Genomic DNA, 121,896 nt, shown 5'->3' with positions numbered 1-121,896 from the left:
GACCTCCCTCTCCTACTAGTACAATAACCAGGAGGGGATGCAGAATTATTCTCTAATTCAGAGGTGTCAAACTCATTTGTTATGAGGGCCAGATCTGACATAAATGTAGGGTCAGGACATGCACGCCATAAAGTGTAACATGAAGCACCAGAAATTTATAAATTTTACAAAGTGATTTCAGATGCTGAACAGCAATAGCAGGTGAATGACAATAGCAGGCTTGATTGGATTAGATGTGATATGCAGAGCAGTAGCAGATGCAGAGATGCCAGCATTGGTAATGAGACAGGAAACCTAGGTCTCAATTCAGTCCAGGAGGAGGATGCAAAGAATAAATGGACATAAGTCTGACATTAGAAACCACAACATTCAAAAACCAGTGGGGAAACATTTATAAGCTTCCACAACATTCAGTTACTGAACTAAGAGTAGCGGTTCTCTTACAAAGGAATTTCAAATGGAGATTATAGAGACTGCTGAATTGCAACTGATAATGAAGCTCAAGACAATGCACCCTCAAGGACTGAATTGAGACCTAGGTTTCTTCTCTCATTACCACCACCTGCTACTGTCGTTTGGCATCTGAAATCACTCTACTGTTCAAGGTAAAAGCACCAAAGAACACACATTCTAGCTCAGGGGTGTCAAACTCATTTGTTATGAGGGCCAGATCTGATATAAATGAGACCTTGTCGGGCCAGGCCATGTTGAGCCAGGCCATATGTGTACCTATTTAAGATTAGATAGCAGGGAAATAAACTTTATAAAGGACACATACAAAGATTTTTTTAAAAAACTTAAACCATGTTTAAAATATTAGCACTTCGTCTTAAATGTGCTTTCTTTGTATTTCTCCCATGGGATCCAGGGAATGGCAAAGGAAGCTCTGGCTCTTTCCTTCCTTCCCCAGGGGACCAGGAGGGGGAGGAGCCTTAGCCAATATAAGTAAGAGAGGCTTGGCTCAGTAGCTCTGCTGTGTGATTGTGACAGCCTGGTAAAGCAAGCTCTTCCTTCCCCCCCTTCCTCCCCAAGGGAGGAGCCTCAGCCAATGGAGAAAATAGGCTTTGCTATATAACTCCTGTGCGATTGAGCAAGCCTTGCAAAGCAAACTGTGACAGAGAAGGAAGCAAGATAGGGAGAAGGAAGCAGATGACAGCCAGTTGCTCAGGAGCCTGATAGGAGCCCTCCTAAGGCCTGATTTGGCCTCCAGGCCAGACGTTTGACACCCCTGTTCTAGCTGTATCTGAAGAACTGAGCAGTGACTCACAAAAGCTCATGCCCTGCTGCAAATTTTGTTAGTCATTATGGTGCTACTAGACTCACTCCTTTCCACTAATAAAGACTGCAAGCTGTGCTGTTAGGTTTCTTTCCCACCCTTCATCAGTTTAAACTGAGAAGGAGATCTCTCCAAGTGAAATAATGGGTTGATTTCAGACTGGGCAAAATACTCAGTGCTACTGAAGATAATGAAACAATTAAAAACCAAAGGGGAAGTGAAAAAAGGCAGCAATGAGGCCAAAGGGGGGAAAGGTGGGAAGGGAGACGGGGAAGGTGGCAAGTGGTATATCACACAGTATGAATTATTTATTCGTCATCCTTGGATGCTCTACAGTCATCTTCCTCATTTCTTAGAAGCAAAATGTTGTGTTATGAGGGGAATTTTTGTTTCTGAAATTCACTTTTTAAAAAGGTATGGCCATTGATTCCATTTATTTCCTCCACAGTTCTGGAAAAGCAGCATATACGTTTCCTAAACTGATTTACGCTGCTGTTGCCCGGAAATATTTCTGCAGCCTAGGGTGGGAGTGATTGAAGAGGAAAGCAGCTCTTTGGTTCCTTGTTGTTGATTCAGGAAGTCCCCAGTTTGCTTTCTGTAAAGCAACATTCTGAAGGGAAGGGCCTGCAAAATTAAGGCAAAGCATAAAACCCATTTGCAGCTGTGCAGAGAGAATAGGAATCACAGCCTACGAACACCAAATACTATCCTCTGGCAAGCCACAGCAGAGACACGGCAAAACCCAGTTTCACACAAGATCACACCGATGTGATGAAGAATGAAGTGATAGTGGGGGAGATGAGGATGCCAGCCTCCAGGCGCAACCTAGAGGTCTTCTGGAATTACAACTGATCTCCAGACTACAGAGATCAGTTCTGCTGGAGAAAATGATGGCTTTAGAGGATGGACTGTATAGCATTATAACTTGCTGCTGTCAGTTTGGTGTAGTGGTTAAGTGCGCAGACTCTTATCTGGGAGAACCAGGTTTGATTCCCCACTCCTTCACTTGTAGCTGCTGTCTCCTACTGATTACCCCAGGGACCCCAAGCGTCTTTGGAGGGTTCGCAACTCGCACCCTGACCTGCTCCCCCCACCCCCACGCATCCAATAGTGTGTCCCAGCACTTGCGGGACAGTGTGGAACAAGAGATCACTACCAGTGTCAAGAACAGAAGTGGCCAAACTTGCTTCATGAAAGAGCCACATAGACTAAATGTCATATGCTCAAGAGCAGTGGGCCTGAAAGTGATACGGTTGCCAACCTCCAAGTAAGACTTATATCTCTCCTGAAATTACAATTGGTCTCCAGGTTGCAGATATTAGTTTCCCTGAAGAAAATAGCTGCTTTGGAGAGTACTCTATGGCATTATAGCCACTATGGTCCCTCCCCTTAAAAAACTCCACCCCAAAATCTCCAGTACATTTCTGACCCACAGTTGGCAACATATGCTAAAATAGGTTTAGCATATGTAATGAGATAAAAAACCAATATCCCTGTTCAGTCCTGGGGAGGTTTTTGTTCCAAGTTTCATAATAATTTGTAATTCAGCAATTTCCCTCTCCTTGAAATTCCTTTGCAGTAACTTTGCAGCTACTTTGAGGCCATCCAATGAATGCTCTAGAAGATCGAAGTGTTCTCCCACAGGTTTCTCAGTTTTTTCAGATTTGTGTCCGTTTATCCTTTGGCGTAGGGTTTGTCGTGTTTATCACGGCCCCGTGGCACAGAGTGGTAAAGCAGCAGTACTGCAGTGCTGTGATCTAAACTCTCTGCTCACGACCTGAGTTCGATCACAGTGAAAGCTGGTTCAGGTAGCTGGCCCAAGGTTGACTCATAAGAACGTAAGAGAAGCCATGTTGGATCAGGCCAATGGCCCATCCAGTCCAACACTCTGTGTCACATAAGAACATAAGAGAAGCCATGTTGTATCAGGCCAATAGCCCATTCAGTCCAACACTCTGTGTCACATAAGAACATAAGAGAAGCCCTGTTGGATCAGGCCAATGGCCCATCCAGTCCAAAACTCTGTGTCATATAAGAACATTAGAGAAGCCCTGTTGGATCAGGCCAATGGTCCCTCCAGTCCAACACTCTATGTCACATAAGAACATAAGAGAAGCCATGTTGGATCAGGCCAATGGCCCCTCCAGTCCAACACTCTGTGTCACATAAGAACATAAGAGAAGCCATGTTGGATCAGGCCAGTGGCCCATCCAGTCCAACACTCTGTGTCACATAAGAACATAAGAGAAGCCATGTTGGATCAGGCCAATGGCCCCTCCAGTCCAACACTCTGTGTCACATAAGAACGTAAGAGAAGCCCTATTGGATCAGGCCAATGGCCCCTCCAGTCCAACACTCTGTGTCACATAAGAACATAAGAGAAGCCATGTTGGATCAGGCCAGTGGCCCATCCAGTCCAACACTCTGTGTCACATAAGAACATAAGAGAAGCCATGTTGGATCAGGCCAATGGCCCCTCCAGTCCAACACTCTGTGTTACACAGTGGCCAATACACACACACACACACACACTGTGGCTAATAGCCACTGATGGACCTCTGCTCCATATTCTCATCTAACCCCCTCTTGAAGGTGGCCATGCTTGTAGCCGCCGCCACTTCCTGTGGTAGTGAATTCCACATGTTAATCACTTTTTGGGTGAAGAAGTACCTCCTTTTATCCGTTCGAACCCGACTGCTCAGCAATTTCATCGAATGCCCTTGAGTTCTTGTATTGTGAGAAAGGGAAAAAAGTACTTCTTTCTCTACTTTCTCCATCCCATGCAAAATCTTGTAAACCTCTCTCGTGTCACCCCGCAGTCGACGTTTCTCCAAGCTAAAGAGTCCCAAGCGTTTCAAGCTTTCTTCATAGGGAAAGTGTTCCAGCCCTTTAATCATTCTAGTTGCCCTTTTCTGCACTTTCTCCAATGCTATAATATCCTTGTTGAGGTGCGGTGACCAGAACTGCACACAGCATTCCAAATGCGGCCGCACCATCGATTTGTACAAGGGCGTTATGATGAATTACAGCTTCTGAATAAAGGCTCCCTCCCGCCTTTGCTCTCGCTGCGCTGGGTCTCTTCGCCAAGGCGGCTGAGGAGAACCTCCCTCTGAGGAGAGAAGCCCCTGAGGAGAAACATCCCAGTCGTCATTTTTACCTCAGGAGCGCCGTTCTCGCGCGCCTCGGCAAAAGCGCGCCAAAGTGCCGCTCGGCCCTCTGATTGGACGCGCCCGCTTTCCTAGAGCGCAGCCCCGCCCCTTCATAGTCGCCGCCGCGTTGCATTGTGGGACGGGCCGTCTAAAGGAGGGAGCGAGCGGGCCGCTAGAACGCTTAGCCCCGGTTCGCCAGCCAGCCAATCAGCGCGCGAGTGGCCCCGCACCGCCTCCCTCTTCTACCTTCCCCACAGCCTTCGCCTCAGGGCGCCTGCGCACTAACTCACGCCTCTGTTTCCTTGTCTTCCTTCCCGCCACCCGCCTTTCCATTGCATCCGTATGTCCCTCTCCCACTCAAGAGTTGCCAGGTCTGTGTTGGAAAATACCTGGAGACTTCTGTTGCCTCAGCATGGTCCACCCTTCAATGCAAGCATTTTCTCCAGGGGAGCTGATCTCTGCCAGCTGGGCATCAGTTGTAGAAGCGGGAGATCTCCAGGCCCCACCTGGAGGCTGGCAACAACCCTATCCCTCCTTTCCAGTCTTCTCCCCTCCCTAGATCCTGCCCACATTGGCTGCCTTTATCCTCCTTCGCTTTGCCCAGCTGCATCTCCCTGCCCGTTCTTCCTCTGTGAAAGCTTCATCTTTTCCCACTAAGGCCGGTGTTGGAAAATACCTGGAGATTTGTGGGGGTGGAGCCTGGAGAGGGTGGGGCTTGGGGAGGGGCTCAGCATGGTACAATGCCACAGAGTCCACCTTCAAAGTAGCCATCCTTTTCTCCAGGGGAGCTGATCTCTGCCAGCTGGGGATCAGTTGTAAAAGTGGAATATCTCCAGGCCCCACCTGGGAGCTGCGCAAAGCAAAAGAAACGTGGAAAATTGGGGGCGGAGGGGGTAGGTACAAAGCCTTCACGTCAACCCGCCTCAAACCGATTTTAACAACATTAACTTTTATAGAGCACTAATTAATTATTTCCAATTAGACACATCATTACTAGTGCATACAAACAAGAAAGTCTGCAACCCCCAATTCCCAGTCTCTTTACGATACTATCAAAGCAATTTCTTCAAGTCAGAGGGTCAAGAGGAAGCATCCAGAAAAAGTATTCTTAAAAGAGTCCAGAGCTCCAGTTGAGGAATTCTCAAAATCAATGCAGCTTGGCAATAATATCCAGTGACGAGGCTATACTTATATCCTCGTTTCACATAGGCTTTGATGAGCTTCACATAATCAAAATCCAATACACTTCAGAATTAGGCAATCTATACACAGGTAGTCCCCTGTGCAAGTACCAGTCATTTTCGACTGGGATGACGTTGCTTTCACAACGTTTAGACAGCAGACTTTTTACAAGGTGGTTTGCTGTTGCCTTCCCCAGTCATCTACACTTCCCCCCCCCCCCCAACAAGCTGGGTACTCATTTGACCGACCTCGGAAGGATGGAAGGCTGAATCAACCTGGAGCCGGCTACCTGAACCAGCTTCCGCTGGGATCGAACTCAGATCGTGAGCAGAGGGCTCCGACTGCAGTACTGCAGCTTTACCACTCTGCACCATGGGGCTCTTCAGTAATTAATTAGTACTATATAAATGTTAATTTTGTTAAAATTGGTTTGAGGCTGGTTGACGTGGAGGCTTTGGGCCTTTTTCTCCCCTGCCCCACCTGGGAGCTGGTAACCCTATCCCCCCTTTCCAGTCTTCTCCCCTCCCTAGATCCTCCCCACAAGCAGTTGGAGAATGCGGCCCAGAGAATACTCCCAGATTCAAAAGGTGATAATATTTATTGAAAGGGGGGGGGGATCTACATTTGCACCTTTAACCCAATACCAGATCGGCAAAACGGAAACAAAAGACGTCTGGAATAGATGCATTCCTGCTTTCCCTTCTCTAGCAGCCACCTTGAGCCCGTTAGGGGAGGGCGGGATATAAATTTGATGAAATAAATAAAATAAAAATAAACATATACTGTAGCTTTGGGGGTAGCCAAACTGTGGCTTGGGAGCCACACGGGGCATTTTCACACATATTGTGTGCAGTGTTCCCTCTAAGCTGTGTTAGCATGCGCTAGCTCACAGATTTTTAGCATCCAGCTCACACATTTTTGTCTTAGCTCAGGAAGGATGACCCCAGAGCACGCTAATTTATGCAGTAGCAAACAAAGTAGAATTTTTGCTCACAAGCCTCTGCAGCTCAGAGGGAACATTGTGTGGCTTCTGAAGCTCCCAGCACCCCATCGGTTGGCTTGGAGAAGGGATTTGCCTCTTTAAATCACATCGCCGAGCCAAGCCACTCAAAGGCTTGGAGAATAAGAACATAAGAGAAGCCAACTTGGATCAGGCCAACGGCCCATCCAGTCCAACCCTCTGTGTCACACAGTGGCAAAAAATGTTATATACACACATACACTGTGGCTAATAGCCACTGATGGACCTCTGCTCCATATTTTTATCTAAACCCTTCTTGAAGGTGGCTATACTTGTGGCCGCCACCACCTCCTGTGGCAGTGAATTCCACATGTTAATCACCCTTTGGGTGAAGAAGTACTTCCTTTTATCCGTTTTAACCTGTCTGCTCAGCAATTTCATTGAATGCCCACGAGTTCTTGTATTGTGAGAAAGGGAGAAAAGTACTTCTTTCTCTACTTTCTCCATCCCATGCATTATCTTGTAAACCTCTATCATGTCACCCCGCAGTCGACGTTTCTCCAAGCTAAAGAGTTCCAAGCGTTTCAACCTTTCTTCATAGGGAAAGTGCTCCAGCCCTTTAATCATTCTAGTTGCCCTTCTCTGGACTTTCTCCAATGCTATAATATCCTTTTTGAGGTGCGGCGACCAGAACTGCACACAGTACTCCAAATGAGACCGCACCATCGATTTATACAGGGGCATTATGATATTGGCTGATTTGTTTTCAATTCCCTTCCTAATAATTCCCAGCATGGCGTTGGCCTTTTTTATTGCAAACGCACACTGTCTTGACATTTTCAGTGAGTTATCTACCACGACCCCAAGATCTCTCTCTTGGTCAGTCTCTGCCAGTTACACCCCATCAACTTGTATTTGTAGCTGGGATTCTTGGCCCCAATGTGCATCACTTTGCACTTGGCCACATTGAACCGCATCTGCCACGTCGACGCCCACTCACCCAGCCTCAACAGATCCCTTTGGAGTTCCTCACAATCCTCTCTGGTTCTCACCACCCTGAACAATTTAGTGTCATCCGCAAACTTGGCCACTTCACTGCTCACTCCCAACTCTAAATCATTTATGAACAAGTTAAAGAGCATGGGACCCAGTACCGAGCCCTGCGGCACCCCACTGCTTGCCGTCCTCCACTTTTAAAGTTGCTTTCTTTCCGCCTCTCTCTCTCCCCCATCTGCTTGCTCGCTTGTGTGCTTGCCTTCCTGTCTCTTGGCTTTCAAACATCGGACAGTTCTTCTGTGTGGCTATTAGAGTAAGCAAACTTGGCCACCCCTGCTCTAGTTCCATGAGAACTCCAGGTCCCACGTGGAGGCTGCCAACGTCAATTGCATGGGGCGGTGCGACCCGTGTATGTTGCCCCGATCGCCATGGAGGAAAGGCAGGATACAAATGCATTCGGTAGAAATACCTTTCCCCTCCCCGAAGAAGCGAGGCAGGAATTTCGAGTCCCTTTCGACCCTGCGCAGCAAACATCATCACTGCGGTTAGTTCTGGCCTGCAGGTGGCGCTGTCTGAGCTTTTGTTTCCCGCCGGAGAGCTTTGGGCGCCGCACGCGCTGAAGGCGGGCGAAGCCATGAGCTTTCCTCTTCCGGCTCAGGAACCGGAAGCGGGAATCCGCGGGGCGGGCGGAGTGGTTTGGCGGTTGCGCTCGACAAGATGGCGGATTGGGAGGAGGCGCTGAGGCAGTTCGTGACCGGGGCCGAGGAGGGGAAGCCGCCTTACCCCCACCCCCAACCCAGAAAGGACGGCTGGAAACCCCGCTCCTCCGCACCAGGACAACAGCTTCGGGCCTCTCGGCTTGCCCGTAGCCTCCCCCGACGTGGGCAGCACTCCGGGGGCCTCTCCTCCTCTTCCTCCATGGGGGGCATTGGCCCCAGCATGGTCTTTGCCATGTGCCTTCTAGGGGTTGCCAATCCCCAGGTGGGGGCAGGGGATCCCCCGGTTTGGAAGCCCTGCCCCACTTTAGAGTAATCAGAAAGTGTGGGGGAGGAAAATATCTTCTAGGCACTCCGTTATTCCCTATGTAGATCGATTCTCATAGGGTATAATGGAGAATTGATCCACTGGTATCTGGGGCTCGGGAGGGGCTGTTTTTTTGAGGTAGAGGCACCCAATCTGCAGCACAACACCCAATGCCTCCCCTCAGAAGACCCTCCAAGTTTCAAAAGGATTGGATTAGAGGGTTTGATTCTATGAGCCCCAAAAGACAGTGCCCATATCCATTATTTCCAATGGAGGAAAGGCATTAAAATGGCGAGCGGTCCTTTTAAATGTGATGGCCAGAACTCCCTTTGGAGTTCAATTATGCTCGTCACACCCTTGCTCCTGGCTCCACCCCCAAAGTCCCCAGATAGTTCTTGAATTGGACTTGGAAACCCTAGTGCCTTCTACCCTCGTTTCTGTCCACAGGCAACACCTGCTAACATCCATGTGGTGTCTGGAGCTTTCCTGGAATCAGGATTGCACTCAAGGCTACAAAGGTCAGTTCCCCTGGAGGAGGTGGCAGCTTCAGAGGGCAAACTGTATAGCTGGGGGTGGCCAGATTTGCTTGACATAAGATGATGACATTGGATTTATATTCCACCCTCCACTCAAGAGTCTCAGAACGGCTCACAATCTCCTTTCCCTTCCTCCCCCACAACAGACGCCCTGTGAGGTGGGTGGGGCTGAGAGGGCTCTCACAGCAGCTGCCCTTTCAAAGACAACCTCTGCCAGAGCTATGGCTGACCCAAGGCCATTCCAGCAGGTGCAAGTGGAGGAGTGGGGAATCAAACCCGGTTCTCCCACATAAGAGTCCACACACAACCACTACACCAAACTGGCTCTAGAATAAGTGTCAGATGTCTGACAGCCACAAGACATGAACGTCAGATGTTTGAGAGCCACAGCAAAGGAAGGCAAATAGATTGGGGGGAGGTGGAAAGAAAGCAACTTTAAATAGTGCCTGGAGCTCTCCTGGAATCATGACTGCACTGCGGGCTACAGTGGTCAGTTTCCTTGGAGGAAATGACAGCTTCAGAGGGCAAACGCTATACTAGACAGTACTGACCTTGCTGGGCCAAGGGTCTGATTCACTATAAGGCAGGCTTCCTGTATGTTCAGGGTAGCTGCCAGCCTATAATTGCCTGATATCTTTTGGTAAATTTCAGTCTGGCAAGACCTGGTCTTGCGAATGCATGCCATTAAGGTTTGCTTCAAGCCTCATCATTAAAAGCTTCTTTTGACCAACCTGAGAAGCCTCGTGATTGAACTTGGGCAAAATCTTACACCGTGCCAACAGCAGATGGAAATGGTTTCTGTCACCTGATTCACAGTCTGGAATGGGCGCTGGCTGATCTTTCCTTGAAGCAGCAGCCAACTAACTAACCAACCCTTGCCTCTGCCACCGTTAACTCCCAGAGGGTACTTCGAGCTGGCTCTCAAAATCTATTGGTAATCCCCCAGGCCGAAGAAGGCCAAACTGAAAGCCACCAGGGAAAGGGCCTTCTCAATCGCAGCCCCCCACTGGCGGAACCAACTGCCGGAGGAAGCGCGGGCCTTGCGGAACCTTGTCCAGTTCCGCAAGGCCTGCAAAACCACTCTCTTCCAGCTGGCTTTTAATGAACGTGGAGCCTACATCGTAGAAGGAATACCGTCGCCACTGCAAAACTGAAAAATTGAATAATATAGAACATCTAGATTTTAGCACCAAACTAAATGTTGATTGTTTTAACTATTGTGGTGTTTTTATGCTGTGAGCTGCCCTGAGCTTGCTTCGGCGGGGAGAGCAGGATACAAATCAAAAATAAATTATAAAGGTATCGGAAGGGGAAGAAGCGAGGGATAGGTGCCTGTTTTCTCCAATGGATACTCATTGAACCTGATTGATATCCGTGGCGATATATAAACACAAACATAATTTAACACAGGCCCTCTGAGAAGAAAGCCTCCATGCTAGGAAAGATTTCAGGGGGGTAGCTGGGTTGGTCTGATGGTGGCAGTTATGACTCTCGGAAGCTTAAACCCTGAAAATCTTGTTGGCTTCTAAGGCGCTTCTGAATTCGAATCCAAGCTCGCAGGCATTCTTTTTCTGCCTCTTGCAGAGCCCACAACAGCAGAGGAACCCTATGAGAAAGAAGAGGCGGACACCTGTCCTTGGCCAGCCAAATGTTGTGCCAAGCAGAGGGAGAACTTTCAGGAAACCCAGATAAAGGATCCCCAAAACTGCAGTCTCTAAATCTATCCTATTCTCTGGCCCCTGCATCTCCCGGTTAAGACATTCTTGGTCAGCAAGAACCGGGGGGCGCTTGTGGCTCTGATCCCTCTCAGTGGATCATGTCTGGCAATTAAGATTGCCAAACCTTGATTTCCTCTAACAGCCGATCCACACAATTTGCAGATTGAGTTGGCAGTCGTGAAATAGCAGAGCGGAGTCTTCTTTTTGAATACTAGCACTGTAAGACAACACTTAACCATCTCTATGCTAGGAAAGATTTGGAAGGGTAGCTGGGTTGGTCTGACAGTGGGAGCTTTGGAAGCTTAAACCCATCTCACTCTGTTCTACGTGCAAATTTATCTTCCCAGGGAAATGTCTGAAGTTGGGTGAATGACCACATCCATCAAGTGTTCTCTAATAACCCAAAAACTCAATATTTGATCAGTTCTGAAATGCAGTTCTCATAATTCAATACTGAACGGCCAAAAAACCCCAGGACGGTAATATTTCTTAACGATCCCTAACGTTTAGGGTGCTATTTTCAACATGTTACCCGCGACTGCCAACGTCCTCCAACTCACAGACCTCCCTGCCGAAATGAAGTGAAAATTGTTGAAACACCACATGATCCGAGCGACGTGATTTAATCCTCAGTCTGGCTGCCTAGAAAAGGAGTTGGTTTTTATGCCCTGCTTTTCTCTACCTTACACGAGCCTTGTGGAACAGAGTAGCAAGCTACTGTATTGCGGTCCAAGCTCTGCTCACGACCTGAGTTCAAGCCCGACGGAAGCTGGGTTCAGGTAGCCAGCTCAAGGTTGACTCAGCCTTCCATCCTTCCGTGGTTGGTATCCAGCTTTCTGGGGGTAAAGTGCAGATGACCACCCATGTAAAAAAGTCTGCCATGAAAAAATGATGCAACGTCACCCCAGAATCAGAAATGACTGGTACTTGCACAGGGGACTACCTTGACCTTTTTTCTGTACCTTAAGGAGTCTCAAAACGATAACTGCCTCTCCCTCTGCCCCCAAAATGCACCTTGTGAGCAATGCTCTCTCTAAGCTGTGGAGTCTTGGGAGCAAAAATTCTACTTTGTGAGCTGCTGGCATTAAAGCGGTGAGCTACGATTGCTCTGGGGTCATTTTTCCTGAGCTAAGACAAAAATGCATGAGCCACAAACGAAAAAAACTGTGAGCTAGCTCCCCCTAACTCGGCTTAGAGGGAATACTTCTTGTCAGCTAGGCGGGGCTGAGAATGTTTAGAGAGAGCTGTGATTGGCCCAAGGTCACCCAGCAGACTTCATGTAGAGGAGAGGGGAAACCAAACCCAGTTCTCCAGATTACTCTGCTCTTCACCACCACAGCGCTGGCTCTCTAGCATGTTAGGAATGGCTCTTGCCCCTGGATAGGAAGGGCCCCTACTCTGCTTCCGTGACTCTCACTACTGTTTTTGTGCCTGCCGCCAAACCAGAACACGAAGGAAGAGGCTGACCCAGAAAATTGCCCACCTGCCCACCCAAACTCAGAACTTTTCCGGTTTTGTTTTTAACAAACTGAGCTCGTGACGTTTCTTTTGGGGACAAAAAAAGATCAGTCAAACATCTGAAAACATACAACGAAACTTCAGGCATTTGGGTCGAACCACGCCAAGTTCCAGAGTTCAGAGACGCTTCCCATGGGCAATCCCCCCTCCCTCGACAAAAAACCCACTGAATTTTTCAATTCTTGCTTGCTTTTTGGCCCTCTGCAACCTGGAAGGGAAGTCACTCTTTTAGCCTCTTGCCCCAAGAGGCAACCAAGACTTTTGAAAAGGCGCCAGCTCGTCCCAGGAAACCACTTGAGATGATGAGGATATTGGATTTATATCCCGCCCTCCACTCTGAATTTCAGAGTGTCAGACTAGCTCACAATCTCCTTTATCTTCCTCCCCCACAACAGACGCCCTGTGAGGTGGGTGGGGCTGAGAGGGCTCTCCCAGAAGCTGCCCTTTCAAGGACAACTAGTAGAGCTATGGCTGACCCAAGGCCATTCCAGCAGCTGCAAGTGGAGGAGTGGGGAACCAAACCTGGTTCTCCCAGGTAAGAGTCCGCGCACTTCACCCCTACACCAAACTGGCTCTCTGGTTGGTTGCCTGGTTGGTTGGGCCAGCCCAGCAAAGAGCTGTACACCTTTGTGTAGTGGCTCATTCCCTGCCATCAGAGTACGAGAAGCGAATGGTGTCTGTTAATTGGCCTGCACTGCCGCCCACTGGATCCAAACAACAATAACAAATACTGGAACCACGGGAGTAACAATTCCGTAATATCAAAGAGTCTGCACACTTCACCACTACACCAGACTGGCTCTCTGGTTGGTTGGCTGGTTGGTTGGGCCAGCCCAGCAAAGAGCTGTACACCTCCGTGCTAACAAGTTAGAATCATAGAGTTGGAAGGGACCTCCAGGGTCATCTAGTCCAACCCCCTGCACAATGCAGGAAACCCACAAATACCTACCCCAAATTCACAGGAGCTTCATCGCTGTCAGATGGCCATCTAGCCTGTTTAAAAACCTCCAAGTTATCATATCTATTAAACAGGACACAATTCTTTACAGTTTTATAAACACTTCCAATATTTTACACAACAGCTTTTGGTTAACACCAGTGCAACAGACACTTAATAGTGGTACAAACAATATACCAAAACATCTGCGACGATGCTAAATGAGCGTGTGACTCCCAATACGGTCGCAGCGCTTGCACGTTTTCTCAGCGCCCCCTGACGGTATTGAACATCTGATCAGTCCGTTTCGGTCCTTCCTCAAAGGGATGTGAATCCTTTTGAGTCTGCGGTGTCTTTATTGGCGTCCTCTTTCTTGCCCCGCCGTACCTCCCTGCACTGACCAGCTCAATTAATCACGCTCCGCTTGTCCTTTTGGCACCTCACAACTCAAGCGCTCTGCTCAGTTTTCACTGTGCACAATGGTTTTAAAAATATTGAAGCGTTTGTAAAACTGTAAAGAATCGTGCACTGTTTAGTAGATATAACAACCTGTTAGCACGGAGAGTTTGTTTGATATGACCCACTGGATCCAAGGCGGCGGTGGAGGAAGCCAAGAAACGGACCAGCGTATGTTACCTGGGGCCACAAAACCTCTCAAACAGGCCTTGTACTTGTATCAGGTTGTCAAATTCAGCGCTGCAGATCAGCATACACTCCCTGCTTGCTCCAAAGAATTTATTTGCTTTTTTTAAAAAAAGTAAAAGATAAATGCACATCCTTTAAGTACCCAACTTAATAATATTTTTTATTGTGCGGGGGTGGGGGGAGGGCGGGAATTGGGTTGCCAACTTTTCAGCCGGTACCTGCTCCACTGCTTTTAAACAGCCACATCGTCTGCAGAGACAACAGCAGGTCCTGAACCTCCCAGCCGGCAACGCTACAATGAGTTTTGGCTTTTGATTCGATTGGCATTTTATAGTCAGACACGAAACAACCCGTCCCGACCTGAAGTACGGCGGAAAGACCAGGATATGCGTGATACTCTCCTCCCTGAAATCTGTTCACTGTAAGAGTAGAAGGAACCATTGTTTCGACTCTTCATTTCAGACTCCCCCCCCCCCCCCCCTCGCGCTCAGACACTCCAAGGTTTCAACCAGGCTGAATTTCGGAGGGAAGAAGCATCCTGTACTTCCTCTGGCTGTTCCACCTCCCGCCACAAGGTGGCAGTCCGTTAAAAAGAGACAGGCCTGCCACACGGGGTGAGCCGCTTCTGCTGGACTGTAGGACTTCACATAGTCCTAGTGTGTGTTTGCAAGGGGCAGGGGGAGAATCGTTCTTGAATGCTCCCTCGTTTCAGGAAACAAACACATCAGGAAGATCCCGTCATGCAAAGTTTTGGGCAATGTGGGGAAAGCACAGATAAATCGCTACGCACAACCCACCCCCCAACTGCTTCCAGTGGTATAGCCCAGCTGAACTACACGATTGTTCCGAGCATGTGCTTTCGCTCAGGCAGCCCAACCCTATCGACTCAGAAGTCAGTCCCACGATTCGCACTGGGATCACAGCTTAGTCTCCTTGTTCGACAGATCCAGGCGGGCTGCAGCAGTAGAACAAAGCAGGGGCCAAGTCTTAAAAAGTGATGCTTGACTCCTGCCGCTCCAGACCAACACGGCTGCCCGCCTGGATCCATCTAGGTGGAATGCACCACATTAAGCCGCACGGAATGGAACTCCGTCAACCTTACAAGCGTTGGTCTGAAAGGTGCTCTTTGACTCCTGCTTTGTTTTCCTTGTTAGGTCTGCCTGGTTTCCAGAGACTGTAAGAAAAAATCGCAACTTTGTGCCAACTTCAAAGCTGGGTTTTGTTTTTGTTTTTTTTACACAAAACGAATCCTCCGCAAAAACCAAGTGCAAAGCGGCTTGCCGGGAAAGAGGATGCAAATATTGACTCCGAATTAAGCCCCCCCTCCCCTGCTCGGTCAACGGGACTCGCACCCGGGCACACGCGTGTGCTTAAGATTTCAGCTCCAGCCTTCCCCCGAAAGGCCACTCTGAACCGAGCCGAGCGGGGAAGTGTTGGTTCTCTTCCACTGCTGGCTTTCGAGAGGACTTTGTCCAGCTCACGCTGCGGCCAAGCAAAGTTTGGAAGGGGCGGGGACACCGCCTCTCTCCATAGCCAATGCAGTTTTGCTTGCAGACCAAAAGAGAGGGCAATTAAAACAGAAAAACAGAAGAGGAAACAATGTGCATTGTTGGAAATATAGCTCTCTGGGACAACAGAAAACCTACTCTTGAGAAATTTAAAAAAAAAAAAGCCCCCACAGGAGGTTCCAGCAAACAGAAGCAGACCTTGGCTAAACGTTCCAACTGCGCTTCGGTTCCCTTTCTCTGAAGGGCACAAAATGTCTCCCTCATTCCAGCCAATCATAGTGCAAAGAGCAAAAATCCCATCAGGCACTTTTCCGGCATGCACACAGTCCCACTTGGCCTCCTTTTTAAAAAGACCAATCGATGCCAACAGCCACAGTCCATCCGTTAACATCCCATGGGAAAAACTTCCCGCCCGGGAAGGACTGACTAGCTGCACACGAGCTCTTGCACACCTTCTACTCATTCGGAGACTCACTCCCAGAGGACTGTGCAAAATAACCCAGCCATCCCTCCCCCCCCCCATCTTAGATTACCATGAACAACCACTGAAAAAAAGTCTCCCGTTTCTTTCGCCAGCCGACTTTTCCAGGGACATGAAAGGCCAAGGCCAACTTTACATTTTAAAACTTCAAGGGGCCTTGCGGATGGGGAAGAATTGGATTTGGGCTCATACTAAATCATTTCAAAACAGCCTGCCTAAGAAAAGAAATCCCTAATGTGTCATTTACCCAAATTAAAATGTTCAGGGCATGGCTCTACAATCTCAAGGCTTTTTTTCTGCAATCTCATTTTCCATGCTTCTAAGTTCCTGGGTTTTTTTTTCCTCTTCTGCATGTGCTTTGCTCCCTCTAGTGGTCCATTTGATATTACACCGGTTTACGTCCAGCGTGTTTCCCAGCAGGTTTTTATGCTGGACGTAAATCACTGTGATATCGAATTGACCACTAGAGGGGGCAAAACACATGCAGAGGGGGGGGGGGGACACCTGAAGGTACAGGAACTTAGAAGCAAGGAAAACGAGATTGTGGAAAATCCCGGAGACTTCTGGAATGTTCCTGCATACTTTTTGTTTCTTGCAGGAATACCTTCCACATGGCTTGTAGCCCGCTCCGGCTATCCAAGAAGGACACCTGTGCGTTGATCGCTTCCATTTTAAAGCTGCTGTGCCCTCCTCGATACAGCAAGGTGAGGGAGATCTTGCCCCCCTCCAGCACACACAGTACATTTTATGCGCACAAGAGGTCAACACTGCGAGATACCAACTCCCCACCCCAAGCTTTCCATCCCCGCGCCCGGAAAAAGCAAGGCCACGGGGAGCTTTTCATCGTTTTCAAACACAGAGAAAAGCGGAAGAGCCAAGTAACAGAACAGCATTCGTGTTCAAGGCTTGGCAGGCTTCCCAGGTTAAGAAGGATCAGACTTTTAAAAAAAAGAAAAGAAAGAAAGAAAAACATCCCGATTTTGAAATTCCAATTTTGTGCCGACATGGCAAAAGGTTGAGTTTTGCCACTAAAACAGCGTGCCCCCAACTTTTGCCACCCTGAGCCAGGCCCGAGATGGAGATCAGTTGCTGGACTTGCTTTCCCACCAGCATGAAACTTAAAAAAAGAAAATGCAGAAATCACAGTCAAAGGGGGGGGGGTGCACATCCTTTGCATGGCAGAGTAACTTGTAAAGCAAATCCCCTCCGAATCTCTAAGGAGCAGACCCTGTTTCTTTCCCCGTGCATAGCTTATTCCTCGCAACAGACCAAGAGAATTTCACCACACCAGAGGGGAGTTCACTTCCATCTGACTGCAAAAAGTCTCAATGTTTCCTATAGCAGGGCCTTCTTTGGCAAGGCCCCCTCTGGGAAAAGCCGGGGGCGTCTACAGAGGATGAGACGCAGAAAGCCAGAAGGGTTCCAGGGACACAGGACAGCGTCTCCTCACCGAGGCCATGTCCCAGATCAGATGTGGCACCTTTAAAAGACCTCTCCATCCCTGAAAAATCTTGCTGCAGCCAATACCTGAACAGGTGGTAGGGAAGGAGGGGGCGTTTCCTTGTCCCCTCGTGGCCCGCCAAAGCAAAAAAAAAAAAAAAAGTCCACAAAAACAGACAGGCGGAACGCTTGCTTTCCTCTCTTCCCGGGGCCAGTGTTTCCACTCTGCTCTTTGGATCCAGCGGTTCAGTCCTTCCCACGAGAACATCCTGACATGAGGGCATCGAAGGCTGAGAGGCGCTAAGGGGGAGCAGAGGTTAAAAAAAAATGGGTGCCGAGGAGGGACGGGGAAGAAGAGGACAGAAATAGCTTATTCCAAGAGGGAAGCTCCGTATTCACGTGTGCAGGCAGACCAAGGTGCCGGAAACCCGAGCAAAGGTGGGGGGAGGGAGGGGAAGCAATAAACAAAAAACCCGAAGAAACACAAGTCTGGAAGCTTCCAATTCCAGGCTCCGGAAGCCCCAGACAGCGCTCCAAACATGCCGTCGGGGTGGTGAAAGGCTTCCAGCACCGCCGGTCCTCCTTCCTCACGTCCAAATAGTGGTACCACCACAGTCCGGTCCGTATCAACGCTCCTTTTTTTTTTCCTGAGCCAAGGCACAGAGGTGAGCCCCCCCACCTTGGGTGGGGGAGTTGCTGCAGAGGGGGGGTCGGGGTCGGGTGGATGGACGGGGAGGTCAGGCTCGAAGGCACCCAAGTGCAATAAAAGTAAAACGCTCCACCGGGACCAAGCGCAGCGGGCAGGCGGCCGGCATCCCGAGGAGGTGGGGCCCCCACTCAGTCGACGAAACGCTGGCAGGCCTTCTTCCAGCGGCAGGCGGTGCACCACATGCTCCGGTTCTCCATCCCGTACACCTTGCGACACTTCTTGGCTTCGCCACGCGGCTTCCTGCACAAGAAGGGAAGGGGCGGCGAAATGTCAGTTAGAGCAAGGGGAGGGTTCAGTCTCTCTCTCTTTTTTTGCGCAGTGCTCCCTTCTGAGGCTCCTTTAGCTCTGTGGCCACCCTCATAGCGGCTGTTAGCTGGGGGAAAAGACAGCCAGTTTGGTGTAGTGGTTAAGTGTGCGGACTCTTATCTGGGAGAACCAGGTTTGGTTCCCCACTCCTCCACTAGCATGGCCTTGGGTCAGCCATAGCTCTGGCAGAGGTTGTTCTTGAAAGGGCAGCTGCTGTGAGAGCCCTCTTCAGCCCCACCCATCTCAGAGGGTGTCTGTTCTGGGGGAGGAAGGGAAAGGAGATTGTGAGCCACTCTGAGACTCTTCGGAGTGGAGGGCGGGATATAAATCCAATATCTTCATCCACCTCACAGGGTGTCTGTTGTGGGGGAGGAAGGTAAAGGAGATTGTGAGCCGCTCTGAGACTCTTCGGAGTGGAGGACGGGATATATACAATACCTTCATCTACCTCACAGGGTGTCTGTTGTGGGGGAGGAAGGTAAAGGAGATTGTGAGCCGCTCTGAGACTCTTCGGAGTGGAGGACGGGATATATACAATACCTTCATCTACCTCACAGGGTGTCTGTTGTGGGGGAGGAAGGGAAAGGAGATTGTGAGCCGCTCTGAGACTCTTCGGAGTGGAGGGCGGGATATAAATCCAATATCTTCATCTACCTCACAGGGTGTCTGTTGTGGGGGAGGAAGGGAAAGGAGATTGTGAGCCGCTCTGAGACTCTTCGGAGTGGAGGGCGGGGTATAAATCCAATATCTTCATCTACCTCACAGGGTGTCTGTTGTGGGGGAGGAAGGGAAAGGAGATTGTGAGCCGCTCTGAGACTCTTCGGAGTGGAGGGCGGGATATAAATCCAATATCTTCATCTACCTCACAGGGTGTCTGTTGTGGGGGAGGAAGGGAAAGGAGATTGTGAGCCACTCTGAGACTCTTCGGAGTGGAGGGCGGGATATAAATCCAATATCTTCATCCACCTCACAGGGTGTCTGTTGTGGGGGGTGGAAGGGAAAGGAGATTGTGAGCCTCTCTGAGACTCTTTGGAGTGGAGGGCGGGATATAAATCCAATATCTTCATCCACCTCACAGGGTGTCTGTTGTGGGGGGTGGAAGGGAAAGGAGATTGTGAGCCTCTCTGAGACTCTTTGGAGTGGAGGGCGGGATATAAATCCAATATCTTCATCTACCTCACAGGGTGTCTGTTGCGGGGGAGGAAAGTAAAGGAGATTGTGAGCTGCTCTGAGACTCTTTGGAGTGGAGGGCGGGATATAAATCCAAGATCTTCATCCACCTCACAGGGTGTCTGTTGTGGGGGAGGAAGGGAAAGGAGATTGTGAGCCGCTCTGAGACTCTTCGGAGTGGAGGGTGGGATATAAATCCAATATCTTCATCTACCTCACAGGGTGTCTGTTGTGGGGGGGGGGAGGGAAAGGAGATTGTGAGCCGTTCTGAGACTCTTCGGAGTGGAGGGCGGGATATAAATCCAATCTCTTCATCTACCTCACAGGGTGTCTGTTGTGGGGGGGGGAGGGAAAGGAGATTGTGAGCCGCTCTGAGACTCTTCGGAGTGGAGGGCGGGATATAAATCCAATATCTTCATCTACCTCACAGGGTGTCTGTTGTGGGGAAGGAAGCGAAAGGAGATTGTGAGCCGCTCTGAGACTCTTCGGAGTGGAGGGCGGGATATAAATCCAATATCTTCATCTACCTCACAGGGTGTCTGTTGTGGGGGAGGAAGGGAAAGGAGATTGTGAGCCGCTCTGAGAGTCTTCGGAGTGGAGGGCGGGATATAAATCCAGTATCATCATCATCTTCCTCAGATGACTGGGGAAGGCAATGGCAAACCACCCTGTAAAAACTCCGCCATGAAAACGTTGTGAGAGCAATGTCACCCCAGAGTCGGAAACAACCAGTGCTTGCACAGGGGATCTTTCCTTTCCTTCAGTATCCAAAGACCTCCCAGAGGAGCTTACAGCCCTCCCCACAACAGCCACCCTCTGAGCAATACTCCCTTCTAAGCTGTGGAGTCCTGTGAGCAAAAATTCTACTTTGTGAGCTACTGGCATTAAAGTTGTGAGCTCCTGCATACATTAGTTGGCTCTGGAGCCATTTTTCCTGAGCTAAGACAAAAATGGGTAAGGCGGAAGCTAAAAAAACCTGTGAGCTAGCTCACACTAACTCAGCTTAGAGGGAACACTTCTCTTAACCACTACACTGCACTCCTGGAAGGTGATCGCAGACGTTTTGAGCAACCAGCAGGGAAATTTGCGCTCTCAGAAGGCACATCGGATTCACAAAAACAGGCAATCTTTCTTTTGGGGAAGCTGTTCGGAGACAAACTGTAGGATTGTGGGGGATGTAAATACAGTGCCTCCTTTCCCGCAACAACTCGCCTGGTACCAGCTGCAGGCTTTGGCATGGAAGGGGGCACGACGGGGTGTCCTTTGGCAATTGGCACAGGAGACGGCTGCGGGCGCCTCTCTCCGACATCAGCTGGCCGGATGGGTGTCAGGCAGCCCTGGAGGAGGGAGGAAAGAACACAGACAGTCCGTGAAAAGCATAGTTATACATCCACAGTATTCCAATGTATTTCTCTTTAACAAGTAGTGTATGAGAATAATTTTTTGTATTGACACACTCAAAATAGGGATATTGGCTGTTTATCTCATTACATTTTTAGTTGTTGTTCAGTCGCACAGTCGGGTCCGACTCTTTGCGACCCCCTGGACCAAGTCACGCCAGGCCCTCCTGTCTTCCACCATCCTCTGAAGTCTGCTCAAATTCGTGTTAGTTACATCAGTAACGCTGTCCAGCCATCTCATCTTTTGCCGTCCCCTTCCTCTTTTGCCTTCTGGCTTTCCCAGCATCAGGGTCTTCTCCAGGGAGTGCTCCTTCTCATTGGGTGGCCAAAGTATTTGAGCTTCAGCATCTGACTTTACAGGGAAAAATCAGGGTTGATTTCCCTTAGGACCGACTGATTTGATCTTCTTGAAGTCCAAGGGACTCTCAAGATTCTTCTTCAGCAGCACAGCTCAAAAGCATCTATTCTTCTCGTTCGGCCTTCCAACTCTCACAGCCATACATTACTACTGGGAATACCATCGCTTTGACTATACGGACTTTTATTGGCAGGGTGATGTCTCTATTTTTTATTACACTGCCCAGGTTCGCCATAGCTGTCCTCCCAAGGAGCAAACGTCTTTTAATTTCATAGCTACAGTCCCCATCTGCAATATTTCATATTGTTACATATTGCACCATCATTACATATACTTTGCCCATTTTCACTCTTTTATTGTATTCTTTTTTTCTAATGACAAACTAGAATGATGTATACATGTTAAAAAGTAAATTAGGTGGACAAAAACATCCCTACCTAATGTATTTCTCTTTTAGCTGTATTGACATCCTCAAATAGGGATATGGGCTGTTTATCTCATTACATATACTTAACCCATCTTCCACTATATTTTAATGAATTTTTCTTCTAATGGCAAACTATATGTATGAGGCACGTTAAAAGGTAAATTAGTTGGATGAGAAAAACTTTTGAGAAAGAAATGCCCTCTTTTTCGCCCAGGCATAAGAACATAAGAGAAGCCATGTTGGATCAGGCCAATGGCCCATCCAGTCCAACACTCTGTGTCACACAGTGGCAAAAAATTTTATACATACACACACACTGTGGCTAATAGCCACTGATGGACCTCTGCTCCATATTTTTATCCAAACCCCTCTTGAAGGTGGCCATGCTTGTGGCCGCCACCACCTCCTGTGGCAGTGAATTCCACATGTTAATCACCCTTTGGGTGAAGAAGTACTTCCTTTTATCCGTTTTAACCTGGCTTATAACAATAGAGTGATTGACAGACATTTTCACATTTTGACATGTTACTGTTTTATTGGTTTCTCACACTCATGCTACCCAGATCAAAGATTTGCTCAATTTGTTAATTTTACTATTCTGTCATTTAGAATTTTAAGAACATAAGAGAAGCCATGTTGGATCAGGCCAGTGGCACATCCAGTCCAACACTCTGTGTCACACAGTGGCCAATATATATGTGTGTGTGTATATATACACACACGCACACACATATATATACTGTGGCTAATAGCCACTGATGGACCTCTGCTCCATATTTTTATCCAATCCCCTCTTGAAGGTGGCTATGCTTGTGGCCGCCACCACCTCCTGTGGCAGTGAATTCCACATGTTAATCACCCTTTGGGTGAAGAAGTACCTCCTTTTATCCATTTTAACCTGACTGCTTTACTATTCTGTCATTGGATTTTGCATTCTAAACTACTGCCTACCAGCTCTTTGTAGCTCTGCTCACCGTACCTCATTCCTCATCTGATGCTCAGAGCACAAGAAAGCTGACATTCTGAATAAGACTTTGTTGGTCTTAAAGGTGCCACTCAACTCCTACTTTATTCAACTCCTTCAGACCAACATGGCTGCCCACTTGGATCTAGTCCGTGAAAAGAGTTTTGACAGCACGGTCTAAGAAAAACCAGGGAAACGGCTCGACCGAGCGGGCTCTCAACCCGGCAGCAGTGGCAAAGACGTCTATTGAATCATACGCTGGCGACCATCTGGACCCAATTCAAGGTATCCTTTTTGAAATGAGCAATCCAACCCATGTCAGAGAGTCTCTGGAACAGGGATCCCCCAACACAATGTCTGTGGGCACCACGGTGCCCAATACCACCTTCCCTATTGCCCACTAGCAAGGCTTCCGATTGGCTGCGCAGATTAAAATATTGTTCAAATGGGAGCCGTCCCCACTATTCTGGTTTTCTTCTCTCTCACTCTTCCTTCCCAGGAGATTTTAAAAAATCATCTTTTCTTCTCCCTTACGCTTGGGCTTCCTCTGTGTGGGGGGTTCCACAGCCTCATGCAGCCATTTTGTGCTCGTGTCCACCATTCTGCGTTAGTCACTCCAACGGTGCCCGCAGGCTCAAAAAGGTTGGGAATCCCTGCTCTAGAATCAGCTGCCTGACGCAGAGTGGGTGGAGCATGACCCAGTTAGAATAACAGAATCTTACAGTGAAGGGACCTCTAGGGTCATCTAGTCCACCTCCCTGCAAAACGCAGGAACTTTGCAAATACCTCCCCCCCCACACACACACACACTCCCAGTGAGCCCGTCTCCATGCCCAGAAGATGACAAAAACCTCCAGGATCCCTGGCCAAACTGGCAACAGCATTCCCCTGGGTGCGTAAGAAAGGGCCATGAGAACTAAGCACTGATGCAGCCCTTCCTGCCCTCCTTCTCATGATCTGCCTAATTCACAGAATCAGCAAACCAAAAACCTCTGGGAGTATATGTGATCCAAAATTACAAGGCAGTAATGTCCATATTAGGTGGCCCCGTGGCGCAGAGTGTTAAAGCTGCAGTACTGCAGTCCTCATCTCTGCTCACGACCTGAGTTCGATCCCCGGCGGAAGCTGGGTTTTCAGGTAGCTGGCTCGAGGTTGACTCAGCCTTCCATCCTTCCGAGGTCGGTAAAATGAGCACCCAGCTTGCTGGGGGGAAAGTGTAGGTGACTGGGGAAGGCAATGGCAAACCACCCCGTAAAAAGTCTGCCGTGAAAATGTTGTGAAAGCAACGTCACCCCAGAGTCGGAAACGACTGGTGCTTGAATAAGGGACCTTTCCTTTCCAATGTCCATATTGTGTATCAAAATATTTAATAAACTGGATGTATCATAGAATGCCTCTCAAAGGTATGGTTCACAGTACAACAAATAAATCGATGGTGTCATCTCATTTGGAGTACTGTGTGCAATTCTGGTCACCGCACCTCAAAAAGGATATTATAGCATTGGAGAAAGTCCAGAAAAGGGAAACTAGAATGATTAAAGGGTTGGAACACTTTCTCTATGAAGAAAGGTTAAAGTGCTTGGGGCTCTTTAGCTTGGAGAAACGGCAACTGCAGGGTGACATGATAGAGGTTTACAAGATTATGCATGGGATGCAGAAAGTAGAGAAAGAAGTCCTTTTCTCCCTTTCTCACCCAAAAGGTGATTAACGTGAAATCGCTGAGCAGTCAGGATAAAATGGATAAGAAGTACTTCTTCACCCAAAGGGTGATTAACATGTGGAATTCACTGCCACAGGAGGTGGTGGCAGCTACAAGCATAGCCAGCTTCAAGAGGGGATTGGATAAAAATATGGAGCAGAGGTCCCTCAGTGGCTATTAGCCACAGTGTGTGTGTGTGTGCGTGTGTGTATTGGCCACTGTGTGACAAAGAGTGTTGGACTGGATGGGCCATTGGCCTGATCCAACATGGCTTCTCTTATGTTCTTATATCTTCAAATCCCAAAAATTGTAGATCATGACAGGATTGTTAACGTGTAATTCCTGTTCCATTCATTCATTTCTTCAGGCTTGGGATTTACTAAGAAACCCAGAAATTAATCTGGTGGTCAATTTTGTTTCCTTTCCATGGTACCCGAAGATCTCCACAACTATTCTATAGCCAGCAAAATAAAAGCTCAGTCAGGCTTAAAAACCTCCAAGGAAGGAGAGCCCACCACCTCCCAAGGAGAAAGCCTGTTCCACTGAGGAATCGCTCTAACGGTCAGGAAGTTCTTCCTAATGTTGAGCCGGAAACTCTCTTGATTTAATTTCAACCCGTTGGTTCTGGTCCTACCTTCCGGGGCCACAGAAAACAACTCCACACCATCCTCTCTAGGACAGCCCTTCAGGTACTTGAAGATGGTAATCATATCACCCCCTGCACAATGCAGGAAACTCACAAACACCTCCTCCTAAATTCACAGGATCCTCATTGCTGTCAGATGGCCATCAAGCCTCTGTTTAAAAACCTCCAAGGAAGGAGAGCCCACCACCTCCCAAGGAGGAACCCTGTTCCACTGAGGAACCGCTCTAAACTCACAAACACCTCCTCCTAAATTAACAGGATCCTCACTGCTGTCAGATGGCCATCCAGCCTCTGTTTAAAAACCTCCAAGGAAGGAGAGCCCACCACCTCCTAAGGAGGAAGCCTGTTCCACTGAGGAACCACTCTAAACTCACAAATACCTACCCCAAATTCACAGGATCTACATCGCTGTCAGATGGCCATCTAGCCTCTGTTGAAAAACCTCCAGGGAAGGAGAGCCCACCACCTCCCGAGGAGGAAGCCTGTTCCACTGAGGAACCGCTCTAACGGTCAGGAAGTTCTTCCTCATGTTGAGCCGGAAACTCTTCTCGTTTAATTTCAAACCGTTACTTACCGAAGGGCTTTTAAAAAGAACGGGTGGCAACGGGGGCGGGAACAGAGCGGGCTGCTGCCACGATATGCTGATTTCCATTCCCTGGGGTGGAGCTTTCAGGTCGGCCAGGAGGCCAGTGGGACCAGCAGCCTGACACTGCAAAGAGAGAAACGGTTTTCAGTTCAACGAAATGGAAGGTCAGTGGGAGCGGGGGGATAGGGTTGAAACCAAAGATTTTCAGCCCGGATCCTGCATGTGTTAAGAAGACGACTGCAGATTTACACCCCGCCCTTCTCTCTGAATCAGAGACTCAGAGCGGCTTACAACCTCCTATCTTTAGGCACGGGCTGAGAGAGCTCAGACAGAAGGTGCCCTTTCGAGGACGACTCCTGTGAGAGCTATGGCTGATCCAAGGCCATTCCAGCAGCTGCAAACTGGCTCAAAGCCAGCCACTAGACTTCCTTGGTGGTCTCCCATTCAGTTGCTAACCACAGCCAAATCTGCTTAGCTTCTGAGATGGACAGGTTTCTTACCTGTAACTGGTGATCTTCGAGTGGTCATCTGTGCAATCACACATATGGGTAATCCGCAGGATTGGCCCCGACCTCGGAGAGTTCAAAGCAATCTTGATCGTAGATCTGGCGCGCCTCCCGCTTGTCCTGGGAGGAGTCAGCTACTGCGCATGCCTGGAGAAGGGGGAGGTGCTTAGCCACTCAGTTTCTTCCCGCCGCCGGGTAGGTGGAAATAACTGTGCTAACTAACTTCCAGCAGCGGGGAAGGCTGGGTGGGTCTGTGTGATTGCACAGATGACCACTCGAAGATCACCAGTTACAGGTAAGAAACCTGTCCATCTTCTTCGTGGTCTCTGTGCATTCACACATATGGGTGATTAGCGAGCCATTTCTTCGGAGGTGGGTGCTGGATCTGTAAGAAAATGTAGGATTAGAGTGTAACATAATGATAGTGTTACTCACGGTGGTTAGTCGAAGATCGATCGTAGCACCGCTTGTCCGAAGGAGGCGTCTCGCCGGGCACGAACGTCGAGGGCGTAGTGCGAGGCGAAGGTAGATGTAGAGGACCAGACGGCTGCGGCGCAGATGTCCTCTATAGGTATGCCTTTCATGAAGGCGGACGAGGTGGCCACGGCTCTGGTTGAGTGGGCTCGTATATGTTGAGGGATTGGTTGTTTTGCCAGCTGGTAGCAGAGTTCGATGGCAGCAACAATCCATTTGGAGAGTCTCTGGGTAGATATTCTGCTGCCCTGATTATGGGTAGCGTAAGTGATAAAGAGTCTGGGGTCTTTACGGATTTGGCGGGTTCTATCTATGTAGAAGGCTAGGGCTCTCCGTGCATCCAAGTTGTGGAGTGCCCTTTGTCCCGCGTCCGCGGGGTGCTGGAAGAAGGCTGGTATAATGGACTGTCTTCCCAGATGGAAGGGAGAGACGACCTTGGGAAGAAAGGTCGGGTCAGGTCGGAGGACCACCGTACTGTTATGAAATGTCGTATACGGTGGGTCTGCTCTGAATGCGCAGATGTCACTGGCCCTCTTACCTGTGGTGAGGGCCGTAAGTAATGCCGTCTTCCATGACAGCAGGTGCAGTGGAATGGAAGCCATGGGTTCGAAGGGCGGTTTCATGAGTTGGCTCAGGACTAGAGATAGGCTCCAGGTGGGTAGAACTTGTTTGATTGGTGGGTGAAGGCGAATGATGCCCTTGAGGAAGGCTCTAGTCGCATGGTGAGAAAAAACCGTTGTGCCATCGATGCGGGGGTGGAAAGCAGAGATGGCTGCCAGATGTACCTTCAGGGAGGAATACGACAGACCCGCTCTAGAGAGCGTTAAGGTGTAAGTTAGTACCTGAGGTATGGTGGCATAGTTGGGGTCGAAGTTGTGTTGTGAGGCATAGTGTGAGAAGCGTTTCCACTTAAGTAGATAGGATTTCCTAGTAGATGGTTTTCTGGAATTCACTAGGACGTGACGGACCTCTGGGGGGAAATCTAGAAATTGATTCTCCAGGCTGTTAGCTTGAGTGACGCCGGGTTGTGGTGAAGGACCCTGCCGTCCTGTTGGGAGAGGAGATCCCGTGTTTGAGGGAGCTGGACGAAGGTATTGTTGGACAGGAGCAGCACGGTCGTAAACCAGGGTTGGCGCGGCCACCATGGAGTTATGAGGATGCAGTTTGTGTGGTCTACCTGAATCTTCTGTAGAACTCTGGTGATAAGTGGGATGGGGGGAAAGAGGTAGTGCAGTGTTCCGTTCCAAGTTTGTAGGAAGGCATCCCCCCTGGAGAGGTGGGATGGGGGACCTCTCATGTAGAAGCGGGTGCATTGGGCATTTGATGGTGAAGCAAATACATCTATCTTCGGTTGTCCGAAGACGTTGAAGATCTGTCGGATGTATCGACTGTTGATGGACCACTCGTGGTTGTTGGTCGAGTGGCGACTCAGGGCGTCTGCCTGGGTGTTGTCGGTCCCTGGTAGGTGCACGGCCGTGAGGAAGATGCCCTGGCTTATGCTCCAATGCCACAGTGCGAGGGCTCTCCTGCAGAGTCTGACGGAGGCGGTGCCGCCCTGCCTGTTGATGTAAAAGACTGTGGCGATGTTGTCGGAGGTGACCTGGACGTGCTGGTTCTTTAGCGACGGGAGGAAAGACCGCAGGGCCTTGTGCACTGCGATGAGCTCCAGGCAATTTATGTGGAGAGAGCGTTCGTAGTCTGTCCATTGGCCCTGCACCGTGAGGTCCTCTAAGTGGGCTCCCCATCCCCACTTGGATGCATCTGTGGTTACGATCACCGAGGGCGGTGTCTGTTTGAATGGCATGCCCTTGAAGAGGTGATGTTGCTTGGTCCACCATTTGAGGGATGGCACAATGTGCGGTGGGAGGGTGAGTAGTGTGGATTGATGTTGTGTGTGGGGGTGAAAAGTCCTTACGAACCACATTTGAAGGGGGCGCATGTGCAGCTTCGCAAACCGCAGAACTGCTGTGGTTGCTGCCATGAGGCCTAGCATTCTTTGGAAGGTGAGCGCTGTTTGGGAGCGCTGGGCGATGATAGTGTTGGCCATTGACAGTATGGCGAGTGCTCTGTCCTGAGGTAGGGAAGCCGTTTGCGAGAGCGTGGAGATGTCCGCCCCTATGAACTGAATCCTCTGGGTAGGGATTAGTTTGGATTTTGAGAGGTTGACTCGGAGGCCTAGGGTGGCCAGGGTGGAGAGGGTGGTCGAGACGTCCAGTTGTAGTTGCTCCCTGGAATGGGCGACGATCAGCCAGTCGTCTATGTACGGGAAGATTGATATCTGTTGCTGGCGTAATGTGGCTGCTACTACTGCCATGCACTTGGTGAAGACCCTTGGTGCTGTGGAGAGGCCGAAGGGGAGGGAGCAGAACTGGAAGTGCTGCCTCCCTACGGCGAACCTTAGGAATCTTCTGTGATGATGATTGATTGTTATGTGGAAGTAGGCATCCTGGAGGTCTATGGACGCCATCCATGCTCGTTCTGGGATGAGCGGAAGGATTGCCTGAAGCGTGACCATACGGAATTTCTTGTAGATTATGTGTAGGTTGAGTTTGCGGGGGTCGAGGATGGGTCGGAGTCCTCCGTCCCTTTTTGGTACCAGGAAGTACCGGGAGTAGAAGCCGGTGCGATGGTATTGGGGTGGGACTGGTTCTATCGCGCCCTTGTCCAGCAGAGACGCAATTTCTGTCTGCAGGGGTGCGGACGGGGGTGTGGTGAGGAATCGGTGGTGCCTTGGAGTGGATGTAAACTCTATCAGGTAGCCTCTTTGAATGATGGTGAGGACCCAGGCGTCTGATGTTATGGTCCTCCAGGCAGTGTAGAACGGTTGTAGTCGTGTTGATGGGTTTGGCTGATGAAGGGGGACTGGACGGCTCGGGGCAGGGAGGTCAGAGAGATGGTTTGGATGTGGTTGGAGGTTTCTTGGTTGTTTGGCGTCTGTGCTGAAAGGAAGGCTTGGACTGTGGTGGTTTGCGCTTCCATGAATCCTGTTGTCGTGGGGATCTGGCCCCTTTGTATTGGCTGGACCTCCAGTTCCTTTGTCGGTTGGATTGTGTCAGAGGTTGGGAAACTCCCAGACGTTTCGCCCTCTTCCTGCCATCGTCTACTGACGTGAGGATGTCATCTGTAGATGAGCTGAACAGGCCGAGGCCATCAAAGGGCAGATCTTCCACCTTGTATTTGATGTCTGGTTGGAGGGAGGAGGATCTGAGCCACGCGTGTCTACGGAGTGCTATGGCTGAGGCCAAGGTTTTGGAAGAACACTGTGCAGCGTGCCGTGCAGTGTTGATTTGCTGTTTGCTCACTCTGGCGATCTCTTGCAGGGTAGTGGCGGCTGACTTCTGGGACGCCTCGGGTAGGGATGGTACCAGTGCGCCGAGGGAAGTGGTCAGGTTGTGGGTGTATGCGGAAAAGCATGCCATGTAGTTGAGGATTTTGGTTGTGGCTGTAGTGAGGGCGTAGATCTTTCTCCCGATCGTGTCGAGTTTCTTGCCCTCTCGTTCTGGTGGTACCGGGTGCCTAGTCTGCTTCGATTTCGAAGACGAATGCACGATGATCGAGTTCGGAGCCGGGTGAGTGAATAGGAACTTGGATTCAGGTGCATGTATCTTGTAGAGGGCTTCGACCTTCTTGGATGTCGGCGGTACTGATGCCGGTTTGTCCCATGCTTCTCTGAGTGTTTCTAGGAGGACGGGGAGCATGGGAAGAGATGAGCTGGATGGAAGATCCGCATGCACCAGATCGAATACGACGTCCGAGACTCTGGGGGCGTCCGTATTGAGCTTCAGGTTCAGCGAACTTGCCATGTTTGCCACGAGGTCGAGGTAGGATTTCGGGCCCTCGGACGGCGATAGGTCTGCTGGCTTGGCTATGTCGGATTCTGGGGATTGTAGGTCCGAACCCGAAGAGTGGTCGGAGTCGGAGAGTTCCTCCTCGGATCCGTCGTCGGTTCCCTGGTGCAGGTCGGGCTGGGGCGTTGTCTTGGGAGCCGTGTGTAAGGACTCGAGTGGCGGCGGGAGTTTCGGTTCGGCGCCGAGATTCGTAAGGTCGTCATGGTGAAGCGGTTCGACCGATGCGGAATGGAGTCTGTGTGAGCGATCTCGGTCGCGAGGAGACTCTTGGTAGCTGTGGTAATGTCGATCGTAGGATGGTGATCGTCGGTGCCGTCTTCGGTTCCGTGGGGATGGAGACCTGGATCTCGATGGAGAGTAGTAGTAGTGTCTCCCCCTGCGGTGGCTGCGGGAGCGACGGCGGCTGCGGGACCTGGTGCGGCGGCGACTGCGGGACCTGGTGCGGCGGCGGCTGCGAGACCTGGTGTGACGGCGACTGCGCGACCTGGTGTGCCGGCGACTGCGGGATCTGGTGCGTCTGCGACTGCGAGACCGCGGTCTGGTCGGGAGGACTCTCGGGGTCGAGGGTTCTCTGGTGAGCGCGTGGGCGTCTACAGGGTGCGAGAGATCTAAGAATTTAGATGGGTCGAGGATCCCAACGGATGCGGTAGAGTGCGTATCCAGCAGTTGGTCTGGTGGGGAATTCGGAATGGACGGTGACTTGGATGAAATGCGGATGATTTCCAATGGAGTGATTGATGGTGTTGCTGTCGACTTCGATGTCGGAGTCTTCGGCAGCGATCCGGAGGCAGTGGCGCTCGGGTTCGGGGTCTTCGGCTTGGTGGTCGGGTTCGAGACCGAGTCGAGAGGTCGGGTCTTGTGCTTCTTGGAGCTCACGCTACCCGTCGGGTCCGAGTGGGCGGAATCGGAACGGCGGCGCTTCTTGGGGTCGTCCGACTTCTTGGAGTGCTTGCCGGTCTTAGGCTTACTGGGACTCTGTGCCACGGAAGCTGCCGACTGCGTCTCTCCCACGAGGTGTGGGGAAGATGGCGCGGGTTGTTTTTGTCCGCCATGCGGCATGGCCGGTCGGAGTGTGGTTTCCATGAGGTGGCTCCTGAGTCTCGCGGCGCGGTTCTTGCGGGCCTGTTTGCCAAATTGGCTGCAGTGCACGCAGGAGTCTGGACGGTGGGCCTCTCCAAGGCAGAACAAGCACAGAGAGTGACCGTCGGATGAGGGGATTTTGGATGAGCAGCTGGTGCAGCGTTTAAAGATTATCTTGTCCCTTCCTTCCATCCGCCCGGGGAGGGGGGGGGGGGAGGGGAAAAGTCCCGAAGAGATAGTAAGAAAAGGCCTTTTTTTTTTTTTTTTTTTTTTTTTTTTTTTATACGATACCAGGTAGAAGTAGAAGATGAAGAGTTGAGGTTGAAGAGAAGGTAGTTGTAGAGATTGCAATGAAGAAGTTGGAGATCAACGAGGAAGGTGCGATCCGGTCGGCGGTAAGGAAGAAACTGAGTGGCTAAGCACCTCCCCCTTCTCCAGGCATGCGCAGTAGCTGACTCCTCCCAGGACAAGCGGGAGGCGCGCCAGATCTACGATCAAGATTGCTTTGAACTCTCCGAGGTCGGGGCCAATCCTGCGGATTACCCATATGTGTGAATGCACAGAGACCACGAAGAAGATCTGATGAGATCAAGCCAGCCTGGGCCATTGGGGTCTGGGCTGAGATGGTTTTTAGTTCAACAAAATGGAAGGGGGGGGGGGGGAATAGGGTTGGACCCAAAGATTTTCGGCCTGGATCCTGCCTGCGTGGAGAAGAAGGCTGCAGATTTACACCCCACCTTCTCTGAATCAGAGACTCAGAGCGGCTTATTATTTATTATTTATTTATTACTTTCCATTTATATCCCACCCTTTCCGCAAGCGGACTCAGGGTGGCTTACAACATTATAAAAACAATCAGTCCAATAAAACATATAAAGCCATAATTTACATATCAACTTTAAAACCATTCTATAGCGCTATTTCAGTCCAGTATAGGCGGTATTGACTTCTCGACTATGATCGCCAGCATTCTGTAGGATGTCCGGTGGCAGCCCCTTTTCAATTAGACCTCTTAAGATCTCCTTTATCTTCTCCCCCGACAACAGACATCCTGTGAGGTGGGTGAGGCTGAGAGAGCTCTGACAGAATCTGCCCTTTCAAGGACAACTCCTACGAGAGCTATGGCTGACCCAAGGCCATTCCAGCAGGTGCAAGGGGAGGAGTGGGGAATCAAACCTGGTTCTCTCAGATAAGAGTCCGCACACTTCACCACTACACCCAATTGGCTCTCTGAAGCGCTGACAAGTTGCCGCTGACTTAACGGTGGCCCCATAGGGTTGCGGCTGACTTAACGGTGCCTTTTCGAGGCAAGAGAAATGGAGGTGGTTGGCCACCGCCTGACTCTGCACAGCTGCCGTGGACTTCCTTGGCGGTCTTCCTCCAAGGGCTAAGCGGGGCCTCCCCCGCCTAGCTTCTGAGACCTGATGAGGTTGGGCTATCCGGGTCAGGGCAAAGACTAACAGAGGTGGTTTTCCACGGCTTGCCTCTGCGCAGCAACCCAGGACTTCCTGCGTGGTCCCCACCCAAGTACTTAACCAGGTTCGATTCTACTTCGCACCTGAGACCAGACAAGCTCAGGATAGCCTGAGCCGCCCAGATCAGGGCAAAACTACTTGAGGTCCAGAGAGAGGGTGGGGCTCTTGGTGGTAGAAAATGCTTGTCAGGTTGCCACCAACTTATGGTGACCCCCCCTTACAGCCAGGGGTGGAATTCTGCAAAAGAGCAATGGCAGCAGAATATATAGAATACAAAAATATCAAAAATATTGTGCAAAACACACACTCTTGAATAGTTTATACAAAATTAAGTAAATTGTATTATATCATATAATGAACAGCCTACAAAAGTAGGCATACATTCATACAATCAGAAATTAAAGCCAAACAAGAGTCTCAAATAAAGTCTCAAATTGACGGCTTCAATTAAGATACTGAAATGGGCGTTTGAGAGAGAACTTGGCTGGAAGTTTCAGTTGGCTTGCGAGGAAGCTGCAAGAGCAGCGGAACGCAACCAAAGCCGGAGTTTGCGTGGAGGCAAGAATTTTTCCTTCACAGGCCAACAAGCAACGGAGGGACTCCGGTGGAACTTTATTATTGAGTCTTAGTACTCTGTTTGGAAAATTAAGAGACTGTGAGGGGTCCTCCCTGTAATACTTTATTTGAGACTCTTGTTTGGCTTTAATTTCTGATTGTATGAATGTATGCCTACTTTTGTAGGCTGCTCATTATATGATATAATACAATTTACTTAATTTTGTATAAACTATTCAAGAGTGTGTGCTTTGCACAATATTAGGGGTGGAATTCTAGCAGGAGCTCCTTTGCATATTAGGCCACACACCCCTGATGTAGCCAATCCTCCTGGAGCTTACAGTAGGCCCTGTGAGAAGACCTCTGTAAGCTCTTGGAAGATTGGCTGCATCAGGGGTGTGTGGCCCAGGAGTGGAATTCTAGCAGAAGCTCCTTTGCATATTAGGCCACACCCCCCCTGATGTAGCCAATCTTCCTGGAGCTTACAGTAGGCCCTGTGAGAAGACCTCTGTAAGCTCTTGGAAGATTGGCTGCATCAGGGGTGTGTGGCCCAGGAGTGGAATTCTAGCAGAAGCTCCTTTGCATATTAGGCCACACCCCCCCTGATGTAGCCAATCTTCCTGGAGCTTACAGTAGGCCCTGTAAGAAGACCTCTGTAAGCTCTTGGAAGATTGGCTGCATCAGGGGTGTGTGGCCCAGGAGTGGAATTCTAACAGAAGCTCCTTTGCATATTAGGCCACACACCCCCTGATGTAGCCAATCCTCCTGGAGCTTACAGTAGGCCCTGTGAGAAGACCTCTGTAAGCTCTTGGAAGATTGGCTGCATCAGGGGTCTGTGGCCCAGGGATGTAATTCTAGCAGAAGCTGCTTTGCATATTAGGCCACACACCCCGATGTAGCCAATCCTCCTGGAGCTTACAAGGCTCCTTTTTGTAAGCTCTTGGAGGATTGGCTACATCAGGGGTACGTGGCCTAATATGCAAAGGAGCTCCTGCTAGAATCCCACCCCTGCCCACAGCGTTTCCAAGGCAACAGACAAACAGAGCTGGTTTGCCATTGCCCGCCTCTGCATAGCAACCCTGGACTTCCCTTGCTGGCCTCCCATACAAATACTGAACAGGGGGTACCTCTACCTAGATTTTGACATCTAATGAGATCTGGGCCACCAGATTAGGGGCATTTGGTAATGGAAAGTACTGTCCATCCGCAGCCAACTTAGGGCAACCTTAGAGGGTTTCCAAGACAAAGAAGACCACAGATTTATACCCTGCCCTTCTCTCCGAATCAGAGTCTCAGAGAAGCTTACAATCTCCTTCACCTTCCTCCCCCACAACAAACACCCTGTGAGGTGGGTGCGGCTGAGAGAGCTCTGACAGAAGCTGCCCTTTCAAGGACAACTCTGATAGAGCTATGGCTGACCCAAGGCCATTCCAGCAGCTGCAAGTGGAGGAGCGGGGAATCGAACCCGGTTCTCCCAGATAGGAGTCCGCGCACTTCACCACTACACCAAACTGGCTCAAAGCTAGCCACTGGACTTCCCTAGGAGTCTCCCCATCCAATTGCAAACCACAGCCAACTCTGTTTAGCTTCTGAGATCTGATGAGATCAAGCCAGTCCAGGCCATTGGGGTCTGGGCTGAGATCCTGGCACTGCTGTGCGCCCCTCCCCACCAGGTCCCACCGCAGCTGTCGGAGGGAACCTACCTGGTAGGCGTGGTCTGTCTGGATATGGCACAGGCTGGTGGGTGCTGATTGGCTCAGGATGGTCGTAGCTGCCGACGGGCTCAGGGGAGACACCAGGGAAACCTCCTGCTTCAGTGCAATTGCTGGGGGCTGCGGTGCCTCTTCGAGGATGGGGAAAGCGGGGGGCGCCGAGGAGGTGGGGGAAACGGGCGTCAAGCTCGACAGGCCATCCGTGAGGGAGTCCACGTTGACGTCCAGCTCGGTGTAGTAGAAGTCTTCCTCCCCGTCGCTCTGGTCCAGGTCAGCTTTCCGCCTGGGAAGATGTGGAAGAAGAAGAAGATATTGGATTTATATCCCGCCCTCCACTCCAAAGAGTCTCAGAGCGGCTCAGAATCTCCTTTACCTTCCTCCCCCACAACAGACACCCTGTGAGGTAGATGAAGATACTGGATTTATATCCCGCCCTTCACTCCGAAGACTCTCAGAGCGGCTCACAATCTCCTTTCCCTTCCTCCCCCACAACAGACACCCTGTGAGGTAGTTGAAGATATTGGATTTATATCCCGCCCTCCACTCCGAAGAGTCTCAGAGCGGCTCACAATCTCCTTTCCCTTCCACCCCCACAACAGACACCCTGTGAGGTAGTTGAAGATATTGGATTTATATCCCGCCCTCCACTCCAAAGAGTCTCAGAGCGGCTCACAATCTCCTTTCCCTTCCTCCCCCACAACAGACACCCTGTGAGGTAGATGAAGATATTGGATTTATATCCCACCCTCCACTCCGAAGAGTCTCAGAGCGGCTCACAATCTCCTTTCCCTTCCTCCCCCCACAACAGACACCCTGTGAGGTAGATGAAGATATTGGATTTATATCCCGCCCTCCACTCCAAAGAGTCTCAGAGCGGCTCACAATCTCCTTTCCCTTCCTCCCCCACAACAGACACCCTGGGAGGTGGGTGGGGCTGGAGAGGGCTCTCCCAGCAGCTGCCCTTTCAAGGACAACCTCTCCCAGAGCTCTGGCTGACCCAAGGCCATTCCAGCAGGTGCAAGTGGAGGAGTGGGGAATCAAACCCGGTTCTCCCAGATAAGAGTCTGCACACTTAACCACTACACCAAACATGGCTCAGTGGCAGAGCATCTGCTCAGCATGCAAAAGGTCTCTAGTTCAATTCCTGGCATCTCCAGTTAAAAAGAACCAGGTCATGGGTGACGTGTAGGACCACTGCATCAGACCCCGGAGAGCCTCTGCCACAAAATGACACTGTACATTGCCCAGAGCCCTGCAATAGCAGGGACTTAGTGATAGAAACAGGGAGGGAGGAAGAAGAAGATTATGATATTGGATTTGTATTCCGCCCTCCACTGTGAATCTCAGAGTCTCAGAGCAGCCACAATCTCCTTTCCCTTCCTCCCCCACAACAGACACCCTGTGAGGTGGGTGGGGCTGAAGTGGGCTCTCCCAGCAGCTGCCCTTTCAAGGGCAGAGAGCGGCCTACAATCTCCTTTCCCTTCCTCCCCCACAACAGACACCCTGTGAGGTGGGTGGGGCTGGAGAGGGCTCTCACAGCAGCTGCCCTTTCAAGGGCAGAGAGCGGCCTACAATCTCCTTTCCCTTCCTCCCCCACAACAGACACCCTGTGAGGTGGGTGGGGCTGGAGAGGGCTCTCCCAGCAGCTGCCCTTTCAAGGACAACCTCTCCCAGACCTATGGCTGACCCAAGGCCATTCCAGCAGGTGCAAGTGGAGGAGTGAGGAATCAAGTCCGGTTCTCCCAGATAAGAGAGCTCTGGCTGACCCAAGGCCATTCCAGCAGATGCAAGTGGAGGAGTGAAGAATCAAATCTGGTTCTCCCAGATAAGAGTCTGCGCACTTAACCACTACACCAAACAGGAAAGGAGGGAGAGAGGGAGGACTTCAACAGACTAAGAGTCAGCTTCACTATAAGACACTGTTACACATTTGTGGGATCTGCCAACTGGAGACATTGGGAACTAAACTGTCAATTCTGCCAGCGAGTTCCAGATACATTCAGGTGGGCAGCTGTGTTGGTCTGAAGCCACAGAAAAAAATGTCTTGAGTCCAGTGTCACCTTTTAGAACCAACGAAGTTTTATTCTGCGTATAAGCTTAGCCCAGGACAACACTATGTTGGTTATCACTGAGGGTGCCACTGGCCCAAACTTTGTTCCTCTCCCCAGAGATCAGCCTCTGGTCTTCTCTGACGACTTGAATTAACCTCACTCCCCCTTTCCCTCCTCCCCCCCTCCACTTTTCCAAGCTGGATTTCCAAATACAAAACACAGCAGCCTCCAAAAAACATTTCGTGCCTCTTTCTGGCCCAGCTCAACTCAAAAGTTACTAAAGAAAATCCTGGATTTATATCCCACCTCATACTCTGAATCTCTGAGTCTCAAAGTGGCTAACAATCTCCTTTACCTTCCCCCCCCCCCCACAACAGACACCCTGTGAGGTGAGTGGGGCTGAGAGAGTTCTGACAGAAGCTGCCCTTTCAAGGACAGAGTCTCAGAGCGGCCTACAATCTCCTTTATCTTCTTCCCCCTCAACAGACACCCTGTGAGGTGGGTGGGGCTGAGAGAGTTCTGACAGAAGCTGCCCTTTCAAGGACAGAGTCTCAGAGCGGCCTACAATCTCCTTTATCTTCTTCCCCCTCAACAGACACCCTGTGAGGTGGGCGGGGCTGAGAGAGCTCTGACAGAAGCTGCCCTTTCAAGGACAGAGTCTCAGAGTGGCCTACAATCTCCTTTATCTTCTTCCCCCTCAACAAACACCCTGTGAGGTGAGTGGGGCTGAGAGAGTTCTGACAGAAGCTGCCCTTTCAAGGACAGAGTCTCAGAGCGGCCTACAATCTCCTTTATCTTCTTCCCCCTCAACAGACACCTTGTGAGGTGGGTGGGGCTGAGAGAGCTCTTACAGCAGCTGCCCTTTCAAGGACAACTCCTGCGAGAGCTCTGGCTGACCCAAGGCCATGCTAGCAGCTGCAAGTGGAGGAGTGGGGAATCAAACCCGGTTCTCCCAGATAAGAGAGCTCTGGCTGACCCAAGGCCATTCCACCAGCAGCTGCAAGTGGAGGAGGGGGGAATCAAACCCGGTTCTCCCAGATAAGAGAGCTCTGGCTGACCCAAGGCCATTCCACCAGCAGCTGCAAGTGGAGGAGGGGGGAATCAAACCCAGTTCTCCCAGATAAGAGTCCACGCACTTCACCACTACACCAAACTCAATGACGCTTCCCCCCCTGAGACCGTGCTTACCCCAGGTGAATGGTCCTGATGTGCTTTTGCATCCCCGAGGAACTGCTCAACACCTTCCCGCAGTTCTTCCACAGGCACTTGAACATCACCTTGGTTGAGTTCTGGAACAGGACAGCAAGAAAGCACAGACCTGAATCCCGCAGGTCGGCCCCAAGAACCGAGGACTGTAGAATTCCAGGCTAGCTGACAAAACTGCTTTTCTTAGTCCTTGGGAGTTGATTCAGATAAGCTCGAACCGTGAGCCTGACTTTCCTTCTTTCCCAGGGCTGGAATTCTAGCAGGAGCTCCATTGCATGTTAGGCCACTCCCCTCTGATGTGGCCAATCCTCCCAAGAAGTTACAAGGCACTTTTTTTGTAAGCTCTTGGAGGATTGGCTACATCAGGGGTGTGTGGCCTAATATGCAAAGATCCTGCTGGAATTCCACCCCTGCCAGGAGGCGTGAGATGTCCCCTCCAGCTCCACCTTCCGTGGTGATGATTCTGAGTTTGTCTCTGCCTCCTGGGGCCGCCACTTCAGGGTGTAGCTCACCATCCCTCTCGAAATCTGAAAGTTTCCTGCTGGCTCAGAAAGGCTGGAGGAGAGCCTAACCTAGGTCGTTTGCTGCTCCAAATGCCAAGACACTTAAAGCGATAAATATCCTGGGACGAGGTGGTGAAAATGTATATGAATGTTGGAGATAGCTAGGACAAGTCTTCAGCTACGGATCTGATCTATTAGAGAAAACTGGACCGAAAGGAGATTTTTGAAATATCCTTTTTAGAAGAAGAATTGCAGAGTTATACCCCGCCCTTCTCTCTGAATGAGAGTTTCAGAACGGCTCACAATCTCCTTTATTTTCCTCTCCACACAACAGACACCCGGTGAGGTAGGTGGGGCTGAGAGAGCTCTGACAGAAGCTGCCCTTTCAAGGACAACTCCTGCAAGGTCTATGGCTGACCCAAGACCATTCCAGCAGGTGCAAGTGCGGCAGTGGGGAAGAAGAAGACAGCAGATTTATACCCTGCCCTTCTCTCTGAATCAGAGCCTCAGAGCGGCTCACAATCTCCTTGATCTTCCTCCCCCACAACAGACCCCCTGTGAGGTGGGTGGGGCTGGAGAGGGCTCTCCCGGCAGCTGCCCTTTCAAGGACTGCTCCTACAAGAGCTATGGCTGACCCAAGGCCATTCCAGCAGCTGCAAGTGGAGCAGTGGGGAATCAAAACTGGTTCTCCCAGATAAGAGTCCATGCACTTAACCACTACACCGAACTGACTCTCTTTATTTCTGTTTTCTTTTAGATGTTCTAGTTGTAGAAATAGTAAGGTATGGTTGGTGTTCTGATTTCACATGGCTGGAAGATGGTGAAGGTAAAAGATAAGTGAGTGGAGTAACGGTAGATATATACTAAAGAAGGCTACGTTCGAAGGCAATAACTGATTAGCAGGCATTAGGATGGATTACTTTTAGAAGGTATGTGGACTACATGCAACATTCATTAAATCTATATTAGAATAGAATAGAATTATATATTGTATTAGAATTAGGCAACTAGAGTAGCAGAAGCTGCTTATTTACTATATATTGTTTTTATCCCTTTGCTTTATTTTTTTTTTACTTTCCTTTCCCTTTTTACTTTAAAACCCAATAATACTTTATAATAAAAACAAACGCCCAGATGCAGGATTCCTCCCAACCAGGGGCGGAATTCTAGCAGCAGCTCCTTTGCATATTAGGCCACACCTCCCTGATGTAGCCAATCCTCCGAGTGCTTACCAAAAAAAGAGCCCTGTAAGCTCTTGGAGGATTGACTGCCTCATGGGGGTGCGGCCTAATATGCAAAGGCGCTCCTGCTAGAATCCCACCCCTGCTCTCCCGACGCAAAGGGGAGACGGCTCACATCCGACCCCGAAAACCAGAATGGCGTCCCCCCCCGCCCCCTCACCTTCCTCTTCCGAGGGATGGGATCCCCGAACAGGAAGTGAGGCGTTTCAGGCTCCTCGATGTCCGACTGGAGAGACGACAGGAAGCTCGTGGCAATGTCGGTGGACAGAGGCGGCGAGGGTGTGGAGGGGGTGGAAAGGTCGCTCGGCGGGTCCCAGCTCCAGTCCCCGCTGTTGTTGCTGCTGCTGCTGCAGCTCGAGGACATGGCGGGGGCTTCCTTCCAAGGGTCACAGCTGGTCTCTGCTCAGGGAAAAAGCCACTCCCCGCTCAGTTGCTTGTCAATGAAGAAGCAGCAGCTTTGGATTTATATCCCGCCCTCCACTCCTAATCTCAGAGTCTCAGAGAGGCTCACAATCTCCTTTATCTTCCTTCCCCACAACAGACACCTTGTGGGGTGGGTGGGGCTGGAGAGGGCTCTCACAGCAGCTGCCCTTTCAAGGACAACTCCTGCGAGAGCTATGGCTGACCCAAGGCCATGCCAGCAGCTGCAAGTGGAGGAGGGGGGAATCAAACCCCGTTCTCCCAGATAAACAGTCCGCACACTGAACCACTGCACCAAACTGGCTCTCTGCAGTCTTCTTTACCTTGTAAGGTGACGAGTCCTTGGAAGGCTGACAGAAGAAGACGACGACTGCGGATTTATACCCCACCCTTCTCTCTGAATCAGAGACTCAGAGCGGCTTACAATCTCCTATATCTTCTCCCCCCACAACAGACACCCTGTGAGGTGAATGGGGCTGAGAGGGCTCTCCCAGCAGCTGCCCTTTCAAGGACAACTCCCGTGAAAGCTATGACTATCCCAAGGCCATGCCAGCAGGTGCAAGTGGAGGAGTGGGGAGTCAAACCCGGTTCTCCCAGATGAGAATCCACGCACTTAACCACTACACCAAACTGGCTCTCACTGAGTGTCCCTGAGTTAACCTGGGTTCAGAGAGGCCTCTTTGGCCCTGACCTGGATAGCCCAAGCAAGCAGGGCCAATCCTGGCGAGTACTTGGTTGGGAGACCTCCAAGGAATACCAAGGCCGGGATGCAAAGGCAGGCAATAGCAAACCACTTCGCTGAAATGTCCAAGCCCCACTAGGGGTCGCCAAAAGCCAGACATGACTTCCAAGCATGCACACACACTATATATATTCCCCCCCCCCCCCAAAAAAAAGAGCTCCCCATCTCTGGCCCTTACCTGCACCAAAGCCGCTGGTCGGGTTGTTTAGCACCACAGGACTGGTGGACAAGCTGGTGAGGACAGCCGCGGCCATCACCTCGTCAATCCCCGCCTTCCCTGAGAGCTTCCTGGAGAGCAAAGAAAAACTGGGTCAACAGCGTCATTCGCACCCGCAACCTGCCTCAAAGGCAACACAGGATCCGCACTCTGGCACAAGAAGAGTCAGTTTGGTGTGGAGAGCCAGTTTGGTGTAGTGGTTAAGTGTGCGGACTCTTATCTGGGAGAACCGGGTTTGATTCCCCACTCCTCCACTTGCACCTGCTGGAATGGCCTTGGGTCAGCCATAGCTCTGACAGAGGTTGTCCTTGAAAGGGCAGCTGCTGTGAGAGCCCTCTCCAGCCCCACCCACCTCACAGGGTGTCTGTTGTGGGGGAGGAAGGGAAAGGAGATTGCAGGCCGCTCTGAGACTCTGTCCTTGAAAGGGCAGCTTCTGGGAGAGCTCTCTCAGCCCCACCCACCTCACAGAGTGTCTGTTGTGGGGGAGGAAGGGAAAGGAGATTGCAGGCCGCTCTGAGACTCTGTCCTTGAAAGGGCGGCTGCTGTGAGAGCCCTCTCCAGCCCCACCCACCTCACAGGGTGTCTGTTGTGGGGGAGGAAGGGAAAGGAGATTGCAGGCCGCTCTGAGACTCTGTCCTTGAAAGGGCAGCTTCTGGGAGAGCTCTCTCAGCCCCACCCACCTCACAGAGTGTCTGTTGTGGGGGAGGAAGGGAAAGGAGATTGCAGACCGCTCTGAGACTCTGTCCTTGAAAGGGCAGGTTCTGGGAGAGCCCTCTCAGCCCCACCCACCTCACAGGGTGTCTGTTGTGGGGGAGGAAGGGAAAGGAGATTGTAGGCCTCTCTCTGTCCTTGAAAGGGCAGCTGCTGGAAGAGCCCTCTCAGCCCCACCCACCTCACAGGGTGTCTGTTGTGGGGGAGGAAGGAAAAGGAGATTGTGAGGCGCTCTGAGACTCTTCGGAGTGGAGGGCGGGATATAAATCCACTATCTTCATCTACCTCACAGGGTGTCTGTTGTGGGGGAGGAAGGAAAAGGAGATTGTGAGCCGCTCTGAGACTCTTCGGAGTGGAGGGCAGGATATAAATCCAATATCTTCATCTTCTTCTACGCGCAGGCCTCTCGTGGAGCAATCAGCACCATTGGTGCTACCTTCAGAACTGTGCAGAATCCATCCCCAAACCAGAATTTTCAGCTTCCATCCCGTCTTCAGCCAAAGTAACAGTACTGTAATTTTGCATTTGGGTTGTATTTATATCCTGGGTTTTTTCCCCCTCCAGTCCAGATTCAAAGCTGCTTTCAGAACAATGTTCTCCCACTCCTGTTTTCTCACAACAGCCTGGTGAGATGGGCTAGGCTGAGAGTTTGTGACAAGCCCAAGGGCACCTGGTGAACTTCCGTAATCGAAACCGGGATTCGATCCCAGATTGTCCAGGGTCCTAGTCCACCAGTCTAGCCACTAAATCACACTGTAACCTGCAATTAGCACTGCTGCCAGTTGAAGGTCAAAAACTATAAAGCAGAGAGGAACAGACCCAACAGACAGCTCTCAGATCAATGGCATTTAATAGAGGTTGTTCCCAGAATTGTAGTTTTCAAAAACAAGTTTCTAGTCCTCAGGGTGATGGAGATAGGCTCCAAAAAGTCCAGACCAAAGGATGGAGTATTCAGAACAGCAGAGGTCCCTCAGTGGGGAATCAAACTCGGTTCTCCCAGGTAAGAGTCCGCACACTTAACTACTACACCACACTGGCACCTGTGCATAAACTGAACTCATGAGTGTGCAAAAAGCTTCAGAGGATACAAGCTGTCTGCTTCTCCTCTTGGAGAGAGAAAAAATGCAAAAAAAAAAAGCAGAACTCTCCCAAGCTGGAGACACGAGAAGAAATTCTGCAGGTTTGACACAAGCACTCAGAGTTGAATTTGAGAAAGTTGCATGCAAAGAAGTGTTTCGCACCCGCTCCACGATTCAAGGTGGGAGGCTTGCCACCCAAAAGCACCCAGATGTGCCCATCTGGCCCACAGTATACAACAACGATGCCAGCCAATAGTATACAACACCACTGCCAAAGCCAGAGGGCTGAGAGCAGAGACTCAACGTGTCTGGCCACGCCGTGCAACACATTTCAAAAAGGACTGCTGGGATGCACCCTTCCAAGTACAGACAAGACCCAGTAGGGAAGGAGGGAGGGAGGGAGGGAGGAAGGAAGGAAGGAAGGAAGGAAGGAAGGAAGGAAGGAAGGAAGGAAGGAAGGAAGGAAGGAAGGAAGGAAGGAAGGAAGGAAGGAAGGAAGGAAGGAAGGAAGGAAGGAAGGAGGGAAGGGAGAGAGGGAAATTGCTGAAAATTCTGAGTTTGTGGTTGCTGGGGAACTGCTGTTTGTTTGGTTTGAATGGGCTAAAGGTGATTGTTGCTGATTGATTAGGAGTGGCTGTGTTCCTGGGGCAGACTGAGGCCCCACCCTCTTTGCATTATTAAGCTGCACCTTGCCAGAGGTGCGAGCCGAAGGGCGTGAGCCAAAGGGCTCTTGGCCTGGGGGCTGCGTAAAGACCAGGAACCCAGATGCCTCTTTTCCTTGTGTTCCCAATAAGGTAAGTAGACCCTCCAGAAGGAGAGCCATATGAACAAACAGGATTTAAAAGGGGACTGCATATTTTAAAAAAGATATCATGAAGGTAAGAATGCCAGCAGGGGGGTGGGGGCTTTCCAGTGTTTTGAGTGTCACATGTATGACTATCTGCCCACAGGACAGAAGTCTTAGGTGTGTGCTCGATGCAAGGAGCTCCTGGTCCTCAGGGAACGAGTTCGTACCCTTGAGGCTGAGGTGACTGACCTGGAGAAGCAGAGACGGTCAGTTAGGCACTCGGAGAAGGCTCTTGGGGACGTATTAGATGAGCCCCACTCTGAACATGACAGCCCCATTGCTGCCAGGGAGCATGAGGGTCGAGAGGGAACACGGCACCATGCTGAGGATAAGGGGAATGTGCCCTCAGTAGGGACCTCTTCTTCAGTTGGTGAGCGGGTATCCTTTCGCGCCAAGGAACCATCCCTGGGCAGGGAGAGGGGGGGTCTTGGTAGTTGGTGATTCGATCCTTAGGCAAGTAGACAGCTGGGTGGCAAAACAGTGAACTGATCATATGGCGACTTGCCTGCCTGGTGCGAAGGTAGCAGACATTACGTGTGTTGTAGATAGGCTGATAGACAGTGCTGGGGAGGAGGCCAGTGGTCATGGTGCATGTGGGGAAATGCAGTCATGAGGTCCTGGAGGAAAAAATTAGGCTGCTAGGCAGGAGACTTAAGGCCAGGACCTCCAAGATAGCCTTCTCAGAAGTGCTACCTGTTCCACGTGCAGGGCTGGAGAAAAAGGCACAAATTAGAAGTCTCAATGTGTGGATGAGACGATGGTGTAGGGAGGAAGGGTTTAAGTTTGTTAGGCACTGGGATGCTTTCTGGAACAAGCGGGAGCTGTACAAAAGAGACGGTCTCCACTTGTCCCCGGATGGAACCAGGCTGCTGGCGCTTAAAATCAAAAAGGTGGCAGAGGAGTTTTTAAACTAAATCTTGGGGGAAAGCTGACAGGAGATGAAATGTCTCTGGTTCAGGAGGACTCATCTCAAAGAGATGAAGGGTTAGCTGTTACTTTTCTACCAGGTAATGGATCAGAGTTGTCCACTGGAGATGGTGACAAACAGTATGGACTGTCTGCCAAAATCTTGAGGCGGCAGGAGGAAGGTGGCGGGCCTAGCTTGCCTGGGAAATTATAGATGTTTGTATACAAATGCTAGAAGTAAAATTGTTCGACGTAAAATTGGTGAGTTGGAATGTTTAGTGTTGGGGGGAAAACATAGACATTGTGGGAATTTCAGAAACTTGGTGGAATGAGGAGAATCAGTGGGACACGGTGATTCCTGGATATAAGTTATATCGGAAGGATAGGGAGGGAAGGGTTGGAGGTGGGGTGGCTCTGTATGTCAGAGAGGGTATACAGTCCAGTAAGACTGAGGTCAGAGAATTAGATTCCCTTCTAGAAATGCTTTGGGTCGAAATAGAGGGCCCCAAAGGAAATTTAACTATTTGAGTTTGTTATCGCCCACCAAATCAAAAGATAGAAGACGATTATAATATGATGGAAGGCTTAAAGATAGCGGCTAAACGTAAAAACTGTGTCGTAATAGGTGATTTTAACTACCCGCAGATTGATTGGGTCAATATGTGTTCTGGTCGAGAGAAAGAGATTGAGTTTCTTGATGCTCTCAATGACTGTGCTATGGAGCAGATGGTCACAGAACCTACCAGGGGTGGGGGGATCCTGGATTTGGTCCTAAGTAATGCAAGAGTCCCGTAGAAGAAGTGGTGTGGCCTTTATAGTTAACAAGAGAGTGAGGAAGGCAGTAATGGGATACAAGCTCAAAAATGACAGAATGATCCCGGTCTGTATCCAAGGCTTACTGATGTAACAAACATTAATTTGAGCAGACTTCGGAGGATGGTGGAAGACAGGAGGGCCTGGCATGACTTTATCCATGGGGGTCAAGGGTTGCCAAGTCCAATTTAAGAAATATCTGAGGACTTTGGGGGTGGAGCCAGAGAGACATTAGGGGTGGAGCCAAGATCAAGGCTGTGACAAGCATAATTGAACTCCAAAGGGAGTTCTGGCCATCACATTTAAAGGGACCGCACACCTTTTCAATGCCTTCCTTCCATAGGAAATAATGAAGGATAGGGGCACCTTCTTTTGGGGCTCATAGAATTGGACCCCCTGGTCCAATCGTTTTGAAACTTGGGAGATATTTTGGGGAGAGGCACTAGATGCTGTGCTGAAAATTTGGTGCCTCTACCTTAAAAAACAGCCCTCCCAGAGCCCCAGATACCTGTGGATCAATTTTTTATTTTCTATGGGAATAAATCTCCATAGGGAATAACAGAGTTCCCAGCAGATATTTCCCTCCCCTCCCCCCGCTTTCTGACAACTCTGAAGCGGGGGGAGGGCCTCCATACCGGGGGATCCCCTGCCCCCACCTGGGGATTGGCAACCCTAATGGGGTCGCAAAGAGCCGACTCGACTGTGTGACTGAACAACAACAACAAAAAATGCCCAAGACTTGGTGAGAGATGTAAAAAGTTATTGCACCGCTTGGGAGCAGTGACCATAATGTTATTGACCATTTGTATAAATAGGGAGTTGCCCCAAAAGACCAGCACAACCACGTTTAACTTTAAAAGGGGTAAATTCTCTGAGCTGAGGAGGCATGTGAAGAGGAAACTGAAAGGAAAGGTAAATACAGTCAAAACCCTTTGGGAAGCTTGGAGGCTATTTAAAACTACAGTCCTAGAAGCTCAGATAAAATACATACCACAAGTTAGGAAAGGCACAAACAGGTATAAGAAAAGGCCTGCATGGTTAACAAACGAAGTAATGGAAGCTGTAAAAGGTAAGAAGGACTCCTTTAAGCGGTGGAAAACCAGTCCAAGTGAGATTAGTAAAAGGGAACACAGGCTGTGGCAAATCAAATGCAAGACTGTGATCAGGCAGGCAAAAAGGGAATATGAGGAGCACATTGCAAAATTTTGGAAGGGGTGTTAAAAGACCTGAATCAGATTGAGGTGACAAGAGAGGAGGTCCTACAACTGATTGATGAATTAAAAACAAATAAGTCACCAAGTCCGGATGGCATACATCCAAGAGTTCTGAAAGAACTCAAAATTGAACTTGTGGATCTCCTGACAAAAATATGTAATCTTTCATTGAAATCTGCCTCCGTTCCTGAGGACTGGAAGGTAGCAAATGTCACCCCCATCTTTAAAAAAGGGTTCCAGAGGAGATCTGGGTAACTACAGGTCAGTCAGTCTGACTTCAATACCGGGAAAGTTGGTAGAAACCATTATCAAGGACAGAATGAGTAGGCACATTGATGAACACAAGTTATTGAGGAAGACTCAGCATGGGTTCTGCAAGGGAAGATCTTGCCTCACTAACCTGTTACAGTTCTTTGAGGGGGTGAACAAACGTGGACAAAGGAGACCCAATAGATGTTTACCTTGTCTTCTAGAAAGCTTTTGATAAAGTTCCTCATCAAAGGCTCCTTAGAAAGCTCGAGAGTCATGGAGTAAAAGGACAGGTCCTCTTGTGGATCAAAAACTGGCTAATTAATAGGAAGCAAGAGTGAGTATAAATGGGCAGTCTTCGCAGTGGAGGACGGAAAGTAGTGGGGTGCCGCAGGGCTCAGTACTGGGTCCCATGCTCTTTAACTTGTTCATTAATGATTTGGAGTTGGGAGTGAGCAGTGAAGTGGCCAAGTTTGCAGATGACACTAAATTGTTCAGGGTGGTGAGAACCAGAGAGGATTGTGAGGCACTCCAAAGGGATCTGTTGAGGCTGGGTGAGTGGGCGTCAACATGGCAGATGCGGTTCATTGTGGCCAAGTGCAAAGTAATGCACATTGGGGCCAAGAATCCCAGCTACAAATACAAGTCGATGGGGTGTGAACTGGCAGAGACTGACCAAGAGAGGGATCTTGGGGTTGTGGTAGATAACTCACTGAAAATGTCAAGACAGTGTGCAATTGCAATAAAAAAGGCCAACGCCATGCTGGGAATTATTAGGAAGGGAATTGAAAACAAATCAGCCAGTATCATAATGCCCCTGTATAAATCAATGGTGCAGTCTCATTTGGAATACTGTATGCAATTCTGGTCACCGCACCTCAAAAAGGATATCATAGCATTGGAAAAAGTGCAGATAAGGGCAACTAGAATAATTAAAGGTTTGGAACACTTTCCCTTTGAAGAAAGGTTAAAACGCTTGGGGCTTTTTAGCTTGGAGAAACGTCGACTGCGGATCTCCTGACAAACGGGGTGACATGATAGAGGTTTACAAGATTATGCATGGGATGGAGAAAGTAGAAAAATAAGTCCTTTTCTCCCTTTCTCATAATACAAGAACTCATGGGCACTCAATGAAATTGCTGAGCAGTCAGGTTAAAATGGATAAAAGGAAGTACTTCTTCACCCAAATGGTGATTCACTGCCACAGGAGGTGGTGGCAGCTACAAGCATAGCCAGCTTCAAGAGGGAATTGGATAAAAATATGGAGCAGAGGTCCATCAGTGGCTATTAGCTACAGTATGTGTGTGTGTGTGTGTGTATTGGCCACTGTGTGACACAGAGTGTTGGACTGGATGTGCCATTGGCCTGATCCAACATGGCTTCTCTTATGTTCTTATGAAGGGAGGGAGGGGAGGGAGGGAGGGAGGAAGGAAGGAAAATAGATGGGGGAGGGAGAGGTGGACAGAAAGCAACTTTTAACTTCAAGTCCATTTTCCAAGCTGCTGCCTGGCTTGGAGAAGTGATTTAAAGAGAAAAACGTCTTTTCCAAGATGGGGTGGCAGGGGCTTTGAGGGCCCCATGTGACTCCCGAGCTGCCGTTTGGCCAGCCCTGACCCAGGCTCTGTAGCCTTTCCTCCGGGGGAAGGGGCTCCAAAACACCCCCCTCCCCATCATTTTGCTTTCTCTCCTCTGTACTTTTCCCAGCTCCACAGGGCCCTTTCGGAAAGGAGGCCTGTTCTACTCATGCATTCTACAACACCATAAGCTGTCCCAGTTTCTGAACTTTCCCCCCAAGTCAGTGTTACTCAGAAGGAGGTCAGAAGGTCTCGCCCCGCCCCTGTCAGCCGTCTACCACCCTGCAAACATCACTGCCTCACTTTATAAAGAAGCCGTGTACCGGATCGGCTCCTCCTCTCCCGCACTCTCAGCTTATCTGTCTCTGCCGGGACAGGACAGGCCAATGGGAGTGCAGTTGCCAGTGGAACCAACAGCCTTGTGCAAAGAGCTGGCCCAGCTCCCTTACCCACCCCCTGGCAGGCCCCAGCCCCTCATTCCCCCCCCCCCCGCTTCCTGTGGCAACGCTCCCATCCCAATAGGGACAAACAAACACTTGGAAGCTTTTTCACTCCCAGCCGGGAGAAAAGCTGCCAAAGTTCCAGGCTGGGGAAAGGAAGAGAGGCGGGGGGGGGGGGGGGGAAGGGACTTTCTCTTAAGTAGCCAACCCCCAGAGGTTTGGGGGATTTTTTGCTTTGCAAGCGCCAGCAGGATAGTTTTCGCAATCGACTGTGGCAAAGCCAGGGCCGCCCTGAGCGACTGCGCCGAATTCCAAAGGTTGCAAGCGGCCCCCGGTCCTTTTTAGAACAACCTACAGCTGACACTGAAGAGATCTTTTAAAAGTCCCTGGACCAAGGGAGGTTAGATTGAAAACAACGAGGGAGCAAGCCTTCTCAACAATGGCTCCCCAATGGTGGAATCAACTACCAGAAGAGGTGCAAGCCCTGCGAGACCTAAATCAGTTTCGCAGGGCTTGCAAAACTGCCCTCTTTCAGCTCGCATTAAGATGAAACCCGGGAAATGACATCTAGCCATCTTATACATAGCCTGAACTGTAGCACCGGAACTTATAATTTATAATGGTCTATTCTGTTTATCTTAAGTTTAACTTAATTTATCTATTTTAATTGTTTAATTGTTCTGTAGTAATATTGTATTTTATTGTAATCATGGTGTATACCGTGTCGTGTTAGCCGCCCGGAGCCTGCCTTTGGCGGGGGAGGGCGGGATATAAAACTAAAATAATAATAATAATAATTATTATTATTATTATTATTATTATTTATTTATTATCATAGTGCCAGGAATCGTTTTGTAGAAAAAGAGGTGCCGGAACTCACTAGCTAACTCATTTACATATGCCCCACGCCCCCGACTTCACCGGAAGGTGTACGGAATTATCAATCTTTATTGCATTAGCAACAAAATGCCACAGCGACCGACAACCAGACACAACAATTAAAAAAAAAAACATTCAATACAACAACAGAATTATATTCATCATGATAAAATTTAGGCTGAATTATCAATAAAAATGTATCCAATGAAATCCTAAGAAAACAACCCACAGTGGTAAAAAGGAGAGTAGCTAATATATCTCATTACTCTTTTTTTTTTAATCTATCAGTGGCAGCCACAAACTTTGCCGCTTGGAAATTAATAGAATCATAGAGTTGGAAGGGACCTCCAAGGTCATCTAGTCCAATCCCCTGCACAATGCAGGAAACTTACAAATACCTCCTCCTAAATTCACAGGATCCCCATTGCTGTCAGATGGCCATCTAGCCTCTGTTTAAAAACCTCCAAGGAAGGAGAGCCCACCACCTCCCGAGGAAGCCTGTTCCACTGAGGAACTGCTCTGACGGTCAGGAAGTTCTTCCTAATGTTGAGCAGGAAACTTTTTTGATTTCTGGCAATTAGAATAATGAAAGGGTTGGAATACTTTCCCTACGAAGAAAGGTTAAAACGCTTGCGGCTCTTTAGCTTGGAGAAATGTCAACTGAGGGGTGACATGATAGAGGTTTACAAGATTATGCATGGGATAGAGAAGGTAGAGAAAGAAGTACTTTTCTCCATCTCACAATATGAGAACTCGTGGGCATTCAATGAAATTGCTGAGCAGTCAGGTTAGAACGGATAAAAGGAAGTAGTTCTTCAACCAAAGGGGGATTGACACATGGAATTCACTGCCACAGGAGGTGGCGGTGGCTGCAAGCATAGACAGCTTCAAGAAGGGATTGGGTAAACATATGGAGCAGAGGTCCATCAGTGGCTATTAGCCACAGCGTATTGTTGGAACCCTCTGTCTGGGGCAAGTGATGCTCTGTATTCTTGGTGCTTGGGGGGGCAACAGCGGAAGGGCTTCTAGTGTCCTGGCCCCACTGATGGACCTCCTAAGGCACCTGGGTTTTTTGGCCACTGTGAGTGAGTGTTGGACTGGATGGGCCATTGGCCTGATCCAACATGGCTTCTCTTATGTTCTTATATCTGGGGCAGTGATGCTCTGTAATCTTAGTGCTGGGGGGGGGCAACAGTGTGAGGGCTTCTAGTGTCCTGGCCCCACTGGTGGACCTCCTGATGGCACCTGGGTTTTTTGGCCACTGTGAGACACAGAGTGTTGGACTAGATGGGACACTGGCCTGATCCAACATGGCTTCGCTTATGTTCTTATGTGTCACAGAGTGTTGGACTGGATGGGCCTGATCTAACATGGCTTCTCTTATGTTCTTATGTGACACAGAGTGTTGGACTGGATGGTCCGTTGACCTGATCCAACATGGCTTCTTTTATGTTCTTATTTAATTTCAACCTGTTGGTTCTCACCTTACCTTCTGGGTAGGCCCTGGCCTCTATGCCCTGTTGGTGGCACACCTGAAGAAGTGAGCAGTGACTCACAAAAGCTCATACCCTGCCGCAAATTTTGTTATTCTTTAAGGTGCTCCTGGACTCTTGGCTCTTTTCTACGTTCGGTATTGTCTACTCAGACTGGCAGAGGCTTTCCAGGGTCTTCAGGCTGAAGACTTTCCCATCACCTCTTGCCTGGCCCTCTCAACTGGAAATGCCGGGGATTGAACCTGGGACCTTCTGCATGCAAAGCAGCATGTTCTTCCACAAAGTCACGGCCACTCCCAAGCCACACAGGCCTCCCCCCAGTGTGATTCTTCAAACAGAAGGAGACGTAAGTACACTCTGGCTCAATGCTCTCTCCAGAGCAACGCAGCTGCCCAGATCTGGAAAGAGACAGGCTCGGGGCGGGCCGTGTGCATCACAGAATCCAACCCACGCAGGCGCTCTGCCAAGCGAGGCTGTTTACTACAAGAGCGATGCCTTAACAAGTCTCAGTAGACCCCGCCACGCTGCAGGGAGTGGCGAGGACGCAGCTGCAAGCGATCTGGCGCCGACAAGGAAGGAACCGCCCTCTGCCCCACGCCGGCACAGACAACACCCACCCACCCGCGACAAGTTGTCAGCTGGAACGAAAGCACTTCTCACCAATATTCCCTCTAAGCTGCAGTCTTGTGAGCAAACATTCTACTTTGTGAGCTACTGGCATGGAAGCTGTGAGCTACTGCATCAACTAGCTTGCTCCGGGGCCATTTTTTCCTGAGCTAAGACAAAAATGTGTCAGCCAGGAGCTAAAAAATCTGTGAGCTAGCTCACAGTAACACTGCTTCTCATGCAAATCTGGGGAACCAAGGGGCAGAAACAGAGGTCAGCTTGCAAGGGAGGGAGGGACTGTGGCTCTGCTTTGCATGCAGAAGGTCCCAGGTTCAATCCCTTGCGAGGTGGGTGGGGCTGAGAGAGCTCCGACAGAAGCTGCCCTTTCAAGGAAAACCCTGCGAGAGCTGTGGCTGACCCAAGGCCATTCCAACAGCTGCAAGTGGAGGAGTGGGGAGTCAAACCCGGTTCTCCCAGATAAGATCTCTTGCTCTCTTGGAAGTATAAACTTAGATGCTTACTAGTCCTAAGCCACCAGTGGCAGCCGCTGTTTTTGCATCCACGAAAAAAAACCCTTTTATTTAAATGAGGATAGCCAATCACAAGCCCTGCTTTACAAAGGCCCCACCCACTTTCTGAAAAGCTCAGCGGGTGTCTGGATGCTGTCAACCGTGTTAGGAAGGCCTTGGCTACACCACCCATTTACCCAAACTTCGTTAGGTCCATTTCCGGGATTCAACTCCTTGTAGAACGTTGCAACACGGTTTGCTTGAGCCTAACACGAGAAACCACGCGGCGTACCAAAATGTGAAACCAGTCCCTCCGTACGGCTGCCTTGAGATGAATTAAGGATTGTCTCGGGCAGGGGTCATTTTGTAGGAAAATAAGTGGTGGAGCTCAATAGCATAACTCATTAGCATATGGTGCCGCGCTCCCCCCCCCCCCCAGCCAAAAGCAAGACCTGCTGCAAGGAAGGAGAGCCCCGGGCGAGCGAGGCCTGCTTGGGCTGCCTAGAGATCCAGCCAGCCCAAGCAGGCTTCACTTGCCTGGGGCTCTCCTGGACCACCCCCCCCCACCCCGGTCAAAAGCCCAGCAAGTCACCCACCGCCCAAAATCACATAAGAAGTGGAGAAAGGGTGGAGTGGGTTTCTCCAGGGGTTAATGAGGGCTGCTGGGGGCGTGGCAAAGCTCCTGGTGGCTGGCTGGCTGCCCGCTCTCCTAATCCAGGGATTGTTATGCAGCTGCACCTACTATTCAATGGACAAGGTAGATAGGTGGGGGTGGGAGGGGGGCCGTCAGAAAGGTGTAGGAGCTGCGCTCCTGTGAGCTCCTGCTGAATCTGTAGAAAAGATCCTTTCCCCGCCCCTTGGATACCAGTGCCAAACACAAGCGCACATAAGGCAGAAACGTCAGAGAACTACTCGTCAGACTAGCTGGCCCGGGCGGCAGAGAACAGAGAGTTTGGCTAGGAAAAGACGCAGCCCGCAAAGCTCACACGGCTAGGGAAAGACGCAGCCCGCAAAGCTCACACAAGCAACCTTGGCAAAGATCTCCACTGACTTTATTTCGCAACGTTTTAAGAACCGCAGAGCGCTTTCAGACCGGCGTTAAGGCCAGAGCTGCTGGAGCCGATCCCGCCTAGAACGGGCGAGAAAGAGGGCATTAACGCACGGCGCACGTGTAGAGGCTAGAAATCATTTCTCACATCTCCCGTTCTTCAAGGCAGGGAGAAAAACCACCAGCCCGGTAGCTTTTAGCTAAAGAGCCACGCGTGATGTAAGTAAGAAAGGAAAAAGGAAAGGTCCCCTGTGCAAGCACCGGTCGTTTCCGACTCTGGGGTGACGTTGCTTTCCCAACATTTTCACGGCAGTCTTATTACGGGGCGGTTTGCCATTGCCTTCCCCAGTCTTTTACACTTTCCCCCCAGCAAGCTGGGGACTCCTTTGACCGACCTCGGAAGGATGGAAGGCTGAGTCAAGCATGGGCCGGCTACCTGTATCCAGCTTCTGCCGGAATCGAACTCAGGTCGTGAGCAGAGAGTTCAGACCACAGTACTGCAGTACTGCTGCTGCAAGAGGGTAGATAAAGCTGCTTTTATCTGCTTACCCGCCCTGCGCCTGCCTTGGTGGGATATAAACCCCACAAACAAACAAGAAAATAAATAAGATTATACTGAATCAGATCCTTGGCCCATCAACATCAGTGGTATCTACGCAGACTGGCAGTGGCTCTCCAGGGTTTCTGGTAGAGGTCGTCCTCTTTACCGCCTACCTTGAATCACAGAATCCTAGAGTTGGAAGGGATCCCTCAAGGTCATCTAGTCCAACCCTCTGCACAATGCAGGAAACTCACAAACGCCTCCCCCTAAATTCACAGGATCGGCATTGCTGTCAGGTGGCCAGCTAGCCTCTGTTGAAAAACCTCCCAGGAAGGAGAGCCCGCCACCTCCCGAGGACTGAATCTGGTATATTCTGCGCACCAAAACCAATTCTGAACCATAGCCCCCGCCCCCAAATCTTGGCACCCAATCATTACCGGCGCATACAAATCCCGCCAAAATCTCTCCCACCACCCCAGCCCTAATTGACCAGCAACGATAAAGTCTCCTTTGGTCTCCCAAGGGAGAGCAAATTTTCAGCAAGCAAGAAAATGGAGGTACAGTCAGAGACAGACTGGAATGTTAAGATGGCCCCCAGGAAGAAGATGAGTGGCTGCTATGGTCCAATCAGATTCGACCACCCCAGCAATGATGCTCAAGGGCAATTGGACCATCCAATGACAGTTTTCACAGCACATGGGATAACCCAGTTTTCACATCACAAAAGATAACCCTATGCCTAGAGAGCCAGTTTGGTGTAGTGGTGAAGTGCGCGGACTCTTATCTGGGAGAACCGGGTTTGATTCCCCACTCCTCCACTTGCGGCTGCTGGAATGGCCTTGGGTCAGCCACAGCTCTCACAGGAGTTGTCCTCAAAAGGTCAGCTTCTGGGAGAGCTCTCTCAGCCCCACCCACCTCACAGGGTGTCTGTTGTGGGGAAGGAAGGGAAGGGAGATTGTGAGCTGCTCTGCAACTCTGATTCAGAGAGAAGGGCGGGGAATAAATCAGCAGTCTTCTTCTAAAAAGGATATTTCAAAACTTCTCCACTTGTGGCTGCTGGAATGGCCTTGGGTCAGCCACAGCTCTCACAGGAATTGTCCTTGAAAGGGCAGCTTCTGGGAGAGCTCTCTCAGCCCCACCTACCTCACAGGGTGTCTGTTGTGGGGAAAGTAGACAAAGGAGATTGTAAACCACTCTGAGACTCTGAGTGAAGGGTGGAATATAAATCCAGTATCTTCTTCACAGCTGGCTGGGTCCGAAACGAGAGAACCCAAAAGTCTTGACATCAGATCTCAGCTCTGTCCCAGCCGCTAGTGGAACAATGGCCCACCAGAGACTTCCGCAGGAAGTTCAGCAGCAACTCCAACCCTGGTTGCCAAGCGATCGTTCCAGAGCTCGAAGTCTCAAACTTAGTGGATTCGTTTTTATATTTCCCCATCCCAATCACACGGTGCTTTCTCCACAAAGGCACAACGCCACGGGGCTCCCACACAGAATCACAGCCAACGGTAGCTTTTGACAATTCACGTTACGGCTGCGAGCGTGATTCTGTGGGAGAGCCAGCGCGGCAAACTGGTTAAAGCAGGGGTGTGTCAAACTCATTTGTTATGAGGGCCAGATCTGATATAAGTGAGACTTCGTTGGGCTGGGCTATGTTGGGCCAGGCCACGTGCGCCTATTTAAGATTAAATAGCAGGGATATAAACTTTATAAAGGACACGGACATATGAACATATGAAGCTGCCTTATACTGAATCAGACCTTTGGTCCATCAAAGTCAGTATTGTCTTCTCAGACTGGCAGCGGCTCTCCAGGGTCTCAAGCTGAGGTTTTTCACACCTATTTGCCTGGACCCTTTTGAGTTGGAGATGCTGGGGATTGAACCTGGGACCTCCTGCTTTCCAAGTGGATGCTCTACCACTGAGCCACTGTCTCTCCCCTGCTCTCCAGGGTCTCAAGCTGAGGTTTTTCACACCTATTTGCCTGGACCCTTTTTTGGAGATGCCGGGGATTGAACCTGGGACCTCCTGCTTTCCAAGTGGATGCTCTACCACTGAGCCACTGTCTCTCCCCTGCTCTCCAGGTTCTCAAGCTGAGGTTTTTCACACCTATTTGCCTGGACCCTTTTTTGAAGATGCCAGGGATTGAACCTGGGACCTTCTGCTTCCCAAGCAGATGCTCTACCACTGAGCCACTGTCCCTTCCCATGTATGTTGGACTGCCATTTTGCTCCAAACCCAGGGCCAGTTCTCTACCCAAACAACAAGGGAACCCCATAAGACTTCTACAGCACAACTGAGGCCTGGGAGAAGGTGAGAGGCATGGTTTATGCCATCTTCACCTAGAACTTCTGAGACACTAACATGGTCACTTGGCCTGCTCTCAACATGGATTGCCGAGTATAAACCTCATCTCTTCCCCTTTTCATTTGCCAACACACCAACATCACAGATACCTGTTGCTTTTTTGCCAGACAAACGCAAAGATTTTTTTTTAAAGAACTTAAACCTTGCTTAAATGTTAGCCCTCGTTGGTCTTAAATGTGCTTTCTTTGTATTTCTCCCATGGGACCCAGAGAACTGGGCAAAGGAAGCTCTGGCTCTTTCCTTCCTTCCCCAGGGGACCAGGAGAGGGAGGAGCCTCAGTCAATAGAAGGAAGAGAGGCTTGGCTCAGTAGCTCTGCTGTGCGATTGAGAGAGCCTGGCAAAGCAAGTTCTTCCTTCCCCCTCCTTCCTCCCCAAGGAAGGAGCCTCAGCCAATGGAGAAAACAGAGGCTTTGCTCTGTAGCTCCGGTGCGATTGAGCAAACCTTCCAGAAGGGAGCAAGAGAAAGGGAGTTGGGCTGGGATTTGGCAGGCACAAATTCCTGCCTGTGTCATGGAAGCTTGATGGGTGACTTTGGCCCAAGCACACACCCTCAGCCTAACCTCCTTCCCAGCAATCTGTCTATTTATTCATTTATTATTTGGACTTTTATGCCGCCCTTCCCTGCCCGTAGGGCTCAAGGCAGCTTCCGTCAGAATACAATACAACGATATTGCTAAAATAAATTGGCACTGAAACACAGCGCAGTTCAGGAGAAAACAAGGGGGAGACTAATTTGGACAGAAATAAGGGCTGTGAAATTTGGAGAAAGTGCTGTTGTGTGGGTAAACAGAAGAGGAGAGTAGGATGAGAAGAGGAAAGAAGAGGAGGAGGGAAGAAAATGATATTGGATTTATATCCCGCCCTCCACTCTGAATCTCAGTCTCAGAGCAGCTCACAATCTCCTTTATCTTCCTCCCCCACAACAGACGCCCTGTGAAGTGGGTGGGGCTGAGAGAGCACTCCCAGAAGTTGACCTTTTGAGGACAGAGAACGGCCTACAATCTCCTTTCCCTTCCTCCCCCACAACAGGCACCCTGTGAGGCGGGTGGGGCTGGAAAAGGCTCTCCCAGCAGCTGCCCTTTCAAGGACAGAGAGTGGCCTACAATCTCCTTTATCTTCCTCCCCCACAACAGACACCCTGTGAGGTGGGTGGGGCTGAGAGAGCACTCCCAGAAGCTGACCTTTCGAGGACAACTGCTATGATAGTTGTCGCTGACCCAAGGTTATTCCAGCAGCTGCAAGTGGAGGTGTGGGGAATCAAACCCGGTTCTCCCAGATAAGAGTCCACGCACTTCACCATTACACCAAACTGGAGAGGAGGAAGAGGAAGAAGAAGAGGAGATTGGATTTATACCCCACCCTTCACTACCCAAAGAAGTCTCAGAGTGGCTACCGGAATCTTTAGGGTTGTCAATCCCCAGGTGGGGGCAGGGGATCCCCTGGTTTGGAAACCCTCCCCCCGCTTCAGGGTCCTCAGAAAGCGGGGGGAGGGGAGGGAAATGTCCGCTGCGAACTCTATTATTCCCTATGGAGATTTATTCCCATAGAAAATCATGGAGAATTGATCTGGGGCTCTGGGGGGCTGTTTTTTGGGGTAGAGGCACCAAATTTTCAGTATAGCATGTAGTGCCTCTCCCCAAAATACCCCCCTAGTTTCAAAAAGATTGGATCAGGGGCTCCAATTCTATGAGCCCAAAAGAAAGTGCCCCTATCCTTCATTATTTCCTATGGAAGGAAGGCATTGAAAAGGTGTGCCGTCCTTTTAAATGTGATGACCAGAACTCCCTTTGGAGTTCAATTATGCTTGTCACAGCCTTGATCTTGGCTCCACCCCTAATGTCTCCTGGCTCCACCCCAAAGTCCCCAGATATTTCTAGAATTGGACTTGGCAACCCTAGGACTCTTGCTCTTTTCTACTGAGCGCACATTATTCAGCATTTGTGAAAGCTTTATAATTTTATTGGATTTTAGAAAAAGAATACCACAGATTTATACCCTGCCCTTCTCTCTGAATCAGAGACTCAGAGCAGCATACAATCTCCTTTATCTTCCTCCCCCCACAACAGACACCTGTGAGGTGGGTGGGGCTGAGAGAACTCTGACAGAAGCTGCCCTTTCAAGGACAACCTCCGACAGAGCTATGGCTGACCCAACGCCATGGCAGCAGGTGCAAGTGGAGCAGGGGGGGAATCAAACCCGGTTCTCCCAGATAAGAGTCCGCGCACTTAACCACTACACCAAACTGGCTCTCCACACCAAACTGACTCTCCACACCAAACTGGCTATCAGGCCCCCAAGCAACTGGCTGTCATTAGCTTCCAGCAGGTGCATGTGGAGGAGTGGGGAATCAACCCCAGTTCTCCAGATAAGAGTCCGCACACTTCACCACTACACCAAACTGGCTCTTTATTATTCGTCCTCCAGTTGTTTAATAATATGGTCTCTGGAACCCTAGGGATCTTTACTGAGAGCGCTGCCTGTGTTTTTTCAACAATTTGTCGCCCAAATGTCTGCGTTCGGGGAAGCCGAAATCTTGCTGGGCCATAAAGGGCTGATTGGGGCCGCTTTTCCACCAGGTGGCGCTCTGCCCACTTTCAGCCTCCTTTGCCGGCAGCCCCGTTTCCCTGGGGCCGGGGAAGCCACTTCCTGTTGCTCTCGGCTTAGGCGGACGGGCAAGGCAAACACGGAGCGCCTCCAACGCTGTAATCTAAGAAGATTAAATGCACGTAATTGCGTCCCGATTATTTTTAGCCTGGTGCTTCCCTGCCAGGGAATGATGTGGCTCGCCAGAGCGCCACATTCCTCAGCGCCTGTGAAGCGCCCGCTGGGCACCGCCAGTGTGCGCCGGCTGGAGAGCCGTAGGCTCGCCATGTCGGCCGTGGTGCGAAAGAATTGGGAGGGGCACCGTGCTGTGCAGTGGCACGACCGGAGCATTGTCTGCCTGCGCGGGGTGGGATTTTAGCAGGAGCTCCTTTGCCTATTAGGCCCCACCCCTCTGATGTAGCCAATCCTCCGAGAGCTTACCAAAAAGAGCCTTGTAAGCTCTTGGAGGATTGGCTACATCAGAGGGGTGGGGCCTAATATGCCAAGGAGCTCCTGCTAGAATTCCACCCCTGGCGCCCTGGAACCTCCGAGGTTTCACTCTTTAATGCCCCTCTAGCAAACTAGAGATGTGTTGAACCCAGGACCGCAGGACGTAAAGGGAGCCTCTGCACCCAATGCCAGATCCTTCAACCTATGCTAGGGATGCCAGTTCCCATTGGGGGCAAGGGATCCCCCGGTTTGGAGAAGTGGAGAAATGTGAAGCACTGCTACAGTTTTGAAATTACCACATTGGCACAGCGAGGAGGGAGGGAATTCTTCAATTCTGGCCAAACACCAGTTGGCATCTCTACGGCATTCTGGGAGATGCCAAGAAAGGAGCATATTGACATGGATGATATTGATACTGAATTTATATCCTGCCCTATACTCTGAATCTCAGAGCGGCTCATAATCTCCATTACCTTCCCCCCTGCCCCACAACAGACACGCTGTGAGGTGGGTGGGGGCTGAGAGAGCTCTCCCAGCAGCTGCCCTTTCAAGGACAATCTCTGCCACAGCTATGGCTGACCCAAGGCCATTCCAGCAGGAGTGGAGGAGTGGGGAATCAAACCCGGTTCTCCCAGATAAGAGTCTGCAAAGGTGTCAAACATACAGCCCAGGGGCCAAATCAGGCCCCTGGAGGGTTCCTATCAGAAGAAGAAGAAGATATTGGATTTATATCCCACCCTCCACTCTGAAGAGTCTCAGAGCGGCTCACAATCTCCTTTCCCTTCCCCCCCCCCACAACAGACACCCTGTGAGGTGGGTGGGGCTGGAGAGGGCTCTCCCAGCAGCTGCCCTTTCAAGGATAGAGAGCGGCCTACAATCTCCTTTCCCTTCCTCCCCAACAACAGACCCCCTGTGAGGTGGGTGGGGCTGGAGAGGGCTCTCCCAGCAGCGGCCTTTTCAAGGACAACCTCTTCCAGAGCTATGGCTGACCCAAGGCCATGGCAGCAGCTGCAAGTGGAGGAGTGGGGAATGAAACCCGGTTCTCCCAAATAAGAGTCCGCGCACTTAACCACTACACCAAACTGGCTCTCCACACCAAACTGGCTATCAGGCCCCCAAGCAACTGGCTGTCATTTGCTTCCTTCTCCCTCTCTCTTGCTTCCTTCTGCATCACAGCTTGCTTTGCTGGGCTCGCTCATTTGCACAGGAGCTACAGAGAAAAACCTCTATTTTCTCCATTGGCTGAGGCTCCTCCTTTGGAAGGAAGGGGGGGAGGGATAGCTTGCTTTGCCAGGCTCTCTCAATCGCACAGCAGAGCTACTGAGCCAAGCCCTCTTCCTTATATTTGCTGAGACTCCTCCCCCTCCTGGCCCCCTGGGGAAGGAAGGAAAGACCCAGAGCTTCCTTTGCCAAGTTCCCTGGATCGCATGGGAGAAATACAAAGCACCTATAAGACCCAACGAGTGCTAATGTTTTTTTTTAAAAGAAAATCTTTAATTGTGTTTCTCTGTGTCCTTTATAAAGTTTATATCTCTGCTACCTAATCTTAAATAGAAACACATATGGTCCATCTGGACATGGCCCGACCGACTAGGTCTCATTTATGTCAGATCCGGCCCTCATAATAAATGAGTTCGACACCCCTGCTCTACACCATACTGGCTCAGGGAGGGAGGGGAGGGAGGGAGGAAGGAAGGAAGGAAGGAAGGAAGGAAGGAAGGAAGGAAGGAAGGAAGGAAGGAAGGAAGGAAGGAAGGAAGGAAGGAAGGAAGGAAGGAAGGAAGGAGAGGGGAGGGAGAGAGGGAGGAAGGAAGATGGGGAGGGAGGGAGATGGGGAGGGAGGGAAGGAAGGAAGGAAGGAAGGAAGGAAGGAAGGAAGGAAGGAAGGAAGGAAGGAAGGAAGGAAGGAAGGAAGGAGAGGGGAGGGAGAGAGGGGAGGGAGGAAGGAAGATGGGGAGGGAGGGAAGGAAGGAAGGAAGGAAGGAAGGAGGAGAGGGAGGGAGAGAGGGGAGGGAGGGAGGGAGGGAGGAAGGAAGGAAGGAAGGAAGGAAGGAAGGAAGGAAGGAAGGAAGGAAGGAAGGAAGGAAGGAAGGAAGGAAGGAAGGAAGGAGAGAGGGGAGGGGAGGGAGAGGGAGAAGGGAGGAAGGGAGGGAGGAGGAAGGAGAGAGGGGGAGGAGGAAGGAAGGAAGGAAGGAAGGAAGGAAGGAAGGAAGGAAGGAAGGAAGGAAGGAGGAGAGGGGAGGAGAGAGGGGAGGAAGGGAGGAGGAAGGAAGATGGGGAGGGGGGAGATGAGAGGAAGGAAGGAAGATGGGGAGGAGGAAGGAAGGGAGGGAGGGAGGGAGAGAGGGGAGGAAGGGAGGAGGGAGGAAGGAAGGGAGAAGGGAGGGAGGAGAGGAAGAGGGAGGAAGGGAGGGAGGAAGGGAGGGAGAGAGGGGAGGGAGAGAGGAAGGGAGGAAGGGGGGGAGGAGGAAGGAAGGAAGGGAGGGAGGGAGGGGAGGGAGAGAGGGGAGGGAGGGAGGAAGGAAGGAAGATGGGGAGGGAGGAAGGAAGGAAGAGAGGGAGGGAGAGAGGGGAGGGAGAGAGGGGAGGAGGAGGAAGGAGGAAGGAAGGAAGGAAGGAAGAAGGAAGGAAGGAAGGAAGGAAGGAAGGAAGATGGGGAGGGAGGAAGGAAGGAAGATGGGGAGGGAGGGAGGGAGGAAGATGGGATGGGAGAGGTGGAAAGAAAGCAACTTCAACTTTAAATGCATTTTTTAAGCTGCCGCTGGCTTAGCTTGGAGAAGTGATTTAAGAGACACAGGCCTTCTCCCAGCCAGCTGGTGGGGGCTTCGAGAGCCACACAATCTGTGTGAAAGAGCCACATGTAGCTCTCAAGCCGCAGCTTGGCCGCCCCTGCTCTAGCCTGCTCTCAGAAACCTGGACCACGAAAGTCGCTTGACAGGTATCCAACCGCACGCCTGAGACTCCTGTTATTCAGCAGATCAACCTCCTCCATGGATACTACGCCTAGCCCAGCAGTCTTGACGCATCTTGGGAAGCGGACGTCACCGTATGCAGGGGGGAGGAGCGACAGGGAATTGGCAAGCAGACTCTTAAGCTACCACAGCAGCCATTCAATGAATTTTGTGGGAACTCTCGCACTCAGGACCAAGTCCAAAGGTTTTCCCACCAAAGCAAAAAAACAACCCCACCGGATGCTTTCTTTGCAGCAGATCCGATTCTGAGACACCTCCCCCCCCGCATACAATAGTCAGACTACCCCACTCCCTGCAGTGACCGTACCTTTGGCTGGGCACCGGGATGTGGTCTGAATGGTGCAGAGGTGTCTGGTCGAGGAGCCACAGCACCGCTGCCTCTCCCCTCCGGCTCTTTTAGCACCAAGGGGTCCGAAAGGTGCCTCGATCGGCCATTGGCGGCTTCCACTCCTCCCGGAAGCACCTTTCCGTTGCAGTGAGCGGGGTTCTGGAAGGAAAGCAGAAGAACTCGACGCTAGAGGCTGGTCTCAAACGGAGAGTCGCTCTAGCCGTTGCTGAACAGAGCGCCGTTGCTTCCTTTGAGCTTGATGTTGCCAGTGCCACATCTCCTACCTCACAGGGGGTCTTGTTGGAGGGGCGGGGGGAGGTAAAGGAGCTTGTGACCGCAGGGGTGTCGAACTCATTTGTTACGAGGGCCGGATCTGACATAAACGTGACTTTGTTGGGCCGGGCCATGTCTGGCTGGGGCCGTGTGTGTTCCTATTTAAGATGTGGTAGCAGAGATACGAATTTCTATAAAGAACACAAATACATATATAGATATATATTTAAAAAACTTAAAACATGCCTCAAACGTTAGCACTCATACTTTCTTTGTCGTTCTCCCACGGGATCCAAGGAACTGGGCAAAGGAAGCTCTGGCTCTTTCCTTCCTTCCCCAAGGGACTGGGGGGGAGGAGCCTCAGCCAATAGAAGGGAGGGAGGCTTGGCTCAGTAGTTCTGCTGTGCGATTGAGAGAGCCTGGCGAAGCAAGTTATTTCTCTCCCCGCTTCCTCCCCAATGGAGGAGCCTCAGCCAATGGAGAAAATAAAGGTTGTGCTCTGTAGCAGCTGAGCAAGCCTTGCAAAGCAAGCTGTTATGCAAAAAGAAGCAAGATATAGGGAGAAGAAAGCAGCTGACAGCCAGTTCCTCAGGTGCCTGATAGGAACCCTCCGGGGGCCTAATTTGGCCCCAGAAGTGCATGTTCGACACCCTTCGAGTATAGGGTGGGATATATAAATCTATATATAAATCTAATATGAAGATGAAGAAGATATTGGATTAATATCCCGCCCTCCACTCCAAAGAGTCTCAGAGCGGCTCACAATCTCCTTTACCTTCCTCCCCCACAGCAGACACCCTGTGAGGTGGGTGGGGCTGGAGAGGGCTCTCCCAGCAGCTGCCCTTTCAAGACCAGAGAGCGGCCTACAATCTCCTTTCCCTTCCTCCCCCACAACAGACACCCTGTGAGGTGGGTGGGGCTGGAGAGGGCTCTCACAGCAGCTGCCCTTTCAAGGACAGAGAGCGGCCTACAATCTCCTTTCCCTTCCTCCCCCACAACAGACACCCTGTGAGGTGGGTGGGGCTGGAGAGGGCTCTCACAGCAGCTGCCCTTTCAAGGACAACTCTGCCAGAGCTATGGCTGACCCAAGGCCATTCCAGCAGCTGCAAGTGGAGGACTGGGGAATCGAACCCGGTTCTCCCAGATAAGAGTCCGCACACTTCACCACTACACCAAACTGGCTCTCCTTCGTCATCTTCTTCTTCCTGTGGCAGTCATTTGCACAGGACGGTGCCGTACAACATGGGGGAGGCTGCTTCAGTGTGTGTGTTCTGCCTGAAATCCGCCACCCGCTCATGCAATCTCCGCGCTCCAAATTACCCACTTGCGCAACGAGACGGCCGCCCCTCGACGTCCAGCCTCGAACAAAGGGCAGACTCGCTCAGGATAGATCGGTCTGCTCTCGCGCCCGAGCTGCTATTAAGACTTTTCCCCGGGCATGAGAAGAGGCAGGGTGAGTTCTTGGCTTTGCTCCCTGAATGCCAGAACCCCCCCTGCCCCTCCCCCCCCCCGTGGCTCTCAGCTTTATCTTAGATAAACAGAGCAGGTGCAGACCAAAGCAGCTCATGAGCTCGCCGGTATTCGCCCCAGCCGGGAAAACCCTCTACGACAAGAGTGGCCAAATTGTGGCTCAGGAGCCACACGTGGCTCTTTCACACATATTATGTGGCTCTCGGAGTCCCCAATGCCCCATTGGCTGGCTTGGAGAAGGCATATGAGAGCCAGTTTGGTGTAGTGGTTAAGTGTGTGGACTCTTATCTGGGAGAACTGAGTTTGATTTCCCCACTCCTCCACTTGCAGCTGCTGGAATGGCCTTGGGTCAGCCACAGCTCTGGCAGGAGTTGTCCTTGAAAGGGCAGCTTCTGGGAGAGCTCTCTCAGCCCCACCCACCTCACAGGGTGTCTGTTGTGGGGGGGAGAAGATAAAGGAGATTGTAAGCCGCTCTGAGTCTCTAATTCAGAGAGAAAGGCGGTGTATAAATCTGCAGTCTTCTTCTTCATTTAAAGTTAAGGTTGCTTTCTTTCCACTTCTCCCTACTCCCCCCCCCCCCATCTATTTTCCTTCCTTCCTGTTGTGCAGCTCTCAAACATCTAACGTTCATGTCTTGCAGCTCTCAGACATCTTACATTTATTCTATGTGGCTCTTATGTTAAGCAAGTTCGGCCACCCCTGCTCACAGAGAAGAAGAAGAAGACTGCAGATTTATACCCCACTCTTCTCTCTGAATCAGAGACTCAGAGCGGCTTACAATCTCCTATATCTTCTCCCCCTACAACAGACACCCTGTGAGGGAGGTGGGGCTGAGAGAGCTCTGACAGAAGCTGCCCTTCCAAGGACAACTCCTGCGAGAGCTATGGCTAACCCAAGGCCGTTCCAGCAGCTGCAAGTGGAGGAGCAAGGAATCAAACCCACTTCTCCCAGATAAGAGTCCGTGCACTTCACCACTATACCAAACTGACTCTCCAGGTTGCTTCTTCCAAGCTGGCAAAAGTTGCTGGGCAAACCAGCAGCAAGGACAGAGCGAGGCGTGCGAGAGCACAGCCGCAGACAGCTTTGGTGTAGTGCAAGAGCCAGTTTGGTGTAGTGGTTAAGTGCGTGGACACTTATCTGGGAGAACAGGGTTTGATTCCCCACTCCTCCACTTGCACCTGGTGGCATGGCCTTGGGTCAGCCATAGCTCTCACAGGAGTTGTCCTTGAAAGAGCAGCTTCTGAGAGAGCTCTCTCAGCCCCACCTGTCTCACAGGGTGTCTGTTGTGGGGGGAGAAGATAAAGGAGATTCTAAGCCACTCTGAGTTTCTGATTCAGAGAGAAGGAAAAGGAAAAGGAAAGGTCCCCTGTGCAAGCACCAGTCGTTTCCGACACTGGGGTGACGTCGCTTTCACAACGTTTTGGGTGATTAACATGTGGAATTCACTGCCACAGGAGGTAGTGGTGGCCACAAGTATCGCCACCTTCAAGAGGGGTTTAGATAAAAATATGGAGCACAGGTCCATCAGTGGCTATTAGCCACAGTGTGTGCATATATATAAAATTTTTTGCCACTGTGTGACACAGAGTGTTGGACTGGATGGGCCGTTGGCCTGATCCAACATGGCTTCTCTTATGTTCTTATGTTTTCTCGGCAGACTTTTTACAGGGTGGTTTGCCATTGCCTTCCCCAGTCTTTTACACTTTCCCCCCAGCAAGCTGGGGACTCATTTGACCGACCTCGGAAGGCTGAGTCAACCTTGGGCCGGCTACCTGAACCAGCTTTCGCTGGGATAGAACTCAGGTCGTGAGCAGAGTGTTCAGATCACAGTACTGCAGTACTGCCGCTTTACCACTCCGCGCCACGGGGCCGCTTCAGAGAGAAGGGCGGGGTATAAATCCTGAATTCTTTTTCTTCTTTGCGACGCCACGAGCTTTGGGATGCCGGCCCACGATGTGCCACCGTGAACACGGGCAACGGATGACATTTGCGGCCTTGTCCGTTCAGCGCGCCGCTCCTGCAGCAGTTCGACCCGCCCTGCCCCACCCCCAACGTTCAACGCACTGGATTCGCTCCGCCAACAGTGCCCTCTCCTGGGGACGGCTCAGGCCCGGGATCTCTTGCAAGCCACAAGGAGGGGGTGGAGGGAGGAAGGAAGACAGGCAGAGAGGGCCCAGGCAGCTGTGTGGAACGTACAACTTTCTGGGGCTTTTCTCTCTCTCCCCCCCCCCCCAAAAAAAACCCCTTGAGCTCACAGTTCTTATTGCAAACACCAAGATAAACCCAGAGAGAGAGAGAGGGGCAGGAAACGGGTGATCGGAACAAAGGCCGAAGCGATCTGGCTGGTCTGCTTTCCTCTTTCGGCTCCGACCCGCCTTCCCCTGTTGCTCAAACAAACAGTGAGCGATTGAGTGAGACAGCAAGAGCCCCGGAGCAGAGAGAGAGAAGGAGAAGGAGCCATGGCCCAAGAATGAAAGAGGCCACGTAGCACAAGAGAATCCACACGGAGGCACCCAGGATGGCAAAGTTGGGTTCTTGCCGTTCCCAACTTTCCAAGGATTGGAAGATCTTTTGGAATTACACAGGGCTTTTTTTGTAGCAAGAGCCCCGTGGCGCGCAGAGTGTTAAAGCTGCAGTACTGCAGTCCTAAGCTCTGCGGACGACCTGAGTTCGATCCCTGGCGGAAGCTGGGTTTTTCAGGTAGCCGTCTCAAGGTTAACTCAGCCTTCCATCCTTCCCAGGTTGGTCTAATGAGTCCCCAGCTTGCTGCGGGGGGGGGGGGGGGGGGATGTAGACAACTGGGGAAGGCAAGGGCAAACCACCCCATAATAAAGAGTCCGCCGTTAAAACGTTGTGAAAGCAAAGTCACCCCAGAGTCGGAAACGACTGGTGCTTGCACAGGGGACCTTTCCTTTTTTTTGTAGCAGGAACTGATTTGCATACTAGGCCCCACCCACCCCCGACTTAGCCAATCCTCCTGGAGCTTGCAGTAGGCCCTGTACGAAGAGCCCTGTAAGGTCTTGGGGGATTGGCTACATCACGCAGGTGAGGCCTCATATGCAAAGGAGTTCCTGCTACAAAAAAAATCCTGGAATTACAACTCATCTCCAAACGACAGAGATCAGCTACCCTCCGGACAAAATGGCTGCTTTGGAGGGCGGGCTCTAGGCTTTCATATCCTGTTGAACTTCCTTCCCTCCCCAATTTCCATCCCCAAATCTCCAGGAATTTCCCAACCAGGACTTGGCAACCATAGCCTGCAGGTCCCAAGACAGAAGTGTTTGCCTCTCTGATTTGCTACCAAACCTGGGAGCCTTGTGGCTAATTGTCCTCCAGAGGGCTTCTATAACCAAGAGGTGCTGAGGGCAGAAATCCAACAGGTGAAGCTTAACTTTCTAATGATGGCAGAAGTATTTTCTTTCAAACACCCTCCTCTCCATGGGGAAAAAACCCCTCTTCAAGGCAAGTGATCTCAAAAGCAGCAGAAAAGCACTGGCTCTCTGAGGTAGGCATTCAACAGAAAAGCAGTGAAGGGGAAAGCTTCACCTGTTGAATGCCTACCTCAGAGAGCCAATTTGGTGTAGTGGTTAAGTGTGCAGACTCTTATCTGCAAGGACTGGGTTTGATTCCCCACTCCTCCACTTGCAGCTCCTGGAATGGCCTTGGGTCAGCCACAGCTCTCCTAGGAGTTGTCCTTGAAAGGGCAGCTGCTGTAAGAGCTCTCTCAGCCCCACCCACCTCACAGGGGAGTCTGTTGTGGGGGAGGAAGGTAAAGGAGATTGTGACAGCTCTGAGATTCAGCGTAAAGGGTGGGATATAAACCAAGTATCATCATCATTTTCTCTCACAGTGGTTAGAAGCACAGATGCAACACCACCGCCCCCAAAACAGCGTCACATGGGAAACTAGATTTTAGGCCTGGATTCCCATCTCAGCTTTCCAGATGGATATTAAGAAGAAGAGAAGATTGGATTTATACCCCACTCTTCATGCGGAGTCTCAGAGTGACTGACAATCTCTTTTCCCTTCCCCTCCCCACAACAGACACCCTGTCAGGTAGCTGGGGCTGAGAGAGCTCTGACAGAAACTGCTCTTGAGAGGAACAGCTCTGAGAGAGTTATGACTGACCCAAGGTCACCCAGCTGGCTGCATGCGGAGGGCTGGGGAATCAAACCCAATTCTCCCAGATTAGAGTCTGCGCACTTGACCACTACACCAAACTGGCTCTCCTAGGCTTTGGGAAACAGACTTCACAGCCAGTTCAGCGTAGTGGTTAAGTGTGCGGACTCTTATCTGGGAGAACTGGGTTTGATTCCCTCCTCCTCCGCTTACAGCTGCAGGTATGGCCTTGGGTTAGCCATAGCTCTCGCAGGAGTTGTCCTTGAAAGGGCAGCTGCTGTGAGAGCCCTCTCAGCCGCACCCACCTCACAGGGTGTCTGTTGTGGGGGAAGATGATGTAGGAGATTGTAAGCCGCCGCTCTGAGTCTCTGATTCAGAGAGAAGGGCTGGGTATAAATCTGCAGTCTTCTTCTTCTCTTTAGCTAACAGCTCTGATGCAAACTCCACTCCCCGCCAGCCTCCCATTTGAACCTACCCTCCTTCCTGTCGCTTTGGCACACGTTGGCACCGATTCACTCATGCCAGTCCAGAGGAAACACTGTACCCCTTGGCAATTTGTTTGAAAGAAGAAAAGTCCAGACAAACCACCTAGCCGGGCCCTTTCAATGGACTGAACATTTTGGAATACTCTCCTTTCAGGAAACAAAAAAACCCCCGAAACTACCCTGCTAAGAGAAAAGACCGTAAGGAGAAAAGGGTTGAATTTGATTCCCCACTCCTCCACTTGCAGCTGCTGGAATGGTCTTGGGTCAGCCATAGCTCTCTTATCTGGGAGAACTGGGTTTGATTCCCCACTCCTCCACTTGCAGCTGCTGGAATGGCCTTGGGTCAGCCATAGCTCTCTTATCTGGGAGAACCGGGTTTGATTCCCCACTCCTCCACTTGCACCTGCTGAAATGGCCTTGGGTCAGCCACAGCTCTCTTAGGAATTGTCCTTGAAAGGGCAGCTGCTGTAATAGCTCTCTCAGCCCTCTTCTGTGCTGATTTTATATTTGCGTGGACATTTTAAGGAATGGGGAAAAAAATCAAAGCTGGAATCTACCGCCTGTTCGCTCTTTGTACCATAGATCCAGGTGGGCAGCCGTGTCGGTCTGAAGCAGTTGAACAAAGCAGGAGCCAAGGGGCACCTTTAAGACCAACCAAGTTTCATTTAGAACGTACCTGATCCCCTCGTCTGATGAGGTGTGCTTAGAGAGCACACGAAAGCTTACGTTCTGCCACTTGACTCCTGCTTTATCTCATTGCAACACTTCACTCTTCTGCACGTGTGAATTAGGTCCAAGTCCTGACACAGACGGTGCCAGCTAAGAACATCAGAAGAGCCCTGCTGGGTCAGACCAGTGAGGGTCCATCTAGTCCAACATCCTGTCTCACACAGTGGCCAACCAGTTCCTTTGGAGGGCCAACAACAGGGCAGAGAGGCCAAGGCCTTCATAAGAACATCAGAAGAGCCCTGCTGGGTCAGACCAGTGAGGGTCCATCTAGTCCAGCATTCTGTCTCACACAGCGGCCAACCAGTTCCTCTGGAGGGCCAACAACAGGGCAGAGAGGCCGAGGCCTTCATAAGAACATCAGAAGAGCCCTGCTGGGTCAGACCAGTGAGGGTCCATCTAGTCCAACATCCTGTCTCACACAGTGGCCAGCCAGTTCCCCTGGAGGGCCAACAACAGGGCAGAGAGGCCGAGGCCTTCCTAAGAACATCAGAAGAGCCCTACTGGGTCAGACCAGTGGTCTATCTAGTCCAACATCCTGTCTCACACAGTGCCCAAACAGGGCAGAGAGGTTGAGGCCTTCATAAGAACATCAGAAGAGCCCTGCTGGATCAGACCAGTGAGGGTCCATCTAGCCCAGCCTCTTGTCACACAGCGGCCAACAACACAGTCTTCCCCGCTGTTGCCTCCTGGCTCTGGGCTTCAGATTGGAGGTTCCCTTCAGTCCTCATGGCTTGTAGCAACTGATAGACCGATCCTCCATGAATATCTAATCCCCTTTTAAAGATGTTTGTAGGCTGTATTGAGCTAGGCAGCTAAGAAGGGTCAACCTTGGTTATTATTCGGATAGGAGAGCGCCAAGGAAGTCCAAGGTTCCTATGCAGAGGCAGGCAACGGCAAACTGGCCCTGGTTACTCTTTGGATGGGAGACCAGCAAGGAAGCCCAGGGTCGCTGTCCAGAGGCAGGCAATACCAAACCACCTCTAAACCTCAAAAACCCTAGCAAGGGTGTCAAACATGCGGCCCGGGGGCCACATCAGGGCCCCCGGGCAACTGGCTCTTGTCTGCTTCCTTCTCCCTCTCTCTTGCTTCCTTCTGCATCACAGCTTGCTTTGCAAGGCTTGCTCAATCGCACAGCAGAGCTACACAGCAAAGCCTCTATTTTCTCCATTGGCTGAGGCTCCTCCCCCTCCTGGGGAAGGAAGGAAAGAGCCAGGGCTTCTTTGCCCAGTTCCCTGGATCCCATGGGAGAAATACAAAGAAAGCACCTTTAAGACCAACAAGCGCTAAAGTTTTAAGCATGTTTTATTTTAAGCGTGTTTTTTTTTTTTAATCTTGTCGTGTTTGTCTGTGTTCTTTAAAAAGTCTATATCTCTGCTACCTAATCTTAAATAGGTACACACATGGCCCGGCCCAACAAGGTCTCATTTAGGTCAGATCCGGCCCTCATAACAAATGAATTGGTTTGCGGTAAGTTGGCTGTGACTTGGCGTTATTCCCCACCACCACCAAGGGTACCAACAACCAGTGTTCTCTCTAAGCTGACTTAGTGTGAGATAGCTCACAATTTTTTAGTCTCCGGCTCACACATTTTTGTCTCAACTCAGGAAATATGGCCCCAGAGCACGCTAATTTATGTAGTAGCTCACAACTTTAATGCCATGTCGTCTTCTGCTTCTTTAGTGGGAGGGCTTCTGGAGTTCTGGCCCTGCTGGTGGACCTCCTGATGGCACCTGGGTTTTTGGTCACTGTGTGACACAGAGTGTTGGACTGGAGGGGCCACTGGCCTGATCCAGCATGGCTTCTCTGATGTTCTTATTTCTAGGGCAGTGATGCTCTGTATTCTTGGTGCGTGGGGGGCAACAGTGGGAGGATTCTGGAGTTCTGGCCCTGCTGGTGGACCTCCTGATGGCACCTGGGGTTTTGGCCACTGTGTGACAGAACGTTGGACTGGATAGGCCATTGGCCTGATCCAACATGGCTTCTCTTATGTTCTTATTTCTAGGGCAGTGATGCGCTGTATTCTTGGTGCGTGGGGGGCAACAGTGGGAGGATTCTGGAGTTCTGGCCCTGCTGGTGGACCTCCTGATGGCACCTGGGGTTTTGGCCACTGTGTGACAGAATGTTGGACTGGATGGGCCATTGGCCTGATCCAACATGGCTTCTCTTACGTTCTTATGCCAGTAGCTCACAAAGTAGAATTTTTGATCACAAGACTCCACAGCTTAGAGGGAGTATTGCCAACAACCGAATCCAGCCATTCAAAAGTAAGAACGGCTTGTGTCTCAAGACACAGCTTTTCGGGAACACCCTACAATGGACATGCTCTTTGACGCTATTTCCTAACAAAACACACCAATTTAGATTGCTTTTTAAAAATGCCTTTATGCCACTGATCTCCCACAATAATTCTAAGATCTTCAGTCCATAGTTGATCTGACCAGATCCTACATTCACGATTCTCCCACCACCCACAAACCACACCCCTCCCCCCCCAAAAGTCTCCATTGCTGCTAAACACACCAAACTGTCATAGTATCAGACAAAGAGAGCCAGTTTGGTGTAGTGGTTAAGTGTGCAGACTCTTATTTGGGAGAACCAGCTTTGATTCCCCACTCCTCCACTTGCACCTGCTGGAATGGCCTTGGGTCAGCCATAGCTCTCGGAGGAGTTGTCCTCTCCCTGCTGGGAGAGCTCTCTCAGCCCCACCCATCTCACAGGGTGTCTGTTGTGGGAGGGAGAAGATATAGGAGATTGTAAGCCGCCGTGAGTCTCTGATTCAGAGAGAAGGGCGGGGTATAAATCTGCAGTCGTCTTCTTCTTCTCAAACATCTGACGTTCATGATTTGCGGCTCTCAAGCACCTGGTATTTATTCTATGCAGCGCTTAAGTTAAGCAAGTTTCGCCATTCCTGATCTACTATATTAGACTGGCCCATTTCTCTGCACAGCTTGGTGCCCCTGGCAAAGGATACGGATAAAAGGAAGTCCTTCACACAAAGGGGGATTAACACGTGGAATTCACTGCCATGGGAGGTGACGGCGGCTACAAGCATAGACAGATCCAAGAGGGGATTGGATAAGCATGTGGAGCAGAGGTCCATCAGTGGCTATTAGCCACATCTTATTGTTGGAGCTCTCTATCTGGGGCAGTGATGCTCTGTATTCTTGGTGCTTGCGGGGGGCACAGTGGAAGGGCTTCTAGCCCCACTTGTGGACCTCCTTTTTTTTTTTTGCACATAGATCAAACTTCATTGAAATAAATAGAGGTTAAAAAAAGGGATAGCAAAATAAATGTCATTTCAATGAAAAAATAAAAAAAACAGATAAACTTGTGGAGCTCCTGATGGCACTTGGTTGTTTGTTTGTTTTTTGGTGGCCACTGTGTGACACAGAGTGTCGGACTGGATGGGCCACTGGCCTGATCCAACAGGGCTTCTCTTATGTGACACAGAGTGCTGGACTTGAGGGGCCATTGGCCTGATCCAACAGGGCTTCTCTTATGTTCTTCTGTGACACAGAGTGTTGGACTGGATGGGCCACTGGCCTGATCCAACAGGGCTTCTCTTATGTGACACAGAGTGCTGGACTTGAGGGGCCATTGGCCTGATCCAACAGGGCTTCTCTTATGTTCTTCTGTGACACAGAGTGTTGGACTAGATGGGCCATTGGCCTGATCCAACAGGGCTTCTCTTATGTGACACAGAGTGTTGGACTGGATGGGCCACTGGCCTGATCCAACAGGGCTTCTCTTATGTTCTTATGCGACACAGAGTGTTGGACTGGATGGGCCACTGGCCTGATCCAACAGGGCTTCTCTTATGTTCTTATGTGACACAGAGTGTCGGACTGGATGGGCCACTGGCCTGATCCAACAGGGCTTCTCTTATGTTCTTATGTGACACAAGAGTGTTGGACTGGATGGGCCATTGGCCTGATCCAACAGGGCTTCTCTTATGTTCTTATGTGACACAGAGTGTTGGACTGGATGGGCCACTGGCCTGATCCAACAGGGCTTCTCTTATGTTCTTATGCGACACAGAGTGTTGGACTGGATGGGCCACTGGCCTGATCCAACAGGGCTTCTCTTATGTTCTTCTGTGACACAGAGTGTCGGACTGGATGGGCCACTGGCCTGATCCAACAGGGCTTCTCTAATGTTCTTATGCCTATCGTCCAACCCTTTTCAGCTGGAGCTGCCGGGGATCAAACCTGGGACCTTCTGCAATTCAAGCAGATGCTCTACCACACTGAGCCACTCCAGCCCTTCTCCCTACAGACCTCCTTCCTTCTGGAAATTAACCTGATGCTCTTCTCTCATCCACCCAAGGAAGGGAAGCGAAGGGGCACCAACCCGATTTGAACACACAGCCCACCACATGCAACACGAAACAGTTAAAACCATCAAAGCTGTCAAAACCCCAAAGCTTCACTTTTTAAATGTGAAACTCTGCCGCAGGCAGTCCTGGGTGCCACGCGAGGGACGTTCGACATACTGACAGTTCTTCAGGCAGGGTATCTTGGATGCACACCCCAAACTAGGGTGGGGGGTGGCCAAACTGTGGCTCAGGAGCCACCTGTGGTTCTTTCATGCACGTTGTGTGGCTCTTGAAGCCCCCACTGCGCTGCTGGCTGACTTGGAGAAGAAGGCACTACTCTCTTTAAATAACTTCTCCAACCCAAGTCATCCAGCAGCTTAGAGAAGGCATTTAAAGTTGCTTTCTTTCCACCTCTCCCTCTCCACTTGCTCTCCTTCCTTCCTCGCAGCTCTCAAACATCCGATGTTCATGTCTCGTGGTTCTCAAGCACCTGCCGTTTATTCTGTGTGGCTCTTACGTTAAGCAAGTTGGGCCACCCCTGCCCCAGACGAACCCTGCTCCAAGCTGCAACCAGAACAGAGGGCACACTCCCCTCCAGTGAATTTCCTGCACTGTGCACGGGGCTGGACTAGATGACCTTTGGGGTCCCTCCCGGCTCTGTGTTTCCTCCAACACACAGCAGCCTTTGATACACTAGGTAGAACTGCTTGCATTGCAGGTAAGCGCTAAGCGACGGTTTGACGAACAGACTGGCAAGGGCAGAGTTAAGGAGAGAGATTTCCCAGTGCCACACGTGATCCGGCAGACAGGTCCAGGCAAAGCCCAGCGAACCGAAGCCCATCTCAGACATGGCAACTTGGGGGGGGGGGGGGGGAGAGACAGCAAGGCGGCGCCAATCGCCGGGTTTTGCGGGAGAAGACGGCCCCCGCTGCGGAAAAGTTACTTAGGCGCCGGGGGATTCGAACCCAAGCCCCGAAGCAAACTGAAAAAGCATCGCCCCACGAAGGCGCACCGTCGCGTCTCCCACAGATTCTGCATCTCCACACGGCCTTCCCAAATCAGACGTTTCCCCCGATCCCCCCGCCCCCGGTCTGCTTTTAATTCGAATAAAAGCGTTCATACAGTTAGGACGGCTTGTGCTCCGGATCAGCGCAGCCGCTTTGCAATCTCTCCGCCGACGCCCCGCCCCAGATCCTCCCTCCCTCCGCCGAGCCCCGCGCTGAGCACGTGTGATTCCCTCCTCCCTCCCCCGCCCGGGCGATCCTCTCCGCCGACCCCACCCCCGGGGCCGGCCGGCCCTCCCTCTCTCTCCTCCCCTCGGCCTCTCCCGCGCTCGGCCGGGGCAAGTGATTGATGGCCGGTGGCTGGCGGCAGCGCACGCCCCGGGGAGGAGGAGATCAGACGGGGCGGGGATGGGCGCGGGCGCAGGAGAGGCGGCTCCACGGCCCGGCCCCGCTCCATGCCCACCTCCCCTCCAGCAAAAACTTGCAGCGCAGCCCCAGCGAGCGCCATCTTTTGCGGAGGGAGGGAGAAGCCCCCGGGAAAGAAACGCAAAAGCCGGGCCGGCTCTCGCCGGCTTGCCCTTTGCAAAGCGAGGGAGGGATGGAAAGAAAGCAACTTTAAATGCATTCTCCAATCGGCCAGCCGGAACCCCCCCCCCTCCGCCCCCGGGAAAACTTCCCTCGCACACGCCGTCACTCTAGGAGGGCTTGCTCGGGAAGAAGTTCCCCCGCAACGGCCACGGGCTTTCTCTTCCTCCGGAGGAAAGTTTCCCCCCCCCCCCAAGGCCGTCGCTCGACTTTCCGGGCCGGACAGAGCTCAAGTCCGCGCGGCTGCCGCCCCCCTCGGGGGAGGGGGAAGCGCTTCTGCAGCGCCGCCGGCCGGATCCTGACCCCCCCCCCCATGAGAGCCCCCCCCTCCTTTCCCCGCCTGGGCCGATCGCCGCCAAAAGTTCTGCGCCCCACCCCCGTCGAAGAGAGACCCCCGTGCCCCCCCCAAGAGGGCGACCCGCCGGCCGATTCTCCCCCGTGCAATGCACTTTCGGAGGAAAATCCCCGAGCTCTTTGACGCCTCCACTGGGGAGTCCCTGTAGCGCTCGGCCGCCGCTGCAGGCCCGGCCAGGGGACACACCCACCCGCCAGCCCGGCGCGGGATCGAGTTTGGGGGGGGGGGGGACGCTCTAAATCCCCGGCCTTCCCTCCCTCCCCTTCCCCCTTTTTTTTTACCTTCTGCAAAACCTGCAGCCGTCCTCGGCCGGAGAGGCTCTTAGCCTCGCCGTCTTCGCAGCTCCGACGCCGGCTTCTCCTCCGGAGCGACGCGTCTCCCACTAGCACCGTGTAAACGGCGTTGCCGGCGGAAGGGGGCGGCGGCGGCGGCTTGCAAGGGCCGACGAGCCCGCAGGGCCAGCCGGCGGCCGGGGGGCTGCCGTCGGGGCAACAGCAAGGGCCGGCGGACGTCAAGCCGGGCGGCGGGGAGCAGATCCTGGCGCCGGGGGAGGCGGCCCGTTTGAACAGCCGCGGCTTGGGATCCATCGGAGGCGAAGGAATGGAGGGGAGGGAGGTTTGGAGCGAGGCAGGGGCGCGGATCGGGGCCCTTCCCCGGGGTGGGGGGCGGCGGAGACGGTCCCGGCTGCAGCCCCCCGCCGCTGCCACCCAGCCTGTCCCTCCAACCAGCGGCGGCACCCCCCGGGCCACGCCCCCCCCCTTCCCCGCCGTCGCCAGCCCGTGCAAGACAGCCCGGGTGGAAAAGGCAGAGCCGGCGGGAGGAGGAGCCTGACGCCGGAGGAGGGAAAAAAAAAAATTCACTCACACACACTCACTCCCCTTTCCCCGCACGCCATTGGCCGCCGCGCTGTATCAACATTCCGAAATGGAACGTTGCCCGGAGCCGGCTCGCGCGCGGATTGGCCCGCCGGCCTGGCCTGTAACAACAACATCAAAAAAAAAAAGTCGGCAGCGTTCGAAGCGCTGCCACGCCCCCTGTCGAAGCAGAGGGTGGGTGACGGAGCCGAGGGGAGGGCGGGGAGCTGCGGGGGGGAGGGAAGCCGGCCCTTTTGCCGCTCGCTCGATTGCTCGCAGCGGCCATCTTCGGAGCGGGCGACTCCGACTGAGGCGGGCGGAGGGGGAGTGGGTCCCGCTTAGCGGAGCTCTGGGACGAAGACAGCCGTTGCCCCCCCCCCCAAAAAAAAGTTAGCAAGCGGGGCGATGTAAAGGGCGTAGTGCTGAAATAGCATGGGCAACGCTGAATGCGACGCCCGTCCTTGCCTTGCGATGGCTTTGGAGAAGCAACGCTTGCACCGTAGATCCCTTAAGCACAAGGGTTGCCAACTCCAGATAGGGAAATACCTAGGACAGGGGTGTCAAACTCATAGAATCCTAGAGTTGGAAGGGACCTCCGGGGTCATCTAGTCCAACCCCCTGCACAAGGCAGGAAACTCACAAACGGCACCCTCTAAATTCACAGGACCTTCATTGCTGTCAGATGCCCGTCTAGCCTCTGGAAAAACCGCCAAGGAAGGAGAGCCCACCACCTCCCGAGGAGGAAGCCTGTTCCACTGAGGAACCGCTCTAACGGTCAGGAAGTTCTTCCTAATGTTGAGCCAAAAACTCTTGATTTGGTTCTGGTCCTACCTTCTGGGGCCACAGCAAACAATTCCACACCATCCTCTAGATGACAGCCCTTCAAGTACTTGAAGATGGTGATCTTATCACCTCTCATCTAGTCCAACCCCCTGCACAATGCAGGAAACTCACAAATACCTCCCCCTAAATTCACAGGATCTGCATTGCTGTCAGATGGCCATCTAGCCTCTGTTTCAAAACCTCCAAGGAAGGAGAGCCCACCACCTCCCGAGGAAGCCTGTTCCACTGAGGAACCGCTCTAACGGTCAGGAAGTTCTTCCTCATGTTGAGCCGGAAACTCTTTTGATTTAATTCCAACCCACTGGTTCTGGTCCTACCTTCATTTGTTATGAGGACTGGATCTGACATAAATGAGACTTTGTCGGGCCGGTCCGTGTCAGGCTGGGCCATGTGTGTACCTATTTAAGATTAGGTAGCAAAGATATAAAATTTATAAAGGATACGGACAAGCACAAAGATTTTTTTAAAAAAAAAACTTAAAACATGCTTAAACATTAGCAGTTGTTGTTCTTAAAGGTGCTATGAAGAAAGGTTGAAACGCTTGGGACTCTTTAGCTTGGAGAAACATCAACTGCGGGGTGACATGATAGAGGTTTACAAGATAATGCATGGGATGGAGAAGGCAGAGAAAGAAGGACTCTTCTCCCTTTCTCACAATACAGAACGCGTGGGCATTCGATGAAATTGCTGAGCAGACAGGTTAAAACGGATAAAAGGAAGTACTTCTTCACCCAAAGGGTGATTAACATGTGGAATTCACTGCCACAGGAGGTGGTGGCGGCCACAAGCATAGCCACCTTCAAGAGGGGTTTAGATAAAAATATGGAGCAGAGGTCCATCAGTGGCTATTAGCCACCGTGTATGTGTGTATATAAAATTTTTTGCCACTGTGTGACACAGAGTGTTGGACTGGATGGGCCGTTGGCCTGATCCAACATGGCTTCTCTTATGTTCTTATGTTCCTTTGTATCTCCCCCAAGCAATCCAGGGAACTGGGCAAAGGAAGTTCTGACTTCTTCCTTCCCCTGGGGGACTAGGAAGGGGAGGAGCCTCAGCCAGTAGAAGGAAAAGCGGCTTGGCTCAGTAGCTCTGCTGTTCGATTGAGAGACCCTGGCAAAGGGAGCTGGCTCTCCCCCACCCTTCCTCCCCAAGGGAAGAGCCTCAGCCAATGGTGCCATTGAGCAAGCCTGGCAAAGCAAGCTGTGATGCAGAAGGAAGCTAGAGAGAGGGAGAAGGAAGCAATGATAGCTGGTTGCTTGGGAGCCTGATAGGAGCCCCCCCCCCGGGGCCTAATTTGGCCCACAGGCCACATATTCGACACCCCTGACCTAAGGCCTTGCTCTCCTGGCCCCCACAGTCAAAAGGCCAGGAAGCCACCCACTGCCCCAAATCCAATAAAAAGTGGAGAAAGGGTGGTGCAGGATTCTCTGGGGGTTAATGAGGACTGCTGGGGGCGTGGCAAAGCCCCTGGTGGCTGGCTGGCTGCCCGCTCTCTTAATCCAAGGATTGTTATGCAGCTGCACCTCCTATTCAATTGTCAAGGTTGGTGGGAGGAGGAGGTGGAACCCTCGAAAAGGTTCAGGAGCTGCACTCCTGTGAGCTCCTGCTGAATTCAAGGCCTGCCCAAGGCCATTCCAGCAGCTGCAAGCGGGGGAGTGGGGAATCTAGCTCGGTTTTCCCAGGTAAGTGTCTGCACATTTCACCACTGCACCAAACTGGCTCTTAAGGGTCATCTAGTCCAACCTTCTGCCGACACAGGAACTACAGCTATAATATCCCCAACGAAGAGATGTTGCTCGTTGTTTGTTTAACTCCTTTATATCCGCCTTCCTCCCCAGCGGAGACCCAAACAGCTCCATTCTTCTCTTCCCTATTTTATCCTCACAACGACCTTGAGAGGTAGATTAGGCTGAGAAAGTCTGACTGGCCTCCGACGACAAAGAAGCTGCCATCTCACGAGGGGGGCATTCCAGTGCCGAGGACTTACCTGTTGGCGGGGGGGGGGGGCGGGGGGAGACCTAGTATTGCATTTGTACTGCCCCATAGCGCAGAGTGGTAAAGCTGCAGCATTACAGTCCGAGCTCTCTGCACATGACCTGAGTTCGATCCCGGCAGAAGCTGAGTTCAGGTAGCCAGCTCTAGGTTGACTCAGCCTTCCATCCTTCCGAAGTCGGTCAAATGAGTACTCAGCTTGATGTGGGGGGGGAGGGGAGGGTAGACTGCACATGTAGGGGAGGGACGGTGGACGGTGGCTCAGTGGTAGAGCATCTGCTTGGTAAGCAGAAGGTCCCAGGTTCAATCCCTGGCATCTCCAAAAAAGGGTCCAGGCAAATAGGTGTGAAAAACCTCAGTTTGAGACCCTGGAGAGCAGGGGAGGGACGGTGGCTCAGTGGTAGAGCATCTGCTTGGTAAGCAGAAGGTCCCAGGTTCAATAGGCAAGTAGGCGTGAAAATCCTCAGCTTGAGACCCTGGAGAGCACGGGAGGGACGGTGGCTCAGTGGTAGAGCATCTGCTTGGTAAGCAGAAGGTCGCAGGTTCAATCCTTGGCATCTCCAACTAAAAAGGGTCCAGGCAAATAGGTGAGAAAAACCTCAGCTTGAGACCCGGGAGAGCCGCTGCCAGTCTGAGAAGACAATACTGACTTTGATGGACCGAGGGTCTGATTCAGTATAAGGCAGCTTCATATGTTCATATGATTGGGGAAGGCAAGGGCAAATCATCCCTTTAAAAAGTCTGCCATGAAAACGTGATACGACGTCACCCCAGAGTCGAAAACGACTGGTGCTTGCACAGGGGACTACCTTGACTTTTTTAAATACTGAGCTTGGTTAAACCGGAAGTTCTCTAGGCAAGACTGCACATGTCCAAGGCAACACCTTGCACAGAATTGGGGCATTTTTAAAAAAGGAAACCTCTGAGCTGTGCAAACAGTTAAAGGGGAAGAGCGTCTCCTGGATTATCTGTTCCTGTCTAGCCCAAAGCCAAAGATATTTGATAGCTTTATACTGAGATACCACAGGGATATCTGGCAATGGATCATGGAATTGTAGAGTTGGAAGGGACCCCCCAGGGTCATCTAGTCCAGCCCCCCTGCACAATGCTGGAAGAAAGGATTTTCTTCATAACCTATGAAGAAAGGTTAAAACGCTCGGGGCTCTTTAGCTTGGAGAAACGTTGACTGAGGGGTGACATGAAGAAGAAGAAGATATTGGATTTATATCCTGCCATCCACTCCGAAGAGTCTCAGAGCGGCTCACAATCTCCTTTCCCTTCCTCCCCCACAACAGACACCCTGTGAGGTAGATGAAGATATTGGATTTATATCCCGCCCTCCACTCCAAAGAGTCTCAGAGCGGCTCACAATCTCCTTTCCCTTCCTTCCCCACAACAGACACCCTGTGAGATAGATGAAGATATTGGATTTATATCCCGCCCTCCACTCCAAAGAGTCTCAGAGCGGCTCACAATCTCCTTTCCCTTCCTCCCCCACAACAGACACCCTGTGAGGTAGATGAAGATATTGGATTTATATCCCGCCCTCCACTCCAAAGAGTCTCAGAGCGGCTCACAATCTCCTTTCCCTTCCTCCCCCACAACAGACACCCTGTGAGGTAGATGAAGATATTGGATTTATATCCCGCCCTCCACTCCGAAGAGTCTCAGAGCGGCTCACAATCTCCTTTCCCTTCCTCCCCCGCAACAGACACCCTGTGAGGTAGATGAAGATATTGGATTTATACCCCGCCCTCCACTCCGAAGAGTCTCAGAGCAGCTCACAATCTCCTTTCCCTTCCTCCCTAGCAACAGACACCCTGTGAGGTGGGTGGGGCTGGAGAGGGCTCTCACAGCAGCTGCCGTTTCAAGGACAACCTCTGCCAGAGCTGTGGCTGCCCCAAGGCCATGCCAGCAGGTGCAAGTGGGGAATCAAACCTGGTTCTCCCAGATAAGAGTCCGCACACTTAACCACTACACCAAACTGGCTCTCCATGATAGAGATTTACAAGATTATGCATGGGATAGAGAAGTCCTTTTCTCCCTTTCTCACAATACAAGAATTCGTGGGCATTCGATGAAATTGCTGAGCAGTCGGGTTAGAACGGATACTTCACCCAAAGGGTGATTAACACATGGAATTCACTGCCACAGGAGGTGGTGGCGGCTGCAAGCGTAGACAGCTTCAAAAGGGGGTTGGAGCAACATCTGGAGCAGAGGTCCATCAGTGACTATTAGCCACAGTGTATTGTTGGAACTCTCTGTCTGGGGCAGTGATGCTCTGTATTCTTGTGCTGTGGCAGGGGGGGTGGGGCACAGTGGAAGGGCTTCTAGCCCACTGGTGGACCTCTAGGTGACACTTGGGGGGGTGGGGTTGGCCACTGTGTGACACGGAGTGTTGGACTGGATGGGCCATTGGCCTGATCCAACAGGGCTTCTCTTATGTTCTTATGTGACAGAGTGTTGGACTGCATGGGCCATTGGCCTGATCCAACATGGCTTCTCTTATGTTCTTATGTGACACAGAGTGTTGGACTGGATGGGCCACTGGCCTGATCCAACAGGGCTTCTCTTATGTTCTTATGTGACAGAGTGTTGGACTGGATGGGCCATTGGCCTGATCCAACATGGCTTCTCTTATGTTCTTATGTTAAGCTCACAAATACCTCCCCCGCCACACACACACACCCAGTGACCCCTGCCCATGCCAAGAAGATATACAACACACAGAGTAACACGGCAAAAGGACAAAAAAATCAAAGGTACATAACCCACCGTGAAAACCAGCTTCTATTATCAAATTATACAAGGTCGACAAAATTAAACACACTCATATACAATTTCCACCGTCATAAATTACAAAACAACCATAACTTTTAGTCCTTAATAGAAAAGGAAGCATTGGCACCAAAAGTCCTCCTTTTCATCCTATGGTAAAACTTCCCATCTCATTCCATGAAATGCTGGTGTAGTACTCCAGATGTTTAATGCAGCCAATAATCCAAGTTTCCAAGGACAAAGTCATACTGAACCCTTGTTTCACGTGAGCTTCTTCAAGCTGCTGTAAACCTCTTCAAGATGCAAAAATCCTCTTAGCAATTTCTCTTGTTAGGCCAAACAGCCAGCATGTTTGAAGGAACACCTATATAGTATCTAGTGCCTATATAGTATCTAGTATAGTATCTAGTGCCTCTTCCCAAAGTACCCCCCAAGTTTCAAAACGATTGGACCAGGGGGTCCAATTCTATGATCCCCAAAAGAAGGTGCCTCTATCCTTCATTATTTCCTATGGAAGGAAGACATTTAAAAAGGTATGCTGTCCCTTTAAATGTGATGGCCAAAACTCCCTTGGAGTTCAATTATGCTTGTCACACCCTGGTTCCTGGCTCCGCCCCTAATGTCTCCTGGCTCCACCCCAAAGTCTCCTGGCTCCACCCCCAAAGTCCCCAGATATTTCTTGAATTGGACTTGACAACCCTATTCCCCACCCCTGGTTTATGTATTCAAAAGCTGCCCCCAAGGCCATCGGGGATATGTGCACACAATCAGATCTCATCTCTGTGCTATGACAACCGAAATTCTGGAAATGTATACTAAACTGAATTCGGTCCCGGTGGAATTCAAGGAAAGGAGGTGCATTATGTGCCCATTAAATGCACAGAAGCGCTTCGACTGGCACCGCGACCCAGAGAGAATGGGCTGTGTTTCTTGTGGTTGGTACTCATTCTGGGCTTCAAAACTGTGTTATATCTGGACTGAGCTCGTGCCAGAACTTGCTGAGTACTTAAGGGTGTCAATGGAAGGATCCATTCTGTTTGCTTCAACAATACTGTTAATTTATTCATTGCCTTCTTGCAGAATGACATTTCCATTTCCCCCCCCAGCATAAACATCAGGCCTCAGATTCAGCAGGAGCTCACAGGAGCAGCACCAGAACCTTTCTGAGGGGTCTGCCTCTTCCTCCCCACCAACTCCCCACCAAGCTGCAGCTGCATAACAATCCCTGGATTAGGAGAGCAGAAGCCAGGCAATCACCAGAGAGCCAGTTTGGTGTAGTGGTTAAGTGTGCGGACTCTTATCTGGGAGAACCGGGTTTGATTCCCCACTCCTCCACTTGCACCTGCTGGAATGGCCTTGGGTCAGCCATAGCTCTGGCAGAGGTTGTCCTTGAAAGGGCAACTGCTGTGAGAGCCCTCTCCAGCCCCACCCACCTCACAGGGTGTCTGTTGTGGGGGAGGAAGGGAAAGGAGATTGTAGGCCACTCTCTGTCCTTGAAAGGGCAGCTGCTGTGAGAGCCCTCTCAGCCCCACCCACTTCACAGGGTGTCTGTTGTGGGGGAGGGAGATAAAGGAGATTGTGAGCTGCTCTGAGACTCTTGAGTGGAGGGCGGAATATAAATCCAATGTCTTTTTCTTCTTCTTCTTTGCCACAGCAGCCCTCATGAACCCCTGGAGAACCTCACGCCACCCTTTCTCCACTTCTTATGTGATTTTGGGTGGCAGGTGGCTTGCTGGCCTTTTGACTGGGGGGAGGGCAGCCCAGGAGAGCCCCAGGCAAGTGAGCCGGCCCAAGCAGGACTCGGTCTCCTGGGGAGCCTGAGAGCCAGTTTGGTGTAGTAGTTAAGTGTGGGGACTCTTATCTGGGAGAACCGGGTTTGATTCCTCACTCCTCCACTTGCACCTGCTGGAATGGCCTTGGGTCAGCCATAGCTCTTGTAGAAGTTGTCCTTGAAAGGACAGCTGCTTTCAGAGCTCTGTCAGCCCCACCCACCTCACAGGGTGTCTGTTGCGGGGGGGGGGGCAGGAAGGTAAAGGAGACTGTGACCACTCTGAGATCAGTGTATAGGGTGGGATATAAATCTGATATCATCCTCTTCTTCTTCTTGCATCGGGTTGCTTTTGGCTGGGGGTGGCAGCATATGCTAATGAGTTATGCTAACGATAGGGTTGCCAAGTCCAATTCAAGAAATATCTGGGGAGTTGGGGGGTGGAGCCAGGAGACATTGGGGGTGGAGCCAGGAGCAAGGGTGCGACGAGCATCATTGAACTCCAAAGGAAGTTCTGGCCATCACATTTAAAGGAACCACACATCTTTTTAAATGCCTTTCTTCCATAGGAAATAATGAAGGATAGGGGCACCTTAGTATGGGGCTCATAGAATTGAACTCCCTGGTCCAATCCTTTTGAAACGTGAGGATTATTTTGGGGAGAGGCACTGGATGCTATACTGAAAATTTGGTGCCTCTACCTCAAAAAACAGCCCCTCCCCAGAGCCCCAGATACCCGCGGATCAATTCTCCATTATTTCCTATGGGAATAAGTCTCCATAGGGAATAAGAGCGTTCCCAGCAGATATTTCCCTCGCCTCCCCCCGCTTTCTGATGACCCTGGAGTGAGAGGGAGGGCCTCCAAACAAGGGAATCCCCTGCCCCACCTGGGGATTGGCAACCCCAGCTTATCACATCCACCACCTATTTTTTCTATTTATTTATTTATTTTACTTATTTATTACCTTCTACTTTGATCCCACCCTCTCCACAAGCGGACTCAGGGTGGCTGACAATCAGTTCCTAGGGTTAAGTCCAATTCAAGAAATATCTGGGGACTTTGGGGGTGGAGGCAGGAGACTTTGGGGTGGAGCCAGGAGGCATTGGGGGCGGAGCCAGGAACAAGGGTGTGACAAGCATAATTGAACTCCAAGAGAGTTCTGGCCAGCACATTTAAAGGGATAGCACACCTTTTTAAATGTCTTCCTTCTATAGGAAATAATGAAGGATAGGGGCACCTACTTTTGGGGATCATAGAATTGGACCCCCTGGTCCAATCGTTTTGAAACTTGGGGGGGGTACTTTGGGGAGAGGCACTAGATACTATACTGAACATTTGGTGCCTCTACCTCAAAAAACAGTTCCCACAGAGCCCCCGAAACCTCCAGATCAATTCCCCATTATACCCTATTAGAATCGATCTCCACATAGGGAATAATGAAGTGCTCAGCAGACGTTTCCCTCCCCCCCCACCCCGTTTCTGGCGAGTCTGAAGCAGGGGATTGGCCTCTCTACTCACGAGTTGCTGCCAACTTCTTCACAGCAACACAGACACCCCATCCCAAGAGGAAGCCTTTCAATCGGAGACTGAAGCCTCCAGAGGTGCAAAGGCACATTGTCCTGTGGGGGCATGGCTTCCCCCGCCGGCCAGCTGACTGGGGGCGGGAAGGAGTCTGGGAAAGCGGAAGAACCCCTGCTGGGACCTGGGGATTGGCAAGCCTAGTTCAGACATTTACAATAATCGTTTTTAAAATGATAAAATACAATTTAAAAACATTTTATGGTGCTGCTTAACTTTAATATAGGCGGGATCTTTCTTTTCTCTGAAAGTGATCCTGCAGTGACCGTAGTTTATCAGCAGAATAGGGCGGCAGTCCTTTCCCGGTTAGGTGTCGAAGGCCTGTCGAAATAGATCAGTTTTGCAGGCCCTGCAGAATTGAGAGAGATCCCGCAGGGCCCTTATGGCCTCCAGGAGGGCATTCCACATTTCTGGGGCTGTCACCGAGAAGGCCATAGCCCAGGGGTGTCAAACCCATTTGTTATGAGGGCCGGATCTGATATACTGTAAGTGACGCCATGTCAGGCTGGGCCATATGCGTACCTATTTAAGATTAAGTAGCAGGGATATAAACTTTATAAAGGACACAGACAAACACAATTAAAGATTTTTTAAGAAGAAGAAGATATTGGATTTATATCCCGCCCTCCACTCCAAAGAGTCTCAGAGCGGCTCACAATCTCCTTTCCCTTCCTCCCCCACAACAGACACCCTGTGAGGTAGATGAAGATATTGGATTTATATCCCGCCCTCCACTCCAAAGAGTTTCAGAACGGCTCACAATCTCCTTTCCCTTCCTCCCCCACAACAGGCACTCTCTGAGGTAGATGAAGACATTGGATTTATATCCCGCCCTCCACTCCGAAGAGTGGCTCACAATCTCCTTTCCCTTCCTCCCCCCACAACAGACACCCTGTGAGGTGGGTGGGGCTGGAGAGGGCTCTCACAGCAGCTGCCCTTTCAAGGACAACCTCTGCCAGAGCTATGACTGACCCAAGGCCATGCCAGCTGGTGCAAGTGCAGGAGTGGGGAATCAAACCCGGTTCTCCCAGATAAGAGCCCGCACACTTAACCACTACACCAAACTGGCTCTCCAGTTAAAAAAGAACTTAAACCTTGCTTAAATATTAGCACTCATTGGTCTTAAATGTGCTTTCTTTGTATTTCTCCCGTGGGACCCAGGGAACTGGGGAAAGAAAGCTCTGGCTCTTTCCTTCCTTCTCCTGGGGACTAGGAGGGGGAGGAGCCTCAACCAATAGAAGGAAGAGAGGCTTGGCTCAGTAGCTCTGCTGTGCAATTGTGAAAGCCTGGCAAAGCAAGCTCTTCCTTCCCCCCCCCTTTCCTCCCCAAGGGAGGGGCCTCAGCCAGTGGAGAAAAGAGAGGCTTTGCTTTGTAGCTCCTGTGCAATTGAGCAAGCATTAAAAAGCAAGCTGCGATGCAGAAAGAAGCAAGAGAGGGGGAGAAGGAAGCAGACGACAACCGGTTGTTCAGGGGCCTAAAAGGAGCCCTCCGAGGGCCTGATTCGGCTCCCAGGCCACATGTTTGACACCCCTGTCCTAGCCAGTGTAGAACACAGCCTGGCTTCCTTTGGTCCGGGGATGGACAGTAGGTTCTGTGTCCCTGAACACAGTGCTGTCTGGGGAACATGCGAAGAAAGGTAAAGGTGGTCCCCTGTGCAAGCACCAGTCGTTTCCAACTCAGGGGCGACGTCACATCACAACGTTTTCACTGCAGAGTTTTTTACAGGGTGGTTTGCCATTGCCTTCCCCAGTCCTCTACACTTTCCCCCCAGCAAGCTGGGGACTCATTTGACTAAGGGTGGTCAAACTTGCTTAACGTAACAGCCACATAGAATAAATGTCAGATGTTTGAGAGCCTCAAGACATGAATGTCAGATGTTTGAGAGCTGCAGGACGGATGGATGGCTGGACGGAAGGAAGGCAAATAGATGGGGGAGGAAGAGAGAAGTGGAAAGAAAGCAACTTCAAATGCATTCTCCAAGCCACCAGTTGGCTTGGCTCGGAGAAGCGATTTCAAGAGAGAAATATCTTCTCCAAGCCGGCCGATAGAGCAGCGAGGGCTTTGAGAACCGTGCAATATATGTGAAAGAGCCACATGTGGCTCCCGAGCCACAGTTTGGCCATCCCTGCATTTGACCGACCTCGGACGGATGGAAGGCAGAGCCGACCTCGAGCCGGCGACCTGAAAACCCAGCTTCCACCGGGATTGAACCCAGGTCGTGAGCAGAGGGTTCCGACTGCAGTACTGCAGCTTTACCACTCTGCGCCACGGGGCTCTTGTGGAGAAAGGGGGTCCCTGGTCAACGACCCTTAGTAAACAACTTCACGAGTGTTTCAGAACTCGATGGCTGCTTTTGAAACTATGTGACAGTGTAACCCAGGGGTCCTCAACCTACGGCCCACGGGCCAGATGCGGCCCGCTGAGGACGTTTATGCGGCCCGCCGGGTTATGGCAAAATCAGACCGGAAGTGACGTTCGACCTAAACTCGCGTTAGCAACGCACGCTTCCGGCACTGGGCTGAGGCGGCGGAGACAGAGTGTGAGGCGATACCGAGGTGAGGTGAGTTCCCAGGCCGGGGTGTGTGGTGTGGGGAAGGGAGAGAGATGCAGAAGACGGAGAACTGACGGCCCGCGGCCTTGTACAGTAACGGCAGTCCGGCCCTCCAACAGTCTGAGGGACAGTGAACTGGCCCCCTATTTAAAAAGGTTGAGGACCCCTGGTGTAACCCACTGAGGTCCCTGTTCTCCCCAGGCTCCATCCCCAAATCTCTAGGAGTTTCTCCACCTGGATCTGGCTACCTTACCACACACACACCCATCTCCCACCAGTGGCAAGGGCGGGGGGGGGCGGGGCTGGCGAGCTATGCATCCTGTAAAAGGGAAATGGGCCTACCAGAAGTGGATTTACCGGATAGTTGTTGTCAGAGGTCGTTTTTTAGAAAAATAGGTGGTTGAGCTCATTAGCATACCTCATTAGCGTATGCCCGCCCCTAGCTAGGATTGCCAAGTCCAATTAAAGAAAAATCTGGGGACTTTGGGGGCGGAGCCAGGAGACTTTGGGGGTGGAGCCAGGAGACATTGGGGGTGGAGCCAGGAACAAGGATGTGACAAGCATAATTGAACTCCAAGGGAGTTCTGGCCATCACATTTAAAGGGACAGCACGCCTTTTTAAATGCCTTTCTTCCATAGGAAATAATTAAGGATAGGGGCACCATCTTTTGGGGCTCATAGAATTGGACCCTCTGGTCCAATATTTTTGAAACTTGGGGGGTATTTTGGGGAGAGGCACTAGCTGCTATACTAAAAATCTGGTGCCTCTACCTCAAAAAATAGCTCCCCCAGAGCCCCCAATATCCATGGATCAATTCCCTATTATTCTCTATGGGAATCGTTCTCCATAGGGAATAATAGAGTGCCTAGTAGACATTTCCCTCCCCCCCCACGCTTTCTAAAGGGGGGGCCTCCATACCAGGGAATCCCCCTCCCTGCCCCCTCCCTCTCTCTCTGTCACACACACACAAATACTGAAAGCAAGCTGCACAGGAGAAGAAAGGGAGGGGCCTTTCCTGTTTCCTGTGCAGCCTTAAAGGGACACATTTTAAAAACGGATCCCAAGCTGTAAAACAACATGATGCCTACAGGTATGTTCTCTCTCCCCCCACCCCCAGATTTTTTAAGAGCAGGGGAGGAGGCTGAAAATTCGGGGGTCCCCCGCCAGGGTGGGAGGGTTGGGAAGCCTACCCCTAGCCGAAAGCAACCTGATGCAAGAAAAGAGAGCCCTGGGCGAACGAGGCCTGCTTGGGCTGGCTAGAGATCCAACCGGCTCAAGTAGGCCTCGCTCACCTGGGGCTCTCCTTGGTTACCCCCGCTCCACTGTCAAAAGGCGAGCAAGCTACCCGCCACCCAAAATCACATAAGAAGCGGAGAAAGGGTGGTATGGGCTTCTCCAGGGGTTAATGAGGGCTACCGGGGGCGTGGCAAAGCCCCTGGTGGCTGGCTGGCTGCCAGTTCTCCTAATCCAGGAATTGTTATGCAGCTGCACCTACTGTTCAATGGACAAGGCAGGTAGGTGGGGAAGAAGAGGGGGAACCCACAGAAAGGTTCCGGAGCTGCGTTCCTGTGAGCTCCTGCTGAATCTGAGGCCTGGATACATAGCAAAAAACAAAGAGGGGTCAAGATGCAAAGGTACAGTGCAAAACGTAATCCGCTTGATTTGGCACCCTTGGAGCGCCCTCCAGAATGTCACCCGATCTATGCGGAGCCGTTCTAGAAATCATGAACCAAACTCTGTTACCTTTGCCTTCGTTGGCGACATCTGGGAAGACGTGCAAGACAATTTTGGGACAGAGGGTATTTGGAGGAGGGCAAAGTGTTTTGGCCGATTGGGCCGCATGTTTGTATTTTGCCCTTTTTTCTTGCTTTGCTCCCAGACTCTTCCGTTTTTTGTGTTCTTGCAACTGTGACAACCTTGAGTCTAATGAAATCAGGCGGGGAGGAGGGAGAGAGAGAGACAGAGCTATTCCTTAAACAAATGCCTCTTTCCCATGTCTCCAGAGCTTTGACAGATGGCGAAAGAATTGTGTCAAATGGGATGTCAGTTTGTTTAGCTTGCAAGAGAGATGCAGTTTGTGCAAAAGATATGGAGAGAAAGAGAAAGAAGGAGAGAGCCAACCGGGACTGCCAGATCTCCCCGGAGGTGGAGAGAAGACATGCCATTTCCAATCACACTGTCCACCCTAATTGGTGGCTGGCTTGCCTGATCTATATAGTGCAGGAGCGGCCAAACTGAGACTCTGTGGCTCTTTCACTAGGGTTGCCAAGTCCAATTCAAGAAGTATCTGGGGACTTTGGGGGTGGATCCAGTAGACTTCGGGGGGTGGAGCCGGGAGATTTTGGCCATCACATTTAAAAGGACTGCACACCTTTTTAAATGCCTTCCTTCCATCAGAGATGTAGGATAGGGGCACCTTCTTTTGGGGCTCATAGAATTGGACTCCCTGGTCCAATCCTTTTGAAACTTGGAGGGTGTTTTGGGGAGAGACACTAGATGCTATGCTGAAAATCTGGTGCCTCTATCTCAAAAAACATCCTCCAGAGTCCCAAATACCCATGGATCAAGTCTGTATTATTCCCTATGGGAATCGGTTTCCATAGGGAATAATGGAGTGCCCAGCAGACATTTCCCTCCCCCCCTGCTTTCTGATGACCCTGAAGCAGTAGGAGGGCCTCCAAACCAGGGGATCCCCTGCCCCCACCTGGGGATTGGCAACCCTACCTTTCACACATATTGTGTGACTCTCAAAGCCCCCACCACCCCCACTCGGCAACTTGGAGAAGACATTTCTCTCTTTAAATCACTTAGCCAAGCCTCCCTCCCTCCCTCCCCTCCCTTCCTCCCTTCCTTCCTTCCTTCCTTCCTTCCTTCCTTCCTTCCTTCCTTCCTTCCTTCCTTCCTTCCTTCCTTTCCTTCCTTCCTTCCTTCCTTCCTTCCTTCCTTCCTTCCTTCTCTCTTAAACATCTGATGTTCATGTCTAGTGACTCTCAAACATCTGACGTTTATTCTACGTGGCTCTTACATTAAGCAAGTTTGGCCACCCCTGCTCTAGGGCCATTTTGCCTGAGCTGAGACAAAAATATGCGAGCTGCAGGCTTAAAAATTACGAGCCAGCTCACGCTAACTCAGCTTAGAGGGAACTCTGATGGCCAGAACTCCCTTTGGAGTTCAATTATGCTTGTCACAGCCTGTCTCCTGGCTCCACCCCCAATGTTTCCTGGCTCCACCTCCAAAGTCTCCTGGCTCCACCCTCAAAGTCCCCAGATATTTCTTGAATTAGACCTGGCTACCCTAAACGTGTGGCGCAGAGTGGAAAAGCTGCAGTACTGCAGTCGGAGCAGTACATTCTTTTGATTCCAGCGGAAGCTAGTTCAGGTAACCGGCTCCAGGTTGACTCAGCCTTCCATCCTTCCGAGGTGGAAAGTGTAGATGACTGGGGAAGGCAAGGGCAAACCACCCCGTAAAAAGTCTGCCGTGAAAACGTTGTGAAAGCAACGTCACCCCAGAGTCGAAAACGACTGGTGCTTACACAGGGGACTACCTTTACCTTTTTACCTTTACCCTAAACCACACTGAGGTCTCTGTCCTTCCCGGCTCCACCCCCAAATCTCCAGGAGCTTCCCAATCTGGGTCTGGCAACCCAACCCCTCCCCATCTCCTGCCCCAAGGGACATGGCAACCCTGCACTGAACGATTGTGATGGAAGACAATGACTAATATTGCCAACCTCCAAGTAGGAGCTGGAGATCTCATAGGAACATAAGAACATAAGAGAAGCCATGTTGGATCAGGCCAATGGCCCATCCAGTCCAACATTCTGTGTCACATAAGAACATAAGAGAAGCCATGTTGGATCAGGCCAGTGGCCCATCCAGTCCAACACTCTGAGTCACATAAACATGAGAGAAGCCCTGTTGGATCAGGCCAGTGGCCCCTCCAGTCCAACATTCTGTGTCACAGAAGAACATAAGAGAAGCCATGTTGGATCAGGCCAGTGGCCCATCCAGTCCAACACTCTGAGTCACATAAACATGAGAGAAGCCCTGTTGGATCAGGCCAGTGGCCCCTCCAGTCCAACATTCTGTGTCACAGAAGAACATAAGCCATGTTGGATCAGGCCAATGGCCCATCCAGTCCAACACTCTGTGTCACACAGTGGCCAAAAAAATTACACACACACACACACACACACATATATACACACACACACACACACACACTGTGGCTAATAGCCACTGATGGACCTCTGCTCCATACTTTTATCTAACCCCCTCTTGAAGCTGGCTATGCTTGTAGCCGCCACCACCTCCTGTGGCAGTGAATTTCACATGTTAATCACCCTTTGGGTGAAGAAGGACTTCCTTTTATCCATTTTAACCTGACTGCTCAGCAATTTCATTGCATGCCCACGAGTTCTAGTATTGCGAGAAAGGGAGAAAAGGACTTCTTTCTCTATTTTCTCCATCCCATGCATAATCTTGTCAACCTCTATCATGTCACCCCGCAGTCGACGTTTCTCCAAGCTAAAGAGCCCCAAGCGTTTTAACCTTTCTTCATAGGGAAAGTGTTCCAACCCTTTAATCATTCCAGTTGCCCTTTTCTGGACTTTTTCCAATGCTATAATATCCTTTTTGAGGTGCGGTGACCAGAACTGCACACAGTATTCCAAATGAGGCCGCAACATCGATTTATACAGGGGCATTATGATATCTCCTGGGATGGCAACTGATCCGAGGGGAACAGAGAGCAATTCAGCCTTAGAAAATGGCTGCTCTGGAAGGCGGACTCTGTGGCATTACATCCAGGGCCGGCCCTGGACTATCTGGCACCCTAGGCAAGGAAGGCGAACTTCAGGCACTCTTCCCCCCCCCCCCCACTTCCACACTGATAACCAGTTTTCAAAAACAAATGAATTGTGGGAAAAATAAAAACCACAAAACTTGAAATTGCTCCCCTGACCTGCATAGCACAGGTCACTGCGTCCTGTGGGGGGCACCTAACTGGGCGCCCCCAGAAAGCCGGCACCCTAGGCAATTGCTTAGTTTACCTAGATTACACCCCACTGAAATCCCTCCCCCTGTCCAGCCCCGCCCTGCTCAGACTCCACCCTCAACATCTCCAGGGACTTCCCCACCCAGAACCGGCCGCCCTAATCCCCACGTAGATGGCAAGTGTTGTAATCCGCATGTCGCTATAATAAGGCCTGGCAGTTGCAGCTCCTTCGGGAACCAGGGTTAATAATTAAGTGTCTTTATCTCAGTTCTGGAGACCAGCTCCTTCGTGGAGAACCCAGCTGCTGGCTATTCTTGTTTGAGCAACGCTCCCTCTAATCCCGCTCTGCTCCAGTCACGCAGTCTAGCTTTCGGGCTTCTAAACAGCCCCAAAGGAGACTTTGAGTCAGAACCAGAGCATCGTTTCCAGATAAAGCAAATACAGCAGTTCAACTGCGGTGCAAAGAACAGCAAGCCCAAATCCGGTTTGGGGAAGCCCCCAGCCAATAGATATGTTGGTGAGACCCTTGGAGGGGAGTATAAACCTAGGACAAGGGTGGCCAAACTGACTCGGGAGCCACGTGCGGTTCTTTCACACATATTGTGTGGCTCTCGAACCCCACACTGCCCCGATGGCCGGCTCAGAGAAGGCAATTCTCTCTTTAAATAACTTCTTCAAGCCAAGCCAGCGGCCCCGTGGCGCAGAGTGGTAAAGCAGCAGTACTGCAGTACTGTGATCTGAGCTTTCTGCTCATGACCTGAGTTCGATCCCAGCGAAAGCTGGTTCAGGTAGCTGGCCCAAGGTTGACTCAGCCTTCCATCTTTCCAAGGTGGGTAAAATGAGTACCCGGCTTGCTGGGGGGAAAGTGTAAAAGACTGGGGAAGGCAATGGCAAACCACCCCGTAAAAAGCACTCACCCCAGAGTCGGAAACGACTGGTGCTTGCACAGGGGACCTTTCCTTTCATGCCAAGCCAGCTGGCAGCTTGGAGAATGCATTTAAAGGTGGTTTTTTTTTAATTACAAACTTTATTCTTTTCAATGGTCACATATACAGGTAAGTTATTTCTTGGTAATCATAGTAACTCTAATAACAATCACACATACAACTTTCTAGAAATCAAGTTTTGATACATAGCATTCTTGGGTAACAAATTATGTTCAATCAGGTAAGTCACCACTGGATACCATAACTGTATGATTTTCTTTTCATACAAGGTCGGGGGAATGTCTTTATCTAGATAAGCCAGTTTATTAAGGATAGGAAAGAAAAGGTCCCCTGTGCAAGCAACAGTCGTTTCCGACTTTGCTTTCACAACATTTTCATGGTAGACCTTTTTACAGGGAGGTTTGCCATTGCCTTCCCCGGTCATCTACACTTTCCCCCCAGCAAGACCGACCTCGGAAGGATGGAAGGCTGAGTCAACCTGGAGCCAGCTACCTGAACCAGCTTCCGCTGGAATCGAACTCAGGTCATGAGCAGAGGGCTCCGACTGCAATAGTGCAGTTTTACTACTCTGTGCCACGGGGCTCTTATTAAGGTAATCCCAAATCTTATTCCTCCATGCAGTTCAAGATGGCATATAAATAGATTTCCAATTGTAAGCCAAAAGTGTTTTTGCAATAGCTAATAAGATTGATGTAATTTCCCATTTTCTTTCAGGTACATCCGAATGCGTCCAGTCTTCTCCAAGCCAAGTCAGCTGGCGGCTTGGAGAATGCATTTAAAGGTGTTTTTTTTAATTACAAACTTTATTCTTTTCTATGGTCGCATGTACAGGTAAGTTATTTCTTGGTAATCATAGTAACTCTAATAACAATCACACACACAACTTTCTAGAAATAAATCAAGTTTTGATACATAGCATTCTTGGGTAACAAATTATGTTCCATCAGGTAAGTCACCGCTGGATACCATAAATGTATGATTTTCTTTTCATACAAGGTCGGGGGCATGTCTTTATCTAGATAAGCCAGTTTATTAAGGATAGGAAAGGAAAGGTCCTCTGTGCAAGCACCAGTCGTTTCCGACTCTGGGGTGACGTTGCTTTCACAACGTTTTCACGGCAGACCTTTTTACGGGGTGGTTTGCCCTTGCCTTCCCCAGTCATCTACACTTTCCCCTCAGCAAACTGGGTCCTCATTTGACCAACCTCGGAAGGATGGAAGGCTGAGTCAACCTTCAGCCGGCTACCTGAACCAGCTTCCGCTGGAATCGAACTCAAGTCGTGAGCAGTACCTGAACTCAGGTACTGCAGCTTTACCACTCTGCGCCACGGGGCTCTTATTAAGGATAAGGTAATCCCAAATCTTATTCCTCCACGCAGTTAAAGACGGCATATAAATAGATTTCCAATTGTAAGCCAAAAGTGTTTTTGCAATAGCTAATAAGATTGATATAATTTCCCATTTTATTTTAGGTACAGCCGAATGAGTCCAGTTTTCCAGTAGGAACACCTCAGGATTGTAAGGTAAGTGAACATTTAATATATTGCTAATTTCTGTGAAAGAATGCATTTAAAGTTAAAGTTGCTTTCTTTCCACCTCCCTCCCCCATCTATTTCCTTCCTTCTTTCCTCCCTATCTCCCATCCTTCCTTCCTTCCTTGTGGCTCTCAAACATCTGATGTTTGTTCAGTGTGACTCTTAAATTAAGCAAGTTTGGCCACCCCAGGCCTAGGGCATGAGCTAACCTCTCAAATGCTCCTAGGTTTGCCGACCTCCAGGTGGGGGGTGGGTGTTGGATGTCTCCCAGAATTTCAACACATCTTCAGACCACAGAGATCAGTTGCCTGGAGAAAACAGCAACTCCAGAGGTGGGATTTTATGGCATTATACCTTTGTGAGGGCCCTCACAGAGCCAGTTTGGTGTCGTGGTTAAGTGCGCGGACTCTTATATGGGAGAACCAGGTTTGATTCCCCACTCCTCCACTTGCACCTGCTGGAATGGCCTCGGGTCAGCCATAGCTCTCGTGGCAGTTGTCCTTGAAAGGGCAGCTTCTGGGAGAGCCCTCTCAGCCCCACCCACCTCACAGGGTGTCTGTTGTGGGGGAGGAAGATAAAGGAGATTGTGAAGCGCTCTGAGACTCTGAGATTCGGAGTGGAGGGCGGGATATAAATCCAATATCTTCTTCCCCTTTCCAAACTCTGCCTTCTCCAAGCTCCACCCCCAAATCGCCAGGAATTTCCCAACGTGGAGGTGGCAACTAATGTCCCTTCTAAACTGCAGAGTCTTGTGAGCAAAAATTCTACTTTGTGAGCTACTGGCCTTAACATTGTGAGCTGCTGCGTCAATTAGTGTGTTCTGGGGCCAGTTTTTCCTGAGCTAAGACAAAAATGTGTGAGCTGGAAGCTAAAAATCCGTGAGGTGGTCACGCTAACTCAGCTTAGAGGGAATTCTGGGAGGCGACCCCTAGAGACTTCTCTGGCTTTCTCCCTTCTTTGCTTCCTTTCCTCTAACCCAAAGGTATCAAACTCATTTGTTATGAGGGCCGGATCTGACATAAATGATACCTTGTCAGGCCAGGCCATGTCAGGCCAGGCCAGTCTCTATTTAAGATTAGGTAGCAGAGATATAAACTTTATAAAGGACACAGACAAACACAAAGATTTTTTTTAAACAAAAAAATTTAAAACATGCTTAAACATTGGCATTCATTGGTCTTAAAGGTGCTTTCTTTTTATTTCTCCAATGGGATCCAGGGAACTGGGCAAAGGAAGTTCTTTCCCTCCCTCCCCAGGGGATCAGGAGGGGGAGGAGCCTCAGCCAATGGAGAAAATAGAGGTTTTCCTCTGTGACTCCTGTGCAATTGAGCAAGGCTGGCAAAGCAAGCTGTGACGCAGAAGGGAGCAAGAGAGAGGGAGAAAGAAGCAGATGACAGCCAGTTGCTCGGGGGCCTGATAGGAGCCCTCCGAGGGTTTGATGCGGCCCCCGGGCTGCATGTTTGACACCCCTGAGCTAGACAGCTGGGATTCACCATGGCACTGGTATCATACTGGGAAGGAGAAGCAATACGGCATTTGGGGAACTGTATGGCAGACTTCGGAAGTGGGCAAGAATGGTAAACCCCAGGCAGGTGGACGAGAAGGAGAGAAGTGGGTTAGAGCAGGGGTGTCAAACATGCAGTTCGGGAGCCAAATCAGGCCCCCGAGCAACTGGCTGTCATCTGCCTCCTTCTGCCCATATCTTGCTTCTTTCTGCATAACAGCTTGCTTTGCCAGGCTTGCTCAATTACACAGGAGCTACAGAGCAAAGTCTCTATTGTGCCTATTGGCTGAGACTCCCCCCCAGTCTCTATTGGCTGAGACTCCCCCCCAGTCCTTTCCCCAGTTCCCTGAATCCCATGGGAGAAATACCAAGAAAGCACCTTTAAGACCAATGCGTGCTAATGTTTTAAGCATGTTTTACAGTTTTTTAGAAATATATTTCTCTGTGTTCTTTATAAAACGTATATCACTGCTACCTCATCTTAAATAGGTACACACATGGCCCAGCCCAACATGGCTTGGCCCAACCAGACACGGCCCGCCCAACCAGGTCATATTTATGTCCGATCCGGCCCTCGCAACAAATGAGTTTGACACCCCCTTACTATATTATAGATTTGGTCACACTAACTTCTGTTCCAGTTTTTAAACCTAGAGGGGGAACAACTGGAAAATGCATTTGTGCCCCTTCGGCAACCTTTATGGAAGCCTTGGAGTGATCACAGTGGGAACCCGGATGCTGGAGCAGGCTATTCTAGAGAACTCATTCTCATAAGAAGAAGACTGCAGATTTATACCCACTCTTCACTCTGAATCAGAGTCTCAGAGCGGCTTACAATCTTTTTTTTATCTTCCTCCTCCACAACAGACACCCTGTGAGGTGGGTGGGGCTGAGAGAGCTCTCACAGAAGCTGCCCTTTCAAGGACAACTGCGCGAGAGCTCTGGCTAACCCAAGGTCATTCCAGCAGGTGCAGGAGTGGGGGAATCAACCCAGTTCCCCCAGATAAGAGTCCATGCACTTAACCAGTACACCAAACTGGCAGGCTGACAAGAAAGAAAGAAAGAAAGAAAGAAAGAAAGAAAGAAAGAAAGAAAGAAAGAAAGAAAGAAAGAAAGAAAGAAAGAAAGAAAGAAAGAAAGAAAGAAAGAAAGAAAGAAAGAAAGAAAGAAAGAAGCCATGGAGAGAGAGATGGCAGGAAAGCAACTTTAACTTTCAGTTATTTTCCAAGCCACTCTCCCCCACCACACTTTCTGCTAACCCTGAAGCAGTGGGGAGGCAAGGCATCCAAACCAGGGCATCCGCTGCCCCCAACTGGGGGTTGGCAACCCTAAATTCAGTTGAACAAAGCAGGAGTCAAGCGGTACCTTTAAGACCAACCGAGTTTTATTTAGAACGTAAGCTTTCGTGTGCTCTCTAAGCACGCTTCATCAGCCGAGGGTGTTTAGAGAGCACACGAAAGCGTACGTTCTAAATAAAACGTGGCTGGTCTTAAAAGTGCCACTTGGCTCCTGCTTTGTTCAACTGCTTCAGACCAACACGGCTGCCCGCCTGGATCTATCTAAATTCAGTTGTAATTCTGGAGAGGGCGGGGGGGGGGGGGGGGGGAGAGGCCTCCAGGGCTGCCCTGGAGGTTGGCAAGCCTCTCCCCCCACTGCGGACCCGCCCTGCAAAGAGCTAACCTCCTCAATCACCCGCTCCAAAAGAGCGAATGTTTTCCTTTCATTCCTCCCATTCTTCCTCTTCCCCTTTTCCCTTCAATGACTAGGGAACTAACAAGTCTGGGCTGTTCTTTAGCCAGCCCCGGGGTGGGGGGGGGGGGGGGGGTGTCGGCTTCCAGGCTGCTCGCCTCTCCCCCCCACCCCTCCTCTTTCAAATCTTGTTTAATCTTTAACACAAAATGCTGACCTGGCTTTTTCCAAATCAATTTAAATATTATGCAACCGCAGCAGATATCTGGCGTTGCGCAAGACAGAGCCTGGTGCACAAACGGCGCTGAGCCCCGCTGCCCCCCTGCTCAGCCTAGGGTTGCCAATCCCCAGGTGGGGGCAGGGGATCCCCCGGTTTGGAGGCCCTCCCCCGCTTCAGGGTCAGAAAGCATGGGGGGGAGGAGGAGGGAAATGTCTGCTGGGCACTCCATTATTCCCTATGGAGAATCCCATAGGAAATTGATCTGCAGGTATCTGGGGCTCTGGGGGGGGGGGCTGTTTTATAAGGTAGAGGCACTACATTTTCAGCATAGCATCCAGAGCCTCTCCTCAAAATGCCCTCCAAGTTTCAAAAAGATTAGACCAGGGGGTCCAATTCTATGAGCCCCAAAAGAAGGTGCCCCTATCCCTCATTATTTCTAATGTCGGGAAGGCGTTGAAAAGGTGTGCGGTCCCTTTAAATGTGATGGCCAGAACTCCCTTTGGAGTCCAATTATGCTTGTCACAACCTCGCTCCTGGCTCCACCCCCAAAGTCCCCAGATATTTCTTGCATTGGACTTGGTAACCCTAGCTCACATCCATCCAAACAAGCATCCATATCATCTGCATCTAAGATTTTTTGGACAGTCCCATTTAATTGATCAGGGCTTCTTTTTTTTAACAGGAACTCCTTTGCATATTAGGTCACGCCCCCTGATGTGGCCAGTCATCCCGGAGCTTACGGTAGGCCCCGTACTAAGTGCCCTGTAAGCTCGAAGGATTGGCTACATCAGGGGGGTGCGGCCTAATATGCAAATATTTCCTGCTATAAAAAAGCCCTGATGGATCCCGCCTCCCTTATCCAGGAGCCTCTCTCTATGGCCACCCTCCCATATTATCAGGATTGGCTCCACAACTAGACAAACTAGGGGACTGCCTAGGGCACCGGCCTTCTGGGGTACCAAACTGGGCACCCCATGTGACTCAGTGACTTTATCAGTGGGGGGGGGGGGAGGTACCAGAAGTCAGCCTTGCTTAGGCTGCCAGACGGTCTAGGGCTGGCCCAGCTGGTGTCGAACTCATTTGTTATAAGGGCCGGATCTGACATAAACGAGACCTTGTTGGGCCGGGCCACGTTGGGCTGGGCCGTGTGTGTACCTACAGTATGTCACAGAAGTGAGTACGTTGTTGTTGTTCAGTCGCACAGTTGAGTCCGACTCTTTGAGGCCCCATGGACCAAGTCACGCCAGGCCCTCCTATCTTCCACCATCCTCCGAAGTCTGCCCAAATTTGTGTTTGTTACATCAATAACGCCGTCCAGCCATCTCCTCTTTTGCCCTCCCCTTCTTCTTTTGCCTTCTGCCTTTCCCAGCATCAGGGTCTTCTCCAACGAGTGCTCCCTTCTCATTGGGTGGCTAAAGTATTTGAGCTTCAGCTTCAGCATCTGACCTTCCAGGGAACGGTCTGGGTTGATTTCCCTTAGGACTGACTGATTGGATCTTCTTGCCGTCCAAGGGACTCTCAAGATTCTTCCCCAGCACCACAGCTCAAAAGCATCTATTCTTCTGCACTCGACCTTCCTTATGGTCCAGCTCTCACACCCATACGTTACTACTGGGAATACTATCGCCGTAACTATACGAACTTTTGTTGGCAGGGTGATGTCTTTCCCAGCATCAGGGTCTTCTCCAGTGAATGCTCCCTTCTCATCTGGTGGCCAAAGTATTGGAGCTTCAGCTTCAGCATCTGACCTTCCAGGGAGCAGTCAGGGTTGATTTCCCTTAGGACTGACTGATTGGATCTTCTTGCAGTCCAAGGGACTCTCAAGAGTCTTCTCCAGCACCACAGCTCAAAAGCATCTATTCTTCTGCGCTCGGCCTTCCTTATGGTCCAGCTCTCACACCCATACGTTACTACTGGGAATACTATCGCCGTAACTATACGAACTTTTGTTGGCAGGGTGATGTCTTTCCCAGCATCAGGGTCTTCTCCAGTGAATGCTCCCTTCTCATTTGGTGGCCAAAGTATTGGAGCTTCAGCTTCAGCATCTGACCTTCCAGGGAACAGTCAGGGTTGATTTCCCTTATTGGATCTTCTTGCAGTCCAAGGGACTCTCAAGGTTCTTCTCCAGCACCACAGCTCAAAAGCATCTATTCTTCTGCGCTCGGCCTTCCTTATGATCCAGCTCTCACAGCCATACATTACTACTGGGAATACCATCGCTTTGACAACATGGACTTTTGTTGGCAGGGTGATGTCTCTACTTTTTATTATACTGCCCAGGTTCGCCATAGCTGTCCTCCCAAGGAGCAAACATCTTTGTGAGTACTTTGTGAGTACACCCCCTCACATTTTGTAAATATTTAAGTATATCTTTTCATGTGACAACACTGAAGAAATGACACTTGGCTACAATGTAAAGTAGTGAGTCTACAGCTTGTAGAACAGTGTAAATGTGCTGTCCCCTCAAAATTACGCAACACACAGCCATTAATGTCTAAACTGCTGTCACCAAAAGTGAATACACCCCTAAGTGATAATGTCCAAATGGGGCCCAAAGTGTCAATATTTTGTGTGGCCACCATTATTTTCCAGCACTGCCTTAACCCTCTTGGGCACAGAGTTCACCAGAGCTTCACAGGTTGCCACTGGAGTCCTCTTCCACTCCTCCATGACGACGTCACGTAGCTGGTGGATGTTAGAGACCTCGCGCGCCTCCACCTTCCGTTTCAGGATGCCCCACAGATGCTCAATAGGGCTTAGGTCTGGAGACGTGCTTGGCCAGTCCATCACCTTTACCCTCAGCTTCTTTAGCAAGGCAGTGGTCGTTTTGGAGGTGCGTTTGGGGTCGTTTTCACGTTGGAATACTGCCCTGCGGCCCAGTCCCTGAAGGGGATCATGCTCTGCTTCAGTATGCCACAGTACATGTTGGCATTCATGGTTCCCTCAATGAACTGTAGCTCCCCAGTGCCAACAGCATTCATGCAGCCCCAGACCATGACATTCCCACCACCATGCTTGACTGTAGGCAAGACACACTTGTCTTTGTACTCCTCACCTGGTTGCCGCCACACACGCTTGACACCATCTGAACCAAATAAGTTTATCTTAGTCTCATCGGACCATCATCAGTTTTATTTATATCCCGCCCTCCCCACCGAAGCAGGCTCAGGGCGGCTAACAACATAGATCAATACATTAATTTTACAAGATATTTAAACAAAAACTAATTAACAATTGAATTAAAATTCTACTAAAACTCTAAAATCAATAAAATTAATATGCTGCTGCTATTATACAGATGGTGAATTTCTTAGCAGTTTCCCCCTTAGTCGGTGAAGGCCAATCGAAAAAGGGTGGTCTTGCAGGCCGTGCGGAACTGTTCAAATTCCCGAAGGGCCCGTATTTCCTCCGGAAGCTGGTTCCATAGGCCTGGAGCCACAACAGAGAAAGCCCGATCACGGGTGCTTTGTAGCTTTACCTCTTTCGGCCCGGGGATAGTCAGCAAGTTCTTCCCAGCTGACCTCAGTGCTCTCTGGGGTTCGTATGGGGAAAGACGGTCCCTAAGGTAGGCAGGTCCTCGGCCATATAGGGCTTTAGAGGTAATAACCAGAACTTTGTAACGAATCTGGTATATAACTGGCAGCCAGTGCAGTTCACGCAGCCCCGGCTGGATGTGCTCCCACTTTGGGAGCCCCAGCTGCAGTCTAGCAGCCGCGTTCTGCACCAGCTTCCATGACCACAGGACATGGTTCCAGAAACGGGAGCACAGGCACTCAACTTCTTTGGTCGACCACGGCGAGGCCTGTCCTGAGTGGAACCTGCCCTGTTAAACCGTTGTACGGTCTTGGCCACCGTGCTGCAGCTCAGTTTCAGGGTCTTGGCAATCTTCTTATAGCCTAGGCCAGGGGTGGCCAACGGTAGCTCTCCAGATGTTTCTTGCCTACAACTCCCATCAGCCCCAGTCGTTGGCCATGCTGATGGGAGTTGTAGGCAGAAAACATCTGGAGAGCTACCGTTGGCCACCCCTGGCCTAGGCCATCTTTATGCAGAGCAACAATTCGTTTTTTCAGATCCTCAGAGAGTTCATTGCCATGAGGTGCCCTGTGGAACTTCCAGTGACCAGTATGAGGGAGTGAGAGCGATAACTTGTGCCCCTTCACACCTGATACCTTGTACCGTTAATGAGTCACATGACACCAGGGAGGGAAAATGGCTACTTGGGCTTTATTTGGACATTATCACTTAGGGGTGTACTCACTTTTGGTGCCAGCAGTTTAGACATTAACGGCTGTGTGTTGCGTAATTCTGAGGGGACAGCACATTTACACTGTTCTACAAGCTGTAGACTCACTACTTTACGTTGTAGCCCAGGGTCATTTCTTCAGTATTGTCACATGAAAAGATATACTTAAACATTTACAAGATGTGAGGGAGTGTACTCACTTCTGTGACATACTGTATATAAGATTAGGTAGCAGAGAGATACATTTTATAAAGAACGCAGACAAGCACAAATAGATTTTTAAAAAAACTTAAAACGTTAGCACTCATTGGTCCTAAAGATGCTTTCTTTGTATTTCTCCCATGGGATTCAGGGAACTGGGCAAAGGAAGCTCTGGCTCTTTCCTTCCTTCCCTGGGGGACTGGGAAGGGGAGGAGCCTCAGCCAATAGAAGGAAGAGCGGCTTGGCTCAGTAGCTCTGCTCTGCAATTGAGAGAGCCTGGCAAAGCAAGCTATACCTCTCCCCTTCCTCCCCAACAGTGGAGCCAATGGAGGAAACAGAGGCTTTGCTCTGTAGCTCCTGTGTGATAGAGCAAGCTGTGATGCAGAAGGAAGCAAGAGAGAGGGAGAAGGAAGCAGATGACAGCCAATTGCTTGGGGGCCTGATAGGAGCCCTTCGGGGGGCCTGATTCGGCCCCCAAACTGCATGTTTGACACCCCTGTTCTAAGCCCTCCCCCAGTTTAAAGGTGGATTCTTCTGCATGCCCTCACTGGAGCAACTGATTAGAGACGCATCACCGTTCTGGCCTGCCTGTGCGCATGACGACACTTGGAAACATGTTATTCACAGAGTCACAAGACTCCAGTTCCACCCCAGCCGTCCCTCCCACACGCACAGATGCACAGTTGTTGTAGTTGTGGAGCGACACTGATTTGTTCCCATCACCCAGCTAGCAATCTCCTTAACAGATTCTGCGCCTCTGCTAATCAAGCGACCAGAATGCAGAGGGAATTAGAGGGAATCGCCCCAACCGGCGCTTCTCCTAGTGCATTTCTGTGCCAAGGAACAAGCTGTAGGGTTGGCACCCTCCAGGTGAGACCTGGGGATCCCCTGGAATTACAGCTTGTCTCCAGATGACTGAGATCAGTTTCCTTGGAGAAAGTGGCTGCTCTGCAGGGTGAACTCTAGGGTGTTGGTACCTCACTAAAGTCCCTGCCTTCCCCAGATCTCCAGAAGTTCTGGCAGTTTGGATGTGATGTCTCTGTTGATATACCCCAAGATTGCATTAGCCTTTTTTGCTGCTGCATCACACTGGCTGCTCATATCTGGCAACCCAACCCCTGCCAGTGGCCAGGGGGACTTGGCAACCCTAGAACAGGAGGAGGTGCTGTCCTCCTTATTTTGTTTATTTTTATTTTAGTATATTTCTATTCCGCCGATTCCCATAGGGCTCAGGGTGGAGCAAAACATATGAAAACGGCAAAATACAATAAAAAAAAACATTTTAAGAACAGACAGCTCAACAGCACTCAGAAAAATTTCCAGTCATCGCAATATTGCCCAGCCTGGCCGTCTTACATCGTGACAAGATGTTATCCCATAAAAATGGCAGCTATTATTCCATTTTAAACCACAGGTGACAACACATGGCGACTGTAGCCATGAAATTAAAAGACGTTTGCTCCTTGGGAGGACAGCTATGGCGAACCTGGGCAGTATAATAAAAAGTAGAGACATCGCCCTGCCAACAAAAGTCCGTATAGTCAAAGCGATGGTATTCCCACTAGTAATGTATGGCTGTGAGAGCTGGACCATAAGGAAGGCCGAGCACAGAAGAATAGATGCTTTCGAGCTGTGGTGCTGGAGAAGACTCTTGAGAGTTCCTTGGACTGTGAGAAGATCCAATCAGTCAGTCCTAAGGGAAAACAACCCAGACTGTTCCCTGGAAGGTCAGATGCTGAAGCTGAAGCTCCAATACTTTGGCCACCCAATGAGAAGGGAGAACTCACTGGAGAAGACCCTGATGCTGGGAAAGACATCACCCTGCCAACAAAAGTCCGTATAGTCAAAGCGATGGTATTCCCAGTAGTAATGTATGGCTGTGAGAGCTGGACCATAAGGAAGGCCGAGCGCAGAAGAATAGATGCTTTTGAGCTGTGGTGCTGGAGAAGACTCTTGAGAGTCCCTTGGACTGCAAGAATATCAAATCAGTCAGTCCGAAGGGAAATCAACCCTGACCGTTCCCTGGAAGGTCAGATGCTGAAGCTGAAGCTCAGATACTTTGGCCACCCAATGAGAAGGGAGCACTCACTGGAGAAGACCCTGATGCTGGGAAAGACAGAAGGCAAAAGAAGAAGGGGACGGCAAAAGATGAGATGGCTGAACAGCGTGACTGATGTAACAAACACAAATTTGAGCAGACTTCGGAGGATGGTGGAAGACAGGAGGGCCTGGCGTGACTTGGTCCATGGGGTCTCAAAGAGTCGGGCCCGACTGTGCGTCTGAACAACAAAAGCCAATACCAACGGGGGAGGCCAACCAGATCAAGAATAGACGCCCTCAGCCTCAGCTAAAAGCCTGGCGGAACAGTTCCATTTTACAGGCCCTACGGAAGGTTAATAAGCCAGGTAGGGCCTGGCTCTCAATAGGGAGCTGATTCTACCAGGTCGGGGCCAGGACTGAAAAAGCCCCGGCTCTAGTCTTTCCGATTACAACCCTATGAGGTAGGCCATTGTGAGAGAGAATTCAGAAGAACCTTAGTTTTAATCTAACGCTCTAGCCACTGCACCTCACTATCACTATGCCACACACTGCCATCCTCTTCGCTTCCTTGTGCTCCAGGGACCCTTCCTTCAGCCACGCCACTCCCCCAACATGGACTAGCCTCGTCCTGCATGTTAAGGTCCCAGCCTCTAAGATCCAATCCCTTGTGGACCACCGAGCCGTCCTGTGGAGGCCAAAACAGGAAAAAGGACTCCCATCTGCAAAGGAAGGGACTGTGGCTCAGTGGCAGAGCCTGTGTTTTGCATGCGGAAGGTCCCAGGTTCAATCCCCAGCATCGCCAGTTAAAAAGGACCAGGCAGTAGGTGATGTGAAAGACCTCTAACCTGAGACCCTGGAGAGTGGCTGTCAGTCTGAGTAGACAAGACCGATCTTGACAGATCAAGGGTCTGATTCAGTAAGAACATAAGAAAAGCCATGTTGGATCAGGCCAGTGGCCCCTCCAGTCCAACACTCTGTGTCACATAAGAGAAGCCATGTTGGATCAGGCCAATGGCCCATCCAGTCCAACACTCTGTGTCACATAAGAACATAAGAGAAGCCCTGTTGGATCAGGCCAGTGGCCCATCCAGTCCAACACACTGTGTCACATAAGAGAAGCCTTGTTAGATCAGGCCAGTGGCCCCTCCAGTCCAACACTCTGTGTCACATAAGAACATAAGAGAAGCCATGTTGGATCAGGCCAGTGGCCCATCCAGTCCAGCACTCTGTGTCACATAAGAACATAAGAGAAGCCATGTTGGATCAGGCCAGTGGCCCCTCCAGTCCAGCACTCTGTGTCACATAAGAACATAAGAGAAGCCATGTTGGATCAGGCCAGTGGCCCATCCAGTCCAACACTCTGTGTCACATAAGAACATAAGAGAAGCCATGTTGGATCAGGCCAGTGGCCCATCCAGTCCAACACTCTGTGTCACATAAGAACATAAGAGAAGCCCTGTTGGATCAGGCCAATGGCGCCTCCAGTCCAACACTCTGTGTCACATAAGAACATAAGAGAATAAGAGAAGTCCTGTTGGATCAGGCCACTGGCCCCTCCAGTCCAACACTCTGTGTCACATAAGAACAAAAGAGAAGCCCTGTTGGATCAGGCCAATGGCCCCTCCAGTCCAACACTCTGTGTCACATAAGAACATAAGAGAAGCCCTGTTGGATCAGGCCAATGGCCCCTCCAGTCCAACACTCTGTGTCACATAAGAACATAAGAGAAGCCCTGTTGGATCAGGCCAGTGGCCCCTCCAGTCCAACACTCTGTGTCACATAAGAACATAAGAGAAGCCCTGTTGGATCAGGCCAATGGCCCCTCCAGTCCAACACTCTGTGTCACATAAGAACATAAGAGAAGCCCTGCTGGATCAGGCCAGTGGCCCCTCCAGTCCAACACTCTGTGTCACAGAAGAACATAAGAGAAGCCCTGTTGGATCAGGCCAATGGCCCCTCCAGTCCAACACTCTGTGTCACATAAGAACAGAAGAGAAGCCCTGTTGGATCAGGCCAATGGCCCCTCCAGTCCAACACTCTGTGTCACATAAGAACATAAGAGAAGTCCTGTTGGATCAGGCCACTGGCCCCTCCAGTCCAACACTCTGTGTCACATAAGAACATAAGAGAACCCCTGTTGGATCAGGCCAATGGCCCCTCCAGTCCAACACTCTGTGTCACATAAGAACATAAGAGAAGCCCTGTTGGATCAGGCCAATGGCCCCTCCAGTCCAACACTCTGTGTCACATAAGAACATAAGAGAAGCCCTGTTGGATCAGGCCAATGGCCCCTCCAGTCCAACACTCTTTGTCACATAAGAGAAGCCCTGTTGGATCAGGCCAGTGGCCCCTCCAGTCCAACACTCTGTGTCACATAAGAACATAAGAGAAGCCCTGTTGGATCAGGCCAGTGGCCCATCCAGTCCAACACACTGTGTCACATAAGAGAAGCCTTGTTAGATCAGGCCAGTGGCCCCTCCAGTCCAACACTCTGTGTCACATAAGAACATAAGAGAAGCCCTGTTGGATCAGGCCAGTGGCCCATCCAGTCCAACACACTGTGTCACATAAGAACATAAGAGAAGCCCTGTTGGATCAGGCCAGTGGCCCCTCCAGTCCAACACCCTGTGTCACATAAGAGAAGCCTTGTTAGATCAGGCCAGTGGCCCCTCCAGTCCAACACTCTGTGTCACATAAGAACATAAGGGAAGCCCTGCTGGATCAGGCCAGTGGCCCATCCAGTCCAACACTCTGTGTCACATAAGAGAAGCCTTGTTAGATCAGGCCAGTGGCCCCTCCAGTCCAACACTCTGTGTCACATAAGAACATAAGAGAAGCCCTGTTGGATCAGGCCAGTGGCCCATCCAGTCCAACACACTGTGTCACATAAGAACATAAGAGAAGCCCTGTTGGATCAGGCCAGTGGCCCCTCCAGTCCAACACCCTGTGTCACATAAGAGAAGCCATGTTGGATCAGGCCAGTGGCCCCTCCAGTCCAACACTCTGTGTCACATAAGAACATAAGAGAAGCTATGTTGGATCAGGCCAGTGGCCCCTCCAGTCCAACACTCTGTGTCACATAAGAACATAAGAGAAGCTATGTTGGATCAGGCCAGTGGCCCCTCCAGTCCAACACTCTGTGTCACGCAAGAACATAAGAGAAGCCCTGTTGGATCAGGCCAGTGGCCCATCCAGTGCAACACTCTGTGTCACATAAGAACATAACAGAAGCCCTGTTGGATCAGGCCAGTGGCCCCTCCAGTCCAACACTCTGTGTCACATAAGAACATAAGAGAAGCCATGTTGGATCAGGCCAGTGGCCCATCCAGTCCAACACTCTGTGTCACATAAGAACATAAGAGAAGCCCTGTTGGATCAGGCCAATGGCGCCTCCAGTCCAACACTCTGTGTCACATAAGAACATAAGAGAATAAGAGAAGTCCTGTTGGATCAGGCCACTGGCCCCTCCAGTCCAACACTCTGTGTCACATAAGAACATAAGAGAAGCCCTGTTGGATCAGGCCAATGGCCCCTCCAGTCCAACACTCTGTGTCACATAAGAACAGAAGAGAAGCCCTGTTGGATCAGGCCAATGGCCCCTCCAGTCCAACACTCTGTGTCACATAAGAACATAAGAGAAGCCCTGTTGGATCAGGCCAGTGGCCCCTCCAGTCCAACACTCTGTGTCACATAAGAGAAGCCTTGTTAGATCAGGCCAGTGGCCCCTCCAGTCCAACACTCTGTGTCACATAAGAACATAAGAGAAGCCCTGTTGGATCAGGCCAGTGGCCCATCCAGTCCAACACACTGTGTCACATAAGAACATAAGAGAAGCCCTGTTGGATCAGGCCAGTGGCCCCTCCAGTCCAACACCCTGTGTCACATAAGAGAAGCCATGTTGGATCAGGCCAGTGGCCCCTCCAGTCCAACACTCTGTGTCACATAAGAACATAAGAGAAGCTATGTTGGATCAGGCCAGTGGCCCCTCCAGTCCAACACTCTGTGTCACATAAGAACATAAGAGAAGCTATGTTGGATCAGGCCAGTGGCCCCTCCAGTCCAACACTCTGTGTCACGCAAGAACATAAGAGAAGCCATGTTGGAGCAGGCCAGTGGCCCATCCAGTGCAACACTCTGTGTCACATAAGAACATAACAGAAGCCCTGTTGGATCAGGCCAGTGGCCCCTCCAGTCCAACACTCTGTGTCACATAAGAACATAAGAGAAGCCATGTTGGATCAGGCCAGTGGCCCATCCAGTCCAACACTCTGTGTCACATAAGAACATAAGAGAAGCCCTGTTGGATCAGGCCAATGGCGCCTCCAGTCCAACACTCTGTGTCACATAAGAACATAAGAGAATAAGAGAAGTCCTGTTGGATCAGGCCACTGGCCCCTCCAGTCCAACACTCTGTGTCACATAAGAACATAAGAGAAGCCCTGTTGGATCAGGCCAATGGCCCCTCCAGTCCAACACTCTGTGTCACATAAGAACAGAAGAGAAGCCCTGTTGGATCAGGCCAATGGCCCCTCCAGTCCAACACTCTGTGTCACATAAGAACATAAGAGAAGCCCTGTTGGATCAGGCCAGTGGCCCCTCCAGTCCAACACTCTGTGTCACATAAGAACATAAGAGAAGCCCTGTTGGATCAGGCCAATGGCCCCTCCAGTCCAACACTCTGTGTCACATAAGAACATAAGAGAAGCCATGTTGGATCAGGCCAATGGCCCCTCCAGTCCAACACTCTGTGTCACATAAGAACATAAGAGAAGCCCTGTTGGATCAGGCCAATGGCCCCTCCAGTCCAACACTCTTTGTCACATAAGAACATAAGAGAAGCCCTGTTGGATCAGGCCAATGGCCCCTCCAGTCCAACACTTTTTGTCACATAAGAACATAAGCGAAGCCGTGTTGGATCAGGCCAATGGTCCATCCAGTCGAACATTCTGTGTCACACAGTGGCAAAAAGGCCCAGGTGCCATCAGGAGGCCCATTAGTGGGGCCAGGACACTAGAAGCCCTCCCACTGTGCCCCCCACAAGCACCAAGAATACAGAACATCTCTTGCCCCAGACATAAGAACATAAGAAAAGCCATGTTGGATCAGGCCAATGGCCCATCCAGTCCAACACTCTGTGTCACATAAGAACACAAGAGAAGCCATGTTGGATCAGGCCAATGGCCCATCCAGTCCAACACTCTGTGTCACATAAGAACATAAGAGAAGCCATGTTGGATCAGGCCAATGGCCCATCCAGTCCAACACTGTGTCACACAGTGGCCAAAAAAAGCAAGTGTCATCAGGAGGTCCACCAGTGAGGCTAGAAGCCCTCTCACTGTGCCCACCTCCCCCCAAACACCAAGAACACAGTTTCAGTTTATTTCAATTTATATCCCGCCCTTCCCGCCAAGGCGGCTCAGGGTAGCTTACAACATATAAAATCTAACATAAAGTTTGACTTTAAAAATACGTCAATTTAAAACAATTTAAAACAGTAAAATAATAAAACATATAGAACAGCGATCTGCCGAGATGCTACACCACACCTTCCATGAAGTTTCAATGTCAGTTAGTTATAAGCCAGCCGGAAGAGGGCTGTCTTACAGGCCCTGCGGAACTGCCCAAGGTGCCGCAGGGCCTGCACCTCTTCCGGCAGCTGGTTCCACTAGCAAGGCGCCGTTACCAAAAAGGCCCTGTTCCTGGTGGATTTCAGACGGGCCTCCTTTGGCCCGGGGATTACAAGCAGGTTTCGAGAACCCGATCTCAGTACTCTCTGGGGAACATGTGGAGAGAGACGGTCCCTAAGGTAGGCAGGTCCTAGGCCATATAGGGCTTTAAAGGTAATAACTAGCACCTTGTACCGGACTTGGTATATTATTGGCAGCCAGTGCAGGTCCCGAAGCCCCGGCTGAATGTGCTCCCGTCTTGGGAGCCCTAATAACAGCCGGGCAGCGGCATTCTGCACTAACTGCAACTTCTGGGTTCGGCACAGGGGCAGCCGCATGTAGAGGGCATTACAGTAGTCCAACCTCGAGGTGACCGTGGCATGAATCACCGTTGCATGATCGTCGTGCTCCAGGAAAGGGGCCAACTGCCTCGCCTGCCTAAGGTGAAAAAATGCAGACTTGGCAGTGGCTGCTATTTGAGCCTCCATTGTTAGGGAAGGCTCCAATAGTACCCCCAAACTCTTGACCTTGTGCGCCGCTGTAAATGGCGCCCCATCAAAAACTGGCAGAGGGATTTCCCCTCCCGGGCCACGACGACCCGAGCAAAGGACCTCTGTCTTCACCGGATTCAGCTTCAGTCCACTCAGCCTGAGCCACCTAGCCACCGCCTGTAACGCCCGGTCCAAGCTTTCTGGGGCACAGGCAGGCCGGCCGTCCATAAGTAGATAGAGCTGGGTGTCATCAGCGTACTGATGACAACCCAACCCATACCTTTGGGCAATCTGGGCAAGGGGGCACATATAGATGTTAAACAACATCGGGGAAAGCACCGCCCCTTGAGGCACTCCGCAATCAAGCGTGTGTCTCCGGGACAGTTCACCCCCAATCACCATCCTTTGTCCCCGACCATCAAGGAAGGAGGAAACCCATTGTAAGGCCAGCCCCTGAATCCCCGCGTCGGCGAGGCGGCAAGTCAGCAACTGATGGTCGACCGTATTGAACGCTGCCGATAGGTCTAACAACATCAGTACCGCCGAGCTGCCTCGATCCAGATGCCGTTGAAGGTCATCCACCAGGGCAACCAGCACTGTCTCTGTCCCATGGCCCCGGGCGAAAAGCAGACTGATGGGGATCAAGAACGGAAGCATCCTCCAGGAAACTCTGTAGCCCCAGACAGTGAGTTCCAATACGCTGTAGAAGGCGGCTTCATGTAGAATTAGAATAGAAGAGTTGGAAGGGGTTATGGAGCCATCTAGCCCAAACCCCGCCCCCCCGCTCAATGCAGTATCGACTTAAAGCATCCCTGACAAATGGGCGTCCAGCTGCTGCTACCAGTGAGAGCGCTTGCCACCTCTCTAGGCAGCCCATTCCACTGCTGAATGACTCTTTCTATAATTTCCCCCCCCTAATGTGCAGCCAGTACTTTCCCGCCTGTAATTTAAACCCATTCTTACGAGTCCTTTCCTCTGCTGCTAACAGGAACAGCTCCCTGCCCTCCTGACAGCCTTTCAAGTACCTCAAGAAATTTATCATATCCCTCCTCCTCAACCTCCTCACCTCCAGGTTGAACCTTCCCAAGTCCCTCAGCCTTTCCTCCTTCATCCACGTTGCACCCACTTCCATTTTGCCTGCATCCTTTTATAGCAAGGCCTCCAGAACTGCACACAGTACTCCATCTTGCAATTTGAAAGTGATGCTTCTGTTGATACACCCTAAGACCGCATTAGCCTTTTCTGCCGCAGCATCACACTGACCGCTCACGTTTAGCTTATGGTCCACCAGTACTCCCAAGATCTTGTTCACACCCACCGCTACCCAGAAGTGTATCACCCACCACGATGGATGCTTTCCATTTTTGTTAACCAGATGTAGAAGTCTTCCCATATCCTTGTTGAATTGTATCTTGTTCACATGCGTTCTGTTTTGCAGTGTGTTCAGATCTCGTTGAATGCTATATATTCTGGTGTGGGTAGGTAGCCGTGTCGGTCTGAAGCAACAGAACAAAGTTGGAGTCCAGGGGCTCCTTTAAGACCAACCAAGTTTTATTCAGAATGTTTTGTGTGCATGCACACATCATCAGATACCTGACCACAGGGGATCATTTCATAGAAAAATAGGTGCCAGAGCTAATTAAGGAGAGCCAGTTTGGTGTAGTGGTGAAGTGTGCAGACTCTTATCTGGGAGAACCGGGTTTGATTCCCCACTCCTCCACTTGCACCTGCTGGCATGGCCTTGGGTCAGCCGGAGCTCTGGCAGAGGTTGTCCTTGAAAGGGCAGCTGCTGTGAGAGCTCTCTCCAGCCCCACCCACCTCGCAGGGTGTCTGTTGTGGGGGAGGAAGGGAAAGGAGATTGTGAGCCGCTCTGAGACTCTTTGGAGTGGAGGGCGGGATATAAATCCAATATCTTCATCTACCTCACAGGGTGTCTGTTGTGGGGGGGAGGAAGGGAAAGGAGATTGTGAGCCGCTCTGAGACTCTTCGGAGTGGAGGGTGGGATATAAAAATATCTTCATCTACCTCATAGGGTGTCTGTTGTGGGGGGGCGGGGAAGGTAAAGGAGATTGTGAGCCGCTCTGAGACTCTTCGGAGTGGAGGGTGGGATATAAATCCAATATCTTCATCAACCTCACAGGGTGTCTGTTGTGGGGCAGGAAGGTAAAGGAGATTGTGAGCCGCTCTCTTTGGAGTGGAGGGTGGGATATAAATCCAGTATCTTCTTCTTCTTCACACAGCTCATTTGCATAACTCATTTGCATATGCCATGCACCCCTGGCATTACTGGAAGGTGTACTAAATTATATCACCTCAGCATCTACCGTCAAATGCTTCCTGAATTGTAATTGGCATAATAAAACCTGACTCCCATCATACTTTTAAAATTATTTTCTCCTCTGCGGCCACAGTGGCACGAGGAAGATTTCCATCTGTCTGTTTTATATGTTTGGGTTATTTCCCCATTTTTGTAGGGGTTTGAACAATGGAGCCCAGAAGCAAGTATTTAATTTTTGGGGGGGTGGGGGATAAGGAAAAAAGAGCACAATAAAATTTAGAAGTTCCAGAGCTCCTGCCCAAAATGAGGCCTGCCAGATAATCTCTCTCTCCAGTTTGGTATAGTGGTGAAGTGCGTGGACTCTTATCTGGGAGAACCGGGTTTGATTCCCCGCTCCTCCACTTGCAGCTGCTGGAATGGCCTTGGGTCAGCTAGAGCTCTCGTAGGAGTTGTCCTTGAAAGGGCAGCTTCTGGGAGAGCTCTCTCAGCCCCACCCACTTCACAGGGTGTCTGTTGTGGGGGAGGCAGATAAAGGAGACTGTAGGCCACTCTAAGTGTTCTTGAAAGGGTAGCTTCTGGGAGAGTTCTCCCAGCCCCACTTACCTCACAGGGTGTCTGTTGTGGGGGGAGGTAAAGGAGATTGTGACGCTCTGATATTCTGAGATTCAGAGTATAGGGCAGGATATAAATCCGATTTCTTCTTCTTCTATAAGCTGCCACAGGGACGGCCCACGTCCAGATCAAAAAGGTGTGTCCAAATGTGCATGTCTGGGTCCCACCCTGCTCCAGTTTGTTGTAGTGGTGAAGTGCGTGGACTCTTATCTGGGAGAACCGGGTTTGATTCCCCGCTCCTCCACTTGCAGCTGCTGGAAGGGCCTTGGGTCAGCTAGAGCTCTCTTAGGAGTTGTCCTTGAAAGGGCAGCTTCTGGGAGAGCTCTCTCAGTCCCCCCTACCTCACAGGGTGTCTGCTGTGGGGGAGGAAGATAAAGGAGATTGTGAGCCACTCTGAGATTCAAAGTGGAGGGCGGTGATATAAATGCAATATCATCATCATCTACATAACTCAGTTGCAAGTACCACACACCCCTGACATCACCGGAAGGTGTACTGAATCATATCCGCTCAGCATCTACCTTCAAATGCTTCCTGGATTGTCATTGTCATAACAAAACCTTACTCCCACCGTACTTTTTAAATGACTTTCTCCTGTGTGGCCGCAGTGGCATGAGGAAGATTTCCATCGGTCTGCTTGAGATGTTTGGGTTATTTTCCCATTTTTTAATGGGGGGAAATATTAGAAAGTTTGTCAAATCTTAGAGTTCAGCAGAATTCTCACGCAGGGTTTGAACAATGGAGCCCAGAAGCAAGTATTTTGGGGGGAGGGAGGGGCGGGGGGAATAAGAAGGAAAGAGCACAATAAAATTTAGAGGTTCCAGAACTCGGCTCCTGTGAGCTCCTGCTTGGTAATCTCTCTTTCTCTCTCTCTCCCCCCCCTGCAACAAAATAACACCCTTTGAAAAGCCAGGAAGGGCTACATAAATGCTAACTGACAAGTGTGTGTGCACACAAAAGCTTATACCCAGAAGAACTAGTTTGTCTCAACGTTGTCAGTGGGCTCAAACTTGGTTTTATAAATGGTAAGGCTTATGCTTACAACTAGGCCAAGGCTTCATAGCCCCCCCTGGTGGCCGCTAACCTGAAGTGCTGCCCTGGCTCTGAATCCTCTTTAAATCTTTTTTTAAAAATTTCCCACCTGGACATAAAATGGAAGAAGACAAAGATATTGGATTTATACCCCACCCTCCAGTCTGAATCTCAGAGTGGTTTACAATCTCCTTTATCTTCTTCCCCCACAACAGACACCCTGTGAGGTGGGTGGGGCTGAGAGGGCTCTTACAGAAGCCGCCCTTTCAAGGACAGAGTCTCAGAGCGGCCTACAATCTCCTTTACCTTCTTCCCCCTCAACAGACACTCTGTGAGGCGGGAGGGACTGAGAGAGCTCTCCCAGAAGCTGCCCTTTCAAGGACAGCTCTGCGCTATGGCTGACCCAAGGCCATTTCAGCAGCTGCAAGTGGAGGAGTGGGGAATCAAACCCGGTTCTCCCAGATAAGAGTCTGCGCACTTAACCACTACACCAAACTGGCTCTCACCTGGAGGCTGGAAATCCTAGAAATTACTTGGGTTCCTGTTCTTAAGTTCACACAGCAGAGATAATTGTGTTCAAAACAGCAGCTATTTATTAGCAAGGAGATATAGGGAAGGGAGCAACTGGATTCAGGGCAAAGGATCTCACAGCCTACAGTTTGAACTAGCAGACAGAAGCAACTAAGCCTCAACTTCTTTGAGATTGAACCACATGTACAAATATCAGAGGAGGGGGAAACAGACTGTTCCGTTCTATTGTATACAATAAATACACCACATCCTTGACCGCTGAACTTGCCCTTTTCTGCAGATAACCAGAACTTTATATAAAATGCCCAAACTGGCTGCACACAGGTACATTTTTGACACCTACAAATGGTTGTAAGTGAAGGAGACTTCTCAGTTTCTGTAGGCCCCAAATGGCAAGGACGTGGATGTTCAGAATATCACCCTTTGCTTTAAGAACATAAGTACTCTGCTGGATCAGGCCAGTGATCCATTCTAGCCCAGCCTCCTGTCTCACACAGTGGCCAACCAGTTCCTCTGGAGAGCCAACAACACAAAGGCTGAGGCCTTCCTAAGAACATCAGAAGAGCCCTGCTGGATCAGACCAGTGGTTCTTCTAGTCCAGCCTCCTGCCTCACACAGTGGCCAGCCGGTTCCTCTGAAGGGCAAACATCAGGGCAGAGAGGTGAAGGCCTTCATAAGAACATCAGAAGAGCCCTGCTGGATCATACCAGGGGTCCATTGTCCAACATCCTGTCTCACACAGTGGCCAACCAATTCTTCTGAAGTTCAAACTGGGGACTGACAGCCCTAGCCTGGGGATTTCCTAGTGATAGCAATCATCTCAGTATATGCAGTAGCCGACAGTTTCTGGCATCCAGTAGCCCTGGCTATTAATGGCAGTGTTCATTTGTCTAACATGGTGCCCTTGGCACCCACGACACCCACAGAGTGTTTTTACAAAGTGAGTGGTTCCAGGTTTGCCCGGCAAGGCTTCATATTGCCCTCTGGAGATTTCATTGGTTGTATAGATTTTTTTTTTTTTAAATGTTGCTTCGGCAGCAGCTGCTACCACCACACAAGGATCTTCACTGTGTGACTGAAGGGAAGCTGCGGCAGCCATTTTGTAACCATCTTTGCCTCCTGCGTCAGCCATTTTGGGGGCCATTTTGTGTCCACAACGCTGTGTCAAAATCCCAAAGCATCACTCAGGCTCAAAAAGTTTGGGGACCCCTGCTAAACAAATTATCACACCCACACACCCACAACAAGTTATCACATTTCAGACTTGGAGGGAAAATTTTGATTCTGAGTCTCAACTCTCAGGTTCTAGATACTTTCGTACAGATTCTCTGGCTTGTTTGGGCTCACTTTCCCTTTCCTCCTGGATGGTTTCCAGTGAGTATTAACGGTCTCGTATGCTGGCTCTGTCACTTCCTTCCCGTCAGGGAGCAACCACGATTCACGGCTGACAGAGTCATAGCAGGGCTCAGGGACAGTTGAGAGGGTCAGGGAAGACCGCAGCTCTGCCGCTCTGTCAGGTTCCTGGTGGACAGCCGTCAACTGTCCATTTTGGAGGCTCATCTCAATGTGGTGGTCTCTCTCTTCCCCATTCCCTTCAAAGTCCATCGCCTTCTTCTTCTTCCCGGCCTTGTTCACCACGGAGTACATCGCTTCCACCTGTGAGGCAAATAACCAGTGAGGGCTTGCAACAACATGAAAGCTTTTGTTTCTCTGACAAACGTCCTCGACACAGAGCTCTTTGCCACCTTTGTGGATTTTTAAGAAACAAGAGGACTCAAATAATGCATGTGGTGGAGAGAGATGACTGAAAGAATCTTTTCTCCCTCTCCCCAAATAATAGGGGGAATTCTCAAGTCCCACTCAGAAAATATCTGGGGACTTTGGGGGTGGAGTCAGGAGACTTTCCAGTTCCCTAAAATAAACAAAAATGAAGCAGTGCCGTTTCCCAGAATACAGTCTTCATTTCCTCGTCCCCCAGCAGCTGCACTTCCACCGTGAACACACACACACTTCTCACAAAGCAGCCAAAATAAACAGAGTTTGCCAACACACACTTTCGTGATCTCACTGGGGCAAGTTACTCATGGGAGTTGCTGAACGTAACTATCTGCTGTATTTCAACCGACTTCTTCAGACTAACGGGAAAATGAAAGCAGAGAAGTCTAGGGGATGGAGTTTTCCTCCGAACAAACGGAGGGACTCGGCCCGTTCCTCTTCCTTTCTCCCATGCTTCACAAACTCACTGGGAAGACCCACGTGGCATTGATTGCTTGCCCCGCCCATTCAACATTCCTCTTGCTCAGATTTAAAGGCACATACACAGTCCAAAACACTGGCAGTTTGCAGGCTTCTTTTATGCCTGCGTAGATTTAAAGTCACATGGCGGCTGTTGAAGTGGGGCTTCCCCCCTGCTGGCCAGCTGCTTAGCAGTGGGAAGGAGTCTGCAAAACTGGGGGATCCTCTGCTGGGAGCTGACAAGTCTACCACATAGTAGAACTGGAGGGCATCCCATGAAGCTGACGGGCAGTAGGTTCAGGACAGACAAAAGGAGATACTCTAGACGGAGAGTGATTCAAATGAAGAGTTTGCGCCAGAGAATGCAGTGACGGCCACAGGAAGAAACAGTTTTAAAGGGGGATTAGATTTGTGGAGGGTAAGTCTGTCAATGGCTACTAGTCTTAGTGACTGATAGGTGGACTACAACTAGGACATACATGTCCTTTTGTGATTTACCTAGATTTGCAGAAACACCATTTGGCAGGGAATTTTATTATCTTTTATGGCTGTCCAGACCAAACGGCCAAGCCGCACTGTTTTACCATGTGATCCCAGTCAGTTTGCCCTCTTAATCAACAAACTGCACGTATTCCAGCCGCAATACCTGATCTCCTCGTCTGATGAAGCGTGCTTAGAGAGCACACGAAAGCTGACGTTCTAAATAAAACCTGGTTGGTCTTAAAGGTGCCCCTTGGCTCCTGCTTCGTTCAACTGCTTCAGACCAATACGGCTGGATCTCAAAATTTCATTGTAATTTTTAAATGCAAGCGTGCAATATGTTTGTTTCAGTATGCTGTTGTACACCACCCTGAGCCCTGTCTGAGGGAATCAGTGTAGGGTTGCCAATCCCCAGGTGGGGGCAGGAGATCCCCCGGTTTGGAGGCCCTCCCCCCGCTTCAGGGTCGTCAGAAAGCGGGGGGAGGGGAGGAAAACGTCTGCTGGGAACTCTGTTATTCCCTAGGGAGATTTATTCCCATAGAAAATCATGGAGAATTGATCCGCAGGTATCTGGGGCTCTGGGGAGGTGGGGTTGTTTTTTGAGGTAGAGGCACCAAATTTTCAGTACAGTATCCAGTACCTCTCCCAAAAATATCCCACAAATTTCAAAATGATCGGACCAGGGGGTCCAATTCTATGGGCCCCAAAAGAAGGTGCCCCTACCCTTCATTATTTCCTATGGAAGGAAGGCATTGAAAAGGTGTGCCGTCCCTTTAAATGTGATGGCCAGAACTCCCTTTGGAGTTCAATTATGCTTGTCACAGCCTTGATCTTGGCTCCACCCCCAAAGTCTCCTGGCTCCACCCCCAACGTCCCCAGATATTTCTTAAATTGGACTTGGCAACTCTAAATCAGCGGAATCATCATCATCAGGGGTTTTTTTGTAGCAGGAACTCCTTTGCATATTAAGCCACATACCCCTGATGTAGCCAATTCTCCTGGAGCTTACAGTAGGCCCTGTACGAAGAGTCCTGTAAGCTCTGGGAGGATTGGCTACGTTAGGGGTATGTGGCCTAATAAGCAAAGAAGAAGACGACTGCAGATTTATACCCCGCCCTTCTCTCTGAATCAGAGACTCGGGGCGGTTTACAATCTCCTATATCTTCTCCCCCCCACAACAGACACCCTGTGAGCTGAGTGGGGCTGAGAGGGCTCTCACAGCAGCTGCCTTTTCAAGGACAACTCAGAGCAGCTTACAATCTCCTATATCTTCTCCTCCACAACAGACACCCTGTGAGGTGAGTGGGGCTGAGAGGGCTCTCACAGCAGCTGCCCTTTCAAGGACAACTCCTGCGAGAGCTATGGCTGACCCAAGGCCATTCCAGCATCTGTAAGTGGAGGAGTGGGGAATCAAACCCAGTTCTCCCAGATAAGAGTCCGCACACTTAACCACGACACCAAACTTGTTCCTGCTACAAAAAAGCCACGATGACGATGATGGTTTTTTGTGGCAGGAGCTCCTCTGCATATTAGGCCACACACCCCTGATGTAGCCAATCCTCTTGGAGCTTACAGGAGGCCCTGTACTAACAGCCCCGGAAGCTCTTGGTGGATTGGCTCTATCAGTGGGTGTGGCCTAAAATGCAAAGGAGCTCCTGCTACAAAAATGATGATGACGACGACAGTGGCAGGTGGGAATTTCAGCCTTGTTGGAGGGATCCCTCAGCAAAAGGGAACCCCAAGAATTTTGCAGTGGCAGAGAAATGGGTGCTGTCAAACCTGTACGATTTGAGGGTTCACAGCTGTCTCTGCCAAGCGTGGCTCTTGAGGGGGCGTCCCTTGAGAGACCCTGGCCTCCCCCTGGGGGGGCTCCTCCTTCTTCTTCACTTTCAGAACACGGGCATACTCAGCCCTGCTTGGCTGGTGGTCCTCTTGGCCCCGAGGGAGAACCTCCTCCACTTCGATAAGTCTGGGTCGGTCCCTTTCTCCGTCCTTCATCGTCATTGATTCATAGAGGATCTCTCTTTCTCCATTCTTCACCATCACTGATTCATAGAGAATTTCCTGGGCCAGGCTGGGGAAGGTCAGGTTAGAGTACGTGTCTTCCGTAGCCAGAAGATCTTCCAAAGGGATTTGAGGAAGTTGCCTCTGCGTAAAGATAGTGAAACTGGAGACGGACGTGGTCCCGTCATCTTCTCTCAGCGGAAGCTGGAGATTAAAGCTA

The 121,896-nt window shown here is 50.8% G+C and overlaps 1 protein-coding gene across 1 annotated transcript; it reads right to left on the bottom strand.

The window, feature by feature from the left end:
• Positions 1–17,952: 17,952 nt before the first annotated feature.
• On the bottom strand, positions 17,953–77,197 carry SLC2A4RG (SLC2A4 regulator). Its single transcript, XM_060230591.1, is given in 10 exon segments — positions 17,953–18,315; positions 20,764–20,892; positions 25,624–25,752; positions 35,277–35,568; positions 38,525–38,625; positions 40,447–40,685; positions 41,627–41,736; positions 63,253–63,329; positions 63,331–63,432; positions 76,890–77,197. Coding segments are annotated over 10 exon segments (1,593 nt in total). The 5' UTR covers positions 77,196–77,197; the 3' UTR covers positions 17,953–18,207.
• Positions 77,198–121,896: the final 44,699 nt, after the last annotated feature.

The sequence above is a fragment of the Heteronotia binoei genome, chromosome 2 (assembly GCF_032191835.1).
Source record: "Heteronotia binoei isolate CCM8104 ecotype False Entrance Well chromosome 2, APGP_CSIRO_Hbin_v1, whole genome shotgun sequence".
Classification (NCBI taxonomy): domain Eukaryota; kingdom Metazoa; phylum Chordata; class Lepidosauria; order Squamata; family Gekkonidae; genus Heteronotia; species Heteronotia binoei.
The sequence above is the reverse complement of the archived record's forward strand: the minus strand, read 5'-3'. Positions and strand labels throughout refer to the sequence as shown.